At 40.3% G+C, this 121,896-nt stretch overlaps 2 protein-coding genes and 1 pseudogene across 3 annotated transcripts; 1 reads left to right on the top strand and 2 right to left on the bottom strand.

Moving 5' to 3' along the window:
• Positions 1 to 638: 638 nt before the first annotated feature.
• On the bottom strand, positions 639 to 29,838 carry ASAH1 (N-acylsphingosine amidohydrolase 1). 2 transcript variants are annotated; one of them, XM_040965704.1, is made up of 14 exons: positions 29,730 to 29,838; positions 19,028 to 19,074; positions 14,182 to 14,272; positions 13,656 to 13,742; positions 11,688 to 11,766; positions 8,287 to 8,361; positions 7,426 to 7,471; positions 6,073 to 6,217; positions 5,267 to 5,321; positions 5,061 to 5,142; positions 3,730 to 3,861; positions 3,179 to 3,302; positions 2,696 to 2,752; positions 639 to 1,749 (listed from the first exon to the last, which is right to left on the bottom strand). In XM_040965704.1, the coding sequence occupies exons 1-14, from the start codon at positions 29,805 to 29,807 to the stop codon at positions 1,660 to 1,662; spliced, it is 1,188 nt and encodes a 395-aa protein (XP_040821638.1). In that variant the 5' UTR covers positions 29,808 to 29,838; the 3' UTR covers positions 639 to 1,659. The 2 variants fall into 2 exon arrangements, with proteins under 2 accessions (XP_040821638.1, XP_040821639.1); XM_040965705.1 differs by lacking the exons at positions 13,656 to 13,742; positions 19,028 to 19,074; positions 29,730 to 29,838 and having other exon boundaries at positions 14,182 to 14,302.
• Positions 29,839 to 47,228: 17,390 nt separating this feature from the next.
• Positions 47,229 to 59,159, bottom strand: FRG1 (FSHD region gene 1). Its single transcript, XM_040965987.1, has 9 exons — positions 58,976 to 59,159; positions 56,764 to 56,834; positions 55,737 to 55,862; positions 54,888 to 54,945; positions 52,060 to 52,174; positions 50,571 to 50,675; positions 48,746 to 48,837; positions 48,165 to 48,275; positions 47,229 to 47,330 (listed from the first exon to the last, which is right to left on the bottom strand). The coding sequence occupies exons 1-9, from the start codon at positions 59,035 to 59,037 to the stop codon at positions 47,294 to 47,296; spliced, it is 777 nt and encodes a 258-aa protein (XP_040821921.1). The 5' UTR covers positions 59,038 to 59,159; the 3' UTR covers positions 47,229 to 47,293.
• A 42,889-nt stretch (positions 59,160 to 102,048) lies between these two features.
• Positions 102,049 to 102,174, top strand: LOC121146938 (annotated as a pseudogene).
• The last annotated feature ends 19,722 nt before the right edge of the window (positions 102,175 to 121,896 follow it).

Below are 121,896 nucleotides of genomic sequence, written 5' to 3'. Positions count from 1 at the left end.
CCCTTCCAGCTCCCTGCCTGTGGCCTGGGAAGGCAGTTGAGGACGGCCCAAAGCTTTGGGACCCTGCACCCGCGTGGGAGACCCAGAAGAGGCTCCTGGCTTCGGATCGGCATAGTATCGACCCGTTGCGGCTCACTTGGGGAGTGAATCATCGGATGGAAGATCTTCCTCTCTGTATCTCCTCTCTGTATATCCGCCTTTCCAATGAAAAAATAATAAAAATAAATCTTTAAAAAAAAAAAAAAAAAAAAAAGAAAAACAGATCAAGTTTGCCTGAAGAGGGAAAGAACCTGAAGGAATGGAATCCTTGGAATCATCAATGGAATTCTATTTTAACACAAACCCTCTTGTAATTCCTCTTGCTCTAGTTGAGTGATGCTGGAACTGATTTCATTATGTCCTCTCTGGGGGTTGGTGGAGGCTGCCTGTGGACACCTTCACACTAGGCTGATGCTGGCCAAGAGGTGGTAAGTATTAGTCATGCAAGATTCAGACCATTTAGTTACCTATGTAATAACCTACTTGCATAACTTGATATTTAGTACAGGTATTATGTTCAGCTTGTGTATCTCCATAACAACCCCCACCCTCACAGCAACACTTATATACATACCTCATCAGCATGCATGACTGCCAGCTGACACTGCTTCCAAGGGCTGTTTATTGAGTACCAAGATACAGCTAAGATCATACAAAATGATATGGACACAATCTTGCACCAATGGCATGTATTTCACAGTTAATTATGAAAGTTAGATTAACAAGTTTCATTAGTATTCTGCATAAGTAGATTGATTTCCAGAAAACATTTTTAATAACTTCTATAAAATTTTTAAAAATGCATTTGTTAATCAGAAGAAAAAATTAAACATTTATTTATCAAATGATACTAATGAGAATTCATAATAATGAGTTTACTTCCTATTTTACTTGGGTTGTGAACATGTTTACTTACTAATTCAGAATCAGGGACTCAATTTTTCAAGTTACCAACTCTTTGGGGTTACTGGGAAATAGAATAAATGGGATAAAAGGAACACTTTGGTTATTTCTATAAAAGACTGCCCTGCACACTGCTTACTTCACTGACCCTCCAAAGTACTGCTTACACAGTCAGTGGGCCATTCATTACCCAGTATAAGAAACACACAGCTGGGTGTCTCATTCCTTAGTCAAATGTAGTAAAATTCTATTGCTGTCACTAACAGCAAAGCAGCTTTAACAGAGGTTAGAACCAGGAGGCCAAGTCTGAAACCTAGGAAAGCATCCATCTACAAAAGTAGAAGTGGAAACCTGAATCACGTGGGCTATTCATGCACACATTTGTCCAACAGGTGCACTGCAGTGCACCTGCCAAGAGACTCCTGGATTATTCGGTGAATGTGGGTCGCCCAGGGCTTAATGATCCAATTCCAAATGTCAAAGTGAAATGAAAGGCAGCAAGTTTCTAGATGATTGTTTTACCTGTTTGTAAGAAGAATCAACTGATTTGGCAAAAACAGTGTGGAAGTTGTAAACAACTTCAGAAGAGTGAGCTCATGACTCCAAAAAACTTGAGTAGATACTCAGTCCCTGCAGGAGATGTGGCCCTGCCCAGACAGCCATATTGGAGACCATGACTCTGTGTCTCTGAGTGTGGTCGGTCAGCTGCCTGTGTGCTCACCAGCCTATGCACGGGTCTGGGCAGTCCCGCAGGTATGTTTCATAATGACCTCTGGTAACATCCATCAAGGTCGTGAATACTGTCAGCTGAAAGAAAATTTATTGTTCCTTTAAGGATATTTTCAATGCTAAGATGTTCTGACACACATTAAATTTTTCTTTATGAAATTATTTAATATTAAGCAATGAATATATAACAGTTATATACTAACATATTTATACCAATCAATTATATAATCATTACAATACAGTAATGAAAGCAACCATGGCTCCAAGTTAGGAATATAAATATGACAAGCACTCCTTCCTGAGCAGTTCACTGCTTCCCCCATGGCCCCTGGTAACCTAAAGCTCCTGGCACCATCCTCAGTGTCTAGCAGTGTCCCGGGCAGTGCTGCTATCTGCCATCTCCACTCTGCAGGTACAGAGCGCACAGATAAACTATGGAAGTCACTGTGAACTCGCAGGAAGATGCTGTGCAAGGGCTTGGGGAGATAAGGCAGGCTGTTTGGTTGAGCAGATGTAGTGGACACATGCCTGTTTTAGGGAGTGTGCGAGAGAGAAGGGACGCCTGAACACAGAACAACTATTCCCAAATGGTATGACTTACGTTTCTGCACTTTTCAGCTATGTGTGATAAAAAGAAAAAATAGTGTGTTGAAGTTGAAGAGAAACTCTAACCCACCCATTCACACTTCTCTGAAAATGGACATCAGATGCTGCTTTTGTGAGTTTTAGGTGTTAAAGAGTATAGCATAAGATTTTTGTATAAGCGTAAGTCAAGAGCTAAATGCCAGGCTTCACTGAAATGTCTTATAAGTAAAGCTGGAAAATAAAGTCTTGTAATTTCCCTTCTCTGTTGCATTTCTAAAAGCCATGGCTTAGTCACACAGTAACTCCCTCCTCCGCACTGCCCCGCCACTGCCCTTTTTAAAAAGCAGTCTGAAGTCGAATAAAACTTCTGTGCTCAGACTGATCCAAGCTAACAGGAAGGTCACTAAATGAATAAATCAGTGTGAACATTTCACAATACCTTGTTGAGGACTGGTTTTGTTGACAGGACATCATATAAGGTTGCAAATGAGATATTCTAAAACAAAAATAGCTTTGCTCAGTAAGTGCAATACAGATGTTGGCAACATTTATCCATACAAATGGGCCATCAAAAACCAAGACATTCTTCAACCTCAACCCACCACCGCCCTAGTGCTCCTAGAAGGCTTTGGGGTCACTGCCAGAGGTAATCTTTCTGAGGTATGACTTTTTCTTCTCTCTTCCTTTCCCCTTGGATTACCCACTGCTATTCAAGTGCACAGAATGGCATCCAGCATTGGACTAAGAAGCTATTGCAAACTTCTGCTACTGAACTTAAAGACAAACCAGCCAACCAGTGGGGATTGTCTGGGGATACTGAGGAATGCCAGTTTGTAAAATATTTAGAGTAAAAGACAGTGCTAGCATTAAGACCATCTTTAATTGTGACAGTTTCTTTCTATGTATGACATCACCAACATACCTCTTGAGTTGTGCGGTTTAGACACATCTTTGCAGGGGTTCTGCGATCATCAAGGAAGAGCGGGTTTTTCCAACGGTCGTAATTTGTTTCCACCACATACCATATTCCTTGCTTAGGAATCAATCTGGATACAAAAGGAGAGATTCCTTATAGGCTTCCTGTCTTAAAACCTGTACATCAGTGTATGCTTTTGCTTCTACTTTAGAAGGTAGATGTATTTACAATGCTAATTATTCAAACGGCTGAGAGATGAGATTTTCATCGGCTGGCTCTATTCCCAAATGCCCACCCAGCCTGCGACAGGGCGTGCCACAGCTGGGAGCCTGGAACTCAATCCAGATCTTCCACTTGGGTGGCAGGGCCCCAAGTAGTTGAGCCATTACCTAGCGCCTCCCAGGATATGTATTAGTAGAACGCCAGGATTGGGAGTGGAGTTGGTACTTGAACACAGGGAGTCTGACAAGGGATGTGTGCATCCTAACTAATATTTGAACCACCATGCCAAATGGCCTAATCCTCTCCAGTTATTTCGCTTTAACAAATCTTCTTACCCGTACACATCCAGGGCATTTTTTCTTCCCCGTGTAATCACACAACCTTCTCCAGACTGGTTGCCTCCCAGGATAAAGTATGCTGGAGCCAATATTTTGGTCTTGGTCAATATATTCTTGGCTTCTTCATAACTATAAAGAAACATTTTTTTAAAAGATTTATTTATTTTTATTACAAAGTCAGATATACAGAAAGGAAGAGAGACAGAGAGGAAGAGCTTCCATCTGATGATTCACTCCCCAAGTGAGCGCAATGGCCGGTGCTGCGCCGATCTGAAGCCAGGAGCCAGGAACTTCCTTCTGGGTCTCCCACACAGGTGCAGGGTCCCAAAGCCTTGGGCCATCCTCGACTGCTTTCCCAGGCCACAAGCAGGGAGCTGGATGGGAAGTGGAGCTGCTGGGATTAGAACCGGCGGCCATATGGGATCCTGGCGCGATCAAGGCAAGGACTTTAGCTGTTAGGCCACAGCGCCGGGCCCAAAGAAACATTTTTAACAGGCAAAAAAATATTTTAGGTGATTTAGAAGTATTTAGGTCTATGGAAACTAAGGACAAACAAACATCTGAGGGACATTCGCTTTTTTAAAACCAGCTGGTGAAAACACAGCTACAGGAGAAATGACCCTGCCATGAGGTGGGACACTGAGATGTGAGTTGGGAACTGCACAAGGCCCCTCTCTTTGTAAAAGAGACAGAAAAGACTCAAGGCATCATTCTCCACTCTGTCAGTGCCTTCCACGCAACCTCACAACACAGGGAAACTGTATTATACAGTATGTAAGACTTCGGGAATACAAAAGCTAAACTTCTTGAAAATGAGGGCTAGTATGAGTTGGAATGAATTACACAAGAAGACATCTAAATCTTACTCCCTTGAAAGTAGGACAGGCAGACTCCATGCCCACTTATTGAAAGCTATGTGGATGTAGTGACAGCTGAAGGAAACAGTTTTGATGATGTACTATTTCTGCCCTGAGACTCAACAGAACATTTAGGTTACTTCATTGTTATTTAAATGATGATTTTGTGGTACAATTTTGCTTTTATGTGAGTGATTTCCTTTTAAAACAAAACGATGAATAAATACCTTTCATAGAGTCTGAATCCTGAACACTGTTTAAATAATTGTATTTTTTTTTTAGATAGTTCCACTCGTTTTTGTGTGGTGAGAACACACAAAGGAAATGAGTAACTCTACATGAGTGTCGAAAGTTCAGCGAAGAAGTTCGCAAAGGAAGAGAAGGTAAATAGCACCCTGGGAAATATTTTTGCATTCTGATATACTTGAAAATAAACTAAATAGCTGATAATTAAGCTACTAATCACTTTACCTTGTGCTGTTCTCCAGAACTGATCGGGTGATAAACCCTATCCACATGGCATCTTTCCTTCCCAGAATCCATTCTAAGACACCTGGAAAACAGCAAACACATAGGGTGGCACAGGCCATGGAAAAGCTTGGTCTCCCTAGAAGGGACAGTCCAGTGCTCCTCTTCCAACAGCTGTGAAATTCCCATCTCAGTTACCCCCTACTCACCAATGTAACCGCCATTTATACTGAAACGTTCATTCAGGGTAAGACTAAACCGTCCCTGAAAAAAGGACAAGGCAGTGAAGTCAAAATCTTCAACCAGTGTCTTTAAAGCTCCACCCTTTACTTTATAGCTGCATATGAAGGTCTGGTTTGGGTCATGGGGAAATACAAAGAAAAATCTAAACTGGGCACACACTGTGGTGCAGCATATTAAGCTGCCACTTGAAGCACCAGGGTGGAGTGTGAGCTCAGTATCAGAAGCTCTATGTTCCTAGTGCTTGGACTATTCCTACCATGTAGCCGTGTGGAGACCCAGATATAGCTAGCTCCTGGTCCCTGGCTTTAGCTTGGCTCTGATTCAGCTGTTATGGCCCCTTGGAAAATGAACTAGTAGAGGAAAGACCTCTCTCTCTCTCTCTCTGTCTCACAACTTACATTAAAAAGTCCTTTAAAAAGCTTAAAGCATTTTCCCATCTGGTATCTGAGACAAGCATGCCATATTTTCTGGAGCGGAAACTGAAGAGTGCATACTGCCCCAGGTGCCTGTGAACTCAGCCCCGGGTCAGAGTCCACACTGTGACTCCCAGTCCTTGCCGCCTGGCTGCATGCCCTTTCACAGGTGAGGACACCTTTGTTTCCTTCCTAATCTCCTCTACCATGTGACCTCATACCTATGAAAGTGACAAGAAATACAGTGGATGCACCGGGGCTTCATATTCTTTTTTTAGATCTCCCAACCCCTGACTCTTCAGAGACAGTAAAAGCAGGACACAAAGCTACCCGTGAAGCCATGTAATAAGATTCCTTACTGGTTTGAATCCTGTTAACATGCCAACATAGCCAGCAAAGCTTGTAGCCTTGAAGACAGTTTTATTGTTCCTTTGGAAGTCCAAATTCACTGTTAAAGGTTTTAGATTCTCAGTTACGGTCCAGGTATTATTATTTATATTCCACCTACAAAAGACAAAAATTCAGTTACATTTTCAGAACAAGGATGAGCCTAAGATGAATATGACAAGATCTTTAAAACCACAGATGGTTTTGTCTACTGTTTTCCTGCTGATAAAACCGAGGCACACAAAATTCAAGTGTGACTCGCACTCTTTTTTTTTTTTTTTTTTAAAGATTTTATTTTTATTATTTTTTCATTGGAAAGGCGGATATACAGAGAGGAGATACAGAGAGGAAGATCTTCCGTCCGATGATTCACTCCCCAAGTGAGCGCAACGGGCCGATACTATGCCGATCCGAAGCCAGGAGCCTCTTCCGGGAGTCTCCCACGCGGGTGCAGGGTCCCAAAGCTTTGGGCCGCCCTCGACTGCTTTCCCAGGCCACAGGCAGGGAGCTGGAAGGGAAGCGGGGCTGCCGGGATTAGAACCGGCGCCCATATGGGATCCCGGGCGTGCTAGGTGAGGACCTTAACCACTTGCGCCACCGCGCCGGGCCCGACTCGCACTCTTATACAGACTATTAACAACAAGCCCTGGAATGAAATGTTGTTCTATTATTACAAAACTCATGGTTTTAGAAGTGTCACAGGCCTGGCACTGTAGCCTAGTGGTTAAAGTCCTTGCCTTGCACATGCCGGGATCCCATATGGACACTGGTTCTAATCCCAGCAGCCTGGCTTCCCATCCAGTTCCCTGCTTGTGGCCTGGAAAAGCAGTGGAGGATGGCCCAAAGCCTTGGGACCCTGCACCCACGTGGGAGACCTGGAAGAGGCTCCGGGCTCCTGGCTTCGTATCGGCTCAGCTCCGGCTGTTGCAGCTGGTTGGAGAATAAATCAACGGACAGAAAATCTCTGTCTTTCCTCCTCTCTGTATATCTGACTTTCAAATAAAAATATAAACATAAATTTAAAAAAAAAGAAGTGTCACGACACACAGCCCATAGAATGTTGCTCTTTCTTCTAAGCAATACATGAGACAGATTGCATCTATGGCCATCAAGTATGTGTCGAACTTATGCTATTAGCTGTCATTTCTCAGATCTAAATTTTCACATAATAGAGTCAGTGGGTCCAGCTTATCTTGGAAAAATTAAAAGATCCAGTTATCTTTACTTATGACCACACTGTGCCCTTGACTTCTTACTTAACTCTTCATTTATGTAATGCAATCTACTCTTTTAATGGAATGATGAATACTGTGCCCTACACTTACCCAAGAAATATTCCAAAATCCATGTTTCTGCCATGTAGTAGATGACCTATTTAAAACAGTAAGCAAAGAGAACTTCAATAGCTATTAAGACAGTATAATTGATTCTAAATCATAACTAGAAACCTAGTTTTGGTTAATTCATTTTCACCAACTGCTTCATTTAAGAAGCAGTCTGATAGTGTAAGTCTTAAGATGAAACTGCTGTCATCATAGCATCTGGAACATACTGCCTTCAAACCTGAGAGCTCAGTGCTCATGGCAAAAATCAGAACATGAGAAAAGGGCCAATGATTTTTCTTTGGTCCTCCACGGGATGGCTCTGCCAGGACACAGATATCTTGGGCCCCAATTAATGTGTCCAATCAGTGTTTGCTTTCAGGGATTGTCACCTCCAGCTGGAACTATCAGGGTGGCAGCAGGCCAAAACACAGACCAAAAATCAGGGTGAATCAGGGGAAGGCATTTTGTGCTTTGAACTTTGGGAACTAGCCAAAAACAAAACAAAACAAAACAAAACAAAGGACAACACAGCTAGTGCAATGGTGGAAGGTTTGTTCTGGCACCTTCAGAAACACAAACATCTTTACAACTATGAAGATAAGGAACGACGTCCTGTGAGTATTTCTAACACACAGAGGGGCTTAGCTGACCGAGGAGTTAAGAATGTTTCTTACTCTAAAATAACGTGTAGGATGTTTGCATCTTGTTTAAACTTTAATAGCCATTATAATAATATTAAATAAGGATTATTTTCAGTGCACTTATAAAAATTTTCTGGAGAAAATAAACAAACATAGACCCCATTTACACATTGAGCTCTAATACCACTGCTTTGGAAGACTTTCCTCAGTACATATTTACCTTCTTTGGTTTCAGTGATGATTGAAGTACACATAGTAAAAAATTCATAAAAAATATTGAATGAAATAATCTCTCCTGTGAGAAGAGAAAGAATTTTTGTTAACAGACTAAACCATAATGGTATGAGACAAGTAAAGAAGTTTAACTCTCTTTGATTCATGAGAATGTGGGATCTGAGTGTTCCTGCATAGTTGGCTGCACGGCATGGCATACTCATTTGCCTATTCTCCCCAGACTAAAGACAAAGGAGACCCTAAAAGAGGCAGCCACTTGGTGCACTAAATATCTGGGCAAGTTAGAATTGTGCTATGAAATACTGTCCATTATGCCTCATTTTACATTTCCTTTGGGGAGCACAGGCATGATAATATAACACAGCTAGCTCTTGGCTGTGGGCTGAAAATAAACATTTTTTTTTTTTTACAATATGACTAACATTTCCAAGGTGAAAAAGGAGATTTAAGACCTATTAATAATTAGTGCAAAGTTGCCAAGAAAGCCTATATTCTATGGTAGAATATTTCATTTCTTGATAATTCTCTAACATAGCACTTAATTCAAAGACACATAACACATTTGCTCTGTCCTATATCATTTCAACCTGTTAAGCTTATTATGTGCTTTTCTTCATATTTATTTTTATTTGAAAGGCAGATTTACAGAGAGAAGGACAGACAAAGAAAGAGGGAGATCTTCCCTCTGCTGGTTCATTCCCCAAATGTCTACAAATGCCAGAGCTGAGTTGATTTGGAGTCAGGAGCTTCTTCTGGGTCTCCCACATGGGTGTAGGGGTCCAAGGAGATGAGTCATTCTCTGATTTCCAAGGCCATAAGCAGGAATGTGGGCTGGAAGCAGAGCAACTGGGACACGAACTGGTGCCCATATGGGATGCTGGTGCTGTCGGCAGCAGGACTAGGCTGTTGAGCCACTGCACTGGCCCCAACATGTGCTTTTCATCATAATCCAACATTTTTTTTGCTTATTCGTTAAATTCCACTCTTATTATGAATCATGTGTGAATCTGAATCCATTTTGCTCTTGGTACTTAGTATTGGCTTACTAGTATTTTTTATATAAAAAAGTTATAGGAAGTCTGGTGGCATGGTATTAATATAAAGAAAGAGATCCCCAGTGCCTATAAAACTGTATCACATAATACAATGTTAATAACAATAAAAAAATAAAAATAAAATAAAAAAAGAAAGAGATCAATAAAATTTTGTAGAAAGCCCTCGATCAAAAACAAATTATTTACAGTAATGTGAAGTATGTCAAAGATACCACTTTAATTTACTGAGGGAAGAACAGTCATTTTAATAGACAGTGTCTAATCAATAGGATATGCCATATGAAAAAAACACTTGACCCTTGACATACACAAAAACTATTTCAATGGGCTGGTATTGCAGCATAACAAGTTATCATTCACATCAGCCTATTTCAAAATGCCTGCTTGAGTCTGGGCTGCTTGCCTGATCTAGCTTTCTGTTAATGCACTGGGAAAGCAGAGGACTACGCAGACACATGCCACCTAGGTGGGAGAACAGGCTGGATTTTTTGCCTCCTGGCTTTGGTTTGGCCCACACCTGACTATTGCAGCCATTTGGGGAGTGACAAGGGGATGAAAGACTTTTCTCTCTGTTGTATGACCTTTCAAATAAATAAAGCTTAATAAAAAAATTTAAAAAGTTATTTCAAAACAGGTTGTAGGTGTCAGTGTTAAAAGTAAACACAAGGCCCTGGTGTGGTAGCCTAGTGGCTAAAGTTCTTGCCTGGAAAGTGCTGGGATCCCATATGGGCGCCAGTTCTAATCCTGGCTTCCCATCCAGCTCCCTGCCTGTGTCCTGGGAAAGCAGCTGAGGACGACCCAAAGCCTTGGGACCATGCACTCGCATGGGAGACCCGGAAGAGCTGCTGGCTCCCAGCTTCGGATCGGCGCAGCATTGGCCACTGCGGTCACTTGGGGAATCAATCATCTGATGGAAGATCTTCATCTCTGTCTCTCCTCCTCTCTGTATATCTGACTTTGCAATAAAAAAATAATAAATCTTTAAAAAAAAAGTAAACACAAAACAACTAGAAGGAAACATGCAAGCATTTTTTCATAATATTGGGATAGGCAAAGATTTCTTAAAGTGAGACAAAGCCATCCTCATGAAAGAAGAAAATGAACTATTAAGTTTCATTAAAATTAAGAATGTCCATTAAAGAACACCAATAAGAGAATAATAATGCAAGACACAGACTGGGAGTAGATATTTGGGATACCTAATAAAGGACATTTTACAGAGTACACGAGGAACTCCTTTGAATATACATATCAAAACAAACAAACAAAAAAAAAATGGAGCAAAAATTTTAGCACTCTATCTTTCTCCGAAAGAAGCAAAGAAAAAAGAAATATAAAAGGCCAGTAAGCTGAAAAAGTCAGCAATTTATTAGTTATTATGGAAATGAAAATTAAACCTATAAAAATATGTTTCTCAGAAGAATGTCTCACATAAAATTACTGACAAGATTAACTGGAGGAAACAGAAACTCATGCTACACTGACAGTCAATATAATCACTATAAGAAACTGGTTTTGAATAATTAAGGCTAACAGTATAGCTACTCCATAACCCAACAATTCACTTCCTAGGTCAATACCCAAGAGAAATGTGTACATATGATCATCAAAAACACAGGGGAAGGGAGGCGCTGCAGCACAGTGGGTCAAGCTGCTGCTGGGGAGCCCATATTCCAACTCAGAAGGCTTCTCTGTGTTCTGATCCAACCTCCTGCTAATGTTCATGGGAAGGCATCTGGGGGCCTATCAAAGACGTAGGAAACCCAGAGTCAGACAGGGTCTGACCCCACTCTGTAGCTGTAGGAATTTGGGGAGTCAATCATCAAATTGAAGACCTGACTCTCCCTCTTTTTCATTCTACTATTGTTATTATTACTCTTAGGGATTTATTTATTTAATTGGAAAGTCAGATTTACAGAGAGGAGAGACAAGAGAAAGATCTTCCAACCACTGGTTCACTCCTCAAGTGGCTGCAACGGTTGGAGCTGAGCCAATCTGATGCCAGGAACATGGAGCTTCTTCTGGGTCGCCCATGTGGGTGCAGGGTCCCAAGGCTTTGAGCCATCCTCTGTTTTCCCCAGGCCACAAGCAGGGAGCTGGATGGGAACTTGGGGAGTGAACCAGCAGACAAAAGATCTCTCTGTCTCTCCTTCTCTCTGTAAATCTGATTTGCCTTTTCAATAAAAATAAATACATCTTTAAAAAGAATAGAAAAGCTTCATTGAGGTGTATATTTAAGATCTGTACAATTTACCACATTTATTTCATGCCTCAATAAAAATACTTTCAAGAATTTTGTTAGCTTTCTTAAATGCTGTAAAGTGAACTTTACCTAAAGGTATACCAGTAGCATCTGCGATTCCCTTCATTTCCTCTTCAAAAGGGCCAGGAAAGTTGCCAAGCATACTCGGCTGAAAAACGCAAGGACAATGATTTAACCTACACGCATATTTTGAGATCGCTGCTTTAACATATAATTTGTCCCGGATAGTGTTCCTACTATACAAAAGAGTTACCTTTACATTATGTATTCCAAAACATCCTTATTTGTACTCAGAATTCCCCAATTCCCCAGAGACAGCAGATGCCTGCCTGACTTCACCTGGCTGACCTCACACATCCCACATACACACACTTCTCACCTTGGTTCCAACTCACCCTCCAGCCACACGCAAGCACCCTTACTCTCTCCTCATGCACCAACCACAATAAACGTGCAATATGCTTTACATTCACAGGACCATCTGTCATGGTTAATGTGATGCTCGGGCTAAGAAACACTAACATACACTGTTAACAAACCACAGACGAAAGAGCAAGTTCAATAGGGGACATCACGCTTTTATGTGCAACTGCCATGACTTGCCAGCATCCACATCATAAGTGAAGAGCACATACTGTTGTTGACACATGTGCTTAAAATTCACAAGTCCCACTTGTCATCAGCTTGGTGCTATGACCTAACTAAACATAAATTTTTTAAAAATCAAAGTATTACATAGGTGAAAATTTGTAGTATAAGTTAACAAAGGTAACTTAATGAACATTTCCTAACACTGATGTTTTAAAACTATGCTTCGCTTACATGTATCACTTAAACCTCACAACTGCCACATAAAATAAGTAAATACTAAGTCAGATAGGTTAAGAAATCTGCCAAAACCACATAGCTAGCATGTGAATGATCCAGCCTTAAAACCTAACGGTGTTGAATTTCAAAGCATGCCACCAAACACTCTGCAGTGTGGTTCCCCCTATTGTCATTCACAATAGAGAGGAAGTCAGGGCAGAAAAGTATGTAGGGACCTATTCATCTCAAGCTCCTGCCAACACTTTTATGTGTGTGTGTGTGTTGGGGGGGGGAGTCTGGCAGGCAGAAACACTGAAGACCGCTTTAATCAAAGGCTCTGAGAGCACCAACGAGAGGTAATAGGCTTGGTGGTAGGCAGGTAAACCGTAATCAGGAGGACATATCCAGGATACAGCCTCTAGGACAGTGATCCTTGACAGAGGCAGTTTTGTGTCTCTCCTACCCAACTATGGGAGATTTGCCCAAGTTGGAGACATTTTTGGTCACCTCGACAACATACAGGACTACTCTTACTACAAAGTGGTAAAAGACCCCAAGGTCCTCTGTGTCCCATCTGCATGAGGGTTTTTTGTCTACTCCTTATCCTCTGCACCTTACAGAAAAGAGAGGGAAGAAAGAGAAAGGCAGACTCCAGGAGCCAGGGCCTAGGTGCTCTATTGGTCCCATCTAAATGGAAAAGGATCTGGGAATGGGGTCCTTCTGCATGACGGAGGAGGAAAATGAAAGTCATAAGGGCCACATTCTACCCAAGTGGGCTTCAAGGGACACAGCTCTGAAAGGATTCCATAGAACACAGCTCTTTGGTCAGATCTGGAAGAGATGCTGGGTGAGATGAGATACTAAGGCAAAATACTCAAGAACAAAATCATGTCTTCAAGAATGAGCTTCAACTAACATGCAAAGGACAGAAAATTTCGTACTCCCAGATGAAAACGGTACATTGCTCATTGCTCTGCAAGAGTCCATACATTAAAAACCATCAAAGAGAATAGCTAACTGTTGAGATTTCTCAGGTTTTATGTCGTGTTACTCTAATATTACTAATCTGCAGATTTTAGGCCCTCTGAAGTTTTTGTGGTAATCCATAATAAATGCAAATTTTCACAAGTTCCTGAGAAAATATTGTTGAATTATGCCCAAATAAATACCATGTTTTCCGAACTCTGTGTATATGTGTAAGTGTGTTATATATGGGAAACAATTTCTTACCAACTTTTCATCCACTATCTGCATAATTTTCCCACTTGGCACAAAGGCATTTACTACATTCTTCAGGGTGTTCACTATAACCTTTATCTGGAAAACAAACACACACACACTTAATAAAAGATATAAAGATGTGCTTTCATTAATGTTGGTATAATGGGAAAGGACATAAACTTTTACATTTCTACAGAGCTAGATCAAAGAGTGCTATTAGAAAAGACTTTCAATTAATGTACTCACAATCCATTTTTAAAATAACACTTGATCTTTAACTATTCACATGAAGGGTAATTATACAAAAGGATCAAAATGCACAGAAACAAAAAAATTCGTAGAAAAGAACAAGAAGCCACATCTTTTTAAAATAACACATTTTTCCTCCACTATCACTCACTTGTGCTGAGCAGGAAAGTGTTGAAAGTGCACTTTTAAATTCTGGTTGAATTTTTTAAAAAAGTGATTCTTTAAAAAAAAAATGTACTCCCATTCAGTAAAGTTGGAAATAGATGATTTAAGGCTCATAGCATACCGTTGCTGCCTTGTCAACCATCAGATCGTGCCATCTTTTGTAGGGTGGTAAGTCAAGATTTATGGTGTACCACGGAACTTGTCCCCTATATCTGTAAAGAGAGGTATATCACTTTGAAATACTGGAATTGTTTTGTCTTGGGGGGGCATTAGATAGTCACATCTATAATGATATACCTGAGACACATTCTTAGTAACAATATAGACATTGGTTACTCAATCTAAATTTTGCCAAAAAAACATTGTCTCTACCCAGTGCTTCTGCCCTATGCTGCACATATAATCATAGGCCTCAGAAATCTCAGAACAGGATTATACTTGTACATTCTGGAAGTTAATGTGAGTTCATGATCTGTGAGAAAAGACAGATTATGAGAGCTATAATCTCAGTATTACTGGTGGAAAATGCCCACCACCCTTCACACTCTACGTATCTGTAAATACTTACTCTTAGTTTGGGATACTTCTCTAAGTGTTTTCCCAGTCCCAGAACGCTGTCTCAGACAGCCTAACACTATCGCCAAATCACTGTGAGTAAAGGCATCTTTGAAGCCCCAGAATGGCAACACAGATGAACTTCCCAGCACTGACATCAGAGCCTTCAGTACTCTCTGCTGTTCCACTCTTTCTTCTGGCTACTTCCTTCTTTTTTCTTCTTTGGCACTAAATCCAACCCCAACCCCTATTCTATCATAGCCATTCTGCAGTTGCCTAGTCCTTGGCTTGCATGCAACAGTTTCTGCTGTCAACAGAAACTGTCTGTCCTTATCAACAGCTAGATCAGAGATCTGGTGATGATCTATGATAATCTCTGTTATTACAGAAACATCATTTTCTGGCACTTATTACAAAACTGAGAAAGCCTGTATGGGTGTGCCATTCAGTGACTTAGTATCATCTGATTCTTTAGTTGTTTCTTTTCTTAAAATTTATTTTTATTGGAAAGGCAGATTTATAGAGAGAAGGAGAGACACAAAGATCCTTCATCTGTTGGTGCACTCCCCAGATAGCTGCAACAGTTGGAGCTGAGACGATCTGAAGACAGGAGCATCTTCCGGGTGTCCCATGTGAGTGCAGGGTGCCAAGGCTTTGGGCCGTCTTTTGCTGCTTTCCCAGGCCACAAGCAGGGTGCTGGATGGTTAAGTGAAGCAGTCGGGACTTGAACTGGCACCTAGATGGGTTCTTCTTATTGCTTGCAAGGGGAGGATTAGCCAATTAAGCCAACATGTTTGGCCCTTCATTAGTGTTCTGTTCCAGAGAAACAGAGGGTGCCCACTATATGTGCTGCAATGGTACTAGCCTCTGAAAACCTTACTCAGACTTATATCTACAGTCATACACTGTGCTTCCATTTACAAAGACATTTCTACAATCACAACTAATTATTCAGTTCTCTAAACATTGTTACTGAGCTTGGGGTCAATGTGTAGCATAGTCAAATTTAGAAACATAAATTTAAACAAAATCACATGGAAAGAGTAAGTTATGTTCTTCTCAAAGAACTTTTAAGTTCTCCTCCTGGTTTGGACCTTATACCCATGTGAATGAAATAATATCATTCTTAAATCCCAGAAAAAAAATCTTTTCATCCCAGCAAATTCCATTTCTGCTTGGCTATAACTCATATTCGAAGTTCTGTCCTCAACTCAGTAATTTTTCCCACCAACGATGGGCAGATACTGCTTAACTCAGGTACTTGCATTTCCATGTCCGGTAGCAATGACAACATGTGTGACCCACTGCAGGTAAGCCTGCTGGTGGTATCATCATAAAATGTCCTTTACATGTGAAATCCAATCAACTATTCCTTGCCTCATACAATTCAACAAAACCCAAACACACTCCCCGATCTATTATAAATTCCCATTTTTTTTCCAGGCCAGTGTCCGGGACAGTCTCAAGGTTTCAGAGGGAAATGGAGATGCAGCCTGTTTTCTGCAGTAAAGGATAGCAACCATGTGGGGACATTAACACTCCAGACATCTCTTAAAAATCAACCTTTTGCTAATCAGAACTTCTAATCTAACAATTGTTAGATTCATTCTAACAATTTAAATTGTTGTAATAATTTAAACTTAACTACAAACCCCACATTTTATCCCTCATTAAATATGGTTGTAAAGTATCTCAACACTTAATACCTGTACTTCGATTTCTTATAGAAACAGTATTCCCCTTATGAAAGAATTATAGAAAATATGGAAAAAATTAGGAACATTGGTATATTTTCTTACTTCCCTACAAAGAGGAAATATCATTTAATCATTTTTGAGACTCAGAATATGCTGAGTCTAGGTAATCAAAATACTGATCTTATTTCCTGACCCCACGTGATTTCCCAGGTGACTTGGAAACTAGACCAGGTGACGCAATACAGACATACAAATGAACAGATGTTAAACACCCAGTGAGCAGCAAAAACAGAAATGATTAATGGGATTAAGAAGCACCAGAGGTGACAGGCTTTCAGTTTGTTATCTGCAGCATAGACTTGACAGGTCAAGCTGGATGAACAGGTGCCTCTTCTCCCATCCTAGTTACCCAAGCATGCTGCCAAACAGTCAACTGACTTGACAGAAGAGAATGACCTGACGGGTACAGGAAGACTGTTTGTCCTTTGTCCATACCATGCCTCTCTTCTGGATCTCAAGATTCAAAAAAGAAAAGGGCCTGAGGAGAACTGAGGATTTCTGTGTAGGTCATCAGGCTAGTGGAGCAGAAGATAAACTGAGCAGGAACACCAAGGCAAGGAGAGAAACACACACAGACACTAAGAGCATGTATAAATGTGCATGCGTTTAGGTTATACATGTAAACATCTATGCATGTACATGTTTGTACACACACACGCACACACACTCTAACAAGACGCATTTAGTCAAGTGCCCAAACAGGAAAGGCTTACAGTTTTGCAGCTGTAATTCACAGACATGGAAAGTGCATATAAAAGGGAGGAGAAAACAGGCTCTCTAACATGGAAGGTTTTCATTAAATATTCACTGAATTGGGCAGTGAGGGCATCCAAGAGATGATCTCAGTGACACACTGAAGCTGGGTCTCAGCAGTGACAGGAAGGAAGGTCTTTTAGCAAAAAGCCCATTAAAAAAGAACACTGGGGGCCCGGCGTGATGGCACAGTGGTTAAGGTCCTCGCCTTGCACGCCTGGGATCCCATATGGGCGCCGGTTCTAATCCCGGCGGCTCCACTTCCCTTCCAGCTCCCTGCTTGTGGCCTGGGAAAGCAGTCGAGGACGGCCCAAAGCTTTGGCACCCTGCACCCACGTGGGAGACCTGGAAGAGGTTCCTGGTTCCCGGCTTTGGACCGGCATAGCATTGGCCGTTGCGCTCACTTGGGGAGTGAATCATCGGATGGAAGATCTTCCTCTCTGTCTCTCCTCTCTGTATATCTGCCTTTCCAATAAAAATAAAATAAATCTTTAAAAAAAAAAAAGAACACTGGAATATGAGTTAGCTTGAGAATTATATGGAAATTGGTTAGCTCTAAATTGTTTCCTGCCTTAAAACTTTTCTCTTTCCACAGAAAGGTGAGTAACTCCAAAGAATCTAGGTTTTTTTGCCATTTCACTCAATCTAAGGTAATTGTTACTCAACCATCAGCAAGTACCACAGAAGATTCTCCTACTTTACCACACACAGCAAATACCATTTAATCATTTCCGAGACTTAGCATTTGCTTTGTCCAGGTCATCATATTATTGGTCACCAGGTGCCTGAACCCACCTGGCTCCCAGGTGGCTTGGAAACCAGTCCAAGTAACACAACACACATCCAAATAGGAGGGCCAATGCTAAGCACCCAGTGAGCAGTAGAAAAGAAATGCACAAGGGATCAGATGGATACAGTGGTGAGAGGTCAGCATCCCAAGGCTGGACTCAAGGCTATTTAGAACACAGAATTTAGATAAGAGCACACATGTGTAACTTGGAATAACCTTCTTTTATTCACTACAATCGTGTTTTCTACTCAATAGTGTCATCGTGTTAAAGTGCATTTCTTGAAGGCTTCACATATGAGCTCTTCAGCTTTTTCTTCCAAAATAATTTGCTAGCTTATTTAAAGCTTCACCTGTATACACCAGAAAGAGAAGAGAGAGACAAGAGAGCAGGGCAAGAGAGAGGGAGATCCTGAATGTTATAAAATATAAAAACCTTGTTATCACTGGTTTGGTTTGTGCTCTGCCTCCACTACGCGCTCAGCGGGAAGAAGGATAGGAGAAAACATTCCCTGTTACCCACACTGCTTCCTTTTTCCCACATTCTGTAGGCCTATCAGCTGTGTCGTCATTCTCACAGGTTCATTTCGTCGCTAAAGATTTGGAAAGACCAAAATCTAGACTAAAAGAGAATGCTAAACATGATTTTTGCTCTATTTTCTAATCCTGTCTTATAATATCTTCCTCACATCAGGTTAAATTATTTCTTTTTTTTCACATAAGAGGTCTTGAGCCCTTTTGCTCAAAATATCAATATAATTTGATGATTTATTTTCAGAAACAATAGAGAATTGCAGATTTTTTTTTTTACCAAATCCAGTCCTTGGTCTTTACTTGTCAAAAATGAGAAAAATGCTCAGGTAAGTAGAAAGAGTTCATGGAAAACAGATACCCCTTTATTTCCTATGATTTTGATAGATAAGAAATGGGTATTTTTATATTTGCCCATGACCTTGGTCAAATGCACTGTATGTGAACTTCAAAAAAGGAACTTGCCATGGAATAAGGACACTACCTGTTTTCTATTCATTATCATTTTTATTTGAGATCATTACATAAGAAAAAAAACCTCAACAAAGGTCAGAGTGGGTTTTGATCATGTAAGGTTTACTCACGTGGGTCCAGAAGGAGGATAAGTTGATTTTCTGCAGTCTTCTGTCCACTAAAAAACAGAATTTTTAAATTCCTGAGAAACATAAATACCCACTGGCAGACAATTTATGAAAATAGCTACAGCTGGTGAATAAAAAAATCAAGTATGACTTTGCCCGTTCAGATGATTATGCCTCCTAAAAGTCTTTGTCTTTCAGGAAGACTCCTCAAATCCCAAATCAGTGATAGCATTTTCCATCTTAATTCAGTGTGTGCAAGGACCAGGTGTTATAGCTGGGCTCTTTATTTTTGTATTTTTTAAAGATTTATTTATTTTTATTACAAAGTCAGATTTACAGAAAAAAGGACAGAGAGGAAAGGTCTCCTGTCTGCTGATTCACTCCTCAAGTGGCAACAACAGCCAGTGCTGAGCCAATCTGAAGCCAGGAGTGTCTTCTGCGTCACATGAGTGCAGGGTACCAAGGCTTTGGGTCGTTCTCGACTGCTTTCCCAGGCCACAAGCAGGGAGCTGGAATGGAAGTGGAGCAGCTGGGACATGAACTGGTGTCCATATGGGATCCTGCGGTATGCAAGGTGAGGACTTTAGCTGCTAGGCTACTGCATCAGGCCCTACAATTGGGCTCTTCTACTGCAATAATGCATGGAGCAAAGAAGAAATATCAGAAATTAGGCAGGAAAATCTCATGTTAGTAAGGCTGGCTTATCACCAGAAGTAACTGGCATGGTGAGATGTGATCATACCGTAAGTATAAGTCAGTTCTACTGCAACCAGTCCCGGGCCTTGCAACCCAAACCAGATTTGCAGGGCACACTGCCTCGGACCCTTCTTAATGTGGCCATACTTCACTATCCCAGTTCAATATGTGGACACTCCTAATATTTATAACCTCATACAAACACTTCTCCCCACTCTCACCCATCCACACTTTAGCATGTGCTATTCTTTTGGCCTTGTACGGTCTTTCCCTACCCAGTTGTTAGAACTCCTGGTACCAAGATCCGATTCCAATGCTTTCCTCTTTGGCAAAGTCCTCATTTACTTCTCACATGCGCTCCCACGGCGCTGGAACACATTTCCATTTCGACAGCACGTTCACTCTAATTGTTTCTGTCTCACTTTATCAGACTCTTGAGCTCCTTGGCGTAAGGGCAGCCCTCAACACTGAAGCCACTGCCTGACACACGAATGAGTGAGTCTGTATTGAGGAGAGTTGTTCAAGCTTAGTAGCAAAGCAGAATTTTCTCCTAACATAAAATTATTACAGAAAAGTCCACCCAGATATACAATCTTTTATTACAAGTTTGAGACGGCAATTATGTTTATCTACTCTCTCACGGAAGACTCAGTATTGTAAAATGATTATTTCAAAGAAGTATAAATTACAGTAATATTATATAGACAGCAGAAGGAAACCACTAGAACTGGAGTTTGAACTCAGAGACTAAGACCTGCCTTACGTTAGTGCAGGGATGGAGTAAGAAGAATAAGCTCGTGTTCCACTAAGTGACTGTAATAAGAAAGTTTTTACCAAAGTAAAATAAATCTAGCAACATTTGTTGACTACAGTAGTCAAGACAGTGCGGCACCAGTCTCAGAGTACACATCTAAAACAAGAAGAACAGGAATAAAAAGTCAAGGAATGAAAGCACATCTATGTCATCGCACACAACTGATGAAAATTATAGGTAAAAGATAAAAATCTTATACCTCATAATAAAAATAACTGAATTTTTAAAATGGGCAAATGCTATGAATAGGCATTTCTTCAAGGAAGACACATGAATGGCCAATAAGCTCAAAAAAAATGCTCAACATCATTAGCCATCAGAGAAGGATCTGTCAAAACCATTAGGAGACATTACTTCAAATGCATCAAGATGGTTATAACAGAAGACATACATGGTAACAAGTACTGGTGAAGACGTGAAGAAGCTCCATCACTTACACGAGATACCAGGATGTAAAACAGTGTGTCTGCTTTGGAAAACAACCGTCAGTTCCACAATGATCAAAACACAGAATTATCACAGAACCCAGCAATTCCATTCCTGGGTCTATATCCAAGAGACAGGAAAACACACACATACAAATACTAGTGTTCAAAGCAGTATTATCCACATTAGCCAAAAGTTGTAAACAACCCACTAGCTGATGAATAAATGGATAGACTAAATGTAGTATATACATACACTGGAAAATCATTCAGCAATAAGAAGAAATGGAGGGCTGATGTTGTGTGCAGCACGGTAAGTCACTGCCAGCAATGCTGGCATCCTATACTAGCACCAGTTTGTGTTCTGACTGCTCCATTTCAGATATAGCTCCCTGTTGGTGGGTTGGGAAAAGCAGAAGATGGCTCAGATGTTTGGGTCACTGCCCCCCTTAGGGAGATCTGAAATAAACTCATGGCTCCTGGCTTCAGGCTTTGGCCTGGCCCAGCAGTAGCTATTATGACCATTCAGGGAGCAAATCAGTGAATGGAAGATTTCTCTGTCTCTCTCTGTACTCTTTCAAAATAAATAAATAAACCTTTTAAAAATGGAAATATTACTACATGCTATAAGAAAGATGAACTGTGAATGTGTCAGGATATATTAAAGAGGACTTTCAAAAAGACCACATAACTTACGGTTCCCTTTACATGAAATGGGCAGAACAGGCAAATCCAGAGACAAATAGATTAGGAGGAGGGGTGTCTTAGTAGAAAGGGGAGAGGACTGAGTGGTGAATTTCTTTTGCAGCTGATGTATTCTAAGTTGGCTGTAAAACTCTGGGAATACCCTGAAGTGACTGAACTGTATATTTTTAATGAGTGAATTGCATGGCATAAGATTGATCTTAGTAATACTATTTAGATGTGGAAAACAATCTACACTTTCATCTATCATTTCAGAATGAGCTGGTGATGTCTAAGGTTAATTAATGCAAGCAAAATCAGCACAAACTTAATGTCATTATTCATGATGATAACTAGGGATGAAATTAAATTTTAGCACCAATAATGGGGAGAATGCCAATCAATTCAAAGAGTTGCAAACAACTAGGATGGCAAGATTCAGGGGCTCTGGTTGAGTGCTCTTTTGGGGTGAAATAACTACCTGGTCAACCAGGAGCACAGTGACAAGGGGCTGTTATCAGGGGTGCAAAGATGGAGCAGGAGGCTGTCACTACTCATCAGCCTGTATGGATGGTTTGATTTTCTTTGGCCATGTATAGTTAGATACAAACTTTTTTTTATAGATTATTTTTATTACTGTTTTATGATAAGTTCATAGGCTCTGGGATTTTCCACTTCCCTTCCCAAGTCCCCCCCCCCCATCTGATTTCCCCTCTAGTATTATGATGGATGGTCCTTCATGAACAATCGTAAGTCCATCGTTTCGCTATTCAAGTGTTTTCCGACATTGTAGGAATGGACAACATTGGAAAATTCAGCATCCTACTGTCAGGATATTTTCAACCTTTTCACTGGGAGTCCATCTTTGGTCTGGAGACACAAACTTTTGAATAGTAAACTTTAAGAGGGAAATGTTTTTCTTTACATAGAATATTTTCAGAGAATGACTCTGAAATTATTTTTCAATGCCTTATACTGTCACTGTCTGAAAGTAATTTAAAATAACAGCTATTGTAATGGAGGACACGGTTCTCTGAATGCATTAGTCCTTGTTAGTAACTTATTAAAAAGATTTTTTTTTATTGGAAAGGCAGATATACAGAGAGAAGATGGTACAGAGAGAAAGATCTTCCATCCTCTAGTTCACTCCCTCAATGGCTGCAACAGTTGGAGCTGAGCCGATCTTAAGCCGGGAGGCAGGAGCTTCTTCCCAGTCTCCCATGTGAGTGCAGGGTCCCAAGACTTTGGGCTGTCCTCTGCTATGTCCCAGGCCACAAGCAGGAAGCTGAATGAAAAGTGGAACAGGCGGAACACAAACCTGTGCTCATATGGAATCCCTGTGGATGCAAGGTAAGGATTTAGCCACTAGGCCACAGTGCTGGGCCACCTTGTCAGTAATTGGGAAAGATACTAAAATATAGCAACTTACTTCAGAAAGTCTCAATTTACTCATGAGTTTTCTAAACATATCAATTAGCAACACACCCAATTTCTAACTTCAGAATAGCAATCCTTATGCTATACAAATTCATTCAGTATAAGAATGGTGAGTTTAAAATATGATTCAACAAAATATCCAATCCATGTCCTTTACTGAGTTTCAGGCTCTTGCAAATTTCATGGCCATGGTCTAGATGCGAACTCAGCTCCATCAATGATGTGTAGATTATACAGCTAGGGACAGAACCAGGGTCTCTGCTATTCCATCATGCAGTTCTGAGCTGTGATCACAATACAATCAATGCCTCAGTTCATTTTGCACCAAGAAAGCCTATACTTAGTTAAGGAATTCTGCAGTGTAATTTCTCATTCAGCAAATGAGAAATCTAATGACTCCTGTTTCTCCCTAATAATTATATTTGCATGCCCTAAACAGCTGAGACAAAAACCCAGCTAAGGGCACACTGTCTAGTTGACTGTGAGGGGGCTGCAAGTGGTGTCAAGGATTAGGAAAGAATTTGACTTGCCCCAGGGGTAACAGCTGTGGATAAGTCTTGCAACAATACATGTGGGAGTCTCAGTTAACAACTGTCATAATTCTGGCTGTAACAGACAAGGAATCTGCATGGAAATTAGCAGAAAGTATAAAGGTGGAACTTGAGTGAAAACAACAAAGGCAGCCACTGAGAACACATTATTTCAGGTGTGCAGAAGCACTAACACAGAAGCCAGTTAAACTAACAAAGGTTCTTTTTAAAGATGGGGTGGAAAGAGAGCTACATCCTCACCCTTGGAAAAATTCCACATGGAAAGAATAACTCTAAAATCAATGTGCAGCCTAAGATAGTATCGGAATGAGTTCACTGGTTATTCAAAGCTTCTTCCTATCACCAAATTTAGCTACACATGATTTAAAACTAGACAATTTTATCAAGATAGCTAAGCACCTAGACAGACCGCAGGCAGAGAGCACAGTCTCCTTGATACACTGTGCTCTTCTCTCACAGGAGAAACAAATTCAGAATTTCTCTCTTTATACCCCAACCCACCCACACCCCACTGCTTCTCAACCCTGGAGGAAAGTGGTGCAAATTTGAAGGCTAGTCTGATCCATTAATAAACTTTGGGAAATATTTTTATAAGACATTCTGGGTTCAAAATTTTTCTAATTATTTGTAATGTGATTAGAAATTAAATATCTCGGAAATTAAATTACAGAATTTTTATGTCCTCTCCACTCATTAGGGAAAACCAATCAGAGATCTTTGAACATAATATAGTTAGGAAAAAATACTTCAAATTACTTCATTGAGGAGCTGATGGTTTTGGACTTAAAGGACAGAACTTGTCTAGCTTCTTAAAATTAAGAGTCCTGCAGAATTGGCAGGAAACCCAATGAAACATATGCTTCTAACAATGTACAATAAAGTTCAAAAGAGTCTTGTGTGCTTGTTCTATTCACATACACAGAAAATAGAGGAAGATAGTTTAAACAAATACTAACTTCACACAAGAAAGCAAGCAATTCCAGCAAGACAATATTCAATTTATTTAATTCATCAGCAGATCTTTTCTAGAAATCTGCTTTCTAACATGTTCTCTATCTACAATTAACTGGACACACACTAGGAAAGGACATGTTTCTGGTGAATATAATTCAGAGGAACACAGGAATATTTTTAAGTCTTCTGGGCTTTGATGAGACAGCACCCTAACCAACTACTGACGTCGAGGTAAAAGGAAGGTGAACACACTCTCCCTGGAAGCGGGGGTCTTGTTCACCTTGACGACTGACTCAGGGCCAGCATACGGAACACAGCAGGTGCACAGTGGGTGTGCGGTATTTGCTGAATGCTAAACAGATGAGCCTGTGTGCCACTTCCTTTGTAGTTCTGGGGGAAGCCAGATGGGGTCTTTGAGAGTTTAGGGGACTTTGTGAGAATCACTGTTTATTCAGCAGCTCATGTCAACAAAGTTATCACTCAGATGAGAAGCTGGAGCAAAAAAATTAATTTGCTTCAATAATTGGTCACTGATCAATTCTGTTTTATTCTCACCAATGTTATAAATAGCGCAGATTTATTATCGAGAATAATTAACTCTTTGGCTATAGTCCTTCAGATAGCTCTTCCATGTACAACCTCCACTTTCTGGCCTCAGTGCTGTTCTCTGGCTAAGATGACCAACCGGTGACCTTGAGTGGCCAAGTGTAATGGTTGCATCACATTTGGTGCACACAGCCTGTCCTGCTCCTCCCTGAGCATCCTGTCACATGTCTCCTTCCTCCCCTTCAGGGTACAGCTTTAATTCTGCCAGTTTCTTCTTCTTCTCTTTTTTTAAAGATTTATTTTATTTTCATTATAAAGTCAGATATGCAGAGAGGAGGAGAGACAGAGAGGAAGATCTTCTGTCCGATGATTCACTCCCCAAGTGAGCGCAACAGCCGATGCTATGCTGATCCGAAGCCAGGATCCAGGAACTTCCTCTGGGTCTCCCATTTTGATGTAGGGTCCAAGGTTTTGGGCCGTCCTCGACTGCTTTCCCAGGCCACCAGCAGGGAGCTGGATGGGAAGTGGAGCTGCCGGGATTAGAACTGGCACCCATATGGGATCCTGGCATGATTATGGCGAGGACTTGAGCCACTAGGTCACTGTGCTGGGCTCGCCAGTTTCTTCTTAACCTGGCACATTTGTCTTAACCTGGCACACCCTTTGCCTACTTCTCTCTTAACCTCTCTGTGAGGTCATCTGCTTCAATGGCTTTAAACAGTATTACGCCTACAACTCCTAGTACCTGCCCTTTCCTGGGCTCCAGTCCCATCAGTTTGCTTGTGGTCTCTCTGCCCCTAGAAATTTCACACAAATCAGAATAAAAACAACTCTCACTTTTCAGCCTCTATACTTTTCCGTTCCTATGTTCCTTGCCACAGATGCTCAATTGTCCAGCAAAGCACCTGGGCAATGCCTGGGTCACAGTGACACTGCACTTCCACATCCCTATCTGATTTTTCTTGCCACGTGTTCAGCTTCCTGCTTTTCTCTCCCTTGCCCCTGGCACTACCTTCCCTTAATGCAGTCTGCTTTCTCCTCCAGATATTTCCTCATGCTCTTGCTCATCTCCTATCTAAAGTGTTCTTTTTCAATTCAAATTTTGTTGTAATTAAAACATTCTCTTTTGGGCCCTCCCCCGCATCCCCGGTGTGATGGCTAAGTGGCTAAAACTTGGCCTAGAATGCACCAGCAACCCATAGGGATATTGATTAGTGTCTGGGCTGCCCCACTTCCCAACCAGCTCCCTGCTTGTGCCCTGGGAAAGCAGTTGAGGATGGCCCAAAGCCTTGGGACCCTGCATCCATGTGGGAGACCTGAAAGAGGTTCCTGGATCCTGGCTCCTGGCTCCTGGCTTTGGATTGGCACAGCTCCAGCCACTGCAGCTACTTGGGAAATTAATTAGCGGATGGAAGATCTTTCTATATTTCCTTCTCTCCTTAAATTTGCCTTTCAAATAAAAATAAACAAACAAAACCAATTTATCCCGCTTAAAACCACCCAATGGCTTCCCACTGTTTTTAGGATAACGCCACAGTTCTTTAGCACCCAGCCTGGTGGGTTCTTGCTCTTTCTTTCCAGACATTTTCGTTTGGGCTTTGATGGCATCTATTAAGTCATTGACATTTTACTAAAAAGAATCTGAGCAAACCCTCCTTGAAGCTGGAAGCCTAGATTCCCTTGGTGACTGACTTGGAACAGATAACACATAGCGGGAGTGATGATGCAGAACTTGCTGAAGAGTTACTCAGTTCCTACCAAAATATCTCATGACAGGCTTCAATAGATTGAATGAAGAAAATCAGCTCAAGGTGACCTTGAAACATTCATCCTGCTGAAAGCTTCAAACAAAACACTCCTACATTTCCAGGCCAAGTGACTTTTGTTTATCATTTAAAGCTGGCCCTCCTTACTCAACACTTATCAAAAGATGTTTTGAAATAACCTCTGTTACCACGGCACCACTGTTTATCAGAGAATTGTTCAAACTGAAACCATGCTTCTTCCCAAGGCCAAGTGAAGTCACTAGACTTACATGTGATTCCCGGTCAGCAGGCCCCACAATTTTCTAGATCAGTCAAAGAGAGAACAGGGCCCCATATACAGGTTCCCTTTTCCACTGTGTTAAGCACTGGTGTTAACATAAAATAAACCAACTCCTACTCATGCCACATCTACCTGTGTATTTCAATTTCAAAAAGAATGTTTTAGCAACAACTAGAGGTCTATAAATTTGGAATAAAGCCTAACATAAGAAACAACCAGTTTTATGTTTTTCTCTCTTTGAAGAGCTGTGAAAGCAGCTTTGCAAACTAACACCAGGGGTTGCACTAGATTTTGACAACTCCTGTTATAGGTAAGAGCTACTAAATTCATCATCAGGCAGTTGGCTTTTCTTATTTTAAAAAAAGCTTTTAAAATACGTTCGTCCTGGGCCCAGCATGGTAGCCTAGCAGCTAAAGTCCTCACCTTGCATGCACCAAGATCCCATATGGGAACTGGTTTGTGTCCCAGCAGCCCTGCTTCCCATCCAGCTCCCTGCCTGTGGCCTGGGAAAGCAGTAGAAAATGACCCAAAACCTTGGGACTCTGCACCCGCATGAGAGACCTGGAGGAGGTTCCTGGCTCCTGGCTCCGGATAGGTTCAGCTGTGGCTGCTTGGGGAGTGAACCAACAGATGAAAAATCTTCCTCTCTGTCTTACCTCCTCCCTATATATCTGTTTTTACAATAAAATTAAATAAGTCTTTAAAAAAAAAGTTTGTCTTGGGGCTGGTGTTGAAGTATAGTGGGCTGAGTCTTTACTCATGCTGCCAGCACCTATGAGTCCTATCTCTGGGATGCCTTACTTCACCTCCTTACTAATGCACTTGGGAAACCAGCGGAAATCGGCCCAAGTCCTGGGGATTGTCTCTATGTGGGAGACCTGGAAAGTTTCTGGCTCCTGACTTTGAATCAGCTCAGCTCTGGCTACTGTGGCCACGCAGGGATGGGAGACCTCTTTGTCTCAGTCTCTCCTTGTCTCCCAGTACCTCTGACTTTCAAATAAAAAAAAAAAATTAATCTTTGAAAAAAGAAATGTTTGCCTGAAAAAAGGAAGGGAAAAACAAGTAAACCGTGATGTCAGAAATAACCTCAGCTTTACAGCAAAACCTCAGTATTACTCTCACTTGGTCTGACACTCACAGCCAAGCTATTTCTTGTTCTCTTGAGCGTAAAGTCAAAGCAAGGGCTACTCCAAGATTCCCACCGAATGCAGGCAAGAGCAAAGGCACCGTAGAATACACAAAATACCAGCTATTCTGCTCTTTTGCCAGATGAGGGACTATTAACTTCTTCACCAAACTTCAGAACTGTCTCACTTTCTGCAGGCATTCAACCAAAACCAAGTCCTATTTCTTAGTCTGCCCCAAACCACACAACCCCAGTCATGATTGCGTAATGAATTATTTCTATGCCATGGTATGGGTTCTCTCGGTTTAAAAGATTTACACTAACTCTAATTTATTCGACTTCTAATGCAGACCTAGTTCTCTTATGGAATTGATAGCACTTAAAGTACGAAATTCTTTTTTTTTAATCCCATAATGCTAAATGCTCTTAGCGACTTAATTTCTGACAGACACTAAAGTAACCTTTAACCTTTCTGTGTAGAAGTATAATTAGGATCCTGAAGGACATAACATCCCAGAATCTGCTTTTGTTTCAAGTTAGTTTTTAAAGGCTGGATTATACCCCACCATGATTTTTATTCACATGGCACTTCCCTTATGGGAATAAACGCAGTTATGATCAACAGTAAGTATGCGGTACAACTATGTACCAAAGCCCAGATCATGCCCCGGAGCCTCGGGTCAGACGCTAGCAGGTTCCTAATTATCTGACCTATCGCCAAAGAAACACGTAGTGTTAACTGCTTTTAATGAGCTCACTTGTGAAAGCGTTCCAGACTGGGCGTCCAGAGGTTGGATTTAGGAATGCTTCAGTAAGCAACACTGTGACCTGTGGCTAGGGTTTTCTCGCTCTAGGTCTACTTCCTCCTCTGTAAAATGAACGAGTCACGCTGGTCCCTCACTGTCTCCTGGCCCTGTGACTGGCCTGCGGGCGAGAGCCGTTGGCACAGAGGTTCGCTCCCGCGACTGGCACTAAGGCCACAGCAGGCACGTTAGGACTTGCTCCTGGTTGGCATCTCGCCAAGCCATGCGACAGCAGGGCAGGTTTTTGCAAAGAAATTCCTTCAGGAGAGAAAGCACCTGATGACGAAAATCGACAGCACTCACGCTGGGTGGATGCTGGATGGCCCTATATGCAAGGCCAGCAGAACTTTTCCCTTTTCACCGTTGTGAATGCCAGACCCTGGGACGACCACTCCCACCGGAGGAGGTGCGAATCACACCCTCAACCCTCCTACGGACATCACTTCCCTGAGAGATGTCCTGGGTCCAGCTGACAACCCATCCAACCCAGGGGGCATCCGGAATGACAGGCCCGCGCAAAGATGCTGCCTTGGCCCGGCCGCTCCGCACCTGCCGGCCGCCCCGCCCCGTCCCGCCTGCACCTGCGCGCTGCCCCGAGCGCGCCTCCTCTCGAGTTCACTCACCGGCGGCGCGTGCTGCGCCAAGGCGCAGGTGACTGCCGCCGCCAGGAGAATACAGGTGAGGGGACTCCGGCCCGGCATCGTTCCACCGGCGCCCGCCGCGAGCGACGCCTGCGGAGGCCGCGCAAGGTACCACCTGCCGGGGAAGGGGCAGGCGAGCAGGCCGCGTGACTCGCGGCCCAGGACCGCACCACACGAGGAGGGGGAGAGGCCTCCCTGCCGCCGCGGGGACCCGTGTGAGGAAGCGGATGTTTCTCGGCGCTCCACCCCCTCGCCCCGCGCGCGGTGGTTGGACCCTGACGGAGCCCCGCCCCGGGGCGTGGCCTCGGGACCTCGTCCCCCCCCCTCCCCCGGCGGGCCGGGGGCCGGGCTCGGGCGCGTCCTGTGGTCCGCTCGCCGCCTGCGCCCTGACGCCTGCGGGCCGGCCGAGGTCCCCGCAGCGCGCAGTCCGGCCTCTGCCCACCCTTGCCCTTCGCCTGACTGCGAGGTCCCGGGCCGAGGAGCGCTGGCAGGGGCAGGGGCCAGGGGGCGTCTCCTCCCTGTGAGCCCCGCGTGCAGCCGACCCCGCGCACTGTTTCAGCTGTTTGCCCTTAGACTCGGGTGGGGGGACCAGGGGAGAAGGGGCGGACCCCGTTTCACAGACGTGGCCGGCCTCTCAGCAGCTGGGTGTATTCCGGTGAGTCCTAGGAGATTTTAGTTTGGTGTGGCTGCGGTGATCTGGGGGCCGGGTAAGTCCTGGGGAACAGACGGGCGGGAGGACAGCTCTTGCTGACCCTTCTTGCCACCCCGTGGACCGGTTAGCTGGGGGCTGACAGGAAGTCCTGCCCTCTGGGGTGCGCTTTCTGGTTGAGCCTGACATCCCAAGGAGCACTTTCCCCACGTTTCAGTAAAACTCAGAATGCTGTTCACAGAAGTCTTCCTATGTCTTCTTCCACGTATGTGTGTGAAATCGCAATTTCGTTAGTTTGTATTACTTCTTTAAAAAAAACTCAGGTATTCTAAGATGTTGGGAATGACGATTTGATACCCCTCCCCCCCACTGTTCTATTTAAGGAGGAAGTTTTACTTGTGAAACAAGCAGATGATGAAGGCATATTTGGGTTCCTGCTTCAGCTGTACTCTACATGGGCAGATCATGAAAACTTTCACTAGTAATTTAAGAAAGATGTCCTGGGGATCTGCAGTGTACAGGTTGTTTTTCTGGGGGTAAAGAAGGAGATGACAGCAACAAAAATCTCCCATGAGGCTTACATTGCAGGTGAGCTATGTCAGAAAAGTAATAAAAGCAGGGCTCAGGAATTGGCCACGAGCAGGCTGGGAATGGAGAGTGCTGCGTTTTGAACAAGCCCAGCAGGACAGACGCTGCTGAGAAGTACGCATGCCCCACAGGGTAGTCGAGGAAGGGGAAGCAGCAGGAGCGGAGGTTTCAGAGTGAGAATGTGAATGCATGTGACTGGATCAGAGGGAGTAAAGAGAAAGACAGTGGATGACAAAGGGGCGAGGGGGAGGGCAGATATGACTAGGTGGTTAAGCTTCACCTTGGGGGAAATGTGTAATGTAGAATTACACATCTTTATGTTGAATTACCTGGAGGTTATGGTAAGTCTGTGCTGGGCCCCAGCACGGTAGCCTAGTGACTAAAGTCCTCATCTTGCACGCGCCAGCATCCCATATGGGCATCAGTTCATGTTTCAGCTGTTCTGCTTCCCATCCAGCTCCCTGCCTGTGGCCTGGGAAAGCAGTAGAAAATGACCCAAAACCTTGGGGCTCTGCACCTGCGTGGGAAACCGGAAGAAGTTCCTGGCTCCTGGCTTTGGATGGGCTCAGTTTGGCCCATTGCAACCACTTAGGCAGTGAATCAACAGAAGGAAGATTTCTGTGTTTCTCCTCCTCTATGTGTCTGACTTTCCAGTAAAAAACAAAAAAACAAAAAAAAAAAACTTAAAAAAAATAAGCCTGTGAGAGATGATTCCAGTTTTAGTAGCTATTGTTGAATCAAATAACTTTGATTTGAAATCACTTATGGTCAACGCTACTCGGAGTAACTTCAATGTGCCAGTAAACAGATTCTCCCAATCAGAGGATATTTATTGGTAGTCAGGTAGTCTTGCAAAACCAGATTCTTTATGCAGACTTAAGTCAACTGGCATAATATATTTCTAAAGAAATAAAGATGCACTTATTTATTCGAAAGTCAGTGTTACACAGTGGGAGAGACAGATCTTCCATCTGCTGGGTCACTTCCCAAATGGCAGTAATGGCCAAAGCGGGGCAGGTCCTAAGCCAGGAGCTTTATCTGGATCTCCTATGAGGGTACAGGGGCCCAAGGACTTGGATCATCCCTCTGCTGCTTTCCCAGGCACATCAGCGTGGACCTGAATTGGAAGTGGTGTAGCTAAGACTCCAACCAGCACCCGTATGGAATGCCAACATCATAGCAGCTTTACTGGCTGTGCTATAAATGCTGTGTCCAGCATAATAATCTTATGCACACTCTTATATAATTATTTATTCAACTTTCTGAGGCCCAACTGAAGTTCCCTAAAATTAGGCCATTTTATGTGCTTTTTTCTTAAACATCCATTGTTTTGCCTACGTGGTTCTCCTGTAGTAGTAGTAGCAACGGACAGAAGGCAGGGTGTGTGGCTGCTGCAAACTGCCATGGTTTTCAACACACTGACCTATTCATAGAAAATGGTATTTAAATGTACAAATGAGTGATTGTGTCTTTGTGAAGGGTGGTTCAAATGGTAAATAGAAGTATCAAGTTTAAAACTGGGATAACCTGTTTAGTATGCAAGAGTCAGCATAAGTAATAAGATTGTTTATGGGAATAGCTGAAGTTCTTGGCAAGGTATGGACTTCCCAATCTCCTACCTAACATTCCTAGGTTCTTGAGGTGGAGCCTTGCTTTAAAATCACTGCAGCCAAAGCACCCCACCCTAACTGAAGTCTGCACGTATAAAACCACGTAATCCAGGACAGGTATGACTTGATTTAGTAAAAAAAAGTATTTAAAAATTTGTACTAGAAGGTCAAGAAGTATGGAGATTACATTTCAGTTTGAAAGTAACACAAGTGGGGCCATCGTGGTAGTATAATAAGCTAACCCTCTGCCTGCAAACACAAGCATCCAATATGGGTGTCAGTTTGAGTTCTGGCTGTTCCACTTCTGAACCCGTTTCCTGCTTATGGGATGAGAAGGCTGCAGAGAATGGGTCCTTGGGTCCTGCACCTGCGTGGGAGACCCTGAAAAAGCTCCTGGCTACTAGCTTCATTTGAGCTCAGCTCCTGCAGTTGCAGCCTTTTGGGAAATGAACCAGCAGATGGAAGACCTCTCTGTAAATATCTGCCTTTCACATAAAAATGACTAAACCTTAAAAAAAAAAAATGGCAGAGCCTGGGGTGATAGCCTAGCTGCTAAAGTCCTCGCCTTGAATTTGCCAGGATCCCATATGGGTACCAGTTCTAATCCTGGCAGACCCTGCTTCCCATCCAGCTCCCTGCTTGTGGCCTGGGAAAGCAGTCAAAGACAGCCCAAAGCCTTGGGATACTGCACCCACGTGAGAGATATGAGGGGAGAAACCAACCACTCAACTGCCTCTCAATAGCCTCTCAACCGCCTCAGTACCTGGGGATGGGGAACAGTCACCAGATGTCATTCCAGAGTCCCCAAAGTGGAGCATTTCTGAGATGATGTCTCCTGTCTAAAGAAACACTAGGACTAAACAGTCTGTGGTTTGAAGGTCAGGATTTCTGCTCTGCAATTGGGGCAATTGTCCTCTCTCTTCTAATAGGACAGAGGAAGTTAGTTCTCATGGCTGCTGGCATTCATGCTATAAACTGAAGGGAGCTGCCTTAGATGAAACAGATACCATGGACAGCACAATAGAAAGATGAAAGGAAACTGGGTCACTGATGACATTGTTAAGATGCTAGATTAAATAAGCACGGAGCCTGTCCAACAACTGGACTCTTCATTTCCATGAGCCACTACTCTTCTCTATTACTAAATCCAGTTGGGGTTGGTTGGTTTGCAAGTTGAATGATTGTGTCTGATAGCATCCTAGCTGGTATGCACATAAGTTCCCCCCTTTCTTAACAGAAGAGGATGTACTACAATTCTTGAGACTGGCATTGTGGCATAGCAGATAAAGGCCCTGCCTGTGACACCTGCAACTCATATGGGCACTGGTTTGTGTCCCAGTTGCTCCCCTTACAATTCAATTCTCTAATAGCAGCTTGGGAAAAATAGAGGAAAATGACCCAAGCATTTGCACCACTGCCAACCTATGTGGAGATCCAGATGAAGCTCCTGGCTCCTGGCTTTGTCCTGGCTTAGGCCTGGCTGTTTCGGCCATCTGGGGAGTGAACCAGCAGATGGAAGAGCTTTCTCTCTCCATCTCTCTCTGTAACTGTAACACATGCACAAGAATCCTTCCATATGCTAGTTCACTCCCCACATGTTCAGAACAACGGGGACGAGGTCAGGCTGAACCCAGGAGCCAGGAATAACTGAGTCTCCCATCTGAGTAACAGGAACCTAAGTAGTTGGACCATCTTCCACTGTTTCCCAGGTATATTGGCAGGAAGATGGGTTAAAAGCATGAAGTAATAAGGACTTGAATCTGGTACTCCAACATGGGATGCAAGTGTCCCTAAGAGGGGGCTTAAACTGCTGTGTCACACCTGTACCAAAAGAACCTTTATTTTCTGTGAGCTAACATGTGCTATCCATTCTCCAGTCTTCTTTGTCTCGGTAATGGCAATTCCATTTTTCCAAAGTTGGCTGAGACTTAAAATCTTAATGTCATCTTTGACTTATTTTTATATCTTACCACACACACATCACAGAAATATATCTTACTGATTTTATCTTCAAAATATTTTCTATTCAGAATCTAAACATTTTTCAACACTCTTTCTGCCTAGGTTCCAGTTACTCTAATATAGATTGCTTCTGTTGTCTCCATTCATCTTTTCTCCACCTAGATCATGTGACTCCTTTCCTCAGAAACCTCCAATGACTCTCCAAGCCATATTCCTATGATAACTATGGAACAGTTAAGATTTGGCTAGTATCCCAGTATGGCATATCCATCAGTTTATCCTAGATTCATGATACTGTAGCCTTATTTCTGAACTTTAGACATGCCAAACATATCCATGTTAGCAGTTACTGCTCCACCTGTCTGGAATGTTCCTTCCTAAATACATGTAGTTATTCAGATGTACAAAAAACCCCTGTCAAAGTGGCCTTCCTATAGCATCCCATATATAAGGTTGGCTTTTGCATATACTCTCTATCCTCCTTATTTTACTTACACTGATTACAAAAATCAGCATTTGATGTGATACTTATTGTCTTATTTGTGAGGCACCTGTCCCCCTCTAACAGGAATGTAAGTCCCACAAAGGCTGAGACTTTGTTTTGTTTACTCCTATATTCTCAGTACCCAGTACAAGGCTTGGAATGTAGTAACACTCAATGAATACATGTTGAATTACATAACTAAACTAAGTACATTGACATCAAATACCAAATGACAGCTACAATAATATAAGGAATCAATAAACTACAAATGGGCTACTTGCCAGAAGTTGTAGGTGCTATCATTGTCCTCATTTTATGAGTGGGAAGTTTGAGACCTGGATTAATAAATATGTCTAGGTTTTCTTATTATAAGGCAGATACATGTATCCACTATAGTAAATGTTAAGATCAGCTGACAAATCTGTCATAGTTTTGACAGTCTCCAAAACAGGAAAGACTAAAATGGTAGAAACCTATCTTACATACACACAGTTCCATCTAGAGTTTACCTAGATTTTTTATCTTTCTAGATTACATACACAGCAATATCTCTTACCTGATGGTTCGTCCTGCTTTCATCAGCTTCTCTGCCTCTTCCTAGCCAACTCTCTTCAGCTTCTTTTGCCAACATAGTAAATGTTCTTCCTCTGATCTCATATCAGTTTTGCCCTGTTCCACGATAACTTCAGCCTGACATGCTATGGATGCCTCATTTTAGCATTTACTGCTAAAGGGCAGTAATCAGGGGAGAAATTTTTTCCATCGGCTTGGCTCACTCCCCAAATGCCCACAATGGCCAGGACTGGATCAATATGACATCAGGTGGAACTCAATGGAGGCACACAACTGTTACCATCTATCACCTACTGCCTCCTATGGTATGCATAAGCAGGAAGCTGGAATTGGGAGCAGAGCCAGTCTCAGACCTAGGAGCTCTGTGGGATGTGGGTATCTACCTCTAGACTACATACATGCCCCCATCAGAAGATTTTTATGTGTGTGTGGCAAATCAGGAAGTAGATAAACTGCTTCTCATGTTATCCATATAGCACATAAACAAAAATCAGATCAAGTTACCAAATATCTTATCCAAAGACCCGTCCTATATTCTAATGTTAAAACTTCATATTTTTACATCATGTAATGCCTTTTTATAAAATGATGGTGCAAGTTGTTATAATTTTAAAAATATTTCTGCTTGCCAAAATTAAAACTTAATACAAAAATACAGAATCTTGTATTTTTTTACTATTCCTGTAAATTAAAAGTATGGAACCAATTCTGTTATATATATATTTCCTCACCTCTTACTCAAATATCAACACTTCTTCATCTGAATATCATACAGTTCACCAACAATGCTTTTACAGAGGTACCTACGTGGGTTCTGTAATACAAAAGACAAATTTCATTTTGCCAGCTCTTTCAGTACACTGGATAAAATGGATAAAATGGATAAAATGCTCTCTTCCTTAGTTTTCCCTGTTATAGCTTCCATTGTATTGCCTGCTGCTGGTTTTCTAAATTCTCCCTGGACTCCTCCCAGTGTTCTGCCAGCTCCTTATCTGCCATGCCAGACTAGTGTTAGGAGTCCAAGGTCTCTTATCTACTTGTCTGAACTACAATGTCTTCTAGGGTGACCTCATTCCCTCGCATGACTTCCATGTCCTGATTCTGTTATCTTGTATCTCCAAAACTGTCTTTCATAGACACCTCAAAGTTAAGACAGAAACTGCATTCATCATTTCTATTCTTGCCCCCAAATCTGTTTTTCTTCCATTTCTGCAATTGGCATCACTATCTATTCTTAATGTTCATGCCATGCCAGAAATTTAGAATAAATGCCTGACTTCTAAAGAAGTTTCCTTTGTCACCTTTAATCATTGCAACAGTTCATTATGTTTTAAATGATTGTTAGATCACTCATTTCACCATTCTCATTGTCCACATCCTGGTCCAGTACCATAATTTCTCGTGTCCACCACTGTAATGACTTCTTACCTGGACTCAGGTTTCTCTCTCGCTCTTCCCCTAAATGCCATCGTAACTGCAACCAGAATGTTCCTTGCAAAATGCAAATCTGATCAAATTACTTCCCTGCTTTCAGTGTTCCCACTGTTGCTAGAATCCAGAATTCTCACGATGGCTCAGAAGGCCCTGCTCAGATGTCTGATTGCCTCGGATCTCCTCTCTGGCTTTATTTCCTTCTCATTGTTTCTTACTGCATTTTAGCCAAAAGTAGTTTCTACAAAAATCACCCTGTTCTCTCTTCTCTCATCCTTGCTGCTCACGGGGTTCCACTGACTGTAGTATCTTCTCCTTTGCTAATTTTCATGAGCATTAACTCCTACTCATCCCTTAGAGTCAAGCTTAACTTACATCTTCACTAAGGGAGACTTTTTCTGACCTGTCTCCCAACTAAGTTTGCTCACTCTATCAATTCTTAAATATTCTGTATGTTCCCTTGCCAATACTTTGCATACATAATTATTTGATTAATAATTTAGGAATTATTTAGTGTTTGCTCTTCATAATCTGAAAACTCTATGACAGGGATCATGTCTATGTCATTCATCCTATCTGCAACAGCCAGTACCAGACTCGACATGTGGATGCATAATATATATATGTGACAACTGATTCCTTACAGAAATTATCTCAATTGTTCTAAATCAGTGTTTTGCAAGAAAATGCATTCAAATCTAAGCTATTTTCTTTTCTTTAACTATCATTCTTTCAGGTTGTTTTCTTTCTGTCCCTTGTTCTTTCCATATCTATTCCAGTCTACCTGTGATGACATTAGGACAAGTGTGGTTCTGGAAGAACTGAGTCAGAGATCTATGGATAACACACATTGGGGATCAGGTTTTTAATCTCCGAGCAAACCATATAACACGAACCTTCTTTATTTCTCATGGCTCTGAAGTTTTAGAGGTTTTTGTTATAGTGGTTCTGGTAAAGATAAAGGAAGCACAACCAAACCAACCCAGTCTTATTGGAACTCCCTTCATCAGGAACATGCAAGAGGAGACAATATCTAGTCTTGCACACTAACTTGAGCATTTGGTACAGCAAAAACTCTGTTTGGGACACCACATTCCATATCAGAGTGCCTGAGAGTGAGTCTCAGCTCTGCTTCTTATTCCAGTTTCCTGCCAATGTGCCTTAGAGGCAGCAGACCATGGCTCAAGTTCTTGGGTCCCTGCCACTCGCCTGGGATACTAAGGATTAAGTTCTGTGCTCCTGGTTTCAACTTGGCCCAGCACTTTCTGTTGCAAGCATTTGGGAAATAAACCAGCATATAGAAGATTTCTTGCTGCCTCCTTTATCTCTCTGCATTTCAAATTAAATGAAAATAAACAACAAATAAATAAGTATGCAGAATCCTCTGATTCACCAATTTTGTAAGTATTTCCTCTTATCATAGGCTTTGACTATGTCAGTGAACAAAGGGGAATGATTTTTCCTTAAGAACCAGTGCTCCAGAGAAAACAGGCAACAAATAATAAACATAGTAACTACATTTTTTATTTGAAAGTCAGGGCTACAGCAAGAGTGAGAGCGAGAGAGAGAGAGAGAGAGAGACAGAAAAAGAGAGAATGTCCATGTATTGGCTCACTTCCCAAATGGTTGCAATGGCCAGGGCTAGGATAGGCTGAAGCTAGGAGCCAGTAAATAAATACATCATAAGAGGTAGTGGGCCCTTTAAAAGATGGAGCCTTCTCTGGTGCCTCCCTGTCCCTGCCTCTGTCACACTTGTCAGCCCTGTCATGCCATCACCACAGGACTGATTACTTCCAAAAATTATCCTACCCTCTCAATCACAATGTTTCCTGAGAATTAGTTCAAGTCTAACCTAATTTGTTCATTACTGCCATGATGCCTTCCCAGCTCCAGAACTTTGAGCTGGAACATCCACGTTTCTCTTTAATGTACCTAGCCTCAGGAATTATAACAATGGAAGACTATAAGATAAATTATGCTGCAAATTTCTTCTCCCAGGAGATAGCATTTTTATGTCTTTATTGTATATTTATTTTTTGGTAAAAACCCCTAAAATTTTTTTGAACATAGACAAAACTGATACATAATTAATATACACAACTTCATGATTCCATTGATAAGTCCAATGAAGCAATCTCTGTAATCTGTGCCATCAACCTATTTTGCCACATTCAAATGTCTCCTCCTCCCTGCTTGTTTTTGTGTATGTGAACACTTAAGATCCATTTGCTTGATAAAATTTTAATATTGTTAACTACTGTATTGTTAGCTATGCTTTGTTGTAGCTCCTTACGACTCATTTATTTTGTATGACTGAAATCCTATATCCTTTGACTAATGCCTTCATATTTCTCCAAGATTCTGGCAAGCACTATTTTATTCAGGTCCCATGAGTTTGTTGTTTCTAATTCATTATGTAAATGGCAGCCTATAGCATCTGTCCTTCTGTAAATGCTTATTTCCCTTAGTCTTGTGTCCTCCATGTTCTCTTATGGAAGAGCACATTGTATGCATACACTATATTTTCCTTATCCTTTGGTTTGCCAGTGGACAGCTGAATTGTTCCCATGTCGTGGCTATTGTGAGTAATGTTACAAAACGCGAGAGAAGCTGTCTCCATGGGATCTGATTTTAGTTTGTTCAAGTGTACATACAGAAGTAGGCTTGTTGGGTCATGTGTAGTGCTTGTTTTAGTTATTTGAGGAGCCTTTGGATTACTTTCTAAAGTGGGTACATCACTTTGTATTTCCTGCAACAGTGTACTGGGGCTTGCATTTCTCCCTGGCATATTTAATAATAAAAAAAGCCAGCCTAACAAGTGTGAGGTAATTTCATTGTGGTTTCAATTTACATTTCTTTGATCTTAATGATGGTGGCTAATAATCTGTGGGTCATCTGTATGTCTTCTTTGTAAAAATACTTCAGTTGCTTGGCAAAATTTATTTTGCACGTTTTTAAATTGAACTGTGAAACTAAAATTCCTGGGACCAGTGTGGCAGCCTAGGAGATAAAGTCCTCACCTTGCATGTGCCAGGAACCCAACTGGGCGCTGGTTCGTATCCTGGATGTTCCACTTGCCAGCTAGCTCCCTGTTTGTGGCTTGGGAAAGCAGTTGAGAATGGCCCAAAGCATTGGGACCCTGCACCCGCATGGGAGACCTGGCAGAAAAGCCAATCCTGGCTTTGGATTGGCTCAGCTTTGGCTGTTGTGACCAGTTGGGGCATGAGCCTCTCTGTATCTCCTTCTCTCTGTATATTGGACTTCGCAATAAAAAGAAATTAAAAAAAAAAAAAAACAATTCCTCTGGGATTTAGACATTGGCTCTTTATTAGATACATGGTTTGCAAACATTTCTTATTTTGCAATATTGGTTGCCTTTTCTTCCTTTTGTTTCCTTTGCTGAGCAGGAAGTTTTTAATGTATGTGATTTGACTTTTCCATTTTTGGTTTTGTTCTCTACCTTTTTTTTTTTTTTTATCATACTATCTTGTTTAATGCATCTTTGTAATATATTTTTAAGTTAATGATTATGCTAGTAGTTGTGTTCTTTTTCAAAATTACTTTGTCTATTTGTAGTTCTTGGTGGTTCTGCTCTATTTTAGGATTTTTCTTTTAATTTCTGTGACAAATATCACTAGAATATTTGTAGGGTTTACAATGAATCTGTAATTTACAGTCGAGTGCTATGAGCATTTTACCAAGATGTCTTCCAATCCATCAACATGGAGTATCTTTCCATTGATTAGTGTTTCCTTGGTTTAAAAATTTATTTATTCACTTTAAATGCAGAATCTCTCTCATACAGAGAAAGGGAGCTTTTCTTTCTGCTGGTTCACTCCCCAGTGGTAAGGGCCAGTGATGGCCAATCTGACGTCAGGTGCTTAGGATGCTATTTCGTTGGTGGCAGAGACCCAAGTAGTTGAGCCAGCAAGTGCTGCCTCCCACCATGGCAGGAAACTGGATCTAAAGGAGAACGTAGTCTTTTTCTTTTTGTTAATATATATTTTTTTAATTTCTTTTTTTTCCCATGATGATTACATGGTTGATCAAGGTGGGAAGGATCAAGGTTTATGGAAAAGTGGGTGAAATAACTGATTCCAAATTTGCTATTTCTTCCTCTTGTTTTGGGGGGTGGGGAGAGACAAACAGGGAAGCCACACCAGCTTGCCAAATGTCCCAGTACCCAGGGGTGGGGAACTGATATCAATCCACGGTCCCAATGTGTGCATATTCTAAGGGTTCTGCCTAAGTGGTTTGGATAACTGAAATGGTCGATTTTGCTGATCCAAGGATGATGCAGCCCTCGTAATGTCCATTGGCTGACGCAGCCAACCTCAAGTGTGAGAATGGAGTCTTGAACCTAGGCACTGTGAAATGCAGATGCTCTACATGTCACAAATTCCTGCTGCATGCCATCATTTCTTCAGTGTTTTATGTTTTTCAATTTTAACTTTCTCACTTATTTGGTTAAATTTATTCCTAAGTATTTTACTCTTTTTGATGTTACTGTAAATCGGATTTTCTTAATTTCCTTTTTGATGATTTGAAGTTTCATTCATTTTTTTTTTCATTCATCTTTTGTGTTGATTTTATATCAAGCTTTTTTGGATTTCCTTATTTTGTTTTTCAGGATTTAGATATGTGATAATGTCATCTGGACAGAAATTTTTTTTTTCTTCAGAATTTCTCAAGCTAGGATTTTCAGGACTGCATTGAGTAGAAACAAGAGTGGGCATTCTTGCCTTGTTTCAGATCTTAAAGTTTGTTTTTCTTCACTACTGAATATAATGTTATCTATGGGCTTACTTTTAGCTTTTATTTGGCTAAGTTCTCTGTACACATTTTCATTATGAAAGGGTGCTGAGGGGCCGGTGTTGGTTCATTGGTTAATCCTCCACCTGCAAGAGCAGCCATCCCATTTGGCTGCCAGTTTGTGTCCCGGTTGATCCACTTGTGATCCACATCCCTGTTTCTGGCCTGAGAAAGCAGTGGAGGAAGACTCATCTCCTTGAAACCCTAAACCCAAGTGAAAGACCTGGAAGAATCTCCTGGCTCCTGGCTTTGGATTGATGCGGCTCTGGTGTTTGTGTCCATTTGGGGAGTGAATCAGCAGATGGAAGATCTTTTTCTTTCTCTCCTTATCTCTGGAAATGTTTCTCCAATTAAAAAATCTTAATAAAAAGAGGGTGTACAATTTTGTTATCTTCACCTACATGTTTGGGTACTGTTTTTTTTATTCTTCTGTTAATTAGGTGCATCTCATTGACTGGCTTACATGTTTACCCATCCTTGCTTCTCAAGTATAAAATTTCATTTGACCCTTTAATGTGTGGTTGAATTTGGTTTGTTAGTATTTTGGTCAGGATTTTTACATCTATATTTATCAGAGATCCTAGCTTGCAACTTTCTTAGGGTCTTTGGCTTTGATACCAGGATTACATTAACTTCACTAAAGGAATCTGGAAAGGATCGCTTCTGTTTTGTGCACGAGTTAAAGATTTGCACAAATTTTTTGATTCACAAAATATTTTGAAAAAGTCTTAATATAGTTGAATTTATCAATTACTTGAATCTTCTTCTTTCCTTTTTTAACAAAAGATTTAGTTTTCTTTGAAAGGCAGGTTGTACAGAAAGAAAAGGACAGAGAGAGAAGGAGAGACAGAGAAAGTCTTCTATTTGCTGGTTCACTCCCTGAATGTTTGCACTGCCCAGAGCTGAGCTGAAGCCAGGAACCAGGAGTTTCTTCCAGGTCTCCCACTTGGATACAGGGTCTTAAGGACAAGGACCATTCTCTGATACTTTCCCAGGTCTTAGGCAGGGAGCTGGATGGGATATGGAACAACTGGGACATGAACTGGCCCATAAAGGATACTGATGCCACAGGCCAGGGAGTAGTCTGCTGCTCCACCATGCCAGCCCACTCTATTCTTTTAACAATGATTGTTTTTTTTCAGGGGGGCGGCCGGCAGAGTGGCCTAATGGCTAAAGTCCTTGCCTTGAATGCCCCGGGATCCCATATGGGTGCCGGTTCTAATCCCGGTGGCTCCACTTTCCATCCAGCTCCCTGCTTGTGGCCTGGGAAAGCAGTCAAGGATGGCCCAAAGCCTTGGGACCCTGCACCCGTGTGGGATACCCGGAAGAAGTTCCTGGATCCTGGCTTCGGATCAGCATAGCATCGGCTGTTGCGCCCACTTGGGGAGTGAATCATTGGATGGACAATCTTCCTCTCTGTCTCTCCTCCTCTCTGTATATCTGACTTTGTAATAAAATAAATAAATCTTTTTTAAAAAAAAATGATTGTTTTTTAATTTAATTTTTTAGGTAAGGATGCATACAATCTGCCCAAGTATTTGCTGGACTATTCTTCTTTCTCCAACTCCTCCTTCCATCTATAGTCTACAGTCTGGGGGAATAAAGAGATGTACTCCGTATCCCTTGTTCCCACTGTTACAACTGCACTTAGTTTCCAAGGACCACACTTAGGAAATTGCATGACGAAAAAAAAAAAAAAAAAAAAACCACAAGCAAGTAGTGCTACACCCTTCTCTCTAGCAGCAATACTTGGGACAGCATTGCAACATGTCATTAGAATTCTAGAACACTGTAAGAAAAATAACCACCTGCAGCTTTCAATTTAAGTGTTCTTTGAAAACAAAAATTTTTTAAACCTAAAATATGTAGAGTAATGAAACACCAAATTTTCTCCAACCAAGCTTCAATAAAATTTAAGAGCAATATTCAAGCGGAATAATCAAGAGACATCTAAAAGTGCCAGAGATAAGTCTTATTTCAAACCATTAAGTTCCCTTAACGAAAAACTTCCTTTTCAAAATATTTATTATTTATTTAATTTTTATTGGAAAGTCAGATATACAGACAGAAGAGACAGAGAGGAAGATCCTCCGTCTGATGATTCACTCCTTAACTGGCCGCCATGGCCGAGGTTGTGTGATCTGAAGACAGGATCCAGGAGCTCTTCCAGGTCTCCCACACAGGTGCAGGGTCCCAAGGCTTTGGGCCATCCTTGACTGCTTTCCCAGGCCACAAGCAGGGAGCTGGATGGGAAGCAGGGCCTCTGGGATTAGTACTGACACCCATAGGGGACCCCGGTGCATGCAAGGTGAGGACTTTAGCAGCAAGGCTATTGCGCTGGGTCAGAAAAACTTACTTTTAAAGAAACTAAAATTCCAAATGAGGTGAGGAAAGGGGCCAAACATGTATAAAATAATCTGTCTCATTTTATTTTAAACTTTCTGTAAAATGAAATGGGTTTCACATTTGTAAGCCTAAAATAATTATAGCTGAGCTTGTCTACATTGTATTTCTCAGAGTAGCACAATGACAATACCATAAAAGAATGAGATCATGAAAGGAAAACAATTTTTGGTGTTTTTTAATCCAGTATGAAAATCATTTCATGGTAATTTGTCTAACAGAATATGGCATTCGACTAGCATATTTTAATATGGTCTTGTTTCTCAAGAGTTTATACACAGTGTCCTACAAGAGTGAGTTGAATCCATGAAGTGATTAAATCTACACCAGCGCTGACTTGGGAACTTCACACTGTTTTGGGGCAGCTACAGAGTCAGCAAGTTTGATGAACTGCCTTGTAAAAGTAGGCCTATTTTTTGATGTATGGCTGTATTCATTTAGTTCAACGGTTTCCTTCTTTACTTCCTTATTTAGGATGTCAAGAGGCTTAATGTTCAGGTCCTCAACTTGGGGAGGAGAAGGGCAAGGAACCACTTCTTGGCTTCTCCTAGTTGAGCAATCACAGGACAAAATTCAGAATCAACAGAATCTGCATAGTGAGGGAGAAATCCTCGGCAGACAGCAGCCACAAGAGGGAAGCCACACTACCCAGTGCTCACACCGATCCCTGAGCCTCATTTGCTTGGGTCTGACTTCAAGAGCCAAATAGCACAAGAATTAAAGAGAGATTTCACTTGCGGGCCAATGCAAAGAGAATGAACTTATTTTGAGGTCCACAAAAAACCAACACTCTTCTGAGGAATAAAATGAACAGCGTCTATAATGTTTAGGATATAAACCAATTTTCAGACTCAGAAGAAACATCAGAAGAAAAGACAATGGAGACTAGAGCCCAAAAGGACCCAGATTTTGGAATTAGTAGACATAAATTAAAAAACATATACATTTGTTTTCATTTTAATTAAAAAGCAGAGACAGATAAAGGCCTTCCTTCTGCCAGTGACTCCTGAAATGCTAGTAACAGCCAGGGATGAGGAACTCAAATCTGGATCTTCCATGTTAGTGGCAGGGAATGGGGCTGGCGCCTTAGCCTAGTGGCTAAATCCTCGCCTTGCATCCACCAGGAACCCATATGGTACCAGTTTGTATCCCGGTTGCTCTATTTGCCATCCAGCTCCATGCTTGTGGCCTGGGAAAACAGCTGAGGATGGCCCAAAGCCTTGGAATCCTGCACCCGTGTGAGGGACCTGGAAGAAGCTCCTGGTTCCTGGCTTTGGATCAGTTCAGCTCTAGCTGGTGAGGTCACCTGGGGAGTTAACCAGTGGACAGAAGAACTTTCTGTTCCTCCTTGTCTGTGTATATCTGCTTTTAAAAAAAATGTTAAAATAAAAAAGTGGCAGGGACCTACGCACTTGGGTTATCACCTACTCTTTCCCAGAATACATACTAACAGGAAACTGGTACAGAAGCAGAGCTGGCACTTGAACCCTGGCGCTCTGATAGTGGATTTAGGTGTCCCAAGTGACATCCTGACCAGCAATCAAATGTATCACCCAAACATATTTACAAATAACTACCTCAAATTGAATGAGAAAATACAGCAGAGAAAAAGAAACTATAAAAGTAACAGCAGAAACTACTAGAAGTTTAAAACAAAAACAAAACTACCAGATGTGTGCAGCAGTTGTGGCAAAAGTTGAGCCAGGGAAGCTGAAATTTCCTACTCTGAAAAATATTAAGGGAAAACAGGTTGGATCTTTCTCTTGGTAGCTTTTTGTCTGATGTAATCTTATTCTTGTTAACGGTACTAGACTGGTCAATCTGGGATGTTTAGCCAGAGTGACTCTTGATTTCAGTTGTCATGCTAACCTTGTGTTCAGGCTGGAATAATGTGGACCAATGATATTTGGGTGAGTCTTTCTTAGCTTCTGCCTATCTTCTACAATAACATCGGCATTCCAGCAGGGATTGTAAGTGCAATGGCAGAAACAGGGGGGAGCTTCCACCTATTCTTATCAGCACTTGTTGTGCCCCTTCACTGGTATATAAACTCCATGAGAACAGGTATGCATTTAAAAAAAAATACATCTTTCATCAGGATTCCTACTTCTGTTCAGGAACTAGGGAAAACATGGGAGTGAGTGAGATGGACAGGACTCTAGGAATACCCTATATTAAAATGTGTAGGCTGGCATAGGCCAGCAGGCTCAGATTACAGGTACCCTCTAGTGATTGAAAGCTAGATCCAATCTCTTTCTCTCTCTCTTACAGATTTATGTATTTTAAACAGTTACTGGGAGAGAGAGAATCTTTCTTCCACTGGTTCACTTTCCAAATAACTGCATTAGCTGGGGCAAGGCAAAGATGAAGCCAGGAGCCAGGAATTCCATTTGGATCTTAAACGTTGGTGCAGGGCCCCAAGGACTTGGGCCACGTTTCACTGCTTTCCCATGCACTTTAGCAGGGAGCTGGATCGGCACTGGAGCAAAGTTAGATATATAGAGAGGAGGAGAGATTTTCCATCTGATGATTCACTCTCCAAGTTACCACAACAGCCAGAGCTGAGCTGATCCAAAGCCAGGAGCCTCTTCTGGGTCTCCCACGTGGGTGCAGGGTCCCAAGGCCTTGGGCCATCCTGACTGCCCTACCAGGCCACAAGCAGGGAGATGGATGGGAAATGGGGCTGCTGGGATTAGAACCATACCCATATGGGATTCTGACACACGCAAGGCGAGCACTTCATTAGCTAGGCCACCACACCAGGTCCGAAACATCAGATTTTGATACTTCAGGATGGGAAACGCAGGAAACAACAACAAAAATGCCTACATTCCGTAGTACCTTGTGGATCCTAAGGTTCCCCTCCATGAGAAACACTACAATTAACCAAAAGTACATTCATAAAAAAAAATCTTGAATAAACCTAATGAATCTTAGTTCAATAAAGCCATCGATACTTACACAATCTGTGAAACTACTCAGCGACTATTTTATTCAGAAAAACCAAAACATAAGACAGAAACAAAAATTCTGGTCATTTGCAGTATCTATCAGCTTTCAATTTGGCTCTCCTGTGTAAAAAGAAAAATAAAAACAGTGTAAAGAGACAAAAAAACCAATCAAAGTACAAAAACGTTACTCACATATAGTCACATGCTATTACATATGAAACTCACGCTTAGAAACTGTATGATCAATTTTGGTTGTCTTACTAAAACATACTCAGACATTTTATTAACAATTTAAATTTCAACTTTGTTTCCATACAACATGGAGTCTAAATTCCTAAGTTATTTTCCAGCATTTATCAAAGGTTTCTAGGGCTTTTTCAATTCACAAAAGCAATTTTAATTACTTCTGCTTTTAAGTGTATTTTTTTCAAAAAAGATTAGGCATGTTTATAGACAGAAGAGAGACAAAGATCTTCTGTCTGCTGGTACACTCTCCAAGTGGCCACAACGGTTGGAGCTGAGCCAATCCGAAGCCACGAGCTTCTCTCATGTGAGAGCGGGGTCCCAAGGCTTTGGGCCACCCTTTACTGCTTTCCCAGGTCACAAGCAGGGATGGAGAGTGGGGCAGTCGGGAAATGAACCAGTGCCTACACAGGATCCTGGAGCATACAAGGCAAGGATTTAGCCTCTAGGTTACTGTGCCAGGCCCCAAACTGGATTTCTTATAATAAATTATATAAGCACACAGACCCTAGTTATAGATTTTAGGTAATCTTTTTTTGATAACCATTTCCCAGAATCATCATTTCTTCTCTAGGTAATATTACTATATATACAAACAGTATAAATTAGACAAAAAAACCTGACATTCAGAATAATCTGAGTAAAAGAATTTTTACATGCCAATTCTATTGGGTAATTAAGACAGTTGGAAATTAGTAAATATAAAACTACCTGTCCAGAAGTGTTTCATGTAAAAATCCATCTTTCCGAGCTTTCTTGAGAATTTTACTATCTTCTTTGCTTATTTTAAGTTTGTGGTCTTGAAAGCTCTGAAATTTCTTTCTGTAAAGAAAATGTCTTCATTGAGAAAGGGCTCAAATTTTAATACACATTTATTGATGAATTTGCAAATGTTATTCTTTTCACTTATTTAAAAAATGTAGTTATAACCTAAAGCTTCTTCATGACACAGATGCTCTGTGTGATGCCACTTCAGAGGGCTATTGTTTGTGCAGCTCTACAAATCCCACGTATCCTCGGGGCACATGGGCTGCAGGCACCATGGCCAGCCCACGCAGCAGCATTTGCTCTGCCTCATATCCATTCGCTGGATGAACAATGAGAACTGACTGACCCAGGTGACCACAGCATTAGGAACACTGAGTCATGAGAAAAGCAAGACATTTGGCTCAGAACTCCGTCCTTAAACCTGCATTTTGCTGCCTCTTCCGGTCTTCCTAGTAGATTGTATTACAGGAGCTTTGAGATGCTCTTCACTGCCAAATCTGTAAATCTAACAGGAGAATACGTACACATAATTGATTTCACACTGTTTCACATTGCCTTTATCTTCTTCTGGGATGTCATCTTTTTTCTTGGTTTCCCTTTCAGCACAGGACCTGATCTAAACAGAAAGAACTCAAAAGTTAAATACTTTTGCTCTCCCGTCCTGACATTACTTATTATACTAATCATTCTAGGTGATTTCTTATGCAAAAAAGAGGAAAATAATCAGAAAAATCTATGTTCTGGATACATGGTTTTGCTCCTATTAATGCATAATTTATATGAATAAGAACTTCAGGCATATGTTTTATTGTACTCCTTAAACAATGTTTTTTTTAAAGATTTATTTATTTTTATTGCAAAGTCAGATACACCGAGAGGAAGAGAGACAGAGAGAAAGATCTTCCATCCGATGATTCACTCCCCAAGTGACCTCAATGACTGGTGCTGCGCTGATCAGAAGCCAGGAGCCAGCTCTTCTGGGTCTCTCACATGGGTGCAGAGACCCAAGGCTCTGGGCCATCTTCTACTACTTTCCCAGGCCACACGCTGGGAACTGGATGGGAAGCAGGGCCACCTGGATTAGAACCGGCACCCATATGGGATACTGGCGCATTCAAGACAAGGAGTTTAACTGCTAGGTCACCTCGCTGGGCTCTAAACAAGGTGTTTTTTACAAGCTGAAGGATTCTAAGAACCCTCTGTTGAGCAGATCTATTAATAATGTGCCATTTTTTTTTAACAGCTCAGAAGATTATTAGGGATTTTCAGCAATAAAGTAGTTTTAAATGGAAACATGTACAACAGGGAGTGGGTGTTTGCCTGTGATGACATGCCCACACCCCCACACTCACTCCAGGGTGTGATTCCTGGCTGACTCTTGACTCCAGCTGCCTCCTGGTTACTTCTAGAGCTGTACAAGTACTATTATGACTTCATGTTTTTTTTTTTTTTATAATTATGACATTTATGCTTTATATGTGTATGCTTAAATATTAAAGAAAGCATAACAACCTAGTAACCAACCTTCTTCTACACACTGGTTGGAGTATAGCTCAGTATAATTTCTACGGATGATATACTGGCAGTCTCAAACAAATCAGGAATGCATATTCCCCTTGAGTCTGATAGTCAGCTTCCATCTCTACATATATTTACATGCTGACAAAGCAATGTCACGTTCAATATTCCGCAGCACTATTTGGAAGAAAAAGCCTGGAAATAATGTACATTTCCATGGACAGAAATTAATTTACGGTACACATCTAAAATGGGATAGGAGGCAGCTATGCACTGGAGAGTGAAAAATCAAACTTTCTACTTATATTGACAAGGCGGAAAATCCCCAAGATATACTATTAAGGGAACAATATAGACAGAATATAGAAACATAGGTATAAGAGATTACCATTAGTGTAAAAAAGTAGAAAATTATATTCTTAGGTACAGAAAGAAAGCTATACAAAAAAATAAGAGGATGGATATGGACAGGACAGATGGAGGATGGGTGAACAGGTGGATGGCAGATGTACTCACATCATTGTGTATCTGTATGTAAAATATTTATGCCATGTGAACAAACTATCTACCTCAATTAAAATTTAAAATTCAGGCAAACAAAACAACACAGACTTAAAAGCAAGCAGTACTGCTTAGGAAAAGATAAAAACACGTGGGGCGCACAGTTAAGGTAGTTCATGAACGCAGTCATTTCTTGAACACTGTGTGCAAACCAGCCTATCTGGAAGTCTATCTGGAATTCTGTATTGTAAGAAGTGACTAATGAAATCTTTAGAGATAGTACATGACTACTGGATATTTTAAAGAGATATAGTAAAATATCATGAGTACCTTTATCATTTCTTCTTCCCCAGCTGTTTTACTTTTTGCTTCTATATCACCTGCTTCATTGCATCTAATAAAGCAGCTGTTTGAGGCCAATAAAGCCATTTTCCCCTAAAACAAAAAACAAAAGAGCTATAAGGACAACTATAGAATAAACCATAAGTTTTTAGATAAATTAGCTGTTATTCCCTACTATTTTGCTCCTGGATATTTTGTTAAGTCTATTGCTTAAAAAAAGAGAAAATGAAGATTTTGAATCCTGCAGCAGTAGTCTTAACATAACAGCCATAGGACGGAATTGCTTACTTACTAACATTATCAAAAATCAACATACTATTTTCATTTCTTATTCAACATTTTTATTTGAAAGGCAGAGTTACAGACAGTAGAAGATACACACAGACAGAGAGAGAGAGAGAGAGACTGATTCACTGGGTCACTTCCTCAATGACTGCAACAGTTGGAGCTAAGTTGATCTGAAGTCAGTAGCCTGGAGCTTCTTCTGGGTCTCCTGCATGGTATAGGGACCCAAGGACTTGAGCCATCCTCCACTGCTTTCCCAATCTGTAAGCAGGGAGCTGGATTGGAAACAGAGCAGCTAGGACAGGAACTGGCACCCACATGGGATGCCTGTGCTACAGGCAGAGGCTGTTTACTATGACACGGCCTTGGCTCCTCATTCTTGTGTTTATACTCAAATTATCTTTTTGTATACTATTTGCTTTTCTCTTGGAGCTTCTTTATGACATTTTTTTAAAAACCAAAGATGTATTTATTTTTATTTGAAATTCAGAGTTCCAGAGGGAGAAGGAGAAAGAGAGAAAGATGGCTGCACTGGTCAAAGCTGGGGCAATCTGGAGCCGGGAACTGCTTCTTACGGGTCTCTCAAGTGAGTGTAGGTACCCAAAGACCTGGCCCATCTTCTGCTGTTTCCCTTGGTCTGTTAGCAGAGAGCAGAACAGGAAGTGGAACACTCAGAACTCAAACTAGTGTCCATATAAATTCATGTTCTATGCCACAGCGCTGGCCCCAACCTGACGTGCTTTTACAGAATAGATTTATTTCAACACACCATTCTCATCATTTACTACTTTAAGCAGAAACTGTCACAACTTGGCCTAGCCTATTCCATTGCTTCCTTAACACGGTACTAATACTTACGAAAGAACTGATGATTGCTGTTAGATCTTTTTTAACTTGAGGCTTGAAACTAGCTAACATCTAGAATCTTGGTTCTTTAAAAAAAAAAAAAAGAAAAGAATCACATGTTTACACCAAGGGGGTATAGAAAAAATGGTGGGAAAAAGCACTATTGTAAATTTTGCTGCACTGTTGGTGAGATGATTTTAAGGTTAGAAAATCAGTGAATTTTGCCAATTTAATGTATAACAGTTATCCTTTTTACTTTTTTTTTTTTTTTTTTTAGTAAACATGCTTTCACAAAGACTTCTACTGAGAGGAGGAGGAAGCTCTCATAAACAATTACAGAACTTACATCTTGAAAGACTGGTTCCCATTGTTCTCTTGGTCCAATGGCATCTGAACGCCCAACAACAAGTCCATCTGAATTTATGCCAAGATACTTTCCATAGCCAGATTTCAGGGCAATTCTTCAATAAAAGAGACAAATGTTAAAAACTCAGAGAAACAAAACAGCAAAACAGTGTGCATATATTTGTGCAAAAATGTATAAAATCAAATTAGACATATTCCAGTGTTCAAAAGCTGTAGGTGACTAGCTGCTGCTACATTACATAGTGTAGTTCTATGTATGAATGGCATTTTCTGGTTTCTAATATAAGCATTACATAACGTGTTGCATATTACAAAGCAAACAGTTTCCAATTTCATTATTCTTCAAATATACTATTCATAGCTGCTCCATTAAAGTTATGTTAGAATTTTGTATATTATCAGTAGTCCTATGGATATTACCTCTATGTGTAAAATCACTGAGTTATCCTTAGAAGAGGTTCATCAAAAAGGACTTAAAATTTCTACTCAGTTTTAGCTATTTGAAATACAGATGGATGGAAAGAGATCTTCCATCTGCTGGTACAAGTCTCAAATGCTTAAGGCTGGCCCAGGCTCAGATCAGCCTGGAACTCAACCTGGGTGTCCAATTATTGCGGCAAGAAGCCAGGCACTTGAGTCATCACTGCTGCCACTCATGATGTATATTATTACCAGGAATTGGAATCAGACTGGAGTCGGGACTAGAACCCAGGCACTCCAATATGGCCCACAGCTGTCCCAAGTGGCATCTTAAGCACTGTATTAAAAGTCCATCCCTACAAATCAGTTGTTGAAGTGTGTCAACATTAATGTTCATATTATGTTGTCAAAGGGCTGTCCAGAAAAAAATGTGTCAACTTATATTCTCATGTCATATTAGTATCTTCTTTAATCACAGATTTGGAAAACATGGCTTAAAAAAAGCATGAGATTTTATTTATTTGCATTTTAAGATTTTATTTGCATTTTAATCTTGTGTGAATGATTCATTTTCCTTTTTAATTTAAAAATCCTGGTTATGTTGTTTGTCCATCATACTGTTTACTGTTTTCCTATTGAAACAATAGCAAAATGTATCCTGTGCATTCAGAGTAAGAACTCAATGCCTTTTAAGATTGTCCTAAGTATTGGGCCCGGCGTGGTGGCGCAGAGGTTAAGGTCCTCGCCTTGCACGCCCGGGATCCCATATGGGCACCGGTTGAGGACAGCCCAAAGCTTTGGGACCTTGCACCAGCGTGGGAGACCCGGAAGAGGCTCCTGCCTTTGGATTGGCATAGCATTGGCCATTGTGCTCGCTTGGGGAGTGAATCATTGGACGGAAGATCTTCCTGTCTCTCCTCTCTGTATATCCGCCTTTCCAATAAAAAAATAATAAAAATAAATCTTTAAAAAAAAAGATTGTCCTAAGTATTTCCCTCACTTGTATATTTGTTTTTACATTTTTCTTAAAAAGAAGTTTTAATCAACTGACCTTCCTCTTTATTTTTGAAGTCTTTTAGTATACTTGAGACTTTCAAATTAAGTACAAAGTAAATATCTGTGATTACAACAAGAATGTTTCTAATATTTTATTGTAACAAAATTCTGTGATGTCTGAACTGACTTAATATACTCATTGGTTAATGGTAATATAACACTAATGATTAATGTGTTGATATAACCAATCATTAGAATAGTGAAACAACATATTCTATATTAATTTTCTTAATCTACCAAACAAAGTATCATTCTGCATTGTGAGAATGCAAAATGTCTGGTTCTAAAATGATCATAAAAATAGTAAAATATTCTTTTGTTCTTTATTATTACATTACATTATTTGCTGGCTCTAACAATATTCTTTAAAAAATTTTTATTTCTTTTTATTTACGTGAAAAGTACAGAAAACACCAGTTAGAGATCTTCCAACCACTGGCTCACTCTTCAAATGCCTTCAACAATCAGGGCTGAGCCAAAGTAGAGGCAGGAGCCCAGAGGTCAATGGGGGAGGGGGACAGACATCTAAGGACTTCAGCCATCACTTGCTGTCTCCCTATGCATTAGCAGGAGGATGGAGTGGAAAGAGGAGCCAAGACTCCAATCAAAACACTCCAATGTGGGATGTTCTACAGCCATGCACAATATCTGCATGGCTTTTATTCCTTTTATTAATCCTTTTATTTACATATTAATTTTATTCCTTTTATTAATCCTTTTATTTACATGGCTTTTATTCCTTTTATTAATCCTTTTATTTACATATCTTGTCAGTACAGTTTATAGAAGTCTCTGCATAAATGGGATTCAAAGGTAAGTTTATTCAGGTGCAACAACTTTTGAAATCCATGAATAGCTTCTTCATATTATGCACTTTCTGTGAACTTTCTAAATGTATGTATTTCAAACATTTGTTGCACCACAATGCATTTATTTTTCATGACCTTTCTGAAGTACCCTTACGTATCACAGATTTTGTCTTATGTTTGTTTTTTACATGACCTTCAAATCTATATTATCTGATCTCTGACACTACTAATCTTCATTTAAAAAATTTACAAATATATATTTACAGCCTAGTATCACATATTGGTAAGAATCAAGATTTACACTTTATATGGAATTTTAATTCTGTTCTAAAAACATAGTTATTATAAACCCAATCTATATACTTCAGTATTTGCTGGGTACATACATAATGTTATATATTTGAAATGGCACAAAATTTACTTCTTTATTTATGTAGATACAGGAATTTTTTTTAAGGAATGAAGCTAAATTAATAAATATAATGTTACTTAGGTTATTTAGTACAGTTCCACTCAAACATACCTGGAATCAGACAACTTGACGGCAGTAAACTGCTCTGGAGGACTAGGGCCCTCATCAACTACAGGGAAAAAAACAAAGCAAAACACTGAAATAAATTTGTTAATTGCTCACATATATATGTAGACACACTCTGTCTTCTAAAAATGCACCTTTTTAATTCTAAAATTAAATGTGAGAACATTAAGACATATGGACTCACTGAAATAGTAAGGTATCCACAGTAACAAGATCTGTTTTACCTTATAACTACTGTGTTAAGTTACATTATAAGAGGCCCACAAGATGTTTATTTAATCATTTCTAAGCTATTTACTCTTTGGTTTTAAAATACAGTACATAAAAAAAATATAGTGGAAGCACAGAATACTTAAAACAGTAAATGCTTTCATTTATTGAAGGGATAACCATTTTGGCCAAAGTGATACTGCTACTTACTTTAAATTATTTTATACCTCATTAATGCTTTCTTTGATGGACTAAACAGAATGAGAACACTTTCAACTGTTAACTATAATGCCAGGTTAGTTTTGTAAAAAAAAAAAAATTTCAAACTTTTAACTCAACCAGGTTTTCTCTTTCTTTTAACTTACTATTTAAGCTGTTCATGTTGTTTTTAATTTCCACAGATTCTCCTCTGGAGCTATGCAGAATATTTTCAAGTGCGAAACTGGAAAGAACAGCTGCCAACAGTAGGTAAAAATGAGGGGAAAAAAAATGGAGGAGTCCAGTGACAGGCCTCCATTACTTTGGATCATGCTTGACTAGTTAGAATTAGGCCTCAGTGCATGAATATCAAAATATGTACTTTTAAAGAATTTTTCCATTCCACTCCTTCAACCAGACACAAACCTTCTTTATGTGGAGCTCCCAGAGTAAAAAGACCATTGTCAAGTGCATGGATATATGTTCCTTTATCCATTTCAATCGCTATGGTTCCTGAAATGTCACCAAAGTTTGCTACTGTCCACCAAATTCCTAAAAAATAAAATTGATAAATAACCTTTATATTTTAGATTTGATACAGGTTTTTTGTTATTGTCATAACATTTTAAAAAAAACTTTATGCTGCAACTACAAACAGTAATACAGAGAAATCTTATACTTTTTTTTTAACTTTCTCTCAATACATCTTTCATAACTAGGATACAATGACTGACAAAAATTTAACACTGATATAATTCATGAATCCCAATTAGATTTCACCAGCTTTACATGAATCTTCCTGTATACCCTGTATACCTGTGTGTCTGCCATTCCCACGGGCGGTCTGGATGGAGTTCAGGATTTTGGCTTTGGTCTGATGTAAACTTGGCTGCAGCAGCAACATGGGGAGTGAACTAGTGGATGGAAGATCTCTTCCCAATCTCCCTCCCTCTGCTGCAGTAACAGCGACAGATTTCCAAGATGAGAAACAGCTGCTCTGTCTTCACTGGAAAAGGAAGCTTGTTTCATTCTCTTTAACCTCACTGATTCTCTCATATTATGGAGTTGACAAAATTGATACATAAGTGTATGTGTTTATGGGTGTGTCTGTATCTGTGTATATGTGTACATATATAAACATAAGTACTTATTTTTAACGAGAAAGGAAACCTCTTGTTCCTTCAAGGTTTACCTATTTATTTGAAAGAGTGCAGAGATAGGGAAATGCAGGAAGAAGATCAGGCGATCTAAGAATCAGCCATGCTGGCACTTGGACCCAGGTATTCCAATAAGGCATGCAGGTGTCCTAAGTGGCATCTTAATTGTTGTGCCAAATGTTTGCTCTTGTAAATTTCAAGGCAAGTAAGAATAGGTCATGAATTCCTAACTAGGAAGATACTCCTGTTGATTAAAATGTTAATTAAGTACAGAATAAGGTACTGAACTGACTCACCAACGATGTCAAGCTGAGTTTCTTCATCCTCTTCTCTCTTTCTCTTCTTATCTTTGTTCTTTTTCTTCTTACTACAGGAGATAATTTATCTGAATCAGCTTATACATATAATATGTGTTTAATATCACAAGATAGAAACCTAGATGAAGCCTTTATACTATGTGTTGATTTACAAATTATGAATTCACATAGACATACACTTCCGTGGTACTAAGAGGTCGCTTCTGGGCCTGTGGAAACTGTCACAGGCGGCTGAGAGCCTGAAGCCAGACTGCATGCCTTTAAATCCTATCAGTCAATTCTTAGCTCTGTGATTTTTGGGAGAGTCTTGTCATCTGTGAGTCAGTTTACTTATCTTTCTATAAAACGGGTTTAACTTAGTCCAGTTCTTTAGGCTAGAGTTAAAGGATTAAGTGTTAAAATGTACTTTCCTACATTGCTAAATTGAATTTCAAATGGCACACCCTTTTTGAAAAATAGTCTGCGGTTTCTCAAGAAGTTTAAACACGAAGTTATCACAGAACCCACCAATTTCAAACCTAGGTATAAATACCCAAGGGAAATGAAACTATGTCCATATGAACACTCCATAAGAATATTCACACCAGCATTATCCATAACAGCCAGAGTAGAAACAGCTAGTGGAGAAACAAAATGTGTTATAATCATATAAGAGTATTATTATGCTATATAATGACAGGAGCCAATCTATGCATGGACCTCAAGAAAAATCCCACTATGTAAAAGAAGCCAGAGACCAGTCCATATGGTGTATGTGTCCATTTACACAAAATACTCAGAAGAGGTAAATCACAATCAACAGAAAGCAGATGACAGGTTTTCCAGGAAGGCAGAGAAGAGGAGAGTGGGACTACCTGATGGCTAGATGGTTTCCTTTGGGGTGATGAAAATGTTGAAAAACTATACTGCAATGAATCTTACAAATACACTATAGAGTATTAAACATTATACTTTAAGAGTGAATTTTTTTTGGTATATGAGTTATATCTCAATAATGGTAAAACAGATTCCAACGGTGATTCTAGAAAAAAGCTAATATACAAGTGTTTAGAACAGTACTCGAAACACAGACAGTAACACACCCCCGCTTTGATCAGTAATCACAGCAACTTTAAGACATATTTGTTTGTCTTTTATTCATAAAGTAAGTTTTCAAAAACGAACTTTCCCTTCTTCCCAGCAAATGTAGACAGCAAAAGTTTCATTTATTCAGGACAAGTTCTTCATGACACCAGTCCCTGAGGCAGGTTCCTCAAAGGCTATGGCTTCACCTTGCTCCTAAACATTTTCCTACCGTTTTACCTCAAATCACACACAAACTCTGTGGATCTCCGTGGCCGGCTGTACCCGTCCAACCGGGGTTAGAATGGCCAACCTCGGACAGCCGTGCGTGTTCACAAGGTGAACAGCCGATGCTCACCCATCACTTCCCTGACTTCTGACATCTGGCTCTGTGGACCGCACGTGTCCTCTCATTCAATGCTTCTTATCATTTACACTCCATCTCATTATTTACAGCCCAGGCGAGCACGAGCTCCTGGTAAACGAGGCCAGCAGTGGGACGTGAGGCTGTATCCTTCCCTCCCAGTTCCACCCAGTGTATTGTCAGGAAGACAGTTACCCAGCAGCTACTCATCTTAGGAAGAACGGTGAAAATAAATCCCGACAGGGACAGTCATTCCAATCCGTCAAGCCCCCGCCGGGAGGGGGAAGACCTGCCTCCCTCTGAGATTCAGGGCCTCGGCCGCCCCTCCGGCCTTGCAGCAGCCGGCGCCCTGAGGCACGGCCTCGGTCCACGCGGGACAGCCCTCCCACGGGACCCGCGGGGCAGCCCTGAAGCACGGCCTCGGTCCAAGCGACACAGCCCACCCACGGGACCCGCGGGGCAGCCCTGAAGCACGGCCTCGGGCCACGCGGGACAGCCCTCCCACGGGACCCGCGGGGCAGCCCTGAAGCACGGCCTCGGTCCACGCGGGATAGCCCTCCCACGGGGCAGCCCTGAGGCACGGCCTCGGTCCACGCGGGACAGCCCTCCCACGGGACCCGCGGGGCAGCCCTGAAGCACGGCCTCGGTCCACGCGGGATAGCCCTCCCACGGGGCAGCCCTGAGGCACGGCCTCGGTCCACGCGGGACAGCCCTCCCACGGGACCCGCGGGGCAGCCCTGAGGCGGCCCCCGCGCTGCGCCTCACCTCTTGGCCTTCGTCCCCTTGAGCACGAGTTTGGTGGACTTCACATAAGAGTATTCCGCCATGGTTCGGAAGGAACTTCTGGTCCAGGAGTTACCGCAGCCTACTCAGGCCTCCACTTAAGAACAGTCGTGTTTTCACGGGAAGTCTCCAAGGCAAAACTCTACTTCCTGTTTTCTCTGTCGGCCGCTACGGCGGCTGCAGCGGGTCGAAACTCCTCCGCGTTCCTGGCGGGGGCTCCCCCTGGCGGAGCTTCTGACGGCTCGTTCTGTCGGGGACGTGGAGGAGAAGGACTCGCCGTCTGGTGGAGGTGGCGGCTCTGTCAGCGGTGACAGTCGCCGTTCCCGAGCAGCCTGCGGCTGGGTCTCTGGGGTAGGTGAGGATTGGCTTAACTGGAGGGTGGAAAAATCCAGTCAACCTTCCCTGGTGCTGGACGGCTGCGGACCCGGCGTGACTGACTGATGCCGCCGAATGCTGAGCCTGAGGCAACTTTAGAAGTCACTTTAATCTCGTAAACTTTTACCTTGTTGTTCGAACCAGGGAGGCGTGCGTGATGTGTAGGAAGCACTTAAGCAATGACCTATGATTCTGTGCCAGTTTGGGACTGCAGAAGTTGCAGGCACACAGCCATGCGGGTGCAGTTGAGGTGGCGGTTGGCGTTGAAGGTTCAGGTGACAAGAGAAAGCTGTGAGCCAGCGTCCTGGGGTTGCTCACCCGAGGGCTTCTCCTGCCTCTTTCAGTCTTCAGTTTTGAGACAGAAACAAGGATTCTAGTGGCAGGCAAGAAACTATGATTTGACCCTTTATCATAGAACCCTTTCCACTTTATTTATTTGTTATTATTATTTTAATTTTAATTTTTTGGATACAGTTCCATAGGTTCAAGGGTTTCCCTCCCATCTTCCCTTTTCTCCCTCCCCCTCCCATTTTCATATATATATATGTATATACACACACATAATTGCAGTTGTATAGTCCTCAACAATGGTCACAAGTTCATGATTCTGCTATTTAAGTGTATCATGACATTGTAGCATAGTTATCATGAATGTTTGAGTGCTCTATACAAAATGATGCCTTTGTTCCCTTTCTTGAATGGTCAGGCCAGCTCAGGCATCATTCCTTAAAAAAATCTTTGAACGACATTTCCTATATTCTCAGACCATCCCTTTATTATTTTTTTTTCAAACTGGAATTGTAGCTCGTTCACCCTCATTTTTCCCACACCTTCCCTGCTGCCTGCTGTTGAGTAGGCATGGTGCAGGGGTTGTGAAAGAACGAAGGTCCGTGCCACTCAATGAGAGTGGCCCTGGTTTGAGTTCCTGGCGCAGTTGGGAGCACGAAGCAGTGGATAGGAGCGGTATCTCTTGCTTTCTCAAACCAATCACTAAATATTTAAAAAATATATGTCAAGGACTTTCATGCTGAAATCAATCCTGGGAAGAATGTAGAGAGAGTTGAAAGTGTGATGTGAATGGGAAGGAGGAAGAGTGGGGCAAAATGGCAGGAAAGCTGGATGGGAGCGGAGGGCATGTATCTTTGGAGGCTGCTGGAAGTCGGTTACTTAGTGATTTATCAACCATCTTGGTGTAAGCAGCTGTGCCGGGGAATGTAAAGGGAATGTAGGCACAGGGCCTGAGATTGAGGACTTTCATCTAGGTAAATGGGTCTAGCATGTAACCACGAGCACAGCTCTGGGAATGGAAGTGCTTGGATGGCCAAACCTTGCTCTTGAAGATGGATGCCTTTGGACAAGTTATGTAGGATCTGTATATCTTAAGTTTCTTTAGCTAAAGAGTGGGATGATACTTGAATCAGTATAGTAAAGCGCTTTAAAAATCCTTAATAAATATTAAGTTCATCGTCAATATTATGTATTCTTCTCTGTCCAAATTGCTGCAAAAGGTGCAAAATATTATAGTGTGATATAGAGACAAAACGTGTCATGTGTTTTAAGGAAGAGATAGGTGTTCATGGCATGTTTCAGGGTTAGAACAAGCATGATAGTTGAGAAAGTAGCTGAAAGGGTTTTAAGTTGTGTGTGTGTCTGTGCGTGTATGTGTGTCTTTCTGTCTGTCTGTGTGCATATAGGCATGTCAGTGGAATCAGTATGGGCAAAGACCTGGAGGTAGAACAGGCTCCGCCTATGTAAAGAGCAGTGAGTAGTCTACTGGCTGGAGTATACTGTGTGCAGAGTGATGGCAGCTTGGACTGAGGTGGTAAGATGAGGTCATGTTGGAGTAGAAGATCTTGAATGAAATCAGGAAGCAGTTGAGGCTGATTAAGTGACAGAAAGTGAGATAAACAGAGCAGTACTCCTGCGGCAGCAAGAAGGATGGATTCTACAATGAATAATAATCCTGGAGTATTGATGTTTATCTCACTTTCCTGCCACTGAATGTCTCAACTGTTTCCTACTTTCATTCAAATTCTTTTTTTTTTTAAATAGTCTTATTTAGTTGTTTAGGGTACAAAGGGTCAGGGGCTACAGGAAAGTGGGTAATACCATTGTTTCCACACTAATGTCATCATCTTTTCCCCTGTATTAGGGGTCAGGGGAGAAACAAAGGGAAAAGCCCCACCTAGCTTCCCTCCCATCCCAATGTGAGCAATGCTCCGAGGGTCCTGCTCAAGCAGTTTTGATAGTTCAACAGTTCTGAATTGCTGCCAATCTTGTGGTTCCAATCGCGATGAAATCTATTCAGCTGACATAGTCTCTTCATGGTTGGGGTTCTGAGCTCAGCAGTTCAGTTGGAGGGTTCTCCAGAGAAACTTCATCTGAGGTGATCCCAGACACGATTCTTGTGTGAGTTTGCCAGTACAGGGTCTGGCACAGTCCGTTGCCCCAATGAGCTTATGTACATGCTGGTCATTGCAATTGCTGAGTCAGTTCTGTTACCAGCCCTGTCTACCACACGAAACAATGGGTGTTGTAGTCCAACCCGATCCTGCCCATTTCATACTCAGCCTTCACGCAAGCCAGTGGGAGCTGCAGCCTAGTTGGGGTGACTCCCCACAGCCACCACCAGGCCTGCCCCCTACCCTGGTTCCCATGCATGCCAGAATGTACTGCAGATATGTTCAGTCTGTCCCACATCCCATTTAGCTCTCGCACTTGTCAATGGGCATTGAAGCCTCGTTCAAACCAACCAACCTACTATCCAGCCCACACACATACTGGCAGGTGCCTTTCTGGCTAGCCACCCCTGTCCCTGTCCTGGTTTTCGTGCTCTCCAGTGGGAGGGGTAACCCAAGAGGGAGGTGCCCACTATTTCTCTACTAGGCTACTCCCACTCCCAGATTATGCACTCTCCAGGTGGTTCTGGAGTTTATCTGGACAGATTAAGCCCCCAGTGCCAGTATCCACCAGCTGATACTGCGGCAAAGCCCAACCTATCCTCACCCACTCTTATTTTTGCTTGCACCAGGAGAACAGTCAGCCCAACCTGGCCCTTCCCTGATCCAGCTCACATGAGGCCCACAGGTGTTGTAAATTCTTAAATTCCAGTATGACTTCAAATTGTTGCCTCAGGTCTAATTCCCATTACTATACTGGCCCTGCATTCCAGTCAACTGGATTCCTTATAGCTACACACACAGACACAGGGTGACAGCCTGAATAATAAAAAATGGTTAGTAAGGTTGTGGACACATCCAGGATGTGTCTATAACCTCCGGTTTTTGGAAAATCCCAAAGGGAGAGTGAGAGTACTTCACTCATTCCACAATGAGATTTTGCTCTGCTTTTACAGCTCATGCAGTAAGCTGGTTGTTCTGAATTGGTTTCTACACATGGAATTGGAAGGACTTGTTTGCCTGGTTCAGTCGTTCGCTACTATACAGGATGCAGCCCTTACTGACTGGGTAGTTAAGAGGACATCATACTTAGACTGATTGGGTTTCTGTGTTTCATGCCACTGTAGTTGATTGGATAGTTTTGTATTGTGCACTGATGAAGCTTGGTTGATTGAATGATTTGTATCATGTGTCAGTGATCTTTGTTGATTAGATGATTGTTGCTTAAAAATCCCTGAGCACGGATAGTTGCGGCTGCTCCCCTTTTTCATTTACAATGGTTCAGAACAGTCCACTAGTTCATGCCAGTGAATAAAGACTCCTGAGCTTCCAAGAGTCTGCCTCTGACTCATTTTTGGGTTAGAATTAGTCAACTCACAGCAACACACACACACATGTGAGCACAGTCTGCATTTGTCAAATTCTAACTGCTGTTCAAGATCTTTGTGTAAACTCAAGGGGAGCACCACTGAATCAGGATAAGCCCCATCACAAAGCCAAGTCTGAAGACAAAGTCATCCTGCATAGGTTTTTGAACAGCGTCCTTACTATTATATTGTTCTCCATAATAACTTCTTATTAGATCAACTCATAGGTCATTATGAAAACTATTCCCAGGGCCCAGCATGATAGCGTAGTGGTTAAAAGTCCTTGCCTTGCACATGCCAGGATCCCATATGGTTGCCGGTTCTAATCCCGGTGGCCCTGCTTCCCATCCAGCTCCCTGCGTGTGACCTGGGAAAGCAGTCCAGGATGGCCCAAAGCCTTGGGACCCTGCACCCATGTTGGAGACCTGGAAGAGCTCCTGGCTCCTGACTCCTGGCTTTGGATTGGGTCAGCTCCAGCTATTGTGGTCATTTGAGGAGTGAAACATCGAATGTAAGATCTTCCTCTCTGTCTCTCCTCCTCTCTGTATATCTGCCTTTCCAATAAAAACAAATAAATCTTTTAAAAAGAAAAAAAAATGAAAAATATTTCCAGTCAGTAACAAAAGAGATAGTATGGGAAGCTATTCGTGTTGGCTTTTTTTTTTTTAGGATTTTGACCAAAAATACTTTAAAAAATATTAAATGCCTTAAAATAGATTTAGCACTAATATCTCTTAGGGTTGTGAGAATTAAATTTGTATAAGTAATACGGAGTGCTTATAATCTACAGAGTAAGTACTGCTCAGATGACTGCTTTGAAAATCCTGTCACTTGGAGCAAAATGATGGGACTGGAAGACTTAATGTTAAGTGAGATGCAGAGAGACAGGTACTACATGGGAGGAGCTAAAAGAAAAAAAATCATTCAATCGGAGCATAGAGTGGTGATCACTAAAGGCTGAAAAGGGTAGTGAAATGGAGTTTGGATAACAGGAGTCAAATCAGACTCATAATGCAGGAATAAGTTCCTAATATTGGCAAGCATAATGGGGAGACCATTATTCACAAAAACCTAGTAGATACTGTATGATAAAATAGCAGAAAGAAATGTCAAGCTTCAAATAATAAAGCAATGCCAAACATGGGCAAATGTTGATTACCCTGTTTTAATCATTTACTGTGTGTATGCGTTACTAGAGCACCTAAGTGTGTGCAATTATTGTTAAGAAAATATTTTAAACAAGATGGAATACCAGTAATAGAATATATGAAGAATGATGAGCTTGGAAAATATTTGCAGTATGATATATGTAAGATATCATACAATGTTTACATTAGCTACATATAAATTGTATATAGGAGTATAGAACTATACTATCCACTGTGGTCACAGGTAGCTGCCTATTGTTTTGAATGCTTGGTGCATATCCAGGGTAAATTGCTTTGTGTATATATATATATATATATATATATACACATACCCATATGTTATTTTATTTTTTCATATTTGATTTTAAAAATTTATAATATATATTTTGTTATTTTAAAGACTTGCCCTGAAATGTGGCTATAGAAGATATTTTGATGCAAATTCATATGGACTTGTTAGGTGTTCCAATTCACAATTGGAGCAAGAGAACAATGAGAATCAGCTTTTCAAGATTTAAGTACTATTATTGTTCATAAAAGCTTCTGTCAATATAAGAGAAAGTCTTAACAGTTTATGAAAGTAAAATTTTTAAATAACCAAAAAGTACAAAAAGGTAGCATGCAATAATAAACACATAAAATTGGAAAAAAAATGTAACCTTAAAATTATGAACAGTAGTACCAAGAAGCCAGTTGCTTCTTCCCGTATGGGTGCAGGCTCCTGACGTTTTGGGCTGTCCTCTACTGCTTTCCAGGTCACAAGCAGGGAGCTGGATGGGAAGTGGAGCATCTGGGTATGAGCCAGCACCCTTATGAGCATCTGGGATTGTGGCGTTTGCAAGTGAGGATTTAGCTGTTGAGCCATCACACCAGGCCCAGGATTATTTTGCTGTTGTTTTTCTAGCTCCTCAGTTGTATACTTCGCATGTTTACCTGGTGTCTTTCTAATTTCTTGACATTAGCACTGATTGAAATGAACTTTCTTCTTAATACTACATTGACTGTATCCCACAGCTTTTTATGTTTAAGTCTGTATTATCTATATTAGAATGGCTACACCAGCTCATTTTTCCTTTCAATTAACCTTGAATATGATTTTCCATCATTTCACTTTCAGTTTCTGCGTAGTCCTGTTGGTGAGATTGTCTCCTACATGCAACAGATAGATGGATTTTATGTTTTGATCCAGTCTGTTAATCTGTGATGTTTGATTGATCAGTTTAAGCCATTTTCATTCAGAATTAATATTGATAGGTAGTGAGTTGGTTCTGTCATATTAGCAATGAATTGTTCAAAGTTTCATTTAGCCTTGTTGTTTTATTTGGCTGTTCTCCATATTTACGTTTGGTTTTTGTAGGTACTGTTTCTTTTCTCTGCCTGTACCACATCTTTAAGCAACATTTGTAGGGCAGGCCTGGTAGAGGCAAAGTCTTTCAGCATTTATTTGCTTTGGAAGTTTTTTAAATTTCATTTTTAAGTACAAAGGAAAGCTTTTTGGATATGTTATTCTGGGTTGGTACTTTTTTCTTTTAGGATCTGAGTATGTAACTTTGTTCTCTTCTGGCCTGTAAAGTTTCCTCTGAGAGGTCATTTGTGAGTCTGACTATGGTTTCTCTATAAACTAATTAAATTTTCCCATGTGCATATTTATGCATCTTTTCTTTGTTATGAAGAGAGCTTAATTATGTTATGTTATGGTTAGGATTGTTTTTGGTCGACCCTATTGGGAGTTCTGTTCCCCTCCTGTATTTTATTTCCCAGTTCTTTCTCCACATTAGGGAAGTTCTCCATTATTATTTCATTGACTTTATTTTCAAGCCCAGCTTCTCTTTCCATGTTTTTAGGAACACCAGAGCCTTTGCCACCAAACTCAAAATGGCACTTGATGTGGCACTGGTTGGGGTCTGGGCCATGACCCACTGGATCCACACATCTATGGCTGGATTCACCGCCTGTGTTCTTGTTGATCTCCCCTTCCCACCTGGCTTCTAGTGGAGTTCCTATCACTGCTGCCACTTCTGTTCCATGCCTCCACTGCTTCCTGTGTCCAGTGTCTCCAGGTGCTCCTCTGCTGTTAGCCTGTCTTTTCCTGTTTCCCAGAATTATGCCCTTTGCTTCTCAGCTAATTCTTCTCTTTCCCTTTTAACCTTTTCTCACCTTATTCTGCTGTCTTGCATTCAGAAGAGTATCTTCTGAGCTCAGAGGAAATAGTCATTGGTCTAGAATTCTCTGTGATAATTTTATAAGAGTTAGTCAGCAATAAATACAGGTATTGTCATGTAGACATAAATGGAAAGAATCGTCAGTATTGATCATGAACAAAAAGAAATTTTATGAGATAAAATTTTAGGTGGAAAGGAAATGATTCCAGAGGGAAGGTTTGAGATAAACAAAAGAATGATTGGTACAGATACTGGAAAAATATAATGGGTAAAGCTTATAAAAAAGGACTATATAAAAAAGAATAAAACCATGGAAGTTCAGTTTTAACAATGCATAGTTCATAAAAGGTATTAAAAACGAAGCCACTGAAGGGACAGTAAATTTCTTCAGTGCTTAAAACACTTTCAGAAAAAAAAAATTCAAGTCAATAAAGCTGAGATATACTAATATTTAAGGAACAGATATTTCCAAACTTGCACAAATCCTTTTAAAGATCAAAAATGACAAAGGAAAGCACCAAATCCACCTTATGAGGTTTACAACACTTGATTATAAAATCAAAAGATAAAAAAAGATACCAAAGATTCAATCTAGGGCAAATCATAAGTATAAATACAAAACTCTTTTGGAAAACAACTTCTTCAAAGTATAAAAAGTACAATAAGCTATGACTCTTCAGGTACACAAACAATGCAAGTTTGGTTTATTACTTTAAACAAATGAAAATTTAAGCAAAAATCAAAACCCATGCGCTGTAGCAAAAATAACATTGAGAGGAACATTGATAACATTAGGGGCTTACAAAAAATATCTCAAATAAATTATCTATTTAAGCATCTCAAGGATCTGTTAAAGAAAAAAAATGAACAGAAAGCAAGAAATGAGTTTTGTTTTTGTTGACATGTGATTGATGAGCTTAAGTCATCATATTGATGGGTAGTAATTTGGTCCTGTCATTTTGGCAATGAGCTGTCCAGTGACCAAGAGCAAAACAAGAAGCAGAGACACAGTGAATATTACTGATGCTTCCCCAGCAAAGGAGTAAAAGGCTCTATCAACCTCAGAGTTGATTGAGGAAGACATCGAGGAAATGGGGGAAAAGAATTTAAAAGAACTTGTTATAGGGCATCTTAACAACAAGAAACATATACAGGAGTTCAAGGAATTTAAGGAATATGTCACAGAAAAAATAGCAACACTGAAAGAAAATCAAGCTGTATTAGTAGAAATGAAGGACATGATGGAGCAAAGTAAAAATTCAGTGGAAAGCCTCAATAACTGAATGAGCGAGGCAGAGGAAGAAGCTCGAAATTGGAAGACATTTCCTTTAGCAATGTGGGAAAAATAAAACAGCTGGAAGATGTCCAGAGTTAAGCAAAGATAAGTATTCAAGGATTAAGAGATAATATTAAAAGCCAAATGTAAGACATTTGTATGGAGTGGCAGAAGGCACAGAAAGAGAATCTAGGTTTTAAAATGTATTCATTGAAATAATAAATGAAAACTTGGAGAAAGAATTGAGAAACAACATATAGGAGGTACACAGAACTCCAAATAAAGTTGATCAAAAGTGATCTTTAACAAGATGCATTATGATGAAGCTCAGTTGAACACAGGGAAAATATGCTTAAACATGAACATGAAATAAATTAATTAGCATATAGAGGAACTCCAGTCAGACTCCCAGCTGACCTCTCAGAGGAAACTTTACAGGCCAGAAAAAAATGGAGTGACATATTTCAGATTTTCAAAGGAAAAAATGTCATCCCAGAATAACGTACCCAGCAAGGCTTCCCTTTGTCTTTGAAAATGAAATAAAATCCTTCCACAGTAAAGAAGAGCTCAAATAATTTGCCTCTTCTAGACTTGCTCTACAAATGTTGCTTAAAGATGTGCTACAGGCAGAGAAAAGGAATTAGCACCTACCAAAACCAAAGGCAAATCTGAAGATCATCCCAATAAAACCACAGAAGCAGACGAAAACTAAAAACTGAACAACCCATTGGTAAAATAGCAGGTATATTGTTTTAAAGTTGGTTGCTTTGAATCATTATATTGACATTAAAATTTTTTACTTATTTGAGAGAGAGAGAGAGAGATGGAGAGAGAAAGAGAGAGAGAGGGACAGAGAGAGGTGCAGAGTTGAGAGATATATTCCATTGAAGGATTCAGCCCTCATATACCTGCAATAGCGACTGGAAACTCATTTTGGGTCTTCCACATGAGTAGCAGAAACTTAACTAAGTGCAATCACTTGCTGCCTCCTATGGTGTGCATTAGTAGAAAATTGGAATGAGAAGCAGAACTATTAGAACCCAGGTATTCTTCCATGGAATCTGGGAGTCCTAAGCTACCTCTTAATCACTGCATCAAATACCAAACCTTCACATCAGCACTTTAAGGGAACTGACTGTATGCTACCCTCCAGAGAAAGGAATAAAACCACTTGACTTGAATTTAACACCATTCATTCCATTTTAAAAAATTAATAACAAAACTTAGATCAAACAGTACAGTTGCTTATGAGAAATGAAAAAATTCCCCTAAAAAGCAGGACTGGGACAAGGATCTCTGATACTGTCTTATTCAATATTTGCTGGAAAGTCCAGAAAGTACAAAAAATTAGTACTAAAGTATAAGATTTTCTTTTAAAAATATTTGTTTATTTTTATTTGAAAAGAAAGAGGTACAGAGAGAGGAGACATGGAGATCTTCCACCCCTGTTTCACTTCCCATATGGTCACCGTGGCAGGAGCTAGGCTATTCTGAAGCCAGGAACCAAGAACCTGTTCTTGGTCTCCTATAAACATTTTTATTTTGAAAATATGCGATTTATAATGAACCTCAGAAATATGAGAGATTTGGAATAAATATATGGCAGAAAAGATATGTAAACTTGTGGTGTGGAAAAATAATAAAACTCCTTTGAATGTATTTACTAGAGATATTAATAACTGGAGATTTGTATATGTTCTGTTGTTAAATAAGAAGACTGACTATTGTAAAGACACCAGCTCTTCTCATACCTCTAGCTTTTGCTTAAGACTTGAAAAACTGGTTTTAAGCAAATACCTTAAAATAGATCACACATTATTGAAGAAGACAATTTCTTTTCTATTCCTTACTGGATTTCATGACTATAGAAATCAAAGGAATTAAGATACTTGCCACAAGAACAGACTGGTATGACTAAAAATAAATCAAAGAATATTGTTCAGTGTCCAGCAACAAAGGATGTGGCGCATGGAGCCAATAATTATACACGTGGACTACTGACTGATGCCTGTAGCCAAAGTTTATCAGCAACAAAAGACTTTTAAAGATTGAGGGTCATGTAGGTATAAGAAGGAGGGTTTGCAACAGCATGTGGTCTATGTGTTAGCATGCAGTAGGGAATGTGTTCTTCTAGCAGACTACTGATGATTAACAGCATATGGGAAAAGAAACATCTCTCCTTGATCTGTTATCAGAGTTGAGGTTTGGGAAAATTCCTGCTCCCATGTGGTTCCATTCCAACTGCCTCAGGGGATTTGCCCTGAATTCTTGGAGCTTTTCTCATAAGATTGATATTAGTTATGGTTCTACACTGGCGAGGATTCTCATGTAGATTTCTGTTTTCACACAGAATAACCCACCTAGAGGTGGAGTTCTCAACAAAGCTAACACTACCAGTGGATAGAGGACTGAGGGAGACAGGAATAGCTATTCAATAAATGAAGAGTTATGAGTATCTTTATAAGGAAAAAATTCTAAATTCTAAGTAGATGAAAAGTTAAATGAGGAGACAAAACTAAAAATTATGGAAGTCAGCATCTAAGAAAAAATATTATCTGGAAAAGGATTAATTTAACAAATGACAAATTCAACTATATTAAAAGTATGACTGTTCTTCAAAAGACACAGATAAAGAACAGTTGATACTAACCTTTAAACTGCTAGGCATGTGTTTGCAAGGAATGAATCTCAACTGAACTTGAACTATGGTTATGCAACAAGGTGGAGGAATCCACCATGGGGGGAGGGGTATGGGAGGGGAGGGGGGAATCCCCAGCGCCTATAAAACTGTACTACATAATACAATGTAAGCAACAATAAAAAAAAAATGATCTATTTGATGAAAAAAAAAAACTCTTAAGAAAAAAACAGAAGATGACAGAATACTTTCAAACTCTCTTTATGAGGATTATATCACCCTGATATCAAAACCAGACAAAAACACTACCAGAAAACTGTAAACCTATATCTCTGATAACATGGATACACAAATCCCCAGTAAAATACTAATAAATGCATCATAATCAAATGGGTTTTATATCTGAGATACCTGAGAGAGAGAGACAGGTGGCAGGACCTCAAGTACGTGGGCCACTATCCACTGCCTGCTTGAGCACATTAGCAGAGAGCAGGATCAGACTTTAGGCAGGGCTGGAGTTGGCCCTCACATACAGATGCAGGTGTAAATCTCTAGCACCACAGTTGCCTCTTCCACTAGTGTCTTATTGTTGGGATTTCCTTTTCAGATTATGATATTACCATGAATTAGGAATAGTGTGAATGCATACACTTAATACTCCCTGATGATAGCTTTTTTTGCCCCTTTTGTGCATTCCAAGTTTTTTCTTTCTTTGCACCCCAAGCCCCCAAAAGAATCCATATTTAGTTAATATACCTATATTTAGTTAATACCCTGAAGACTTTACAAGCTTTTGTACAAATCTCTATAAGCTGTTCTGTCCCTTAATACAAATATGATGCTGTTTGTCTTGAAAGCACTGCATAAAACTAAATGGTGTTAATACCTGAGAGTGAAATCCAGCCACTTTTGCATTTGTCCACAAGAGGATGCTGTTTCCCTTCTAATAATACAAGGTCGCTCACACCGGCATAAATGCAATGTACTCTAAAAAAATTACCCTACTTCCAGTTCCTTAATTATTAAACTTTAAGGGATACTAAATTAATATCATAAAAGGAGTGTGTGGGTTTTCTTGTAGAAACATTTTCCAGCAGTGTGCTAGCTCAGAATCCAGCATTACCACGGTGAAGGTTTCCTTTTGTTTTCTTACAGTTTTATTTATACCATTTTTAGTGATATTAACCACTTTATAAAAATCTCATTATTTTATGTACCCAGTGACCAAAACCATCTACCTTGAAGCATAACAAAATTATCAATCAGCAAACTAGGTTTAAAATGGTGCCATTATTAGAAAGCTATTTACACTCCAATTTGCAAGTTTTTTTTTTTTTTTAGATTAAAACATTTCCTAAATGCACTAGCTATGATTGTTTAAAAAAGGTAATGGTTCTTTTTATGGTAAGGAAATAAATTGAATCTGTGCTGGAAAGTACAGAAAACAAATCAGCATTCTTTATAAATAGATTTTACTGCTGGTTTAAAAATTACCTTATGTGCGTTTTAGATGATGGAAAATGAAGTCAGCTGTGGTTTGCATCATATTTGCTGTGTCACTTTCAGAGGATTATAGGATGCTAGGAGGTCAGGATTCTCTAAGTGGAGAATTGTAAGAAGTGGCAAGTAAGAAAATGAAAATGGAATGAGCTTTGTTGTTTAATGTATGTACTGATAAATTGTGTGTGTGATTTTGGATTGGGAACCAGCAGATCTGTGTGCTGACTTTGACTAGGTCATTGGTGGCTACAGCAGGCCAAATACACAATAAATTCCAATTAGGCTGCATGGGAGTTGAGGTGGCTGGCAGCTGGAACAGGGAGAGAGGACACTGGGCAAATGCTCATTGTCCAATGTTAAGCCAATGTTAGTGTGCACTCTTAGTGCAAAGCTGACATCAGAATTTGAGCTTTCTGACTAAATCAAGTCCCTGCTCTGATGGGCAGCATTGAGTAGTCTCAGAAACCCAAAGCAGATAGTACCTGCAGAGGTGTGCTGTGTAGAGGCAGGTGCAGGCTGGTGAGTGGCATCAAGATGTATAAGCCCATTTAGGAAGCATTCTTTCTTTATGTTAAACAGAGCACCCCTCAGGAGCAGAGATACAGTCTTCAGATCTGGGAGACAGATTCAGCTGCAAGAATCTACAGTCTCAGAATTTACATTTCAAGGGAAGAGGAGGAAACAGCATCTCAGAATGGTAGAGGTCTGATCTATGCTGGATTTCTGGAGGGGAAAGAAAATAAGACACCCCTGAATCTTGGTCTGCTGGGGCTGCTGTCACAAATTATTCTAAACTTAAACAACATATTTTTACTTCTGCCGGTTTTGGAGGCTGGGAAGTCAAAGATCAGGTGCCAGCGTGGCTGCTCTCTTCACCCCAACACACAATGAAAAACAAATATGAAAACTACAATCAAATGTAGGTGCGCTCCTCTAGATCCAACAAGTGCCTTCTCTGGCTGATTCCCTTGCTCTTATAGGAATGGCCACATCTAAAACCATATGCGTTTGGGAAGGAGTAAGGCAAAGGGATTTTTGGCTTGCTTTGGCATTAAACCAAATTAGGAACAGAGTTCTTGTAGTTTTAAACTCAGTTCAACAGAGCTCTCTCTGTGTTTGGAAAAAAAAATCTCTGGGTAGTCATAAAGTATACTTTTACCATGATTTGTTTTCTGAGCATATGTGTCTTTGTTAAGGAAATCCTGGGAAGGTTTGTTCTCTGGCCAAATACTATCTTAATCACCTCCATTATTACAAACTGCATTTCTTTTCTATAGTTAAAAATAAAAAATGGAGAGTCAGAAAACAAAGAATGGTAGGTGGCAGGGATTTTTAGTATCTTCTTGGGAACGTCACTTGCTTCCCTCTTTATTCTTCCCCAAATGTCAAGCGTGCATGGTAGTGGTGCTGTGGTCTGAGGCCAACTAACTGGTTGGCTCATGGCAAATCTGACCCTCACCTAAAGGACTGCTGGGAATCGTTGTCTCTGTGACATGAAATTACACTAATTTTAAATGTTATAACTGGGAAGGCTATTAATATTTTTTGAGTCCTTGCTTTGTGTCTTGCATTTTGGAAATATTCATATCCAATCCTCCCAGTACTCTGGTGTATAGTGCTGGTCCCACTTTAGAGCCGGTGGAGCTGCAGCTCCCAAGGACAAGAACTCAGTGAGGAGCAGGTGGCAGAGATTTGAAGTGTTCTCTTTAACTGTTGAGTGCCATTTTTTATGCTGAGTCTCCCTATGGAGGTTGTTTTTTTTCTTTGATGATTCTGTCATTGGTCTTGAGAAATTTATCTACAAATTGTGTATTTTCTAGGGAAGAGATGCCTGAAGCATTAGTGTGGATTTGGAGCTTGGAAAGAGGTGTGAGGGAGTTTTCTGATAAACTTCATATACCTGTGGGTTCTGAAAGACTGTGTGCAAACACTTTATCCCACTGGCTCTCTGCTAGTATTCAAATGTCATAGGAGTCTCTTTTCTGTATTAGAGAAAATCTCTGTGAAAAAAGACCAGGAAGATAAAGCAAAAAGTTGGCTCAACTTCTCATCCTTAGGTCTTATAGTTGTGTTCAACCCAAATAGTCCTTGGCTTGGTTACAAGAAGGTAGACTTGATTTTGGTAATCTTTAGCAAACCCTTCAGAGTCAAATTCCTATGAAGTCAAGAGTGGACGTTCACTTGCAGGTTTACCAAATTAATTTGTGTAGTCCAAAAAGGACACAGACATGGGATTGCTAGATTTTGACAGGGACATTAGTCAGATATAGGGACAGCAAGTCTATTCAGGGAGGGGCTGGAGGAGGAGGAACCTACATTTAAGTTGGCTGAAAATCACAAAAAATTACTCTGTTTTCTTGCAAAACTGCCTACACCTAGTGGAATTAAACAGCTCTAAGAAGGGCCACACCAGGACCCTCCAGCCTGGGTCTTCAGCTGCCTACACTCATCAGCATTTCTGCTGGTGTGGCTATGTGCTCAGGGGTGATTTGCCTTGCTGTCTTGATGCAGACCAGAAAACTTGTTTTTGAAGTGGTCTGGAAAGCTCCGAAAGAGACGTGCTTCAGGCTATTGGTATTGCTGCCAAAGGGAAGAGTTTCTGCTTTTCATCAGCTGTTTATTTTTGCTGTATTTCTCCAGCACCTATTGCTGATGGTTATGGTGATGCTGATGCCCAGACAGTGGAGTTGAAGCACCACAGAGAAGGACTTGGGGGATTTCTCAGTTCAGGCTGGCCTGGGAGCAGGTGTAGAGATGCTTGGATGCCTGTATGCTGGCAGGTTGGAGATGCACAGCAATTCTTTTGACGTGAGGCTGGACATTCTTTATAGCTTCCCCAGACATAGGAATTGGCAGGGCTTGAAAAAGAATCACTGGCAGGAAGTTCATTTTCTTTATTGCTACCTCTCGAGCCAGAAAACGAAAAGCTTTTTTACCTAAATCTTGTTTGTGATCTTATGGGAGTAGAAGGTCATTTCCTTCCATTTTCCCAGTTGGAGTTTAGTCCCAGGGATTCAACATTTTAAGGAGTCTGTTTGATTTGAAAAGCTTTCTAATTGATCTTTCCTATCCTCCCCTTCTGGTTTTGTTCCTATCTTCCCCATCAAATCTCAGATCCCTGAGAGTAAAATCCTTCCACAGTGAATTTCACTATCTCTTACCTAGAGTACTCACCTACCTATCATGCTCTGATTTCATTATTTCATAATAGCCTTAATCTAGTTGAGTTTGCTCGAATTATTTGATCCAGGGTTATTTAACTCTTGCAAATAAGCAAAAAATTTGAAAAATGAAACTCTCTCTTCTTTAGGGACTTGCATATTAAGAATATTATAAAGGGCTGCCTTTCTGTGCTTTGTTGATAAATAATTAATTCCAAAAATATTCTAATCTTTCAGAATTGAAAAATGTTAATAACTAACCTGTTATCTAATTTTGTCTGCATTCTGGTTTGAAATGTTAACTGAAAATGAATCTGGCTGAGAAATTTAAGGTGTTATTCAATGAGTCCAAACTGAGGATTTATATCTGGAAACAGCCAGTCAACTGCCTGAGCTGGCTGTTCTTCAAGTTTCAGTCTGGTTACAGGTTTTGTACTTTTGTTACAGAGTGAATACATGCACTGAGTCATATTGAAGCAATAAAGATTTATCTGTGTTTATCAATCACATTGAAAATCAAAGAATACTTCATTGAAAATCCTAGAATGTCTGGTAATAAGTAACAGAGTTGGTTATCAATTAAGGAAGCCCCTGATGGCCCACACTCATTTCCACATGCAGGGGGAAGAAGCAGTGGGGTCACTAATCCTTCCTCATACAATGGCTCTAAATGTAAAGCTCTCTCCTTCTACTGTGCAGTGGGTATTTTCTTGTCCACACTGATGTATGCATAGTTATGAGTTGGTGTATCTTAAAATGGTCTATTACTGGGAACCAGGGGCCAGGCACCTCCACAGCATAGACAACTGGCTGACTTAGCCTCTGCAGGATTTAAGTTCACAGAGAAAGTCAGACTCCGGGAATCAAAATGGTGGAATAGGGTAAGGAAACATTTAAACAGATGGAGAAACATTAGCCAGTGTGAAACAGAGAGGGCACATTCCAGGAAATAGGAGAGGACAAAATGACAACAGAGGGGCACATGGAGACTGACACACACATGGTGTGATGTTGCAGTTACTGATACCCCAGTGGTATTCAGCGAACAGCAGTATGAACTGCAGGGGCAGCCAGAACTCCACCAGCAACAAGGTGGGAAGAGTCGTTCACCGTTCACTGGGAGCACAGGAGGTGAGCTCAAGAGACAGAGCCGTAGGTCCCAGACATGCTGTGCAGGAACAGGGTGGATTTCACAGCCCAGTCTGCCCCCTAGAGTCAAATCGGGTGCCATTTTATGTAGAGAGGCAATGGCTATGGGACAAGACTGCACCTAAACTGAGCTGGGAGTGAACTCATTTCTGGTTCAATGAACTGCAACAATGTGGCATCCTACAGGTTCCACCCAAGATAGGTGCCGGTAGCCCTCAAACCTGATGGCTGGCAGATCAAGAACTTAATAGTGGCATACCAGAAGCCATTTGTACAGTGTGGAAAACTTTAAGACTGCAGGGACGACAGTGAGCTACACATGTGCTGAGCTCTGCTAGATCTCACTGAGCTCAGTGCATTGCACTGGTCCCACAGAGAAAATAATACCGCCTTTGGCATCACATGGGTGAAAAGAGGTCCGTGTGGCCCTCAGACCTAACGGCCAACAGGTTCTGGCAAGATCAGCACCACCAACAACCTAACTATATAGGACACTTGATGTCTCCCTAATCCTGGGACTGCTCCAACCGAAGAGTGGGATAACAGTTGTACAGACAATGGTGCAGCCTCAGTATGGTATAACAGGAGGTGGGGACTGGAGTGCGAGGAGCTGGGGCTACAGATACCATGCTGGAATTCTAACATAAGACCCTTGAGTTGGAACTCGCTGGAGGGAGTGGCACAGCAATTGCAAGGAAAGAGCTGTGTACCAACCACAATCAGTAAAATCAAATTGTAGACCTGTGGATTACACAGCTTGGAAACCTGCCCCCAGAAGAAGAATCTGCTAACCAGAAATACAATGAGCAGAAGCAATGGATGAGACAGAGGTACAATGAATATTACTGAAGACTCCCCTGCAGGAAGGAAGACACCGAGAAAATGGGGGATATGGAATTCAAAATACTTGTTATAAAGCTCTTATCAACTATAAGAAGCACAAAAGCAGGTGTTCAAGGAATTTAAGGAATATGTCATAGTAGAAAATCAAATGAAAGCTCATATATCAGAAATGAAGAATTCAGTAGAGCAAATTAAAAGTACAATTGAGAGTCTCCAAAATAGAATGAAGCAAGCAGAAGAAAGAATCTCAGAATTGGAAGATATTTCCTGTTACCAGGGGGAAGCAAAAAGCTGGAAGCAGAGCTGGATCAGGCTAAAAAAAGTATTCAAGAGTTGAAAGACACTATTGAAAGGCCAAATATAAGAGTTATGGGAGTCCCAGAAAGTGCAGAAAGAGAAGCTGGGTTTAAAAATGCATTTAATGAAATAATAAGGGAAAATTTCCCCAATCTAGAGAAAGAATTGGGAAACAAGATCCAGGAGGGGCACAGAACTCCTACAGGGTTGACCAAAAGCGATCTTCACCACGGCACATGATAATCAAGCTCTCTTCAATTGAACATAAGGAAAAGATCCTTAAATGTACACGTGAAAAAAAAATCAGCTGACATATAAAGGAATGCCAATTAAACTCATAGGAGACCTCTCACAGGAAACTCTACAGGTAAGAAGAGAATTGTGTGACATATTCCAGATTCTAAAATCAAAAAATTGTCGTCATAGATAATGTACCCAGCAAAACTTTCCTTTGTCTTTGAAATGAAATCAAATTCTTCCACAGCAAAGAAAAATTACAAGAATATACTTCTTCCAAACCTGCCCTACAAATAATACTTCAAGACGTTCTCTTGACAAAGAGGAATAGCACCTACCAAAACCAAAGGCAGATGTGAAGAACATCCCAGTAAAATAACAACAGAAAACTAAGTCAATGAACAACCCATTGCTAAAATGACAGGACCAAATTACAACCATTCATAATAATCCTGAACGTAAATGGCTTAAACACGTAATTCAGGTGTCATAGATTAATAGTCTGGATTAAAAAAACAAAAACAATCTATTTATTGCCTAAGGAGACACATTTCACCAACAGAGATCAGCAGAAACTATATTTCATGGATTTTAATGTTTTGTTTTTAGTTTCATCTCTTCAAAACACTCTTTTTAAATTCTTCAGTGACTCATAGATCATACAGTAGCATCATTTCCTTCAGAAAGGTTCTTGATTTTCATTTCTTCAGCGACACATTAGTTATTCAGTAGCATGTTATTTAACTTCATTGTGTTGTTAATTTCTTTTTTTCTTCCTGTTGTTGATTTTGTTTTGTGGGTTTTCATTTAAGGGGGTATACAGTAACTGTATAATGTAGACTATCATATCCAGTAGCATGTTATTTAACTTTATGGCAATGTAAATTGCTATTTTTCTTTCCATTGTTGATTTTATATTATGACTTTTCATTTAAGGGTATGTATAGTAACTATGTAATGGAGACTATCATATCCAGATGATAGGATACAATGCAGTATGTATCTCTACTTCCAGATCAAAGATGGACTCCCAGTGAAACTGTGGACATATCTAGACAATGGGATGTCAGACTGTCTGACATTGTCTGTACCAGCAATGTTGGGGCACACCTAAGTAATAGACTGATGGAACTATAACTTGTTATGAAAGACTATACTATTGTAACAATATGGAGAAAATCAGTCAGGGGGTGGGAATTTGGGGGGGGGCAATTCTAGACTCTTCATAATTGTACCATAAAATTCAAAATTAATAAAAAAAGAACTGTAGTAACAATATAGGGGGACTCAGTTGGGGGAGGGAGGGAATTTGGGGAGGAGGTAAGGGAAATCCCAGGGCCTAAGGAATGGTATCATAAAATGATAATAATACTAAAAAAGTGAAATAAAAAAAGGAAATCCGACTCCCTGCAACCTTCCTTGTGACCTCTAGGCCAATGTTTCACTTTTCTTCCCTGTCCTTTCTTTATGTGCTAATGTGTATAACTTATAATTTCTCAGGATGATTATATTAGGTCAAGTACAGCCAAGTTAACTACAAAGCATAAAGTTCTACAGTTGGACACAGTATTGAGTGCTATTAACAAGCTCCTGCAGTGCTAGGGTGGCGGAGAAAGAAGTATTCCTTTCTTTAAAAATATTTTTACTTTGAATTTTGAATTTTGTGGTACATTTTTTTATAGGCTGGGATTTCCCCCCAAATTCCCACCCCCCATCAGATTTTCCCCATTTTTGAAGTATTCCTTTTAAGGGAAAAGGACATCCCTTTATTTGATCTCTGGGTTCCTTCTTTTCCTGGCTTCCAAGGAGTCTGTTCATTGCTTTTTAATTCTCATCTGCATCTCCAATCACACTTCTTTTTGATGTTTTCTCTTGGCATTTAAATATGAGCCTTTTTTTTTTTTTGTCTTGGAGAAATCTTTCCCTGGACTCTGCATTGACTTTCTAGTTACTGGGCCAACTGTCTCACATTTTCTACCTCCTCTTCTTTGTTTTCCTTTCACTTTTTATTTAGGTCAATTTAGCTTCCACTTTCCCTAAGTCCCTACTTTTACTAAAGTCACTCTTAGTGTGGTTGGGCTGCCAGAACAGATCACAACTTGGTTGCTTAATTTTCTAAGCAGTTCTGGAGACCAGAATTTTAAAATCAAGATACTGACAGGTTTGGTTTCTTATGAGGATGTTGCTTTCTCTCTGTATCCTCAGTTGATGATCTCTCAGTCTGTGTTAACTGTGTTCTAATCCTGTAATAGGGACATCAGTCATGTTGGATGAAAGTCTGCCCATTTACTTTATCTTAAATATCTCTTGAAATGCCCTATATACAGTATAAACATTTATAAAGATTTATTTATTTATTTATTTGAAAGGGTTACACACACTGAAGGACACACACACACACACACACATCCAGTGTAGGAAAAATTTCTCTCTTTTTCTTTCTCTGTTTTTCCTACACTGTTTCACTCCCCAGTGGCCATAGCTACCGCACTTGGCTGAACTGAAGACTGGAGCAAGGTACTTCCTCTAGGTTTTCCATGTAGGTGCAGGAGACCAAATGTTTGGACCATCTTCTTCAGCCTGCCGAGGGACAGTAGCTAGATAGGAAGTGAAGCACCTGGTGCAATAAATTATGCTGCTTCCTGTTTCCAGCTCACTTGCAACCATATCTCCCTATTCTACCTTTAAAATATATCCTAAAATAGTGTAATGCTACTAACCCCATTGACTTTCACACCTGTACTGCAGATATAGACTCTTCCTTCCTACTTTGCTCCCCTTCATTACCCGCTCTGTGTAGTGTCCAGAAGCTTAAAAAAAATTTTTTTTTAAAAGAAGATCTTAATTAGATTGTGCCTCTTCTCTATTTAGAATCCTTCAGTGGTTTCCCACCTACAAATTCTGTTAGACATCAAACTCTGAGGATGCAATGTGCGGTATTGCCCTACTTATTTACATTCATGCACAGCCTAGTCTAGTGTCTTGTACTTGGAAGGCACTTAACACATTGACCTCACTCTTATCTGTCTCTTTGGTCTCACCTCTTGTGCTGCTCCTCACCTGTCTCAAAACACATTGCTCTCTTGTTCACAGATGCACTTGCTTTACTTTTGTTGGCTGCATCCCTGCTCCACGTAGTGTCACCCATGGCCAGTTGCATGAGCTTTCCTGGAAGTTTGTTAGCATGCAGGCCCTTCCCTCATCTAATGAATCAGAATCTGCTTCTTGAACTAGGCCTTCAGGTGTTTTGTATATTAAAAAAAAGTTTACAATATTCTGCTCTAGTCTCAATCCACTGTTCCTTAGAGAGAACTTTCCCCACTGGCCATGTGTATTAAGTCACCTAATGGATTCACTCACAGTGACTAAGACATCAAAAAGGAAAAGACATTGAAGATCAAACCTGGCAGGAGAGAGGGAGAGGTAAAGCTGACTAATAGCAAAAATTTCACTTGAGAGTTTTAACTGGATATGACCCCATCTAAACTTTTAGATTATTTAAGGGAGTTACTTCAGTCACTTTGGAAATTGCATCACGTTTGTTTGCTTTAATTTGTGTTTTTGAGTTCCCTCCACAAAACACTTTATGTAGCTGTTTAGTTTTAATTTACCACATTATGACACTATGGGATAAATGCACAGCAGTGAGCCATAGTTGGTTTGAGTTTTCCAATATTTCATTGATCCTTAGTTGTGGTGTGTGTTGTACAGTGTTTAGCTAGAATACCTATTATTTAATATAGTTTGATTTCTGCTTTGTTACGACTCAATTGTTCAGTGTTTTCTGGCAAATACTTTAAAGGTTGCATAGTCACCTTACTGGTTTGTGGCTCCTGGCGTCTTCTGCAAATTCTGTCAGAAGTCTGATAATCACATTATCACAAACCTCCATTTTGCAAACAACTGAAAATGAGTATTTAACTGATTTACTGAGCCATGGTTTATGACCGTGAAATGAAAGCAAATATGCTAATTAGAAAGAAACCCTTTAAAAAATGTTCTCTGGAAACATTTCTAAAGTGTCATACAATTATTCTTCATTGGTAAAATATTTTGTTGCTTCTGTTGCCAAGTCTTTCAGGATTTTAGGGTTACCAAAATATTCTATCAGCTTAACCGGATGTTGCAGTTATTCAGCAGACTAAAAGTGTTGGCAGAGATGTAATTTTTTGGCAGATATGTAATTTTAAATTATAATTTTTCTTATTTTTTGAGTGTTACAGCTGCTCCTTATTTGTTTAATAATAGAGCTGGTGAGTGGTTAATTTGGAAGGGAAGTTGGATGCAGGTGTAGTACTATTTTAATGTAATGGAGGACACATTTGGAATCTGTATAGGTAAAACAGACCAGAAGTCAAAATTAGCCGTGGTAGTAAAATCTACATAGTTTAAAACCGTATGGAGTGTATGTGAACATTGATATAGGAAGTTTAAGGAAACCCAAGGGAATAAGAGAAGGACGAACATCTGTAGATTTCCTTCTATGACGTGCAATGAGATCATCACTAAATCCCTTCAACAGGTTTTATTTGTACCATCTTGCCACATGAAAAACTGAGACTCATTGTCTGCTTTATTTCTTCTGATTACCCATGAAAATCACTTTAGTAACTAATAAATATCACACTGTTTACTCCTTAGGATGACTGCTTTCAAATAATAGAAAATAGTAAGTACAAGCAAGGATGTGGTGAAAGTGGAACTCTTGTGCATTGCTTGTGGAGATCTAAGATGGAACAAAGCTGTGGGAAACACTGGGTCAGTTCTTCAAAAAGTTACATATGGATTTACCGTATGATTCACCAACAACACTCACAGGTTTACCTATTTATTTATCTATATCTGTTCATAACAGCAATATTCACCATTGCCAAAGCCTAACAACCCCATTTTTTCAATGAATAAATGATGACATTATATGGTGTATGATATAACACAGTTTCTGTTTGGGATGAGGAAAGGTTCTGTAAATGGTGGTGGTAGTGATGGTGGCATAGAGAGGTCTGTTGGTGAGCCTTGTGGGTAATGTTCCCAGCGACATGTAGTTCCCCGTGGGATGGACAGCCCACAATGTCTACCACCCGTGAGGACATGGACTCAGCTAGCTCTGAGTCTGGAACAGCGTGCAGGGAGCACTGCTGGGTTTTAAAGCTTGTGTTATAATTTCTTACCGAAGTCCTAATTCTTGCCTTCTCATTCCCTTCTCAATAATAAACACCAAAGAAATTGCTCTGTTAGTTTCCAGCAGTGAGCCTGCAACCTGGCAACAGCATTATTAAGAGGGAAGTTAGAACACACCAGAGCATGCCCTCCCCCCCCCCCTTTTTTTTTTTTTTGGTTTTTAGTTTTGTTCAAAAGGCAGGAAGGGAGACAAAGACAGAAACAAACAGATCCTCCGTTCACCCACAGGCTCACTCACTGGGTCTGTCAGCCAGTGCTGGGCCATGCTAACACTGGAAACAATCCACCTCTCCCGTGTGGAGGCCAGAGATCCAGCCATCACCGGCTACCTCCCATTGTGCACATCAGCAGGAAGCTGGAGTTAGGAACAGAGCAGCACTCAGGCCATGCCTGTGATGCCAGACGCGGGAGGCCCAGTGTCTTAGACACCGTCCCAGATGCCCACCCATTGCCAATGGAAGTGAAAACATAGTCCTTGGTGTCGAATAACATATAACCCACAGAAGCAAAGCTGTTAGAGCTCAGAAATTGTTAAAGTTAAGCCTATGACAAGTGAAAGAATTTGGTTAGCTCCTCTGGAAAAGTTAACCTGTTTTAAAAGTTAGTTAATTAACCAATTAATTAATTTGAAAGTCAGATATACAGAGAGGAGGAGATAGAGAGGAAGATCTTCTGTCCGCTGGTTTACTCCCCAGGTGGCCAAACAGCTGTAACTGAGCAAATCCAAAGCCAGGAGCCAGGAGCTTCATCCGGGTCTCCCACGTGGGTGCAGGGTCCCAAGACCTTGGGCTGTGCTCCACTGCTCTGCCAGGCCACAAGCAGCGAATTAGATGGGGAGTGGAACAACCGGGATATGAACCAGTGCACATATGGGATTCTGGCAGATTCAAGGTAGAGATTTAGCTGCCAGGCTACTGGGCTGGGCTCAGTGTTTATCTTTGTTCTTTTAAATAATTTAAGTCTCCCATGTAGTTGCAACCCAAGTATTTGAGCCACTATATAGTGTCCTTCAGTGTGCACACTAACAGGAAGCTGGAATCAGGAGTGGGAACAAGTACTTCTGCTGTATTAAACCCTTACCCCTTCCTCCATTCTTATTTTTCTCTATTCCATTTATCATCTTCTGGTATATTTTATATTTTACTGATTTATTTTACTGTTGATCTACCTACCTTTATGGAATGTGGTACATATGAGGGTAAATATTTTTGTTTTATTTATCATTGCTATATTTTTATTGCTTAGAACAGTGGCTAGCTCATACTGATCTTTCAAGAAATGTATATGTTTTTTAAATATAAAAGACTAGGTTTAGAAATTTGGGCAGAGTTAGTGACATGGCCTGACAGGTTCCTTGGAGGATGGGAAAGTACCATGTGATGGAATTTGGAGTTAGCTGGAATTTTCTAGGATCATACAGGGCAGACATACTTTGGTCACATTGAGATATTTGTCCATTTTTTGGTTTCTGGTCTTTGATCTTATGTATGATTTGATTATTTTTTAGAATATACTCAAAAAACTTAGGTTAGTTTCTGACCCTAGAATATAAACTCTGAAAGAAAGCATTTTGTTCCTTGTATTTCTTTAACTCTTACTCTGCATAATGATAAATATTGATTATGTAGGTGTCAATTATTTGCTTTTCTGATTTACCTGCTTTACTAGAAATCAGTTTGAGGGATAAAGGGAACATTGCTTCCAATGTTTTATGTATTTACTTGTTTTTGGGGGGAGGATATTGATTGCTTGATACATTACTTGATACTTGCTGGCAAATTGGGGAGATGTGTTTGGACATTTTTACTTTTAGAAGAACATTGTTTTTATATGGGAAACATAGCTATATGGGATTTCTTAGGATTATCTATTTTCATTTTATTTGAAAGGAAGACAAAGAGAGATGTAGAGGCAGAGACTGAGATATGTATTATTCACTCGTTTACTCCCCAAATGCCAGGCAAAGTCAGGAGTCAGAGGTCAGGAACTGCATCTTGGTCTCTATGTAGGTGGCTGGGACTCAACTATTTGAGCTATTGATTTCTGCCTTTTAGGGTGCACATTAGCAGAATGCTGGATCAGAGGTGGAGCTTGGACTTGCACCAGGGGAATCCAAAATGGGGTTCAGGCATCCTGTGTAGTATTTTAACCACTGTGGCACATTGCGCATCCTTACAAATGAGATTTCTATCATTGAAATTCTGTGAAACAATAGGTTTATTTGTTTATTTATTTTTGAGAGTGAGAGGGAGAGAGAGGAAGACAGTGGGAGAGAGAGAAGAGAAGAGAATCAATGGGGCTCACTTTTGCTAAGTCACTCTCCAGATTCCCACAATGGCTAAGAGTGGGTTGGGCTGAACCCAGGATCCAGGAACCCAATCCAGGTTTTCCACATGGATTTCAGGGACCTGACTGCTTGAGTCATCATCACTGCCTTTGATGGTCTGCAGGTCTGCATCAGCAGGAAGCTGGAGTGCAGAACTGGAGGCATGTGTTGTTCCCAAGTGCCCCATTGTGGGATGTAAGCATCTAAACTGGCATCCTAACTACTAGGCTAAATGCTGACCCTGAAACAATACGTTTGGATGTCTGTATCTAAATTGTTAAAGCTTCATGCTTGATACAAGTTTTTTTGGTAACTCTTAGAAGGTAGGATGGTGTGGATGGTGTCAAGAGAGTTAACTCTTCAAAATTTTACAACTTGTTTACTTGAGGGACAAGTTTTACTTTCCAATAAACAGTATGATATTTTATGTTATATTATGATATGGAAAAAATCAGAATTTTCAGCTCCAAGTTGAGGGTAGATATTTACATGCTTACCTGCTATAGTGTGAGACTTTGGATTATGAACTAAGAAAGATATTGCCATTGATCTGAAGGTTAGAAAACACAAACAGGCATACACATGAGATCCTTGTTAGCATTTAGGTTGGTTGCATTTACTTATTCCAGTAGAAAATTAATATGTAATAATAAGAAAGATATTTTCTACTGACATCTAGAATATTATGAAAAGCATCTTCCTAAGAAAAGCAAGCTTATTCTGAGGACATTAGATACTTTGGTTTTAAGGCATTGCAAACAAGTTGAATCAATACAGTAACCTCATCAAGTACAAGCTAACAGTAAAATGAAAACCATTTATCTGGAACAGCATTGGTGTACTTTGAAGGTGGCTCACTTACCCTGCCAAAGCTGTGCTTCACCAGAGCCGAGCATGAATTTTTCATTGCCCCAGTAATCACAGTCTTTAGAGCTTCATGGCATTTTCTCTCTAATGCAGCTAATATATGGAGCATTGTTGACATGCTGCTTATGGTTCCCAAGGGTAAAACAGAGAGAATTTCCTTTGAGTAATGGTACATAAACCTTGAAAAATGTCTTTACCATAGGAGCTGAACCTCCATCATGTACTCTAGATGATGAGTCCACTGAAAGCGGGAGAGATCAGAGCTTCCAGGCTTATTTTAGGCAACAGAGACAGACATCTTGATTGGATTTGTCTGGTGAAAAAGGGTGAGAGGATCCTGGCATTATCTTCTCTGGTCAACATGTGCTAAGCCTCTGCCCTATTTATTTTTTCCCCTCTCCTTTATATCCTTTCTCATTACCCATGAATCCATGTGCAAAGTTCAAGTGAGTCTGAAGTAGTAATCCTAGGACTTTATCAGCTATTCTCACAATGCTACTATTGCTCAGACAGGGGTTTGAAAACTCTTCTGTTGGCATGGTTTTCACAGTGTGTGATAAATCCAAATAGGAATAAGTCTAATTGGCTTATAGCTATATTTTAGGGCCACATAGAGTGGAGCTAACATGAATTTCAGAGTCCTGCAGGTACTTAGAATCTACCTGCCTTCAGGACATGTGAGAAGTTATACAAATGAAGATTTTCAAAAGCGATGTTTATTTTAATTTCTGTCTGAAAAAGAGCGAACAGAGAACCATTTAGTAGGTTACCTCACCTGTTACCTCCAAGAGTTGGATCTGAACTGAAGCAGGAGCCAGGAACTCAATCTGGGTCTCCTACATGGGTGGCAGGGACCCAAATACTTGGGTCATTTTCTATTGCCTTGCAGAGTGTACATTAAGGGGAAATTTGAATTAAAAACAAAGGCAGGACTAAAACCCAAGAAGTTGGATATACAACATAGGTGTCCCAAATGGTGTGTTAACTGCTGAACCAAACAAATGCTCACCCCGCATCCTCCCTGGATAAATCATTAAGTCTCTTTGAGTCTTGGTTTTCTGTGCATAATAGTGCATGCCTCCTAAGTCTATTGTGTGGGTGAATTAAGTTCTTGTGGAAAAATCCAGCACAGTGTTTTCTTTCCCCTCTTCTCTCTTCCTTGCTCCAATTTTCTATCAAGACTTACTTTTGCAGTCTGGTTTCTGGGAGAAAAAACATACACTAAAGCTTGATACTTGTTGCCAAATGAGGACCTAGGCTTGGGTAGGAGGGAACCAGGGGGAGGGATCTGTTTAGTAAAGACTTTTGTGATGTTTTCAAGGAAGTTGAACTGGGGGATAATGCATTGTTAGTATTGAATTATTTGAGGCTTCAAGAAATAACAGATATAGCAGATGGACGACAATTATTGAGTGTTTAGTAATTTCCATTCCAGTCAAATTCATGGGCCATTAAAATTCCTTCTGAATTTCTGAATGAACTTCTTCACCATTGTTTTTCCTTTTCAAGGTAATCTTCTTTGGGCCAGTAGGAAAGTATTAGTGGACATGGGGCAGTTAGTGACTAGGTCTCTTTTATCCTCTACTGTCAGAATTTTAAGTTTCCACAGTCAGCACATAGTCAGATGATTGCCTGCCAACAATAATCCAATTTTTGAGTAAAAATTTGCTTACCTGGCTTGGGTTTCCTTTTACTTCATTGGTTCACTTATTTACTCATTGGGCACATTTGTTGTGGAGCAGTTGGCATGGGAAAGAGAAGATACCATTCCTTTGTCCTACAGCCCCAGCCCCAGACCGATTTTTTTCGTCCCTGGACTCCTTAATATTCTGTCTTGATATGCAGGTCAGAAAGCAAGGATCATGTTGCCTTCTTACCCAGTTCCTGATGAACCTGGCTTCTGAAGCTATCCTGAGTATACTTTCTTTCCAAATCTGACCCACTGTGTAGTTTAGATCCTTACCATTTGTTCTAAGGGAGCCTTCTTTATCACTTTGCATCTTTATATTTCTGGAGCATGATGTTCATTTTACTTGCTCGGAGCCTTTGCACGTGTTTCCCCATGCATAAAATGCTATCTCTTTATGATGGTTCATATAGGTTCTGTTTTCTGGCTCCCGTCTATTTCTGTGCCGGAAAAAATGCACCTCCCTTTCTAAATTTATCAAAGAACTTGCTCCCCTAAGCACCTTGCAGGCTCCCATTCCTTTCTCTCCACTCAGTTCTTTCAACTATTCTCCCTCTACCCACACCATCTTGTGTGTTTCCCTTGCTTGGGTGATGCGTGGATGTTTTATTTAGTTTGAACTCACTTGTGCTGTTTTCTGACATTTGCACACTCTTGGCTTTTGTTTGTCTACACCTGTCTTGCCTTGATACTTGGGCTATTTCTGGCTCATCTGCCTCATTCTGGTTGACAATGTAATTTCTATACAATGTATTAAATTCTTCCAATTATTTTTCATCCTCTCCTTGCCTTGTATCTATGAACTGCTATTGGCTTAAGAGTGACACTGTATTTCCAATGGACTGTTTTGTAGAGTTAAAGTTATAATAGTATGCTAGTAAAAAATGAAACTTTCAGTATTACCTAATGATTTACAAATCTTCTTATTTTTTTTTTCTTATTCTCTCTTTGGGAGGAAAATGGAAAGGGAGTGTTGGCCACCAATCTAAGTCCAGGCCTTAATCTTCCTTTGTGGGTTTGTGATCTCAGAAACTGTTGTGTGCTTTAAATATCATTCTGTAATCTGAACAGTATGAACAGAATGGAATTTTAACATTTGTGTATTAGACCATATTTTTTATGGATTTGAAATTGAAAAGAATTATTTACCTTTTAATATGGGCACACTCCAAGATTCAGTCATCGGCTTCCTTTTTGTCTACATTCATCTCTGTGTAATCCCAAAAACTCTATGGCCTTATGTGTGCTGAAGGTTTACAGATGTCTGTCTTTATCCAAAATCTTTCCTTTTAAATCCAAACTCATATTTAATTGCCTGTTAATTATTGCCACTGGGAAGGTAGACAACTCAAACATCACCTACAACAAAGGAATTCTTGGTCATCCACTTAAAACACCAGAGATCTGTACTTGTTCTGCCTTAAATTTTCTCCTTCTTAAATGGCAGCTCCACATACCCACCAAGTTATTAGACAGAACATTCACCCTGAATTGTCTTAATTTCTTATGCTGCATCTCAACAGACACCTGGTTAGTTTTTAGAATCTTATTTCTTCTCATCATAATCATTGTGTTTGAGTTCACTTCACACCATCACTTCCTAATTCATCCCCTATTTACTCATGCCTTATCACTGAAATTTACTATTCACTGAGTATACAGTAAGCCTTTTAAAACAAGACAGATATATTTTTCATCATCTTAGAATTTGCCAGTTTAAAGTAAAATCAAGACTAAAGTAAAAGCCGATATCCTAATATGGCTAATGAGGTCTTAGATCTTGTCCGCTAACAGTTGTCTCATCCCCTCTCTACCTGAAATCATCAAACCTGTCAGGCAGATGTGCTTCTGCCTCAGGATCTTTGCACTTGTGAAACACCTTTGTAGGAATGCTCTTTCATCAGATAGCATTGTAAGCTCACTTTCTCTCTATGTCCAGCCTTCTGTTTCATGATTACCTCATTGTAGGTGGAATTTTTCCAATCACTTCATTTAAAATAACACCTTTACTATTCTGTTATCCTTCATTTCCTCTCCACAGTACTTCTTACCGCCTGGTATATTTTCATATTTTATATACACATTTTGACATTTCTTTTTAAAAGATTTATTTATTTAAATGTCAGAGTTAAAAGAGAGTGGGAGAGACACAGAAAGGGAAATCTTGATTTGCTGTTTCACTTCCCAGATTGCATCAATAGCCGGGACTGGGCCAGGTCATATGGGAGCCAGGAGATTCGTCTGAGTTTCTCAAGTAGATATATGAGCCCAAGCGTACTTGGGCTATCTTCTGCTACTTTCCCAAACCATTACCAGGGAGATGGATCGGAAGTGGAGCAGCCTGGGTCATGTGGAGCACCCCTGGGTGCCCATAGGGGATGTTGGTATTGCAAGCAGTAGTTTATCCTTTGCACAGTGCTGGCCCCTGAAATTTCTTTATTGTTTGCTCCTGTTCTTCCCTATGTAAGTTCCACGAGACCGCAAACTTTGTCTTTCTTCTCTCAATTTTCAGTATTATGATAAAATAATTCTTTGTATATAGTAGGCATGTAGGCTAATACAAATGAATATATTTAGGAGGCAGAACAGTTGGTTTCAAAGATTGTTTCAGTAGCCTATGTGCTGAAAATTTATATAAATAAAAGAAGAAGCAAATGTGTAATAAAGAGCCCAAATCCTTCCTGAAAGTTTCCTTCAATTCTGTACCTCACTTGGTATCCCCAAATTTCTTAGTTTCTTGAACACGGTATTACATGTATTCATGATATCAAATGTATCACCATACAGAGATTGATTATTTTTTATGGGCATGTCTACTCTCTCTAAAAAGACAGCAGATTACTTTGAAGGTAGAATTTGGATCCTGCATTTATGGCAAGTCCAAAAATGAGATTTAACCATGCAAATTTCATTTGATTTCATTTGGATTTACTTTCATTATTTGTAGAGCATTCAAGAGATTAATATTAGGGCCATATCACACCTTTTACAACTTCGGTCAAAAAGTTAGGGTAAATTATGATTTTAAAATGAAATCCAGAAAATACAACTTATGTTCCTTGCTTTTCTAGTCTATGTTTTCTTTGTTCTATGCAGTAAATACTACATGTAGCTCCTGGTTTGTTGGAAGTTGGATAAAATCACTTTGATTCTTACCTTGGTATTAGCAGCTTAATAAGTCTTACATGATAAGTATTTTACAGAAGTGCAGACTTTTTCGGTTTGAAGAAGTAGAAGGGAGTTTATATGATTTCCACACATTTTCAAACAGGCACAAGCATTTAGGACAAGGAAAAAGACTCAGAAACATGTATCCCTAGCTATTTGTGAAAAAGGAGGTAGCCATAATTTGCGTTTGTGTCCTGATATATCCCCAAATCACATGTGTTCCGAGATTTTAGATTTAGTGTACCAGTAGCAATATTTTTGATGTATTTTGGAAGAGCATTGTCAAATCTAAGTTAAGGCACTATAAATGTTTTCCCTTAATTTATTTTACCACTGTTCTGACATATTTTTCTGTTGTGAGTAATTTTTATGTTTTCTTTAGTATTTAAACTCTACAAACACATGTATCTAGTTTTATTTCTCCAAAATTGTTGTTTAGGCAAATTACACAGAGATGATTATTTTAATGTTCCCCTAGGAATTATCCTCTTCATTTCCTTAATTCTTATTATTTCTGCTTCCTAAATATTTTTATTTTCTGAATTTTTATCACCTGAGATTTACGATACTTACTAATTCCTTATTTGAGGTGATTGGTCACTCCTAACCAGGACTGGATATTTATGTTTGTACTACCCACATGTTAGTTACTTTTTTTTCTGTTTAAATCTGTCATCACTCACAGTAAATCTTGTTTTGGTTTCTTTTAACAGTTTTATATCTCTTCTACTGTTACACCTGTACAAGGCCTTTCCTTCCATTACATAAAAGATGTTTTACAACTTGTCCCACAGAGATGTTAGCTTACTAGACTGGGTCTTATTTGTACTGCCCACCTCGATTTCTAATCTGACTGCATTATTTGGTTTCATTTCTCACCTTTGAATGTTGGCAAAATCACACAGATGGATGCTGTGGTTTACCTTGGAAGTTATTAGGATACTATTTGCTTCTCTTCCCCAAAGTCATTAATAACGATTAGGACAGTAAGTTCAGAAACAATCCCTAGGTCACAGCATTAGGATCTCCTTTCCAATCCCAAATAGAGTATGCCGTTACTTCAGCTTTCCTTTTGTTTTCTGTCATTGTCAGTTGAATCTTCTTTACCCTGTTCATGGCAAAAAAAATGTAGCTCAATTTTGTGATCTGAATTAAGTAAAATCTTGATCTCTCATCTTTGTTAAAGTTGGGATTTAGGATACCTTCTTTTATGAATCAGCATCAACTGCATCAAAAAAGCTCAATGAGATTCACCTGGCATGATTTTTAAGATGAATATTTTTCAGAATCAACGGAAAATGAAGAGTCCTTTGATTTGTTAGGCTTTCAAGAAGTGGAAAAGAGCAGCTGACTATGGATGTTGCAAAATGTCAAAATGTCTGAAGTCATGGTTGGGTTCCTTTGCAACAGATTGGTGGGAAATGATTTCGTGTCCAAGTTATACTTGTGTTTACAGTCTGAACAGGACTGCACACAGAGTAAACAGGAGTTCTGTTCACTGATTTAGCAACTGAATATCTATCCTGGGCGGTGTGATTGCAATGCTGTATAAGAGAGACACATGTTCTGCTCTGCAGAAGTGTTATCCTGGGCTAGATGGTAAGGGGAAAGACTGTTACAGGATGATTTAAACTCTTACCCAGGAAATTTAAAGTGCTGTGGATTCTCTGAAGGAACACCCAAACTACTAAAAACTATCTGATAATGGATTTCTTTGGTGTTAGAACTGTTAGTAAGAATGAAAGAGAAAAACTGGGTGAATGAGAGAATAATAATGTATTTGGATTATTGGCATAGAGTAATAATTTAGTTGTATTATTTATCATACAGATACTGTTTAAGACCATGGGATAAAGAGAAAGGAAATTTTTAACCTTAGTGTTAAAATGCTTATTGCAGGCTATTTAATTTTCATAAAGCATAAACAGAATATGCATAAACTTAATGCATATGAAACTTCAGAAAGAATACTACTGAGTGCTATTTACTGATTCCTCTTATAGCACAGTTATGAGTACTTAGTAGTCATTCAGTTAGTTACACTGAATTAAGAAGATTGGATGTATAATTAGTTGAAATTGCAATTAAGCAAAAAGTATATGAGAGAATGAATTTCATTTGGGTTGTTTCAAATGATTGAAGTAGGATTGTGTCATGTGTTATTGAAGAAGTCTGGTAGGACCATAGAACCCCTTGCTTTCCAGGCAAGTGGATGTCTCTGTTGAGTGAACTTCATGGTTGGGCTTTTGCTGAATGCCAATGTGAAGTCTATTACATAATTCTGAAATCTTCTAAGATGCCTGTGCCTCCCAAGGCCTGCCAAGAGGGGACAGCACTCTTCACTGGCTCTCCCAGGAAAGGCTGCACCATGCCTTTCTGCAGATGGTGCAGTTCATGCTCTGGGTCCACCTTTGCTGGAACAGTGGGACAGTTTTGATGTTTTAGCTTGAGAATCAAAGATAGAAGTTTGAAACTTTTGCTCATTTTTCAATTTAAAAAATTACTACTATTCCAGAATTTTGCTTGCTTCATAAAGGTGTAATTACTTGGAAATTACTGATAATAATGCCCTGTCATAATCCTTCTTTTCTTTTGCTGCTTTTGGTAACTGTGTATCACCTCTAGTGTGTATCACCTTATGATCTGGACTTTAAATTTTTCTAATATTAGGCATAGAAAAATTGGACTTAAAAAAAATTTGTCTTTGTCTCCCTAAAAAATAAAGATGAAGACAGAGAAACACAGATTGTAAAAGGAGACAGCAGGAGACAGTGGCAGGGCCGAAAGCAAAGAAGTATATTGTCTCTGGTTATCCACATTTCTGTGGACTTCAACATTTATCAGTCTTGGGACTTTGATAGTCTCTTTGTCATCTTAAAAATGTTCCTGTTCTCTCTGTGCTGACAATGATGTGAGAAAGTATGGTTTGCTGGAAACAAGACTTTGATTTAAAAACACTGCAATTGCAATCTGGATCCTTTTGAAATGGCAGATTATGAGAAATGGATTTGAAAAATGGATACCTGCTGTGAAAATTACATTTGAGGGATAACTGAATACATGACTAGTAGGCGAGCCTTTGAACTTCTATTTACCACAGAGTAGTTAGGGGACTAAGAAAAGACAAATTACAAGGGATATTGTAGTGAAGGAACTATTCAATATACTGATGTGGTGATAGATACATAAACCTATTTTGATGATAAAATTTTATAGAGCTTAACACAGTGCACTTCACACACACACACACACACACACGAGTACATTTATCTTCAAAATTTTGCTTTCTAGTTCCAGTTATCTTCTGGTAACTGCTACCTGAAAATATTGATATTTGTCATGGATTAAAAAATTAATTAATTTATTAAATGTTTGCTACACAGATGAGGATTTTTTTGGTCTCATGCAGGTCTCTGGGTGGGATGGGAAGGGAACGTGTGTGAAGGAAAAGACCCTGCACTACCCTCAGTGACTCTGTGGGGGAGGCAACGAAAGAGAGGGAGATGTTGCCAGATCATATTAGTGCCAGGGGACAGAGATGGTCCTCTGATTTCATCCCAAGGACCCTGATTTTTGAAGAGAGAGAAATCACACGTTTACGACTTATATTACAGTATATTCTCCTAATTATTCTGCTTTACCATTAGTTCTTTTTCCTCTTACTGTGATTATCTTAGAAATTAAACTTTATCAGAATAGGGTATATAGGCATAAGGAAAGCTGTAGTATATATGGAGTTCTGCACTGTCTGTCTGCAGGTATCCACTGGGAGTCATGGATCATTTTCCCACCAGAAAAGAGAGTCTGCTATGTAAGTCAAGCTGGGGAAATCAGGATACATAGCTAGGTTGTAAAATACCAATTTTCTGGTTGTGCTATTATATTGCACTTTTCCAAAATGTCATTTTAAAAAACTGGGACAAATCAGGGAAAATGTAAAAAGGGTAACTCTGTATTATTCCTCAAGAATACATATAAATCTACAATTACCTCAGTAAAATTTCAATTAAAAAACTTACAGAGAAATCTTTGTCTGATCTCATTTTACTCCTGAAAAAAATAATATAGTAGAACAAGTTACTTTACTGCTTAGGATATAAGAATTTGATGACAAGGAAAAACATCTGGAAATTTCAATAAATTGATTTGCTTCTGAGGAGAATACTATCTTAATCTATCATTTTCCTAGAAAAGAATTTAGTTTAAAAGGTTCAGAGCAATGCAAAATGTAAAAGTAATACATTAATATGAATTTTCAGTGAATTATTGAATGATGTAATATGCATTTTTATATATGAGGCCTCAAATGGAAATTCATTTTTTTTGCATTTTAATTTTTCTATAATTGACATGTACAAATTATACATATTTGTGGGGGGTATAGTGTGATAAAATGGCATAAGAATAAAATGTGTAATGATCAACTAAAGGTAATTTTCATTTTTGGAATTTTTGAACTTATCTCTTCTAGTTCTTCTTTTTAAATATTCATTTTGTTTTTAATGCTATCAACATAATTGAGAAGGATGTATGCCCATGTAAGCCACTGATTAGGGTGGAGAGGGTTGAGGTGTGGAGGAACGAAGATGGGACAAATGTGTTTAAATTTTTTTCCATTTCTCCTGTGTTTACAGTGGGACAGGGAGAGGAAAGGGCCACTCCTTCCTGCCAAACTAGATCAGTACCCGGAGATAAGGGATGGTCATTTAATGTCATCTTAGAGACCCCAAGGTGGAGAAGAATGTTCCAAGGAGTTATGGGTTTGGTAATTGTAAGACATTGTTGGTTTTATTGCTTCAGGGTTGAGAAAATCTTTCCAAGGTCTTTTGGTTGGCAAAGTCCATCTTAGTACATCCACACACTCAGACACTTGCTGCCATAGCTTGGCCAGAAGAGATGTCCAATTTATTCTGCTTTCCATTCTCTGATATGGCACTTGACTATGTTTGCTGGCATAGATGGTCTGGCTGTCATATCCCCCATGTGCATCTGTTCATTTCATGGACATCAGCAACTGAGGAAGCCCAGTCCCAATATGTGTATTTCAGGGTTAGATTACATAGCCTGTGATTTTTCCCTGTGACTGAAGTTTGGGTCCAGGTGTCTGGATGCAAAGTCTTCCAAGAAATCTTGCTTGGAATGATCCCAGATCTGATTCTTATTTGCCAGCTAGTGTGGAGTTCAGAGCAGTCTATCACCTGTATCATCCTAGGCACATATGCTGAATGCAGTTGCCTGGTCAGTTTCTGTTTCCAACTGTGTCAACTGTGGCCTGGCCCAGCCCAACCTATCACAAACCCAGCCCTAACACACACCAGTGGGAACTGCCGTCTAGTTGGGGTGACCCCTGATAATTCCCACCAGATATATCCCTAGCCTGGGTCTCTGTATGTGCCAGCTTGCACATCAATCTAGTCCAACCCATCCTGCATCCCACCTGGGTGCTGTGGCTTAGCTCAGCCCAACCTATCCCAGACCCAGCCCACATGTATGCTGATGGATGCTGTTGCCAGCCTGCCCCCAGGCTTGGTACTCATGCTCACTAATGGGAGCTGCAGACCACCAGAGTACCCACAATTCTATTAGGCCCACTCCTAGCCCCAGATCTTGTGCTTGCCAGATGGTACTATGGGAAATGGCAACATTTAATAGTGGGCACTGAGATGCAATTTCATGATTTTTTAGATAGCAAAATCTGTATTCATTATGCTTTAAACTCTGTAAATGAAAATTTTTTTTCCTTACAAATCCAGAAAGTAATTTAGACATAAAAATAAGTAGCAGCTTAAGTAGGTAAGATTTGCTAAGTTTACCATTCCAAGTCATGGTTTGCCATTTGAGCATGTGTGTGTGTGCGCATATGTGCATGTGTGTGTTACCTAGGGAGGTCACATACTTATTCCAACTGTTTCTCAGTTCACAGCATTCTCTGAATTTCTTTTGTTTTCTTTTTTCTTTCCTTCTTTCCTTCCTTCCTTCCTTCCTTCCTTCCTTCCTTCCTTCCTTCCTTCCTTCCTTCCTTCCTTCCTTCCTTCCTTCCCTTTCTTCCTCAAAAGATTCAACTTATTCATTTGAAAGGCAGAGTTTCAGGGGCCAGAGGTAGGTACTAAAGACAGAGATCTTTCATCTATTGGTTTACTCCCGCAAGAGCTGGGCCTAGGGTAGGTTGAAGCCAGAAGCCAGGAGCCAGGAGCTTCGTTTAGATCTCCCATTTAGGTACAGGGATCCAAGCACTTGGGTCATCCTTTGTGGACTGGAAGTAGAGCAGCTGCAACTAGAACTGGTGACCATATGGGATGCCTGCGCTGCAGGCAGAAACTTAATTGATTATGCCACAGAATGGCACTCTGAATTTTTCTTTAGAAGAAAGCTATTGGACTCCAAAGAGTCCAAAAGATGCGTCACAACACATTAACCTTAATATCAGGGGAGGAAGTAATTTTGATACAGGTGAAATTGTTCATACCTATCAAGTCTGTTAAATAAAATTGCAGATGAGAATGAATCATATTTTACTGGCTCAAAAACAAGAGGTTGTAAAGCAATGCAGTTTTTGATGTGGTTTACTTATTGGCTCTGAAGGAAAACTCAGGAAAAGTTTGAAGCACAAAGGGATATGCAAATTGCCATTAGTTTATTTCATTACGTTGCAAAGCCAGTTTTGTGACTATGTGGGTAAATTTTATATATTACATGATTATGATATACTGGGTTTCAATAAAATACTCATGATATATTTGTTGAATACCTATTTTGTTCCAAGTGATAAAAATAATGAGTTTTCGGACATTCTATTCCAAAAAAATGATACTTTAGAAAACAGCAGAAACTGGAAGGCCACATTCTAAAGTCATCAGCTGCATTTGAAAGGTATTATCTTTATGTTACAGGGCAGTTGACTTGAAGGATCGAGGCAACCTCAATATTGTCTCACACAAAAGAAGAATTTTCATACGGATGATTTCAGTGAGCAAAGCAAGTTTTATCAAAGATACAAACTTCCTGCCTTGGCATCAGGAGGGGGAACTCCAAGAGAGGAAAGATCTGAATATTTGTGAGGGTTGAGTTTTTTAAAAAGAGAGAAAAAAAATTGGATAAATTAGAGGAAGGGGGTGAAACTCATCCAAAGGTTAGAATTAGCTTGTTCAAAGCAGAAATCATCAGGAGAGTGTGATGAATAACTCCGTTCATTCTGATGATAAACTAAAGTTTCTGAAAGGGGAAAGTCGCTGCCTTTTTGCTCGTCCAGTGATAAAACTAGCAACTCAGGAGTGAGATTTATATTCCAACAGGGACTGCACCTAACCGCCTAAAAGTTGCTGTTCTTATGATAAGATCATAAACCAGGAGAGACTTGATGTTTTGTCTTTCCAAAGAGCAAAGCAGGGGAGAAGCAAGATCTTGTGCGTTTTCAAAGGCGATCCCTTTTTCTCATTTCATATGGAACCTGGCCCTATCTGCCTATTACTCATCTAACTCCTTAGACCTTTACCTGAAGAAGAAAAGACCATTCTTAGTTCTGAAGGCACATGGGCTTAGAGACTAAACAAAAACCCTTGTTACCTAGGTTTTTACCGTTGGATCATATTCCCTTTCCCCTATCATATTTCCCCATAATTGTCCACTTTTCATCAAATCTGGTTGTAAAAAATACAAAAGCTCTCCTATTTGTTTAAACCTTCATTTACTTATGAAGCTTCTCATGCCACATGAAATGTTGACTAAATGAATTTGTATGCTTTTGATCCTGTCAATTGTCTTTCATTATAGGGGTTTCAGTCAAGTCATGAACATAGTGATGGATAAAGAAATCTTTCTTCCCCTACAAAAGAATTTTAAAATCGGAGTATTGGATATGCTCTCAACCTGGGGAAACGGTTCTATTCCTTGTCTTACTTGCTGTTGATACCTACTTATTGATGAACAGACCTGTTGCTCTGGACTCTTTGAGAGATTTGTGATACTTCATCCTGGACTTTGCTCTCAGGAAAGAGTGCCTAGCAGCTAAAAGCTAACTATGGGCCATAACCACTGATTGTGAATAAGGTTTGCTGATACGGGCCGGAAGGCACCTAGCAAATGCCCTCAATGTACTGAGAGAATTTGGAAAACTCTTGCTATGGACTTCTTAAGGAGATTTCCTTGCTCACAGCAGGAGTTAAAATTTCTTCTTGAGCTCTTTTTCATGCAGAGGCTATAGGCTATAATCTTTTGTTGCTACACTGAGAGTATCCAAGCAAATGCTTTGCTTCTTTATAGTTCACTATCGCCAAGAAATCAGGGCATTTGCGTGCGTGTGTGTGTATGTGTGTCTGAATATGAATTTGTAGACTCTCAGTAAACAAGAATTAAATATTCAGAAAACTGGAACCTACAAATCCCCAAAAGGCTCCCCATCCTGAACACACACTTTGTGGCTACGATCAGCTTACTCAATCAGTGTTGATTCTGAATTTAGGTAAATTTGTTCAAAGTTGCAAAGTTGGCATGCATGATTAGCCTAGTAGTTAAGATAATTGAGTCTCAAACCTGAGTGACTGGGTTTTGTTCAGGCCTCTGACTACGGTCTCCTACTAATGCAGACAGTGGGAGGCATTAGGTTCCTGCAAGCAGTTCCAGGCTCTTAGCTTTGGTCTAGCCTAGTCCTTTCTGTTGTAGCCTTTGGGGAGGGAGCCAGTGGACAGGAACTCTTTCTGTCTGTCTGGCACTGTCACAAATAAGTAAATAAAATAAAAAAAATTGTATAGTGATTTTAATTTTCATGCCTATGTATTAGAAAATGAGTTTTTTGCTGCCTTAAATGAAATATTTAAACTGTTAAGTCCATTGCCGGTTGTGATCCACATACCACAAAAAGTGAGCAGTATCATTATCTCAATATAGACAATGTCTATGTAGGAAAAATCCATAATTGGAATATCTGGGCTACAAGTTTCAGAAAAGGAAAGATTCCTTAGAGAAAGCAAAGGAATGCATATTGGAGACAGTTAGGAGCACAGAAAGAGAAGCTACAAAAACAGACTTGGAACAAATTGTAATGCTACTTTTCCTATTTCCATTTCCATAGGTTTTATGAGTCCCCAGTTTCACGATAACATTTTCACCATTATTATTCTCATAGAAAGCCTTAAAATTAGGAAAATCTCCCAAACTGGTCCCCGACAGCTACAGCTTGCTTTCATCATGTTAGTCTTAGATCCAGTCAGCGTGAGTTTAAGGCTTATATTCAAATCCAGTTTATCAAATAAAATAGTCCTTCTTTTAAATTTACCACCATTGTCTCCATCTTTCATCAGATGTCCAGGTGAAGGTGGTGAAGCTGGGTACAAGCTACTTGTTCTTTATGTAAGAAAACAAGCATTGTTTATAGAACCTACTCAAAGTGGAGAATCCCAGCATCAACCTTTTATCCTGAGTTCCTGGGAGACTCATGCTGCTAAGAGATATCATCCATCCTTCCCCAGGTATTTTAAAAGATTGTTCAGCCTCCCATGTGCTAAAAGGTGAGAGGGGATTTAAAGTCAGTCTGAGAATGATGCTTCACATGATGTGGTTTTCTATTACCAATACAAATGCTTTTCCAACATCTGTGATGCAGTTTTTCCTCTTTTTAAGTTTTTCTTCAAGGTAATGAACACAGGCGATTCCTCCTAAGAAACAGAATAGTTAAACATAAGGTAAATGTCAGACTGTTTACACTTAGCTTGGAGGGGTTCAAATTTTTCATCCTGTGATTACCTCTTTGCTTTTCTAAGAACGACGCAGTGTTGTGTGCACAGGGCTACAGTAATGCAGTCATGGAGAAGGAGTGCTAACATTTCAGCTGCTATCGCCTTTGCTATAGTAGTTACTTATAAGCAGGGCCTTTGTTTTTTTTCCTTCCTGATCTACTTATTGTAGAGTGCTTCTGTGTCTCCTTTAATGTGTTTCTTCAAGTCCTTTTGCTAGCAGAAGCCTTCCAAATTTGGTGTGGCCATCACAGAGGTAGGCATTTTTGCCTGTTTTGTTCCATCTGGAGATCCAGAATGGAGTTGGGGTTTGGCAGAACTTCAGTAAGTATTTATAGAATGAGTGAATGAATCCTCAGAAAAATTCAAATTTGGAAGCATATTGGAATTAGACTCCCCATGATCTTTACATGTGGAGTAAATGTTTCCTGTGGGTTGCCCAGTTATCTTTCTTTTCCTTTGTCATGGGAAGAGCTGATTTCCTCTTCTTTCGAGTTCAGTAATGAGGAGAGCCATACAATGAGCCATTCAATGAGGAGAGCCATTCAGTGTGGTTGAAGCTTTGAAGCCCTATTGTTTCCATTGGGTGGTTGTATCAACCCTGTAGAGGAATGCTAATCAAAATGTGGGACATTCCCCATACCACTTGGCTAGCTTGGCAAGATCCCAAACATGTGCAGAATCCTTTCCTGGACTCAAACATAACATGTCTACATGATTTAATTTTTGAATTCCATAGCCTCAGTTAACAAGGTTTAAAACAGCAACCAATGATTATATTTTAGAATTCTTATTTCATCACACACGCACACACACAAAATCAAACCACGTGAAGATAGGTTGGAATGTGTAAAGAAAAGTAGATGTCTGATAAGACCAGCCCATGACTTGTATGACAGCCTTGAATTACAGTCTGAGGGATGGAATGTTGACATGGCCTTCTTTTTTACCTGTGACTGTTAGGATTTTATTTCTCCTCCTTAACAGATCATTTCGGAGCCAATGTTAAGATGAGAAACTCCTTTAAAGAGTTATGTACGATGTGGAATACCTTGTCTCCCTTGTTTTTGATGGAGGACTCATGGCTTGCAGCAGGCGGCTTTCTCCCAGGAAGGTTAGGTGGGGATGTCTTTGTCTTTGCACATAACGACTTCTGACAGATAGACCAAAACAATCACTTTTTAGCTATGCAGTTGTCTGTAAATCTGCTTAGTTGGTCATCCAAGGTGATGACATGCAAGATATAGTTGATACACTATTTATCATAAAGAAACATTTTAAAATTAATTCCTCAGACCTGTGCAATATTTTATCTTTTCAGTTTAATAATATCCAAATGTGTTTTTCGTTGTATTTGTGAAGGCAGAAACCACATGTGTGCTTCTTCATAAATCAGTCGGTTAGTTTTGAAAGTAACTACATTTCAAGTATGTAGCAAAGCCTCTCAGAATACAATTACTGAAACAGTATGAGGAGTTCTGTTTGCTTTAGTTTTTGGATTTTTAGTATACTTCGCTGTTACACAGAGAAGATAGAAATTTGCCATCTCGCTTCTCGGCCTTTTGGCTAGGATCAAGTGTAGAAATCTCTGGTTAACAACCTATTTTTTTTCTCTTGCATTATTTTAGATCCCACTCTTTCTCTCAGATCTTTTGAGTGGAACGTTCATTTTTCATTCTATTGTGTAAAGTCATGATAAAATATGCTACCTGTAAGCTTACTCTTTTGACTCTTTAGGTGAATATATGCTAGCACAAGAACTCAGAGTTATAAATTCTGTCTTTGTAAGAAGTTTTCATGTACTTTCAATGGAGATATCATTGCTTTATGTTCTTATGCTTGATTTTTGATAAAATTATGACTCTTCTATATTTGCAAAAATAAAAAATGTAACTTGAAAGTCATTTCAAAATTCATGTCAAACCTATCAATTTGTACTGTCACTTCTGTCTCAAAATATTACTCATATTTCACCATCATTCCTTTCTTATCTGACTACTGGAATATATCCCTTCCTTTGGGCTCCAGAATAGTTGCTAGCACAGGAGAAAACTTTGTTTAAAAAATCAGAACTCCAACTCAATATTCAGATTGACTCCGAGGTTAGTAATGATTGTATTAAAAGTGATACTTGCTTTTCTCTTTTATTCTTTTAGATATTTTCCAAATCTTCTGTAATCAGCATGAACTGCTTAAGATGCATTCTTATTTTAAACATTTAGAACAACATAAAAAAGTTAGTATGAGAACAGATATCATCTAAAATTCTGCTACTTGGAAATCATCATCAGTGAGCTAGAGGATCATGACACGTAATGGCTGTATTTCTCTGTGTGCTCTTAAACACATGCAAACACACTTCTACAGAGAGGTGTGTTTGACCTTTCGCCTATCAGTGTTTCCTCCCAGGGTCTGCACTGGCAGGAAGTTGGAGTAGCAGGTAGGTAGCTTCCAGGAGTAGGAAGTTAAACCATGGCATTCTGATATGCGATGCAGGAGTCTTACCCTTAGCTCCAAGTGTGTGACTTTTAGAAGAAAACAGCTGAGCTAGTGCTTTAGGGGCCACAGGCTTTATTAGGGAGGGAGAAATGGAAAGAGTAAAGCTTTGCTCTTGGGAGATGGCTTCTTCTTTGTAGAATCATGGCAGTATTTTCTCCTCAATTTTTCTGGACATTTTATGCTTTTATGTTGACTCACAACACAGGGGACACAATGAGGTAAATTTTGAACCAAACATGTTGAACTCCTTATAAAAAACTTAAAAAAAAACTTTATTTTTAGTTGAAAGAGTCAGAAAAAGAGAGACATAGAAAGATCTTGGATCCATTGGTTTACTGCACAGATGGCTGCAATCGTCATAGTTGGGCTGGTCCAAAGCTGGGAGACAGGAGCTTCTTCTGAATCTCCAATGTGAGTTCCGGGGCTCAAGGCCTTGCACCATCCTGTCCTGCTTCCTTAGATCATTAGCAGGGAGCTATATCTGAAATTGGGCATTTGGGATTCAAACTAGCAGCCATATGGGATGCCGGCACCACAGACTGAGTGTTGGTCTTCTACTCAACTACACTTGTGTCTAATACAAACATTTTTAAAGAAACCGAATGAATAAAAAAGAATAAAATCTGAGATGCAAAAGGTAGACAAAGCAAGTGGAGAGGGAACAAAATGGTTTATAGTTGAAAGATTCTTGATTCCAGTGGCCTGTGCGTGCAGAGTCTAAAAGAAATCAAAACACTGAGAACCAGTTAATGGAACAATCAAAAGTCATTAGTGCTTTCCTTTTCACATCTTAGCTATAGTTGATTTTCACGAGACTTCCTCATACCACCTTCAAGAACTGAAAATGCAACACACTTTGTTTTAGCCAGGAGTTTGCCAATAGAATTGGGTTTAAATCTTGCACTAATATTGTGACTGTGAGTGTATTTCTTAACCTCATTGCATCACAGCTCCAACTTTATCAATACGAAAATGATAAACTCTGAGACATAATTTGTGTGAGTGTACACTACACAGTTAACAAACAGCAGCACCTACAGTGGGAAGTTGACAAAAGCTCATTCCCTTTCTTAAAATATTTTTAAATATATTTTATTTTGAATTTTGAATTATGTGGTACAATTTTGTATAGGCTGAGATCCCCCTCCCAAACTCCCACCCCCTGTCAGATGTTTCCCATTTTGTTACAATAGTGTAGTCCTTTATAAGGAATCATAATTCTATCAGTCTCTTATTTAAGTGTACCCCGATATTGTTGGTGCAGACAGTGTCAGACAGTCCAGCATCCCATTGTCTACACATGTCCAACAGTTTCTTTGGGAATCCATCTTTCATCCGGAAGCAGGGATGCATGTTCCATTATATCCCCATTTTGGTTACTCAGTGGTGCATTTTTTCATGGTGCTGTAATTTGTTGTTGGTGTTGTTGTGGCTGTTATAACTCATATCAGTTGTTGATCTTGTTTCATGGCTTCCCACTTATGGAAATGTATAGTGATGGAGTACTGGGATCTATTATATACAGACATGGGGGTATAAAAGATTTTTAATTTATTGAGGGGGAATTTACATGAATTAAATATAAATGCCGATTTTTTTTCTTAGCCTAGAGTGCATAAATGTCCCTCTGATTCTCAGGTTGAGTATGCAACTTAAGGCTAACATTTTTTTCTTACACAAACTTAAGGATAGATTCTTCCTTTATGTTCTGGAATCATTGCTGATATTTGAAAAATTCATTTCCCATACTTTTTTTTTGGTCTTCTGTAATTTGACTGTATATTCATATGGAATTCCTTTTATTCGTTCTTGGAAAAAGCAGACTTTTCTAATTGTATCCATACTCACTTTTTGGATCAGAAATCACATTTTCTTACATCTTTGAGTTTTGTTTTTAATGTATCTTACTCTCTCACATTTGCACTTTATTATGTTCCTGGGTTTCATTCTAGATCATTTCTTTGTGAGTCATTATTTTCTCAGCACTATACTTTTTGATATTTTGTTTATTGGTCTATTTATTTTATTATTAATATTAGAAAGAGAGGGAGAGAGTATGCCCACCTACTGGTTCACTATCAAAATGCCAACAATGGCCAGGACAAAGATGGGAGCTGGGGACTCCACCTAGGTCCTCCATGTGAGTGGCGGAGACTCAGGTACTTGAGTCATTTCTAGAGTGTGGTCTAGTGAGAAATTGGAGGTAGCTAGGATCCAGATACCAGACTTTACCTCTGGTATTGCAACAAGTGTTGTGGGCATCTCAACCAAGTATTAACTGATGGTGTAAATGCCTTCCTGTTGAATTTTAATCTTTGTGACCCCCTTTTTCATTTGAGTTTATAAAAATCTTTTTCAAATTAGCCTGATGTTTAAATTTTGGATAAAGTTTTTACTTATGATCTCAATTTCTTTTTCAAAAATTAAAACATTTGCTTTATATTTTGTATTTTTAATATTTGAAGTACTTGGTGGTTTAAATATGCTGATTATTCTTGGTAACTCTCGTATGTGTTTTATTACACTCTGGGTTGAACTCATGTTTAAATGCCTGGGCTTTGTTTGCAAGAATCTTGGAAGTTCATGCTGAGTAGGTACCTTGCAAAGAATTAGTGTTTGTATGGACATTCCAAATGCAACTCAAAGAGTGTTTTACAAATTAATTTATTTGAAAACCAGAGTGACAGAGAAGTGGGGAGGTGGTATAGAGAAAGGGAAGGTAGGGAGAGAAAGATCAATTTTAAAATTTATTTTTTAAATATTTATTTTTATTTTTTATTGGAAAGGTGGATATATAAGGAGAGACAGAGAGGAAGATCTTCCATCCAATGATTTATTCCCCAAGTGTCTATAACGCTGTTGTTGAATCAATCCAAAGCCAGGAGGCTCCTCAGGGTGTCCCACGCGGGTGCAGGGTCTGAAAGGCTTGGGCTGTCTTTAACTGCTTTCCCAGGCCACAAGCTTGGAGCTGGTTGGGAAGTGGGGCTGCTGGGATTAGAACCAGTGTCCATATGGGGTCCCAGAACATTCAAGGCTAGGACTTTAGCTGCTACACTGTCGCTTCTGGCCTGAGAAAGATGAATTTTGCCAGAACCTGTTGGCTGTTAGGTCTGAGGGCCACATGGACCTATTTTGACCCATACGATGCCATAGTCAGTATTTTTTTTTTTCCTGTGGGACCAGTGTAATGCACTGAGCTCAGAGAGTTAGTTCTTGCTGAGCTTTCTGCATGTGCAGCTCACTCGTGTCCCCTGTAGTCTTAAGTTCTTTGCCACAGTGTACAAAATGGCTCCTGATGTGCCACTACTTGAGTTCTTGATCTGCTGGCCATCAGATCTGAGTGAGGGCCACTGGGACCTATCTTGGGTGGAACCTGTAGGATACAGGTTGTTGCACTTCACTGAGTCAGAAAAGAGTTCACTCCCAGCTCGGTGCATGTATAGTCCTGCCCCATAGCCCTTGCCTCCATAAGCAAAATGGTGCCCGATTTGGCTCTAGGGAAGGGACTAGACTCTGATATCTACCTTGTTCCTGTACTGCTGTCTGGGACCTGTGGCTCTGTCTGTGGTCCTGGTCAAATCCAACAGACCAGCAGGACGGACAGTTCTTTGGGTTTATCACCTGAGCTTCCCACCTTGCTGCTGGTGGAATTCTGGTTGCCTGAGCAGTTCAGATTGCTGCTTGCTGAGTGTCACTGGAGTATTGGTCACTGTAAAACCACACCATTGTTTTCGCTGCTTTCATGTGTCTGTCAGTCTCCATGTGCCCCTCTGTTGTCATTCTGTCCTCTCCTATTTCCTGGAATGGGCCCTCTCTGTTTCACACTGGCTAATATTTCTCTGTTTAAACGTGTCTTTACCCTATTCCACTATTTTGATTCCTTTGCTTCTTTCTTTTGTTCAGTTGTTTGGCATAACTGCTAGGACTATGTTGAAAACAAATGGCAAGAGCAAGCATTTGTATTCTTTTGGATCTTAGGATACATAGCTTTATATTTTCACTGTTGACTTAGTTAGATCCAAGCTTACCATACATTATGTTTATTGTGTTGTTATATTATTTTAAAGTAGAATTTGTTGAGAATTGTCATAAAGAAAAAAATGGTCAATTTTAAGAAATGTTTGTTCTACATGAAATGCGATCATATGAGTTTTGCCTTTTATACTGTTAATGTGATATATACTGTTAATTGATTTGCATATATTAAATATTCTCGTCATCTTGGATAAATTGCATTTGTTCATTGTGAGTAATTCTAATGATTCTTGAATTTGGTTGCTAATATTTTCTGACAATGTTTGCATCATATTCACCAAAGACGTTGGCTTTTGGATTTTTTGTGGTATCTATTCCTGGGTTTGGTGTTAGGGTGGCACTGGCCTTACACATGAATTTGGAAATATTTTCTCGTTTCATTGTTTTGGAAGGTTTGTGACATGTTGGAATTAAGTATTTTTAAAATGTTTAGATGCAAGTTCCCTTCTTCGAAACATCTGGGTTGAGACAGTATCAATGACAGGTTCAAAAAATAACAAACAACCAAACAAAAAATTACAGGTTAAATCAAGGCAAACATGTGGTATCTAATCTTTTGGGATTCGCTCATTTCCCTTAGCATTATAGTTTCCAGTTGTGCCCATTTAGCCACAAAGAACTGCATTTTGTTTTTTTTAATAGCTGAGTAGTATTCCATGGAGTAGATGAACCAAAGCTTTCTTATCCAATCTTCGAAGAAGGGAACTTGCATTATTTTTAACATATTGTTTACCCAATACTATGTCAATTAATTCCATAATGTTGTATATTGATACTGAGGCCTTGTTGGGGCTTTTAACTGACCGGATCTTTACTCTGTTAGACCTATCTTCAGACCATAGAAGGTCTCCCCAAGAGGCCACTGAACTTATCTGGACAATAAGACGCTGAACTTTATGCTAGGCATGTGTTTGCAAGCAATGAATCTCAACTGAACTTGAACTATGGTTATGCAACAAGGTGGAGGAATCCACTATGGGGGGAGGGGTATGGGAGGGGTGGGGGGAATCCCCAGCGCCTATAAAACTGTACTACATAATACAATGTAAGCAACAATAAAAAAAAAAAAAGAGACGCTGAACTTTATGCTAGGCATGTGTTTGCAAAGAATGAATCTCAACTGAACTTGAACTATGGTTATGCAACAAGGTGGAGGAATCCACCATGGGGGGAGGGGTATGGGAGGGGTGGGGGGAATCCCCAGCGCCTATAAAACTGTACCACATAATACAATGTAAACAACAATAAAAAAAATAAATAAAAATTTTAATTTAACCTCAAAAAAAAATAAAATGTTTAGATGCATTTAGCAATAAGAGCTTGTGGTTTTGGGCTTTTTTTTGATGAGTGACTTTTTTTAACAATCACATCAAATTTATTTTTTGAATTAAATAAAACATTCCTTTTTATTCCTTTGTACTGGCTCAGGCCCTATTTCAGGTTCTTGGCAGTCACAGGTGCTAGTGGCTACATATTATAGAGTACACAGAATCATTTCCATCACTGTACAAAGTTTTAAGGGAAATTTGTTCTATCTCTCTGAAAGATTTTTTTTGAGAATGATTTTTTTTGACCATATACTTCTTTTTGTAAAATATATTTTTATTTTAAATTTTGAATTATGTGGTACAATTTCATATAGGCTGCAATTCTCCCCGCTCCCCAAACTCCCACCCTCCAACAGATTTTCCCCATTTTACTACAATGGTGTAGTCTTTCATAAGGAATCGTAATTCTATCAGTCCCTTATTTAAGTGTACACCGACATTGTTGGTGCAGACAATGTCAGACAGCCCAGCATCCCATTGGATGAGTGACTTCTTATTGCTCATTTTATCTTTTTATTCTACACAGATCTGTTCAAATTTTCGAATTCATAATTTAGTCTCAGTATAGTGCACACACCTAGGAATTTTTGCATTTATATCAGGTAGTCCAATTTTTTTGGCATATCATTTTTCATGCTATTCTTTCATTTGTACCAATGGGTTAGGATATCCTGTGCTTGTCTTGTAAATAAAGTGTCTCATTCCTTGACAGCAGCACATTTCTTAGAGCAGTGTTCAAGGTGGTACTGCTGATCAAGTCTAGCTAGCTAGGCTACCAGAAAATCATTACTGTCATTGAGTTTATCTTGTCTAGATACCTGTAATAAGATTTTTGACTTCATATTGAATATCAGTTGCAGGAAAATATAAATTTGATGGAGATATAATTTATAAGCAGAGACTATTTTAAAACACTTATTTGTTTATTTAAAGGCATAGTGACAGGGAGATAGAAAGAGAGAGACAGGGAGAAACAAAGGGTGGTCTTTCATGTTCTGATTCACTTCACAAGTCATCACAATGGCTGGGGTGAGCAGGAAAAAGCCAGCAATAGGGCACTCTGTCTAGATTTAACATGTGGGTTGCAGGTAGTCAAATATTTGGATATCTTCTGCTGCTTTGGGGCACATTAGCAGGGAGCTGAATTAGAAGAGGAGCAGCCAGGGCCGGCATTGTGGTAATGTATTGGTGAAGCCACTGCCTGTGATACTGGCATCCTGTATGGCTGGTTTACTCTAATTCAACATTCTGCTAATGGCCTGGGAAAATCAGTGCAACATGGGCCAAGTGATGAAGCTCCTGACTTTGACCTGGTTCAGACCTAGTGGTTGTGGCCATCTTGGAAGTGAAGCAGTGGATATAATTTCATTCTGTCTCTGTAAGTGTGACTGTCACATAAATAAATAACTCTTAACAAAGCAAAAGAGGTAAAGAATTGGAGCAACTGGGACTTGAAATGTGCTCTGATATCAAATGCTGGTCTCAGCAGTGGTGGTGTAACCTGTTGTGCCACAACTCTTGTCCCTATGAACATTTTTATATGTGGTAAAAATAAAATTCAATATGATTTTGATACATGTATGTGTTTACATAATCAAGATATAGAACATTTGTGTCTTTGTTTCCTCTTGCCTCTTGTCAATCTCTAAACTCCACTCATCTTCCAGCCCTAAGCAGCCACTGATTTTACCTTTTCTCTACTGATTAGTTTTGCCTCTTTTTGAACTTGTATTAATGAAATCACACAATATACTTCAAAAGCTCTGTGTAAAAAATGGAATTGAAAGACAATTTTATTTTAGTGCATTGTTTTTGAAATCCATGCCTTTAAAAATATGAATTTCCCATGAATTTTATCAAGATTTTTCATATATTCATTTGTGACTGAGTTGCTTCACTCAACATAAGCCCCCACATATTTAATCAATATTACTAGGGATTACAGTTTTATTCAGCACATTGTCAGAAATAATAATTGATCATTTTGTCTTGTAAAATGCTTGACTGAATGCTCTGCTAGACTTCCATGTAATATCCAACAAATCCACTGCTGCCACTTTACTGGTTGTTGATTGTAGTGAGAAATTCAGAAAGTGAAGGCCAATTGTGAAGTAATAAATGATTTCCCACCCGTGCTTCCCATATATGATGAATAGATGCCCCTGTGAATGCAGCTATCTAGATTTCCAGGGCTCTAGCATTCTGTGACTACTTGACAGTAGAAGCACCAAAATGCTTTTCTGCTCGACTGTTTGAGGTGTGCCTAAAATGGCTTATGCCCTGAGAAAGGCAAGATAAAAGCAGCAAAGAACATATTAGCCTTTGGTGCTTTCCAGTAACCCTGCATGTTACTCTTTTTCCCTATCACTCGCATCAATCCCTTAGACACCAGCAATCTCCCACTGTCATTCTCACCGAAGACAGTCTTTTATTTCTTTCCCTGTTGAAAAACTTCCCCTTCTGGAGTCTTATTTCACCAGGCACTGCATTTAACTTGCCTCTGGTTTTGACAATATTTCCTGATCAATGGTACCTTTGTATTTTTGGATACAGCTACCTTATCACAATCAGCTCAGGTAAACATGGATGGCCCTTGGTCTCTGAATGAACACAGTGGTGAGGATGTCTAACTACACAACTAAAATCCAAAATTGCTTTTTCTCTTCCTCTTAAAAGATTCCTTTTGTGCATTTGGGAAAGTGGATTTGTGGGACATCATTCTTGAATTACCCATTTGACCACTGTTGCCTAAGGTGTGTATTTCCCCCTGCATGGCTATTGGCTTCTATTCACATTGCTGTTAATTGTATGGGATTAAAGATTATGAAGTCTCTCATAGCCATTGGGATAGCATTTCCTGAAATGGGAGAGAAAGTTATGTGTCTATAAAAGGCAGGTCTCATTATTTTAATAGATCCTAAAATTCTGTTTCTGTGTCACCACCATTCAAAGCTGAGTGGAAAAATTAAGGAAATTGCTTTGAACATTGGGGAGACTTAAAAACAAAACTTGTCTGCTAATTTGAATTTTTCCTACTGTGTAAGAGAAAATTGTGTGCAAGAAGTTAAATAGGGGAGGTGTGTAAATTCTTTGACTAGTCTTGGGATTATTATGAATCAAATAGCCTATTAATGAAAATAGCATAACAAGAGCCTATTAATGAAAATAGCATAACAAGCATTTCAAGATCATGGAGCAATAAATTTCTGCACTAATTATACAAGGAGTGTGTTTTCAAAAGTTGAATGTTAATGTTCTTCTAGGGGCAAGCTATTTAAAATAATAGTTTTTGGAAATTGTATAAGTTATATTCAGAAACTTTTAAGTCTGTCACAGGCCTGAACATTCATATAACACTATTATTGTCAACCCAAAGAGTAGATAGTGAAGGGACAGAGCCAGAGTTCAAGTGATGTGAAATTGCCCTGATAAATTTTTAAGCTTATAGAATAGGAAGAGATTTGGAATTTAAGAATATATAAAGATACACTAACCTTTCTCAGAGGTTATATAGCAGATGAGAAGTGTGCTAAATAAAAAATCCCAGCTTTGATGGCAGTGTATTCATACAAATACCGCCTCCATAAAAGGTATCTGAATGAATAGATTGTACAGGAAATTAAGGTTGAAAACAAATGCTGCTAGAAATGATGAGTTTGGAAAATGAATGTGTTTTCACAGAGATGTGAAGTGGAGGAAAAAGGAATATGATTTATGAAGATTTTGTGATCAGGTACTAAACACTGTGGACTGGTCCTGGTAATTCAGCCTCGAGATAGATACTGTCATATCATGATTTACAACCAGGGATCTCGGAGTGGATAAAGGATGCTATTTGCATTGATCATGTAGTCTTATTTCATCAGAACTTAGATCTTTAAAATAAATGGAAGGCACTGGATGATATTTGTATAGTAAATTACTGAGAATTGATTACAAGTGATAAACTAAAAAGAAGTTGAAAATGAACTGGTGAAAAAGATTAAAAAAATTTAATTGCATGTGAAAGTAAAGCTGTTTTATTCAGCTCTGGATCCTGGCTCTATTTTTTTATGGCTTGACAGGCAATTTAAACCACAAAATTAAATAGTATAGGCTATGGCTTTAAAAAATAAATGAGACTAAAGAATCACAGTTTTTTTTCCTTTAATCTTACAAGAAATTGAGACTTCTTATAGTATACTTTGTTGTTCCAACTTTCCTTTCATGTAACAAGGCTTTTGTTGCAGATATATATGAGTACCAACATGGATTTATTTTTACGTTTTGCAACTGGAAACAGCTTTAGTGAAATATGTGAAGAATTTTTTTTGTTGTTTCAAAGAGTTGATCAAAAAGTTGTACAAAGGATCATCACTTGCAAAGCCTGCTACCTTGAGGTATTTTTTGGTTTGTGCTAATAGGGTTTATTTATATTTTTGAAAAGTCATACCTGTTTTTCTTGTCAGTGTGTCTCCTTTCTTAGAGGTAAACAAAACACAGACTTCCAGGATTTTTTTCCCCTCAAGGATCAGCTGTGAAACTCTTTGGATTTTAGGATCTGAAATTTATTTTTGTCCTAAGCCTGAGAGCCAGGATTGACTTTTTGGGTCCTATGACCTGTATATTCTCACAAGGCTCTGTGACTGGAAGAGCCCTGCACTAGATTTTATGGTCTGCCTCTGGGTCTTGAACTAATGCGTTTTGGGCAAGGGTCTTTGCATTTCCATTTTGTTTTGGGGTTCACAAATTGTATAGTTAATATTGTTGATAGTGACTTAAGAGGAGACTTTATTGTGTTCTAACTGCATATCAGGCATCATTTTAAAATTCCTAAATATGGACATTACCTTATTGAATACTTGTAGCGATCCTCTGAGTGAGGTGTGGTGGTTCCCACATCACAGACAAGAAATTGAGCAGGTGGAGGAGAGACAGCCAGAACCACTGAAGAGTGGAGCAGAAATTCCACTCCAAGTCTCTTGCTTCTGGGCTGTCCTGTCTTCCTAACCTCTTTTCTATTGGTTCCAGCCCCATTATTTTCCCTTTTTGTCTTCTTGAAGTTCTCATCGCCTGTGGTGTGCAAAAGGAAGCAGTATCTATGGTAAATCGTGTGAAGTTTCCTTGCTGAGAATATGCTTAATAAATGCAAATAGGTAGCCTGTAGAAGTCAAGCATAATTCTTTAATCTCATTGTAATTAACCAGCTGTTACCTTTGGCAGATTTCTGATGGGTTGCAGAGAAGAGAAGTGAGGGAGAGACAGAGACAGAGAGATCTTCTATCTGCTGATTCAATCCTCTGCTGGCTACAATGGCCAGGGACTCCATCTGGGTCTCCACATGGGTGCAGGAGTCCAAGGAAGCACTTGGGCCATCTTCTACTACTTTCCCAGACCATTAGCTGGGTGATGGATTGAAAGTGGAGTATTCAGGACATACTTTACCCACGATGCTGCAATGCTGGCTGGGACTGCAAGCTAGTTGGTCTCAGGCCTTCTTGCTGCCTTTCAGATCACTATCTTGTGTTACCTAAACATGGCTCATGGTAGCAACTAAGCTGTGAGCAATAACTGAGCAAAGCTAGTGACTGCCCAGTCTGCAGGTGTGTAAAGCAGATTCAATATTCTGTGACTGCTTTCCTGGCTTATTGCACCAATGAACAAGTTATTATTTGTTGTACTTCTCTATCTCATCCCTTATCACAGTTATTGGTCTGCAGGTTGGGACATGGCATTTAAAGGTTTGTGTATTGCTTGGTGTTGCATTCTCTGTGCCCAGCTTACTGAGTTAGATTAAATGTTTTTGTTGGGCCCAGTGCAATAGCCTAGAGGCTAAAGTCCTTGCCTTGAACGTGCTGGGATTCCATATGGGCGCAGGTTCGTGTTCCAGCAGTCCTGATTCCAATCCAGCTCCCTGTTGTGGCCTGGGAAAGTAGTCGAGCACAGCCCAAAGCACTGGGATCCTGCTTCCACGGGGGAGACCCGGAAGAAGCCTCTGGCTCCTGACTTTGGCTTGGCTTGGCTTCAGTCATCGTGGTGACTTGGTGAGAGGACCATTGGACGGAAGATTTCTGTCTTTCCTCCTCTCTGCAAAACTGCCTTTCCAATAAAAAAATGTCTGAGGGAATAATGTGGGTCCCAGGTTCCCCTTCCCCCTGAACCTAGTTACCCTGAAGTAGTGCTATCTTTATGGATAGATATAGAAGAATATTTCTTAGATTGAGTTAGCTGTGATGCTAAGTGTTGGTATCATTTGTCAGATAATAATTTAAAAAATGTGTAGAAGGCCTTTTCTCTATTTCCTAGCCCAGAATTCCTTAAACCTTAGTAATTTTCAGAAAATATGATGAGAGGAGTATTGTTTTGTTATTTATTATAAGCCTCTTAGAACTATGGCTGAGCACAGGCTAAGTGGAATGACTCTGAGTTGGTTTCTGTGTGGTCTCAAATGGAGAATTGGTGCTATAAGAGTCACCAGCATGTAAATAGAAGACTCTGATTTTTTTATCCCTTAACCTCAGGAAGAGAAAAAGGGCTGGATATGGCATTAAGTACCAGTGATCAATGGTGTTTTCAATCATGTCTAAGTAATGAAACCTGCATAAACTTCCCAAACTGGGATTCAGAGAGTATCCAAGGTGGCAACTGCATCCATATGTCAAGGAAAGGCATGCATCTTATGAGAAGGCTTCTGTGCTCAGACCGCTTCCAAGCCTCACCCCTTTGTACCTCTTCATCTAGCTGCTCATTTGTGTCCTGTTATAATATCCTTTCTAATAAATTGGTAACAGTAGGCAAGCTGTATTCTCTAGCCAATTATTCACCCTAAAGAGGAAATTGTGGGATATCCCAGCTTGTATTTGACCAGTCAGAATTACAGGTGACTCAGACTTAATGATTGACATCTGAAAGCAGGGAGGGCCGTCTTGAGGGAAAAGCTGACACATTTGATAGAAAAAGATCATAGCAGCTCTTGTAAACTGGACGGACTGGATGATTTTTGAAAGGGCATCTGTTATTACTGGCGGGGGGGTGGCATGTCTGAAGAATCTACTTTCCCAGAAGCTATCTTACTTGAGAAGTATTTTCTTTTTATTTTAATGTCATCAGAAGAACAAGGTAAAGAGCCAGTAGCCACATGATTACAATTATATGTATTCTATCTCTGTGCCATAATTAAAATTTTAATTTTTTTTTTAAATTGGACTGACTTGCCAAGTCTGTATTATCAACAAGGTTCTCCTAGATATGTGTCTTCTTTCTGGAGATTTTACTGTCATTCACTTCTTTTGTTTAAATCAAACCTATATTTTCTTTTTTTTTTTTAAAAAGAAAACATTATGGGGAGAAGTAAAGACAGAGAGAGAGAGAAAAAGGAGAGAGAGAGAGAGATGCTCTCATTACTGATTCATTCCCTAAAATACCTGCAATGGCTAGGAGATGTTGAAGCTGGGATTCAGGAACCTGATCCAGGTCTCCCACATGCATGGCAGGAACCCAGTTAGTTGAGTCATCACTGCTGCTTTGCAGGGTGCATAGCAGGAAGCTGTAGTCAGAAAGTGAGGATGAGAATTCAATCCATGCCCTCCTGTGTACGTAGAACCAGACTGTTAATTGTGTAGGCAAATGTCCATCCCAGTGCTGCATTTCTGATCATGAAAAAAGACTAAGAACTATTTTGCTCTTAAGCCACATTGCTGCACAGCCACTCTTGTTATTTTATAGTGATCTTTATATGAATCATCTATCACATTTAAGATGGCTCACTATTCACCTCTGGTTAAAAAGTCTTATATTTTAGGCATTGATTAAAAAAAAAAAACACAATACACCAACTATAAAGAAGTAACATTCTCAAATATCAAGGATTTTTTTAAAAGATTTATTCATTTTTTATTACAAAGTCAGATATATAGAGAGGAGGAGAGATTAAGAAGAAGATCTTCTGTCCGATGATTCACTCCTCAAGTGAACGCAATGGCTGGTGCTGTATGGGTCTGGAGCCAGGAGCCAGGAACTTCCTTCAGGTCTTCCATGTGGGTGCAGGATCCCAAGGCTTTGGACCGTCCTCCACTGCTTCACCAGACTACAAGCAGGGAACTGGATGGGAAGCAGTGCCTGTCGGGATTAGAACTGGCGTCCATATGGGATCCCAGCGTGTTCAAGGTGAGGACTTTAGCTGCTAGGCCACCACGCTGGGCCCAGGATTTTTGAATCTTTAAAAAAATTTTATGGATTTAATGATGTTTACATAGTTCAGGGTGGGAAGGGTTGAGGATCAGGAGAAAGTGGGTGAGACCATTGTTTACAAGTTTTCTTTTTCTTCTTGTATCTGCGGGAAGGGAGGATACAAGGGGAGAAACCACACCCAGCCCCCCAACGCCTCAGTGCCTGAGCTGGGTAACAGCTACCCATTGTCATCCCAGGGTCTCTGATGTGGAGCATGTCCCGAGAATTATGCTCAAGTGGTTTCAGTAGTTCTGAAATGCTGTCGATGTCACTGATCCAAGGATGAGGAAATCCTTCCAAGGTCAATTGGCTCACGTAGTCCCACTCAGAGTCTCCATTTTCCCCAAAATTTGCTGTCAAACTTTGGTGGGATAGTTGATCAATTTGTTCTGCCCGCCTTCTTCTACAAACCAGTTGGTGCTGTGGCCCACCCTAACCCTGCCTACCACACACTTGTTCATCCATGGGAGCTGCAGCCTAGTCATAGCAATCCCTGATAACCTCCATTGGCCTGGCTCCACTTGATGCCTGTGCCTGCTATCATGTGCAGTGAACTGAACTGGTCAGTTCCACATCCCATTCAGATTTTGTACACATCATTTGGCATTGAAGTCTAACTCAATCCAACTGACTCCACCCTCCAGCCCACACTCATGCCAGCAGGTGACATCACCTGTCCAGCCAGGTCTGCCACAATCCTGGTTCTCATGTTCACCAGTGGGAGTTGCAGCCAATCAGATAAATGTCCACAGTTTCTCTAATAGACCCACTTCCTGCCCCGGATCTTGCACTCTCCAAATGGTTCTATCCCCAGTCTCAGCACTTGCTGGTTGATGCTGTGACTAATCCAAACCAGCCTATCCTTACTCTGGCTCATGCTAGCACCAGAGAATACGATTGGATAGTTTAGCCTGATTACCCCCCAACCCAGTTCACATGTAGACCAACAGGTGTTGTAGCCCTCCTTGCTCAGCCTATTCTGCCCCTAGTCCCAGTTCTCAGGCTCATCAGGAGCAGTGACCAGTCGCTATCAGGCTTGCACCCCTCCCTTTGGGTCTTGCATGTGCTAGTCGATACTGTGGTCCAGTTTGGCATGGCCCGTCTCGTCTCACCTCGGCATTTACTGGCAGGTGCTTTACCCTGGCCTGGCCCGATCTGCTTCCTGTTCCGGCTCACACTTGTGGGTGCTACTGCCCAACCTGGTGCAATCAACTCCCAATCCTGGCTCTAGTGTGGACTGGGTGATGTTGTGGCCCAACTCAGCCTGTCCCGCAAGCATCCTGGTTCTCAGATTGCCAGTGGGTGCTATGGACTGGCCCAGCATGGCATGCCCCCAGACCTGAGCCACTTGTATGCCAGTGGGTACTGTAACCTGGCCTGGTCTAGGCTGCTCCTAGTCTTGGTTCTTGTGATCACCTGCAGGAATTGCGTCCTGATAGTTTTCCAAGCTGCTGTATCAGGTCTCCTCTCAATGGTAGATCTCACTCACACTGGTCTATTCTTGACCCAAGCTGACTTAGTCCACTTGTATGCTCACACTGGTGAGCACACACTGGTGGGTCCATGACCCGAGCTGACTTAGTCCACCTCCTGTCATGTCAGAAATGGTGGCCTTGCCCAACAGGCCCACAACCAATCCGGTTCCATGCACTGGTCCACGCACTGACATAGCTCTCACATGGTTCAGGAAGAGCCAAGACTTAACTCAGCCTGTTTTATACCCACTCAGGTTATCATGAGCACCAGTGGGTGCTGGATTCTAACCTAGTCTGGTGTGCCCAGACTCAGTCTCCACCACTGCTAAGGGACACTGCAGCTATGTCCAGCCCAGACTATCGCCTCCATTTGGCCCTCACAGTCGCTAGTGGGAGCCACAATCTAGTCATGGCATCCCCTTAACTCCCTAATCAGGTTTGTTCCCAGGAACAGATCATTGGTTGCTCTGACCCAGCTAGGTGTAGCCCATCCCTTGTCATGACCTTAGCCATCATATGCTGAGGCTTGGCCTGACATGTTCTACCTTGAGTCCCAACTTTCACTGACAGGTGCTGCAATCTGGCCCTGTTCAGTTTGCTCATATCCCTGGCTCATGCAAACTGATAGGTGTGATAGTCTAGCTCAGCATGCCCATGTTCCAGCCTGGCTTCTGCACTTGCCAGTGAGCTAAGGTTAGCTGGACCCTGATGGTCAGCCTCCTTCCAGAACCACACTATACACTTGCTGACCAACATCCAACCTGCTCCATATGCTCTCCAGTGGGAGCTATGACCCCCTAGGGAAGTTTCCCATATTTCCCCGCCAAGCCCATCCCCAGATCCAGATCTCACATGTGCAGGTGGGTGCTAGGCCATTACTTGGCATAGATACTTTATTCCATCTTGGCCTATATATGAGCTAGTGGATGCTGCAGCCTGATTCACCTCACACCATATTCTTGGGTATGCCTATGGGTGCTGCAGCATGGACCAGCCCAGTCTGTTCCCAACTCCAGTACCTTGAGTGTCAGAGGGTTCCATGGTCATGCCTGGCTCAGCCTGTCACCACCCATAGCTCCCATGCAAACCAGCAGAAGTTGAGGCCACATCCCTCACAGACCCAGTTCTCTCATGTGCTGGTTAGTGCCATGGCCCAGCCTAATGTTACCCTTCCTCTGTTCTGACAGTCACTGGCAGGCACTGTGACCTAGCCCTGCCAGGTAGGCCCCCAGCTCTACCTTTAGTGTATACCAGTGAGTGCTATCCAGCATTGGTCGATCCTAACTACCCCAGCTCTGGTCTTCTACATGGGAGGTGCTTTGGTCTAACCCGTAAAGGTCCTAGCATTTCCCCCAATCCAGATCGCCCTCCTGGGTGGCCCAGGCTCCAATGGCTCTGAGCATGTGGCAGGCCGAGGGCCCACACCTCCAGAGCTGAGCCTCATTACTCAGGACCCGCTCCTGGGACTAGCCAGCCCCCTGGCTTGCTGAGCCTCAAGGCAACCCCATCACCAGGACCCTGCCCTCAGGACTGGTTGTTTGAATCTTAATTGCATGAACATTAAAAAATAGCATGTGGTTTAATCTATTTACACGTTAAAATTTTTTTTCTTATATTTTTATTTATTCTATTCTTTCCTTTTTAAAGATTTTTTTTGGAAAGTCAGATATATATAGATAGGAGAAGAGACAGAAAGGAAGATCTTCCATCCGTTGATTCACTCCCCAAGTGACTGCAATGGCCGGTGCTGCACCTGTCTGAAGCTGGGAGCCAGGAACTTCCTCCAGGTCTCCCACTTAGGTGCAGGAGCCCAAGGCTTTGGACTGTCCTTGAGTATTTTTCCAGGCCACAAGCAGGAAGTTGGATGGGAAGCAGGGCCGCTGGGATTAGGAATGGTGCCCATATGGGATCCCGGCCTGTTCAAAGCGAGGACTTTAGCCGCTAGGCCGTGGTGTTGGGCCCCTACTTATGCATTTTGCAAACCTATAATTCAGATATTTAGATTAAAATGGTTTATTTGAAAGACTAAGTTATATATAAAGAAAGGGAGAGACAGAGATTTTGCATCTGTTTGAAAATCTATAATCCATATATTTCTATTTCTAAAAATATCAATTTTTGAATGGCAGATTTGGAGAGAGACAGATGGGAGGAGAGAAAGAGAGAGATCTTGTACTTGCTGGTTCATTCCCCAAGTGACTGCAATGGCCAGAGTTGGGAAAGCCTGAAGCCAAGAACCAGGAGATTCATTTAGGTCTCTTGTGTGAATGCAGGGTTTAAGTATTTGAGCCAACCTCAACTGTTTCCCCAAGCACATTAGTAGGGAGCTGGATCAGAAGTTCAGCAGCTAGGACTTGAACTGATGTCTGTGTAGGATACGGTCACGCCAGTGGCTTTGCCAGTCATGCTTGAGCACTGGCCTCAGATATTTAGATCTCAAACTCCATGTTAACTATGGACTCAATCATTTTGTTAAATCCCTGCATCCATTTCCCAGTGCTGACCCTGGAAGATATTAAGAATGCAACATCTGTTGACTACTATTTTAGCATTCTGATGATAGCATTCTTGAGTTTTGAAGATAATAAAAAATATTGATGATTAAGAACAGACACATATATTCATGTCCACCTCCTGCTGTGTGTGTTTGAAGGAACCACGGATTAGTTCCCTAGACAGTGTGGGCAGCATTGCTGGGCACACTGAGGAAGGGTAAGAGACTAGGATTGATAGCACAAGGATTGCTTTCACCTTTACTTCTTCATTTCCAAACTGAGTACCGGGTTGGAGGAAGGATTCAGGAGGGAAGTTTTCTCAGGGAAATGTGTAGGATGAACAGGCAGGTACCACTTAGGTGTATATATGACTTGTCTACCACCCAATTATCTGTCTCATTCATTGCCAGAGCATCAAGGTACAACGTGTTTTCTGAAATAGCATCTTACACAAAGAATATACTCATGTTCTATTTGGGGATGTTCTGTGCTAATGGGTTTGTCAGAAGAAAGTGGTTTTGAAAAAAAATACACATTCAAGTTCTATGAAAACATTTTCCCTCTTTCTGTAGGAACACTCAGGAGGTTGTGCACCTAGCAACCTGTTATTTGGTGTTGTAATTCTAGGTGTCTGTTCAAAGTTTAAAAGGGATCAGGTACAAAATATCCATGTGGTGTCAAGGCTCTAGGGAGCAAAGCAGCCGCAGCTTGTATCAATTCTAATAATGTTGGCATCTGCTACTCTGTAGGTAGCAAAGAATGTCACAATAATCCTTCACTTCCTCCAGCAGGCTGGAAAGGTGAAGTCCTTGAGAAAAATTCCAGGTTTAAGGTGGGTTTGAAATCATGTTACAATTGCTTCTGCTAAATCCATGTTGCCTGTAAGCCACAGCCTTTGAAATGAAACACATCTCACAAATTGGGCTTTCCCAGCGTTTGGTTCAGGGAGCAGCTGTCCTATTTCCTCTAATAAGGTAATAAGCCTGAAAATGCAATGTAAGCCTTTAGGGTATGTTACTAGAGAGGGGTGCCTGCACAGACTGAATGAGTGCCTCCAGACCACACCGTGACCTTCTCCTCCTCTAGTTGCATCATCTCTTTGCTGGTGGAGAGGAGTGTGGTTAATTCTGTTGGATGGAACGCAGCAGGCAAGCTGGATATGGTGAATGTTGACTTCAAAAGGCACAAGCCAACTGCAAGCATTTTGCAGTCTGAGGAGTGTTGTGGTGAGATGCTTGTTCTGACTAGAGGTTTTTAGAATGGCATGATAAGGAGGGGCGTTATAGTTGTAAACCAGATGGACTTACTGCTTATGTCCATTGAGGTGGGAAAGGCATTTGCCCAGAGAGATTCT

This window comes from Ochotona curzoniae, unplaced genomic scaffold, assembly GCF_017591425.1.
Source record: "Ochotona curzoniae isolate NIBS_2020 unplaced genomic scaffold, NIBS_Ocur_1.0 scaffold_4505, whole genome shotgun sequence".
Classification (NCBI taxonomy): Eukaryota; Metazoa; Chordata; class Mammalia; order Lagomorpha; family Ochotonidae; genus Ochotona; species Ochotona curzoniae.
Note: the sequence above shows the minus strand (reverse complement) of the source record. Positions and strands in the feature narration are given on the sequence as shown.

Excerpts from the sequence above, each read along its gene's own strand:
- FRG1 (XM_040965987.1), bottom strand. The coding sequence starts at position 59,037 with ATGGCGGAATACTCTTATGTGAAGTCCACCAAACTCGTGCTCAAGGGG. Across the intron at positions 56,835-58,975 it reads AAGGGGACGAAGGCCAAGAG|TAAGAAGAAAAAGAACAAAG; the intron begins GTGAGGCGCAGC and ends TATCTCCTGTAG. Across the intron at positions 55,863-56,763 it reads AACTCAGCTTGACATCGTTG|GAATTTGGTGGACAGTAGCA; the intron begins GTGAGTCAGTTC and ends TTTATTTTTTAG.
- ASAH1 (XM_040965704.1), bottom strand. The coding sequence starts at position 29,807 with ATGCCGGGCCGGAGTCCCCTCACCTGTATTCTCCTGGCGGCGGCAGTC. Across the intron at positions 7,472-8,286 it reads CATCACTGAAACCAAAGAAG|GTCATCTACTACATGGCAGA; the intron begins GTAAATATGTAC and ends TGTTTTAAATAG. Across the intron at positions 2,753-3,178 it reads TAAACCGCACAACTCAAGAG|AATATCTCATTTGCAACCTT; the intron begins GTATGTTGGTGA and ends TTTTTGTTTTAG.